This window comes from Eleginops maclovinus, chromosome 7 (genome assembly GCF_036324505.1).
Source record: "Eleginops maclovinus isolate JMC-PN-2008 ecotype Puerto Natales chromosome 7, JC_Emac_rtc_rv5, whole genome shotgun sequence".
Lineage (NCBI taxonomy): Eukaryota > Metazoa > Chordata > Actinopteri > Perciformes > Eleginopidae > Eleginops > Eleginops maclovinus.
Genome location: NC_086355.1, coordinates 6,647,211 through 6,760,758, shown reverse-complemented (window position 1 = coordinate 6,760,758; position 113,548 = coordinate 6,647,211). Strand labels below are relative to the sequence as shown.

The 113,548-nt window shown below is 40.3% G+C and overlaps 7 protein-coding genes and 1 long non-coding RNA gene across 15 annotated transcripts; 4 read left to right on the top strand and 4 right to left on the bottom strand.

The window, feature by feature from the left end:
- The first annotated feature begins 11,951 nt into the window (after nt 1-11,951).
- On the top strand, nt 11,952-22,490 carry LOC134867059 (uncharacterized). The gene is made up of 2 exons (XR_010166110.1): nt 11,952-12,153; nt 21,809-22,490. It is a non-coding gene; the product is annotated as an uncharacterized LOC134867059 (long non-coding RNA).
- Nucleotides 22,491-25,016: 2,526 nt separating this feature from the next.
- trim13 (tripartite motif containing 13) lies at nt 25,017-27,677 on the bottom strand. Of its 2 annotated transcripts, none has more exons than XM_063887343.1 (2): nt 27,483-27,677; nt 25,017-26,844 (listed from the first exon to the last, which is right to left on the bottom strand). In XM_063887343.1, exons 1-2 carry the CDS (start codon nt 27,513-27,515, stop codon nt 25,642-25,644), a joined length of 1,236 nt encoding a protein of 411 aa, XP_063743413.1. In that variant the 5' UTR covers nt 27,516-27,677; the 3' UTR covers nt 25,017-25,641. The 2 variants fall into 2 exon arrangements, with proteins under 2 accessions (XP_063743413.1, XP_063743414.1); XM_063887344.1 differs by lacking the exon at nt 27,483-27,677 and adding an exon at nt 26,941-27,471.
- A 633-nt stretch (nt 27,678-28,310) lies between these two features.
- spryd7b (SPRY domain containing 7b) lies at nt 28,311-33,828 on the top strand. The gene is made up of 5 exons (XM_063887345.1): nt 28,311-28,515; nt 29,375-29,491; nt 29,921-30,087; nt 31,304-31,406; nt 32,638-33,828. Exons 1-5 carry the CDS (start codon nt 28,410-28,412, stop codon nt 32,733-32,735), a joined length of 591 nt encoding a protein of 196 aa, XP_063743415.1. The 5' UTR covers nt 28,311-28,409; the 3' UTR covers nt 32,736-33,828.
- A 2,780-nt stretch (nt 33,829-36,608) lies between these two features.
- kpna3 (karyopherin alpha 3 (importin alpha 4)) lies at nt 36,609-54,660 on the top strand. Of its 2 annotated transcripts, none has more exons than XM_063887590.1 (17): nt 36,609-36,832; nt 39,423-39,467; nt 43,552-43,641; nt 45,408-45,437; nt 45,564-45,616; nt 45,707-45,802; nt 47,539-47,624; nt 48,228-48,314; nt 48,392-48,561; nt 48,892-48,936; nt 49,041-49,172; nt 49,619-49,747; nt 50,348-50,452; nt 50,719-50,790; nt 51,313-51,475; nt 51,731-51,825; nt 51,914-54,660. In XM_063887590.1, exons 1-17 carry the CDS (start codon nt 36,764-36,766, stop codon nt 52,010-52,012), a joined length of 1,566 nt encoding a protein of 521 aa, XP_063743660.1. In that variant the 5' UTR covers nt 36,609-36,763; the 3' UTR covers nt 52,013-54,660. The 2 variants fall into 2 exon arrangements, with proteins under 2 accessions (XP_063743660.1, XP_063743659.1); XM_063887589.1 differs by having other exon boundaries at nt 47,539-47,626; nt 48,224-48,314.
- A 1,166-nt stretch (nt 54,661-55,826) lies between these two features.
- On the top strand, nt 55,827-65,150 carry LOC134867060 (RCC1 and BTB domain-containing protein 1-like). Of its 5 annotated transcripts, none has more exons than XR_010166111.1 (13): nt 55,827-55,931; nt 56,847-57,086; nt 57,947-58,097; nt 58,177-58,343; nt 59,098-59,256; nt 59,342-59,449; nt 60,830-60,972; nt 61,052-61,242; nt 62,100-62,226; nt 62,312-62,463; nt 62,956-63,086; nt 63,219-63,326; nt 63,613-65,150. XR_010166111.1 is itself a non-coding variant. In XM_063887347.1 (13 exons), exons 2-13 carry the CDS (start codon nt 56,961-56,963, stop codon nt 63,644-63,646), a joined length of 1,632 nt encoding a protein of 543 aa, XP_063743417.1. In that variant the 5' UTR covers nt 55,827-55,931; nt 56,847-56,960; the 3' UTR covers nt 63,647-65,150. The 5 variants fall into 5 exon arrangements, 4 of the variants coding, with proteins under 4 accessions (XP_063743417.1, XP_063743418.1, XP_063743419.1 ...); XM_063887347.1 differs by having other exon boundaries at nt 62,956-63,121; XM_063887348.1 differs by lacking the exon at nt 63,219-63,326.
- Nucleotides 65,151-65,388: 238 nt separating this feature from the next.
- Nucleotides 65,389-71,680, bottom strand: LOC134867061 (uncharacterized). 2 transcript variants are annotated; one of them, XM_063887351.1, is made up of 7 exons: nt 70,995-71,680; nt 70,336-70,367; nt 70,194-70,258; nt 69,786-69,942; nt 67,806-68,114; nt 67,648-67,719; nt 65,389-67,451 (listed from the first exon to the last, which is right to left on the bottom strand). In XM_063887351.1, the coding sequence occupies exons 1-7, from the start codon at nt 71,066-71,068 to the stop codon at nt 67,375-67,377; spliced, it is 786 nt and encodes a 261-aa protein (XP_063743421.1). In that variant the 5' UTR covers nt 71,069-71,680; the 3' UTR covers nt 65,389-67,374. The 2 variants fall into 2 exon arrangements, with proteins under 2 accessions (XP_063743421.1, XP_063743422.1); XM_063887352.1 differs by having other exon boundaries at nt 69,834-69,942.
- Nucleotides 71,681-71,835: 155 nt separating this feature from the next.
- Nucleotides 71,836-76,132, bottom strand: LOC134867062 (PHD finger protein 6-like). Its single transcript, XM_063887353.1, has 11 exons — nt 75,917-76,132; nt 74,876-74,980; nt 74,656-74,789; nt 74,533-74,567; nt 74,351-74,436; nt 73,697-73,767; nt 73,539-73,588; nt 73,370-73,450; nt 73,243-73,265; nt 72,004-72,077; nt 71,836-71,920 (listed from the first exon to the last, which is right to left on the bottom strand). The coding sequence occupies exons 1-8, from the start codon at nt 76,025-76,027 to the stop codon at nt 73,389-73,391; spliced, it is 654 nt and encodes a 217-aa protein (XP_063743423.1). The 5' UTR covers nt 76,028-76,132; the 3' UTR covers nt 71,836-71,920; nt 72,004-72,077; nt 73,243-73,265; nt 73,370-73,388.
- Nucleotides 76,133-78,243: 2,111 nt separating this feature from the next.
- mcf2lb (mcf.2 cell line derived transforming sequence-like b) lies at nt 78,244-108,565 on the bottom strand. Its single transcript, XM_063888327.1, is given in 33 exon segments — nt 78,244-79,301; nt 79,406-79,509; nt 79,601-79,713; nt 80,543-80,652; nt 81,258-81,326; nt 82,474-82,494; nt 82,497-82,565; nt 82,817-82,923; nt 83,038-83,104; nt 83,276-83,354; nt 83,847-83,939; nt 84,055-84,276; nt 84,991-85,116; nt 85,201-85,293; nt 85,387-85,479; nt 85,567-85,636; nt 85,752-85,867; nt 85,945-86,011; nt 86,143-86,228; nt 86,325-86,386; nt 86,903-87,062; nt 87,465-87,656; nt 87,747-87,938; nt 88,763-88,882; nt 88,984-89,098; nt 89,784-89,908; nt 90,021-90,170; nt 90,556-90,672; nt 90,848-90,967; nt 95,543-95,633; nt 99,132-99,246; nt 100,476-100,559; nt 107,987-108,565. Coding segments are annotated over 33 exon segments (3,936 nt in total). The 5' UTR covers nt 108,495-108,565; the 3' UTR covers nt 78,244-79,221.
- Between the last annotated feature and the right edge of the window lie 4,983 nt (nt 108,566-113,548).

The following is a 113,548-nucleotide window of genomic DNA, read 5'->3' as shown; positions in this document are numbered from 1 at the left end:
GGTTTCAGCCCACTCCCCACTAAATGGCCAACGGTTTATTTAAGGGGACAAATAGGTCAAACAGTCTCTAATTAACCCTCAATCGAAAGGCAAGGATTTTTCTTCAGCTGTTTTTTTTTTCCCCTTTCCTTTTCTTTCCTGTGTGTGTGAGAGAGCAGCATCGTTCCAACTCACCAACCAGCGGTCTCTGCTGACCTACTTCTGCTCTGGACACAGGGCGCTGTAGCTGGGACAGGCCTCACCCACTGTCTCCTCTCCGGGCCTGTAGACACCACAGCCCAGGACGTGAACATATTTCACACAGAGAAGAGAGCTTTACACACTCACATCCATAACCTCCCTGACATTTTATCCATCAGGTTAATTGAGTGAACATCATTGATCTCGGATGCGTCCCCGTGCAGCTGACAAGGATACCATTGACAGAGTGACACTGATAATGTTTGCATGCTGCCACTGCATTTTCACTCTATAGCAAGATTCAAAAGCATGGCTGTCACATGAAGTGTGTTCTGCAATTGTCAAAATCTTTGGGATCTAAGTTTTTAATTTAATTTGTAGGGACATCAGTCACTCTGTCTAAAGCCATCACGTGCAGGGCAATGGGTTCACTTTGACTTTGTTGATCTTTAGGTTGGAGGCTGCATATAGTGTAAGTTTAAACTACACGTAATATAACAATCATACTCTTGCATGAATAACTTAACAGGCTATTTAAGAAACGTGTTTTATTGTATTAATTTTTTAATATATCCACAAAACTAATAATTTAAAGGCTCTTTACTGTCTAAAAAGTTGAAGAAATGTTGAGAAAAGCAGAGATAATTTATATTACTGTGCACACACACACACACACACACACACACACACACACACACACACACACACACACACACACACACACACACACACACAGAGGCTACTGACTTTTTCGTTTTGAGTCATACTGTAAAGATTCCTCCCACACAATATGACCTTTCAGTTGCTGCTCATATTCTAAATATCTAAGTAAAACAGAAAGGTGTGGTGTTTTTTTTAATAGTTTCAGTTGCTTTATTACCGTATTTGGCTCTACTGACAGTCCAGACAGCGGATACAATATTTGGCATCCCAATTTATCCTCAAATTCACACTTTTTATGCAATAAATTTGCATTAAAAGTTCAAAAAAACTATTATTTCAAAACATTTTGCTCAACACACTTTAAGAGGGGAGAGCTTGGTCCTTGTACTTGTGCAATTCGGAGTTGAACAAAAAGTTTTAAAGGTGTCTTTTACGCGCATCTGTCTTAAATTTTCCAAAAGCAGTCAAGTGTTTGAACAGAAAGACAGAGAGGAAAGCACACGCTTGCATCAACTTGAGCAACATATGAGTTTGTTTAAAAGAAAATATAAAATCTCCCCACAACTATTTTGGCGATCTTATGTCTTGTTCTTCATCGATGACCTTTATGGAGAACCGCAGCCCATCAGATTATTGCGCCTGTTTACTGTTTCTTTTTTGCATTCTGACTGTGCATCAGCCCACACAACGGGCAAATATTCAAATACTGCTGCATAACTGTGAGCGTGACACTCCCAAACATACACACACACACACATACACACACACGAACACACACAGAGAAAGTGAGCAAGCGTCTAAACTTTTCCTCAGCTTGATCATTTTCATTTGAGCACAGATCACAGGAACCTAAAGGTAAGGTATCAGTTTTAAAGTTCACTGTGAGTTATTTAAAGCAAATACAGGTGTATTATGTATGCATTTAAACTGATCACTCTGTTTTCCATCTTTGGGTTCTGACTAAATTCGTTTTTTAAAGGTTGCACGAATCCTGTAAAACTGCTTTCAGAATATATTAACACAAATGTCTGCATGACTGACATTTGCAGTATTCCCTATTGGTTGGACATATAAAACGGCGATCGTTTAATTGCCAATCATCAAGTGCCAATTTCATTTTGAAAAGCGTCTTTTTTTTTTACAAAGGAACAAATATATTCCGTCAGTTTTTCATACAATTATCAATTTAAATGTCTAGTTTTCTTACATGCACAATAAACAGTGTGTATTTCATTGCCATATCCGAACAGATTTGTCGTAAAAGATTGTAAATCAACTATGTACACGCCCAATAAGTCAACTTAGTAACACTATTTGGTGCTGGTGAAATAGGGCTTGAATATTTTTCTTTTTCCTTGTATGTTTTCTTTCATTATTTGCCTGCATTATAACTGTGCACCATACGCAGTACAGACAGTCATCTAAACCCGTGCGCACCTGCTGTTACAGAGAAAGACAGAAAGTATTATTTTACTCACCTTTTCATTTAAGATGTTCTAGTCAGTGCCTGTTGGACAATACATAAGTCGTCAGTGAAAGGGTTCCTCATTAGGTGACTGATAAAAGACTAACCTTTTGAATTGATGCTTTTTATAAAAGCAACACCTTTCACTTTCTTACTTTCGACCCAGATGCTCATATACTCTTCTCTTGATACTTTGATGCCATAGGCTAGTTGGTAAACAATTGTGAAAACTCTACAAAAGATATCTTTTCCTGACAGAGTTAGCTTCCCTATTCAAATCAAATTGAAAACTACTAAATGTTTCCCATCAGGCTGTCCACGCGTGTGCAGTGTCTTTTACGCATGCAGACTAGTTGGTCCAAGCCACGCTAAATCATAGCCAAATCATTTTTAAACTCAGCTTGTAAAATGGTTTGCTTTTTATAGAGTTGCCTATGTAGATTGCCCTAAAAATATCCTCTCGAGGCCTTGATTTGATATGATTGTTTACTGTAACATTTCTCAACGCTTCGAAATAGTTTTTGCAAAGCCCGGATAACATCAGGCCTGAAACTGCAGGCCGACACTGTGCACCAGGAATATCTCTGGTGAGCTCCTTTTACAAATCCTCATGACGTTTTCATAAAGCTTTCACACTCATCAGAAGTGCATTTGTTTTCTCACGTTTGACTTGTCAATTCCAACGGCAGCATTTGAGATTCACTTCCACCTGACTGAAGCCTTTTTACTCATCGTACAAAACGTTTCTTTGAGCCTCTGGTGCAATGAGGTCAAAAAATGTTCAAGGACATTTAGGGTCCTGATGAGCAGGTTTCCATTTGATTTCATGCAATATAACGGCCCGTGTAAAGCATATACTGCTCTATAGTCGCCAGGCTGGATGGAGGGAAGGGCGTCTTGATGGTGACTTCACTGACACCAACAACTTCCTGACGCAACGCTCCTGTAACAGCGGCGCGGAAACAGGGAGCTCACCTTTTTATCCGATGAACCAACATGATCCTATTTCTGCATAGTAAGCCGTCTCAGCTCTCCCTGCCTTCACTTCCAAGAACAGCATCGGCTCGTTACATCAGGTTTACTCGGTTTATGTCTAGTTTTCTGCAACATGAGGGCAACATCCTCAGCCGTTTACTCTACTTGTTGCGTTGTTTTACGGTCCTGTATTTGTCGTCTGAAAGCAGGAAATCAAATCACCTGGCCTGTTAGTGATGTCCAATTTGTTTGGACGTATTTTGAGTTTCGCTTCGACCGCGAGAAAGTAAACTTTTTTGCCACATTGCTTATAATGTGTGAGAAAAAGCGAGTTACCTGTCAGGCAACGGAATGAATGGATGGTATATTTACGCACATTCAGTCCGGCTTTTATCCTAAAATGAAAGGTGTTTTTACGTTGCAGCAAATAGTTTTTGTAAGGGAAGGAAATCGCTGGTCTCATCTACTCCCTGTTGGTGGTGGTAACGCGTTACTGCGCATCTCGTTACCGCCCTGCACTGTCCGGGAACTAGAGTTTGAAGTCGAAAGGCGTGTAGGCTGCAGGCGCTCTCGTTTTGACGACTCTGGCTCGATGAATAACAGACATAAAGCCTATACACGCCGTTGAAAGCAAGGAAGTAAGCCTGAAAAAGCTTTGGAATCTAGTTGTGTAAAGAAATCCAAGTTATCGAGGCGGGCTGTGCAAATGTGTCCGCTCCTCTACGCGCGCACGGGGCGCACCGACCTGTAGTAGCCTGATCTTGGACAGCCTATCAAACCTGGGCATCGAGGACTGTCTATTTCACTTTGAAGTGATGCTGGTCGTCCCAGACACGTGAGCTGAGCTGATGAGACGAGTTTATCGCGGATTTGGATGAGGGGTTTTCTGTGCGTTAATGGCGAGGCGTGCGAACTAGGCTACGGTGCGCTCAGATGTGTGTGTTTTTTTCTTTCTCTTCTCGGTCGCTCTCCGTATCCACCGCTCCGCCTCCCCCTTTTCGCAACATTGACGCAACCAAAAACACTGGAACAAAAGAAACAACTTCCTTGAAGCTTTGCTGAAACTGCACTTAGTCGGAGAATGGAAGCTTGTTGTCAACTTGTCTGGATGGAAATGTCGACGTGAGGCTGTCACCAGTAGCCGGCTGGCAGCGAAGGAGATGCCGTCGATCACTCCGAAACGCATCCAGGCTGTCGAGTAAGTGCCATTAAACATTCACTGGAGTAATTTCAACTTTTGCTATGTGACCTCTCGACTAGTTGAGTTTTCCGTACAGTGTCAGTCACTGCAAAACAATAAAAGTCATTTTGGTCGATTTTCAGCGACAAGGGGCACGAAGTAAAGTCCTTTAATGTAACGCTGTCGAGTTGACGAGGTAAAATATAAGTTATAGGCCTTTATGTTCTTTGTGGCATGTCGAGATCCATGCAAAATGACAAGTATTATTTTCCAACAATTTGACATTTCAGGAGCCATTGACAACAAGGCTGTCAACCTAAAACATACTCTTTGTGGGTTCATCTAATGTTAAATCATTGTTTTTGTCATTCTAACCAACCTTTATCCGAGTAGACAAAGACATGTTGTGCATTGACAGGCTACCAGTTTATTATTGTTATTCATGCAGCAGCTTTGAGCCGTCGCCGGTTGCATGAAGACCCCGGGTGAACGATAAACATGTCCCCAACATGAGAAGCGAATATTTTATGAAAAAGATGTGGTGACATTATTTCAGGTGATGTGTCTAAACTTTGCTCTGAGGTTTGTTCCGCAGCTTTGGGCGGACCGGCACTGTGCTTTTGTCGCGTCGGTGTTTTCGCTGCATGAACAAAGGACTGGATGGAGTAGTCGGCTCGGCACAGAGCGTCGGTGGAGAGCAGGCGGGCTGTTTACAATAATAACACCACTGCGGGTGACGTCACGCGATTGACATTGCTCTCGACCAATGGGTGAGCCGCTGAGCCATCAGCAACACGCTATATTTGGAAAGTGGTTACATCATCGAGGTGCTACAGTGGAGTGTGGAGGGAGGGACTTCCGCAGGGATTTTCAATTTGTAGTCCAGAAACAGGACAATGAGTAGATTAGTTTTGTCTTTCGAAGCTCGGAGTCTGGATTTTAAGAGCTTATCAAACATTTCCAGAAGCTGTTTACACCTTCATATTGCCAATACGCTTTTGGGTGTGCCTGAAACACTGTTTTTGACCTTGTCATAACAATGCAGACATGGTCAGATAACATATCCTTTGATATTACATTAACAATTTCAATATAATTATCCAGAAATAGCATACTTCTTCCAGTTTAAGTGCTAAATATACTCAGTTGTGGTGCATTTAGCAGGCTGCTGTATGTCATTTTCATACATACACAACATTTATTATCAACAGTCTACTCCGTAAATGTTGACTGATACCCCAAGATTCCTATTAAAGTATACTCTATTTATAAAGTCCAATATTACATATTACACCGGGGCTTTACTATCCGTACATAATGGACACCCCTGTCTTTAGACCCTTGGATAAGGAAAATCTCCTCTAAAAGCCTTTTATTGGGGGGAAAACATAGATACTAGTTATATGTAGTGTTACAACAGAAGTTTTGATACTAAAACTCTTGAATCCTATTGTAAATTGTAAAAGGCACCGTTTATTCTCCTATTTATATTTACACAATACAACATCTGATAAAGAAGAAGTTAGCCGTCACCTGTACAGTTATCCTGCCTTAATGCAATGGCTGAGAATAAATAAAACTGCAAACTTGGTCAAAATCTTACCCCCTTAAAAGAGAGGTGTCAAGCTTAAAATGAACGGACAGATGCTCAGCTTCTACTTTTCTCATTTATTCAAACCATATCAGTTAAAGATGAAAAACATCCTACATAAGAATTAAGGTATTTTGACAAAAAGGAAACATCCTCAAGATTGATAAGTGTACATTCTCAGCGCAAGGGAGAGAAATATTGCTGCTGTCTTGTGAAAAAAACAAACATTTTTGCCTCATAATTATTAGAAGTACTTGTAGTTTATTACGTATATTAGACTTTTACATAATATAATTCATATGCTGACTCTATTTATCTTGAGAGCATAGTTCATTAAATACAAGTGATGTAATAGGCACAAAAAGCCAGAAGTCTAATCCTTTAATGTAACAATTGGCTTAATCTTTTGATGAATATTGGGCTTTGTTTAGCTCAATACATAATGAGAAAACTAAACAAATATCTCAGTTAAAAACCTTTATTTTCAGCATAAGAAAACATATAATTTTATATATAAAACAGTACCTAAATACTGTGCTCTGACTTGCCTTCACATATATGCCGTAGAACTACATTGGAGTGTGAAAATACATTAACTAAATGTCACCTATAATAATAAATAATAACTCATTGCATTTTACAAGCGCTTTACAATACATATTACACATATTCGACATATTTGATTGATTATTATATATGACTTAATAGACATGGTTACACATAGCTATTAAAACAACAATACTGACAATGGACTCTTAGATCAGCTAACGTAACGCGTTGACACCTCATGAGCATATATGCTTTTGAGTGTAAAATAAATAAGCGGAGCTTTTGTGTGTGCGTTGTTTTCAACTTGATCCAACAGTTACTTTGCATTATAGTCTTTCCAAGGTGTGAAATTCCCTCTAATGGTTATTAAAGTCTCTTTTAGCCTTTTATTCATCACTAGATTTGATATAATGTAAGAATGCTATGCAGTAAATGTATATGCTATTACCTGTAGATATTGAACACACCCTGTAAACCTGTCTCTAACCCTCACCTGATTTTGATAAAATTGCACTGCGCTAATTTAGTTATATGTTTTTCATCCAAGTCTCTTTGGAATGTCTGAATCCTGTGTTGAAGCTGCTGCTCATCCCGCACGTCACTTTTGTGCAAAATCATTATCAAATTTAGAGATAAAGAATGAAAGTACAAAATATATTCAATCACCAGCTTCCTGCAAAAAAAAAGATAGCAGTTAACATCAAGCAAAACATATTCTTCAAGGCCTTTCTGTAACCCTGAGTTCCCAGGATTAGTTCTCACTTGTGTTTAGCCGTCTCTGTAATCCCTCTCAGCTCTCTGCCTCAATAAAGATAGAAAAAATACTGAAGGGTGTGGACAATTGTCAGATAATCAAAATCCATTACTACTACACCAGGCAGCTGCTTATCTAGTGTTTTGTAGGGTTATTTTTTTAAACTTGCATTTCTTTTGATTAGGAAGTTAAGTTTGGGTGCTAAATCTTAAAGCATCCCAACCAGAACACTGGAGGTTTGACTCTCTCTGATGCAGGGATACATGTCTCTGAGGTCATTGGTCAGATTTTATTGTTCCGTGCACAAGATCCTGTTTTTCTTTTGGCACATGACCTTATAGTTAGTCTACAAAATGCAGTTGAGGGGAAAAGAAAGCCTCGTAGATGTTGTTTACTATGTAACAAAGTTAGAGAACGCAATTTTTGGAGCTGCTCTTGAGATTCTTAAGAAAGTCCTGTGTTGGCAGAATAACCTTTTCAGAATATAGGGAAGATTTTGCTGATTATTTTGTTACTTGACATAAAAATTTCATAGGAAGTCTCAGTGGCGCATCGCTTTACTCTCTTCCACTTGTCTCACCCCTCCCTCCTCCCTTGTTAACAATGCAGCTATCCGAGTTTTTCCCCTTATGCTCGTAATGTAATTTTACTCTATGAATTATACTCACATAATTGGATTGCTATGTGTGAGAAAGTCTGTAAGAATATACTCAGACTAAATAAAAAGGGCTTCTTGTTCTGTAATATTGGAACTTGCTGGCCTGGCATGTGATAGTGTTTAGCAAGGCCCTTCAAACAAATACTTTATTTTTGTCATTCAATTAGATAAAGGCTACATTTGTTGAAAAGCAAAATAAGAATTGTTATTATAGCATGATTTCTTATGGCAACTGTACATGGTAAAAGCTTGTTGTGCACTTTTCAAAGCAATGTATTCATCATTAAATAAAGTAAAGGCAAAGTTTGTCAGAAATCAAAGTAAGTAATAATATTCGATCATGATTACTGATGCTAAACGACATGTTGAGAGTTGTTTGTGCTTTTTTTAAAGCGCCCAGGGGCTATCGTGACCACCTCAGCACCTCGCAGGCTTTGTGCTAAAAAGAGGTCAAAGGTCTCTGTTGTGTTTTCAGGGTGACCTGCTAGTGACTATTAGCCATTGATAAATGTGATGTCCCACAAGTGTGCGGGCTGGACCCCTCCAAAGGGGGAGGTGTCATAACACGCCCCACACTAACCTCCCCAGCCAACCCCACCTCAACCAGTGCATACACACACGCAAACACACACTCTGCCCTGCTGACAGGAGCACAAGGGGGCAGCTGCTACAGATGTCTCATAGAGAGAGGGGGAGGGGAGCCGAGGAGACATCAATAGAGAGTCTCTCTCTAGTATGGAGTTCTCAGTGGGGCTCATTGTGTTCTCTAAGGACCAAGACGAGGGAATAGGCCACGTTAATATAGTAAGCCTATAGTCTCTTACACTCTGTTTGAGGGTGCTGCTCACTTTGACTGCTGGGCTGTTACACTACTTTCAGAGGGAATTGTCTTAAATATCCCCAAATATTAGCTCAGTTTACACAGGTTGAAAAGAGAGTATTTAAGAATAACTTTTTTTTTTTTTTTTAAGTAAATCATTTAAACCTCTAGTACTTTTTTCACTCAAAGAGTGAATCACTCAGAGAATATTTAAAAGGTTTACAAATTCACCTTCTTAAATTCACCACTACAATGAGAAAACTATGAAGGATTTCCTCACTCTCTTCACTTCTGATGTCTAATTGAATTCAGGATGAAGCAGCAATGTACCGTGGAGTGATGTTCATACTCCCGTGTCAGCCAACAACTCATTTTCCCACGACAGAAGGTGATTTCAGTGTACAGCACACTTTTAACAAGAGTCAAGTGAAGTCACCTGCTGGCGCCTTAAAGCTGCAAACTGTCCTGTCTTCTGTGGGTGCTAATCCCTTGTTTAATGTCCCCTCTGGCCTTAATCAACTTTTTTTCAAGGTGTCATTAAGGCTTGTTTCTATTTTTTACTTCAGGTAACTAGAAGGATTTGCTCAAGCGTTTTTGGAGCTGAAGTTTTTTTACTTTCTATTTCACTATTTTTGATTTGATGTGATGCAGTCCCATGTCTGGTGGGGGTGTGAAAGGCCATATTTTGAGTCACATGAGGGAAGCGAGAGAGTGAAAAAGAAGCGTAAAACTTCTCTTTGAATGAGAAGCAGCTGAGTGTTACTGCCAGCCATGCACGCAAGTCATCTAACATGAAATCAAATTACATTGAACTTAAACTGCCATAGCATGGCAACTTTGCAGCCAGGGTTAGACTGCTGTGGCCAAATTCTCAGATTCCTGACACTATGGCTCTTGTTCAGCTCGACTACCAGAAGACAAGGGAGAGCCCCACTGTGTCTCAGCCCTCCTAATGAAGAGATGCATTATGATGTGATTTCCTTTGGGCCTACAGAAAAGCTGCTGTGGATAACAGAGCAGTCTGAGTAGCATGGTCCGTTTGTGTAGTGACATGTGACTTGTGTTTTCGTGAGTCATAAGGATCTCCTGCCTAATGGAAGGCAGTGTGTGCTCATGTGACGGTGACACAATGCAGGATGAACTGTATAGTATTCACCAGAGGTCAGCTTGGCTACTGTTTGGCACAGCTAATAGGGACCCATGCGCGCCTTTTTATCCTGTTAATTTTTCTCATAGTGAAACTAAACAAACCACAACTTCGGCTTATTTCACTGAAGGGTTTTGACTATAGTGGTCACTGTATCCGTTAAAAACTATTACAAAATAGGGGTTTTCAAAAATGTGTAAAGCTGTGAGTACTGCGTATGTGCATGTGTAGATATGAATGCATATGCGTGTGTGTTTGTGTGCATTGTCTTTGACTCATCAAGATCTCCCTATGGACACGGTGGTGTTTTTGCTGGCTCATCCCTGTCTCTCCACATGCCTGTTTAACAACACTGAGCTCCTCCTTACTGGCTTCCTGTCCAAACCAGTTTATCTGTAAACAAGTGTGTTTTTTTCCTCTCCGCCCCATTGTCCACACTACACCAGAATGCATGCACAATGGGCGCCCTCTCTCTCCCAGTTGGCTTTTGTACTCCAAAGTAGAAAACATTATGTTTTTTATTACCACACACACAATGCAAAACAAATGACTTGCTTCTTGTTGAGGAAATATAAAGTTTTAAAATGGCATTATACAAGGAGAAAATGCAAAGGACATCTAGTAACTCTGTAAAGTTGCGTTTGAAAGATCGGCCTCTGTTCACTTTAACAGCCGATAAAATGCAATGCAATGGTGGAGCCAACCATTGACATAGCAGGTGAATGTCATGTATTGTTATTATGTGTGCATTGGGATGAAATGGCTGCCTCTGTTTATCTTCCCCAAGGTACACTAAGCTACACTAGATATGATAACAGCTGGGTTATTGTGGCAGAGCCCAACCCGTCGCTGCATGCACACTACAGTAGTGTTTGTATTATTATGTTATATAATGAATTTACGGAATTTGTTTCTTTTAATAAACGTGTGAAAGAAACAGTTCAAGTTTAAAAAATGTGGCAGCTTAAAAGAAAATATCCAAATTTTGAGAGGGGCATGATGCATTTGGTTTGCATCCTTGGTGGACTTAGGAGAAATCCGACATACTCCTTTACTTGTTGACCTTTACATATACCAGATGTTATACCCCTGTCATCCATGGCTGCAATAATGTGTTTTATTTGGCTATTTATTGATTGTTTCACCAGGCCTGTCACTCAGAGACAGGCAATATTGCTCTAACTGCAGATAAGAACCTGTACTATAAATAAGGCACACATGTTGACTTTCATTGCTCATATAAAGGATAGTTAAAAAAGTTTTGCAACGCATTGAGCTTTCCTATACACCCATAACACAATGCGTTTAGATGTAGCCAAATGATGTACAGAAGGCTTTATAAAGGCCTGTAGTACATATGTAATCTGGACATAGTGTGGTTGCATGCGCATAGTTCAAACTGGGTTTTTATTACTCTTACAAAAAGCTAAACAAATGTTTTTATTCACACATTTTAATATGGTATATCTGTGATTATAAATAATGAGTAAGTTAAGTACAATAGCAGACAGCTGACTCATTTTGATATGGGTAATGTGAGTAAAGAATAGTGTGTTTTAACCACAAGGCCAATTGCAAAGTCTCAGTGATTTCTCTTTTGTGGAAATTAAATACATACAAAATAAGGTTTTGAGAAGATATAAATCAAGATTTTGCTGATGTTTATTTTTCTTACAGTAGTTTAATTTCTAGGGTCCCCAGGAATGATAGTCCTTTTATTTTAAATATGTTGGTAAGATGAGGATTCTATGTGGATATTGTTGCTAAAAGATCGTGGCATTCATTTCAAATGTAACATTCTGGTTTGAACAAGTTTCAACGTAAGGGATTTTCGCTGCGATCAGTGCTGTAAAAGTCATTGAGGTCGGGACCTGAAGGGTTAATTTGTGGGCCGCGAGATCATTCGAGAGTGCATTTTCAACAACCAATCAGCAGCGCAGACTCCACTCCGCATCCAGCCAATGGGGAGAATGGGAGGCTCTATCGAATTTGAATGAGGAGTGTATCTTTCGGCGCCATTTTCGAGTGAGCAGCGATTGCCTCAGCAGCTGCAGAGAGAGGATGCTGCGAAACACAGAGAAATCTGTCGGGGAAAGAAGACGGAGCGCTCAGAATTAAACTGCGCTTTTTTAAGAGAGGGGGAGGACCACGTACTTTCAATGGAACGACAGGTAAATTATGCCACAAAGAGTTGATTTTAATCGGATAATATGAGCGGATTTGAAGGAAGGGGATCCGTTGAAAAGAGCCGTTAGCCGTTTGTCTAGAATTGCCAGCTTGTTCTACTCCTAGCCTGTTAGCTTAGCATGCTAGCACAGATAGAGGGACTTTGCTGCGCTGTAACGGTAGAAAAAAAAAGCACTCATACCGCGGTCCGTTTTATCCAGGAGGTGAGCCGGATAAATTAAAATATATTTTTTTCAAATGTGTATGTGGTAGCGACACTTCACTAAACGGTTATTTGTAAAAGTTAAACTATAATGGAGTATTTTTTTTCGATTTGGAGCCTAGTTTTGAGCGGGAGGTGCAAAAGCAGCCGACCGAGCAGAGGAGCAGCACAGTCGGCAGTGTCAACACATGCACACGGGTCGGCACCCAACGTTACACTGGCTTGGGAGGGAAAAAATGTAATGGGGAGAGACGCGGTGCCTTTTGTGGTAACTTAATTTTTACCAAGCTTGTTAACTAAGGCGGAGTTTTTGTCCGTGCTTGCAAACTGCTTATGTGAAAACCAGAAAACACCTGGTAAATGTGTCATTATATCTCTGTATGACCTTACTCTCAGTCATGACTTCAACCCTCCTGTCGTGTTCGGGTCAAATATGACCGATTTTCATCAATCATAGATACTGTGTTTTACATTTTCTTAAAGGCCTTATGATATCCTCCAAAGCAGGCAATTGGACATTTTAAATAGCTGATTACCGCTTTCATTGAATTTTGAGTGGTTTGGTCAACTTTGTTAGCCCTATGGTGTTCCTGGTAATAATAAAAAAATGACCGCCATAGGAAATGAATGGGTAACACTAGATTATGTTCATCCATCAGATAGTACACACCCACAAATTGACAAAATGTTAATTTTGGAATACATTTTCAGTGTCTATTCTTTGCATATTCGCGGTAGTTATTCATGTAAACCAGTAGCCTGAGACATTGTTCACAGTTTAAAAGAGTGTTAAATACAATTTGGTGATGATTCATGGTTTTTGTGTTAATGTAAGGGCAGATAAAACAGACTGGTCAAATTTGACCGGGAACACCAAAGTAAGGGGGGAGAAACGAACACGACAGAGGGTTAATTTTTTTATTTCATTTGTATCTTACCACGTATTTGCAGTTTCAACGTTAACTCCAGCACCAGGACATTCTTATTCTTACGCGCTTGCTCCATATTTGTGTCTGTCGTACCGAAACGCTGGAAGATCAAAGTGGCTCTCAGCCAAGTGACAACAATCATAGGTCGCTACCTCTGATGGTTCAACTTTAATAGCTCCGTTTGACGAGTGGTTGTCATAACCACTGAGGATGCAGTAAAGTTGATTTAACGTTAGTTATTGATTATTTTAAAAATGGTGTAATTAGTTGTGCTGCTGCTCGGTGTACTGCTGGGGGTTTTGGGATGATCGTAGTTGATGCAGAAAGGTTTCCCCGTCATTGCCTTCTGTCTCTTTTCGCCTTTTTTTGCCCTCAATAGCCTCGCTCCTCTCTCTGTGTGCCCTGCTCTCTGATTAAAATCAAGCACATTGAAGGGAGAAAAAAACCCTCCAACGTTACGGGGTCTAATCGTTTTAGTAAAGGGTGCCAAAATGGACCTAATCATTAATTACTAGAGACGTTGTATGTAAGACATTTTATGCTGTCTTATGCTTCTCATAATGAACATGACTACTTGACTAATAAAGCATTGAGAGAGGAAAAGAGAGTCTCCATATAATTGTGCGTCTAAACCCGCCCCTTCTGCTTCCTTCTAAGTAGAGATCGGTTTAATGTGTTACATAATACGAGGCCTCCCTATCTTTCACAGTGTAGCATTTATTTCAACAAATACATGCCCAAAGCTTCAAGTATCATGTTAAAATAATAAGAACATACTCAAACATCTTAATTTATATTAACTGCATAGAGAAAAAACAATTTAGGAATCTCTTTTCATTTTTTTGCAATGTATTCTCCCCATTACAGTGTGCTTACATATAGCATTCTTCCCAAGATTGTTATTCATATCCTGCAGAATTAAGATAAAGAGTTGATGATTCCCCTTCAATTAGAAATTAATTACCTTAATAAAAATGTTACCAGAAACCATAGGCTTATGCATAGCTGTCTTCCCTGAAATGGCATCCTCTGTTTGTATCCTTACTTAGTATAATATTTTGTATAGTAATGGGGCAGCATGTTTATGATGAAACCAGCCACCTTGCATAAAGTAACATTTTGTGTTTGTGCTTTTAGGGCGTTTAGTGTAAGGTACATTTGCAAACGTGATATCAGGGAAAGACTTTTTACTGCTACATAGCCGAGCAAAGAGGTGGAGGAGGGGGAAATACTGTATTATAAGATTGGATCTGCTTTAATTTGTGGGTGTATGAAACACAATGATCAGTATGATAAGGTACAAATGTGACAGGCATGTCATTATCTAATTCTTGAATAACAATTTGGCCATATTTAATGTAAACCACATGGTGTGTTTTAACTGTGTATACAATTTACAGTCATCAAAGTTTCCTGTTGTCTGGCTTTGTTAACTCCAATTCGCACACCATGACCAAAAACAATATCCAAAGTGTTATCAATAATTACATTTTTTTTTAAAAGTGGCTTCTTTATAAATGTATAGGTTTAAGAAGAAAATCTATTCAGGGCACCACCCCCCAGGTTCTCATGTGATATTTTTCATACCACCAGATAAAGTAATGCGGTTCATTGCTCAATGTGTAATTGTTTTTGTAGGATGGATTCATAAATATTTAGAAATATAATATTAGGGTGTATGCATTTTTAAAAATATTGACAGACTAAGCACACCTGCTTACTTATTTCTTGCTAAAAGCTGAAATTCTCCATCCACTGGTCTGTTATTTTTTTTAATCAAAACGTAAACCTATTTGCAGTACAGAATATAATGCAGAACGCCTGATCAGCTAAGTGAAGATATTAATTGAAAAAAAGGAAGTCTTTAAAAAGAGTCATTTGTGGTTTTCAGTGTCAGAAAATTCAATTTTGGGGGAAATAAAACACATGTGATAGATGGCAATTCATATTTCAGTTGAAGCCATAATAGTGATTAAAATTCAGTTTAGTTAATACAGGCAATCCTTTGATGAGTTTTTCAGTTGCAGTTGATAGTGATAATATTTCTGCTTCATGAAAGACTACAGATCTGAAGACTACAGCTCTGACTGATCAAATCTCCAAATTTGATCAGTCAGTATGAAATTCAATGTCAGAATGAAATTCAATGATGAGGCATCTTGGTGATATATAAACTTTTACACACTGGCAGTCCACTGTTTGAATGTATGTCTCACATGCTCATCCCGGTGAAGTAGGTGGTGTAAAGATTTTGCTCATATTCTTTTCAAGAGGGATTACAGTATTGTTGATACTGTCCCTGTAAGCAATTGTCAAATTAGTACTGTATTTTACTCGATTTTTATTCCGGTGGAGACTACAGTTAATCTCCTGTAAATGCTAGAGGTTTATGTCTTTCCCCCCGTTCTCTGGTATTCGCCTCTTAACCCTCTGTGCCGAGCACCGTTGTGCTGTTTCAGACTGTTAGCATGACATTCTGTGACTCATCATTCTGTCTTCTCAGACCCCTCCGGCAAAATGGGCTCCCACCCCCATTTCCTGGTGAAACTGTGCCTCTCTTCTTGTACTTGCTCACATGTGTTGTAGCCAGGCTGCAGAGAACCCCCGCCCTTCTCTTCCTTCTTTCTGCACAACTCAGCACAAACTTTATAGTATTAAAATTTGCGGTGATGGGAACAGGTTTCCAGGGGTTTTGTTGATTATTTTCCAGAAGTTGGAATATCTATGCCCTAGCAGCATTTAATAGAAGCTGTCACATTTGTTTTATGTACATCAGTCAGTTTTCCTGTAGACATGGTTTAAGTTCAGGAATAACTTCCAAGGGCATTAATCTATATTGGTGTGTTACGTTTGGATCTGAGATGTAGTTTGCAGGATTAAAAAAAGTTGAGGCTGATAACACTAGTGCAGCATATAAAGATGACAGGTCCTTGCACGCTTCTTAAATGCATATGTTTTGCATTCGCTTCGATTTTTGCATACAGTAAGTGCTGCATCACTAGTGCAAAGGGCTCTACACCTGTTCCACCTAAATAGAGAAGACAATTATAAAGGTATCATGCATATTTAAAAATATATATTATTATCAGTTATGTGCTTGACTGCTGTTGTAGTTGTGGGAAATCCTGTAAGTGGAAAAAGTTAGCATTTTGTTGAAGTAAGAATGTTGTTGTAAGCAATATATTGACGTGGTTAAATGGCATAATTAAAGTTGTTTATAGATTTATTTAAAAAAGTCTTGCACTCTTCTTTAAAAGTTAGATGCACTCCCTTTTATTGTTGTTTACTGTAATGGCAGTAGTGCTTCCGAACAACATGTTCAAAAAGAACATGTCAACTGTTGCAGTGATGGTAAATTCTGTTTGATAATTAAATCTTAGGTTGTAATATGATAAGCTGCAACAGCAGATCTGACATAGCAAGAGCATGCCTCCTCTGACTACACACATGCTGTTTTCATTTCTGCGGCACCAGCCTTTTTTTCACCTGAAAGTGCTTGAATAGCCCACAATATTAACTCGTAAGCAGTTTGATTGGAACGATATATAATGGTTCTAAAATAGTCACGGTTGGTTTTCTGTATTTTTTTTTCAGTGGCTTTAACTTAGTTAAGCAGGGTTACACTTTACCCAGTATACCTAGTCAGGTGGTGTGACTGGGTGCAGAGAGGCCAGATATTATTTTCACATACAGTGAACCAACTATTCTTGGTTTGGTCAGTTTTCACAGTTTGCTTTACTTAAAGGAACGTATTTGGTGTGTATGCAATGGGGATAACAGCACACACAGTTTTAGATTTATGGCATTAACTCATCTTGATCTGCTGGTGTGTCATTTTCACTGTGGTACAGTTGAATGTAGGTAGGTCATCCTAGCAAGAAATGTGGCAAACTCTTTAGAGATTATATTTGCCTGTATTAATATGTTATTCAACATAAAGCGAGCATGGTACTTAGTACACTTTGAATTATTGAGTAATTAAAATATTATATCAGCATGTAAACTCAGTCAGTGGTGTAACATTGACTGAGCATACTGAGGGCACATTTTTTACACTGTGACCCGAAGCTGGTTTAATATCTGAATAATTCTTGACATTTAAGTTTGAATAAGCACATTACCTCAAGTATAGCCGGGGCTTGTGTAATTCTGTTGTATGGGTGTGCTATTCAACTCTCACACTTTAGCTTCCTCTTTTGCCAATCCTGTTATGTGTGCATTAACAAAATACACACTTAACCAGTATCTTAATAATAGCCATATTGATGATTCTGTAAGAAGTTATTTAAAAAAGATTTGATCAAAGGTTTAAAAATATATACTTTTTTATTTTTTAATAGTTTCATGCTATTGGTCAAGTGTAAACAAAGTCCTTAGGTCTTACTTTTGCAATTGCAACACAGTGTACTGCTTTGTCGGCATCCTGTTTATTGCTGCTCTGTCTTCCGCGGCAGTAAGAGGAAGCTTGTGAATAAAATTAGGTACTAGTAAATAACTGGACTGATCAGAAATGAAATGCAAAAATATTAGTTGTAATGCAATACTCGTAAAGGAGGGGCAGGTACACCAGATTGTGTAAATATTTCTCCAGACACATTGTGGACACTGGTGTGTTTATATGACAGACACGGCTGTTGGTCAGGTTGGAACCTTATGTTATGGTCCACGCTTTAAATGGAAGCGGTTCAAAAATATTTTAGAACTATAAAACTTACATGAGTTTGGATTTTTTTTAATTATTCTCAGTTAATAATTAATAATTCTTAATGTGTTTTGCTCGTAAAACTTAATTTATAATGTAGGGTTTCTGTTTTTTGGTACAACCTCTGTATCAGTTTTCTGGACCTGAAGAGTCTGTGTCTCACACTCACACCTGACAAAAAAAATGAAGGGGGTGTGTAGGGGTGTGCAGAGAGTGAATCAGAGGTCACTGTTGCATATCTGCTCGTGTTGTCCTGTGAAAAGAGGTTTACTCTCCTTGATCCCACGTATGTGTTGTCACATGTTTCTGGAGTTCTCTGTAATTAATTTGATAAGATACTGCCGCTGCTTCCAGGGAATCCCAGTCACCCTGCCTGTGCTATGCTGGACATGTTTTGCTGGCTGTGCAAAATGTAACAGGTTTTTCTCGGATTAACACATACCATTACAGTGCTGGTGTTCACATGACACAAAGCAGTTCTTCATCAGGACCATCCTTAAAAAACATTCAGCAACTCTTCAGTGTCTCTCAGACTTTGTAACAGGTCATATTTATTTTTTTCCATTATTGATATTTCATCACAATTGGTTGCTTTGTGTTACTGGATGAATTGGTTTTGTATTTGATTTTCCTACTGTAGAGAGCTCATGCTGTGAACAAGCTGCCCCATTAGCTGGTGTAACCTAATAAAGTTGTGGCATGGTGAACATTTTTTATTTGCACTGTGTGTATTCTTGCCAAACACAGGACAAAAATAATAGGAGAGCTCAGTACCTGTTTATCTGACCTTATTTTTTTATGTGATGGATAGATCTGTGATAGTGTGTAATGGTGCTTTCATGACGAACTGGAAAGATAAGAAACAGCTTCTATTGGTATACTGGTATTCTGGAAGGCTTGATGTGTAATCTGTAACTATTCTAAATCAGTAATCTTTTGAACAGTTATTGTATATTCCATGGCTCTAGTGGATAGAAAGCTTTATGATCACAATGAGAAGCTCACATTTGCATGGATCTTTTCATGTGGATAATTGTGATGGCCATTCGTGTTTTCTGCAAAGCTAAGGACGTCAGATCTGCCTTTTAGTTTGTGCTTAAATAGGCAGAAGATGGTGTGACACAGGCGAGAGGCCGGCCCAGACCACTTCAGGGGAGTTGATGGTTTGTCGTGTCCACGTCCCTGTGTCCGATGGGTTGTAGGAGGTTACTTGACCTCCAACCCTGGGGTCAGGTGACTCTTTGAGGCCATTGTATGGAGAGCTAATGTCGTAGGAAGGGTTAAAAAGGCTGAGCAGTGAAGGTGACATGTCCGGGCATGCTGCTTAAAGGGAGACAGAGAAAAATAGGGAGAGGTTAGAGTCATTGATGTGAACGATTCCACTTGGACTTGTAAAGAATTTAATGGCTTAAAAAGAAATTACACAGCTTACCCGATTAGTTGTTCCTTTTATGCACTTTCGTCACGTAATAAATAAGGATGAACAAGGTAAAAGTATTATATTATGGCTTCAAATTTAATCTAGAAGAAAGAAGGCATACCATCTTACACAGAAGATAAGGACATGACTGGGCAAATGTATTTGAATCCAAGTTGGTGTACATGGTTTTTCTGTAACTTTAGCATACAATAAGTCCTGCGACAAATATCACTATTGATTTTTTTATTTATCTTTTTCATACCAGACATAGGATGCTCAATTCTCCTTTGCACCTGCAACTTTCAAGAACCCATTATTTTAATTTTTGAACAGCTTAAACAGTTGATTCAAATGACAAAGATTATCATTTAAATACCTTTTGCACATCCTCCGAATCATGTAAGAACAGAGACTACAAAAGTATAAACATTTATATGTAATAATATATAATTTACTATTCAGATATCACAACTGCTGTGCTAATACATTATTTATTGGAAGGTTGTCAAATTGGTAATACATGTCATTTTGATATAAATGCCATTATACGTGGTTTAATAAGGCTACACTACAGTACTGCACTCACTGCCACTCTGAGGTGTGTCAAACTGAACCTGCCACTCTGAGGAGTGTCAAACTGTACAGCAGCATTGCACATGTTCTCTCTTCCTTGTCAAACATCACAAACTTCACTATAATCATTAATGTCAATGATCAGGAATAACGTATGCTATGGCTTGATATAGAAGGATGATTCAAATCCTTTTTAGTATGAATAATAAAATGGCTAATCTTAGAGAGTCTGTGGATGGGACTCAAAGATAATGAAGGAAATGCTATGTCAGTAATGATGGCAGTGGCACACAAGAAATTGTTGGCAGCAAGTCTATGATGGACATTTTATCTCAGCAGTTGCACAGTTCATGTTATTTTCTACCAACGAGTTTTGACTTCTAAACCCTGTCAGGCTGTTTCTTGAGTCTTATCGCAGTAAACAACTTTTGGCTCATTTTAGGTTTTGTCCTTTTTATGTTATGGTGGTATGGTAATGTAATTAAGAGCCGAAACACCCAAATCATATATCCTATATGTTAAATCATCTTACAGTAAATAGATGAAAGCAATACGTTTGGGCTGCAGGCCTTATTTTAGTTTGTCCCTGTTTGCAGCTTTATTGCCTCAGGACAAATTGATTGAAATCTTTCACAAGTTATGAATTAAGGGTATTATTTTTGCATTTGTTCATCTCCTGAGCAGCACTATATTACGTGTCTGGGCGAAAAAGAGAGGGAGGCCACAACGTCTTGTCACTGCTTTTTTGGAGGGGAAGTTAGTTAGAGATGTTATTGGGTTCAGGCTATCAGGTCCATTTCAGACCAAGGTCATAATTACAGGTCCATTGAGACCTCTAGTGGCAACACATTTGCTGGACCCAAACTCCTGGATTATTATCTGGAGAAAGTTTGTTTTGGCACCTTTTGCATATGGTTTGTTAACAAAGCATTAGATGTAAGATTCAAATAGGTAAACAGGGCCACCTGGGAAAGTGGACATCATGTTGAAAGAGCTACTTTTTTAATGGTACTTTATTGAGTGGGCTAATTCTGTCTGCTCAGCTATTGAGAAACACCTCTGGTGCCGGTAGGGTCTCAGATTAAGGTGGCTTGAACAGATAAACTTGTGTCAATTGTGCATTTTGGGATCGCTGTTAGTTGACACACTTTCTTCACTAAAACGGTTAAAGGGTATTTTTTTGAAACAGCAGATGCCTTGTTTTCTATGGTAATACCGGTTTATAGTTGAGTTTCTCTAAAGCAAATATTTTGCCTAACTTCATTCTGGGCCATGTACAGTCAGTGTTTAATGTTGGATACAAACTTAGCTGAGGACAATGGAGCTGTAATTAGCCATGTAACATAAGAGAGCTCAACCACTGAATGAGATGCTGCATTCTCCATCTGACAAGAAAGTATTTTGAGTAAGACATTCAGTATGCTTTCTGCATTGTGTCACATTCATTTCTGAGGAGGTGCACCACCCACACTAGAAATGGATGCAGGACATCAATGGCAGCTTCATGTGCTCGCGATGTCGTAGTTTAGACCGTTATGCATTAGAAAAGATTCATTCAGGAGTTGCAACATGATCAAACCCCCCTCCAAGGTGTTTTAACATCAACTCAACACATCAGCTTTGGGATGATGAGTGATCTTATGCATAGTTGCAGGGTAGCTGAATTGGTGCCTCGGTGCAAATCTGCACAGCCGGATTTCAACATTTTTGGGGAGGTTTCCCAATAGAAAGTACAATATGGAGTGTTCTGGTGTTCACATACTTTTGCCTGAAAATGTAACTACATTAATTCTCTTTTTTTTGTGTTTTTCAGATAATGAACCTCTGCCTGCTTTAGGAGCAGACAGAAGACTTCCGCAAAGATGCTGATGATCACCTTATCATCGTTAGGTAGAAAAGTATAAGTCTGTAGTTATCTGTGAACATGAGGTTTGGACTAGAAGCCAGAGGGATTAGGACAGCAGATTCACCCAGAAGAAGCGAAGCACTGCACAACCTGAATGCATTTCTGGCGATGCTGTAGCAGCACGGAATGGTTTGTGGGTTACACAGAGATGCAGGCCATACTGTGCTGCCGCAGAAAAGCCTGAAAATACGACCCGGCTCAACTCGCACTCCTTCAACATGTTGAAGTTGACATGTTTACTGTTCGAAACGTATGCAATGTAGACAACTGTTTGCCTGATGATTAAAAGTTGGTTGGATTTGCCTTTGCCCTTTGCTGGTCGCCTTACTGTAGCAGCACGTAAATATTGGAGTTAAGACTCTAGCTGAAGCCTCCAGTATTGATCGTGCTGCTGAAGCAAAGCTGATCACTCACAATCAGCACAACCAACCTAACCTCTGATGACAGGGTGAATGTGACAGATGATCACAGGTAGATTGTTTCCACACAATCACTACTTTGTTCTAATAATCTAAATGTGTTGATACCATCTTTATATTTCACTGTTCTGTCTAAACACTTGAAAATAAAAATTTGAATTGGCTTTTGACTTCGATGTGTTTTGACCATGACTAAACTGTGTTCTAAAAGAATGAGTTTCATGAAGTGTATATAAGGATTTTATTTAAAGTTATACTGACACTGAACATCCCTCGTTTAGATATATCCACCGCCATACACGAAGAAGAACTCATGCTCGTCAACACTCGTTCATGACGGTTGCGTGCTGCAGCGCTGTGGGAAGTCCGGCCTGTTTATCGTCAGCCGAGTCACAGATTTGCTGCGGATTTAAAAAATAATATCATTATGGTATTTCAGTATAAACACTGGATTTTTTGAATATACAAATATGCATTCTTATAAAAAGTCAAGATATTTTGATTTGGACATTTTTTTTTTACAAGACAGATTTCTGCTGGATTTGGACCCGGACGGTCCTCATGATCTATTTACTCGTTTAAACCGAAATGTTCGACATTATTTGTGCATTATCACTGCATTATGCACACAGATATGTATAATATAGTCCAATGTGAATAACAATGCAACGCAGGACATGGTGTGTCCCGTAACATGGCCTAAATCCTCCATTTTAAGTTGCGCGTAATGCGGGCATCTCAATTGTCCCAGGACATCAGAGGACGATAATCTCATACCAGATTTACCTAATAAAAATGACTAAATTAATTGTATTTAAATGTTGTTTTTTTATATCTGGCAGCTGCTGGTTAATATTTTTTTTTACCGCAGGTTTATGTGACGTGAAATAAAAATCTTCAAAATCAGATTAGTGGTTACACTGCTCACAAAGACGCACGGACCAAATCTTCCTTTGGGTGAAAATAAATCCAAAATAAATAAACATTTGTTCTAATTATTTACTGAACTGATTACATTTCACGTTGTATTTATGGGTATTTTCTTATTACATGGTCTAAAGCCTGGTGGTGTACTTCCGTACAGAGTAAACTCCTTTTCCTTTCATATGGCCTTGTAGGCCACTTTAATAATTCTAAAATAAAAATCGCACTCATTATTATATATTTTCTGGACTTATGGGATTTGACAATGGGGGGAATTTTGCAAAATGATGCCTTAGATGAATTAGATTTGTGCGCATTTCATGACTGCTGTTTTTTTCCTAAACGATAGGAATTTCTCTCAATTATTTTTTTGATTACGAAACATTCGATTTAGTAGATCATATTTTGGAAATATAAGCCTTCATATGATAATATATTTTTTTTTTTATTGGCATGCCTTTTTTCTCTGTAAATATTAGCTACGTCAACATGCTTAATTCGTATTAATTTTGGAAATGATTCAATTAGGTTACCCTTTTGTGCAGATTTTTAAATGTAATGCGTGTCAGACTCTTTTGAGTCTTTAGAAAACACTGCACATCAAAATGTGGAAGCAGTCCTGATACTGATGTACGGCGTGAAATTCCACATTTTGTCCAACAACTGTAATGCTTTACTTTTAATACTGTCTCGCCTTTATTCGAACATTTACTTTTTAAAATATTGGTCAAGCATATTTTCAATTACCCGTACAATTGTAGAATAACACGTCCGTTTTGTTCTGAATTTACAGTCACATTTCACAGAAAACGTGTTAATTAATTTCTCTGGTAAATTATTATATAACTAAAGAAAATAACATGGAAAAAGCTGCATTTTAAATACAGGGTTAAAAGCCAGTCTTTAATCTCCATCACACACTCAGACCCTCGGTGCAAACGTGTGGCTCCAGCAGTGATGTGACAGAACAGTGGAGACATTAAATTGGCTTTGCAGTCATCTGGATATCATGCAATCCGGATTATTAGCTCATTCAAATTTAGGCTTAGTTTTTATTAAACCACACCATGGGCCCAGTGTTGGTGGGGAGCGGCTGACGGTGCGACCTGGCTTTTCGGTCATTATTCAAAAAAGTCTAAGTCACCGGAAACAACATTTTGTCTTAATTTGGATTTTGTTAACGTTTCTTAAAGGCTATGTTCAAATTTGCGTGCAATGACAATTAAAATATTAATGTAGAGTGGTCCACTTATTTTCATGCTTTGCCTGGCAACAGAAGGCTATATATATGTACATGCGTGCCATGACGTACGTCCTGAATTACGGTCAGTGCTGACATCACGGGTTCACTTTGTGGTCTGATTTTAAGATTTGTATCAATTTACTCACCCTCAAAATCAACTTCTGCTCAGGAGAATAGATCAAAACAAGGATAAGTAATCAATGCACTATTCACTGGTTGTCATTTTGCAATATATGTCCTATTTTTATACTAAGACCGTTATTTGGTGATGAGCCAAAAATGTCACATCCTAACCAAAATGGGAAATTCTATGAATAGCCTTGCTTCGATATTGCATTTTGATTTAAGGCTAACAATTCAGTGATCTATAAATTCAAATTCATTGCAGAAAATACGCCTGAACTGCAGTCTTAAGTTAACAGGCTGCAGATGTTTGACTTTATAGACCGGACAAGTCATGCAACGAACGAGTCACGTGAATCTCCGCAAATAGATCTTGTGTGGAAATAAAGAGACTTCCCTGCAGACGTGACAATCGTGTACACTTGCCTTGTAGTTTTATTATCAACGATGAGGGAAAAACAGTTGTCAGTTTTCATGGAAATATCGTTAACATAACACATCTTTTCCCCCTCTTTCAATGTATCTGCAGGCTGGTGAATATTTCACACGGGCCCTGTTATGCAACGCTTGTAACCTTGAAGAGGTTGCAGCATCACTGTGGTGCTGACGCGCTCTGCAGGGAAGAGGCCAGGAATTACACTTTGTAAATTATTTTATTACACACCCTTGTGCCTCTAAATAATAGGCTGAGTTGGCATGACGCACTAGATAAAAAAACAAACATGGACGTGACTTAAACTTCACCGTTTATTTATCAAAATCATCTTGGAGTGTCATACTGATAATAAAAAGATAAAGTAGATTGCACATCGATAGTGTCTATCTATTTAAATGTAGGCTACAGACTGTTCATTAGTGGTTGATTTTATGTGATTCGTTGGCTTCAATAAGGTTGGAGCTTGGCCAAAAACCAAAAGAAAATACATACAAAAAGTGTGAAATTATATTGGAGTGCATAACTGTCATTAGTGTTAAGCGCGTCAAGGGTCCCTTGGATTGTAGCTGTGAGTGCATGGCAGAGATGCCACAGACTATTCATTAAATAACGTGTCAATAACACTGACAGTATAGGGAAAGAAGTTCACGATACATTCCTGACCTGCACCCAGTAAACTTGAGAACATGTCAGTCATTTCGCTGAGGTACACCCCAAGGTGTGTGAGGTGCGAAGAAACAGCAGTGAGCATCGGTTCAACCTGCGAAGGCACGTAGGGTGCCAGGTTGGGCGGCTGCAGCAGGAGCAGAATCGGCAGGAATATACTTATAAATAAGGTGATCCATCTCGACGCTGGCATCCGTGAACCCCCCTCTCTGTAGTGGCCATTCTCGTGGGGGACTGAGATCTTGTCAACTTCTCTGAGCCTCAGTGAGTCCCACTTCTTTACATCGAAGTTACGCACAAGAGGACTGACGTCCGTGTATTTCCGAGAGGGCAGTGGAGTCTCTTTCAATACCTTAAACTTCTCCCGAAACTCCTGCATCTGTTGCAGAAAGCACAGGGGGTCGGATACACTCCGAAAAGACTCAGCGATGCCCAGCGCCCGTGTGTGCTCCTCCACCGCCGCGCTGAGCTTTGTGATCTCCGGGTCGTATGTCTGCATCACCACCAGCTTCAGCGTTTCAAAATCGGAGAGGATCTCATTCTTTTTGCATTCAATGGTACTGACGAGTTTGTCGAAATAATCTGTCACCTTTTCTGCATCCTTGTTCACATACTGAAGTGCCTTTTTCTTACTGGCTTGCAGTGTCTCCAGGCAGGACAGGATGTCTGCGCTCTGCCAGCTCTCCACCCCGCGCAGCAGCTCTTCGTACGCCTTCTTCTCTTGCTCATATGCTTCCTCCAAGGAGCAGAATTTATGCCCTCTGTGGTCATCTGTTGTCGCGCAAAACCCACAAATGAGGTTTAGGTCCGTGGCGCAGAATATGTTTAGAGGCTGACCGCAGTGTTGTTTACAAACAGACATTTTAGGCATAACCCTGATTTTGCTGTACTTCTCCACAATCCCGCGTAGAGAGTAGTTGATCTGCAGGCTGTTTGCACCGTTGTGAGGGGTCTCTTTGCGGCATGTGGGGCATTTGAAAGGTGCTCTGAAATATGGACCTCGGTTTCCCTCCAACAGTCCCTCCAAGCATTTCTTGCAAAAGCTGTGTGAGCACAGCAAAACCCGGGGATCTTCGAAGAGACCGCAGCAGATTGGGCACGTAAGTTCATCTTCTAGCTGCTCCATGGTATCCTGTAAACACATCATCCAGGCGTCAAATCGGTGTTTAATTAAAGCAAAGAAAACCCAATAAATCAACACTCATAACATAGGCTGCCCAATACGCACCCACACTGAGAGATGCTGCGCCATAGAGGCAGACAGGCATTAAACTACACAGGAAAACGCTGTAGCATCGCAAAGGATACAGATTTTGCCGTCATGTTCCAGCTGTGTGAGGAGTATTCCCATCCTGAAAGTGAAACTGACGTGCATCGCTTTGCCCGCGTAAAATATTGGCAAAAACTCTGCCAAAATCTCCATTTGGACATCTAACGTCAAAAAACATCCTGCTTTCTGCAGCCATTCTGTAACCAGCTCACGTTGTGAAAAAAAATACCGCAAAATAATACTGGCTAAAAGTCAATAAGTCGTGATTAAGTTTATAAATGCAAACTATTTTCTCCTAGCGTTGTATAACAGAACAGCAGGGCAGTGGTTAGCTAATCTAGCCCTATATTACTGCCGTCTAACCAATCCAATGCGACAAATTATCGACAAGCAGGGTTCGCGTTAGCGTTGCTCCTGTTGGCAAGGTACTGAAGTAGAGCTGTGACAGATTTTGCAAGCGCATAGTAACATGCAACTACTGGACCAAAAGAATCACTCACCAGCTGCTGGGACGCACAGTGCAACGCAATCATGGCGCTTGTTGCTGTGCAGACTTCGCCCTTTTCCGGGTCCAGAGTTAACCGTTTGAGTGACGAACAGAAAATTGAAATACAGTAATTCGTCTGTATTTTTGCATATATACATTGGGTTGTCCACTATATTGTGAACAGCACGAACGCTACTGGTGTTTTGATTTTTTGGGAGGGCGTAATTTCTGATATTGGGGTCGTTTACGTTTTTGTCCCTGCTGAATACTTTGCAGAGGATCCCTGCCAGTCCAATGGGGGAGGGGCTGTTGCTATGCAAAACATTACAGCGTGAAAAACTGTCAACTAGGTTTAGTCCCACTTTTTGCATCACATGTTTTTACATTAACCTACTTCAGTCGCTTGAGTGGATACTTGTCAATCTTGTGTACACAGTTAATAAAGTAGATGCAAGTGAAGGCACTTGGCTGCATAAATCTATAAAAAGTACAATTCAATGCTATGTTGCACTGAGCTGACAGACTCAAAAGACTAACAATATCAAACATCAGCAACATAACTTCATGTTCCAGTCATTGATGATGCTCTTTAGCTGCTAATCCGTATCACTAATTAAACATTTGCCAACTAAACATTTGATACATTTCCCCAAAAACACTTTCTTTTCACTTGAGGTTATGTAACATCGATACCCAATAGTTACTTAGTCACGTGTAGAAATGTTGACCTTGATTTTCTTCCCTTGTTTCCATGCCATCAGGAGCAACTGCCTATCTTAGCCACTGTGATTGGATACAGTTGGGTTGCAGTAGCTTATGTACTTCCGGCCTCGGCCGCTGTGCGTCGCTGTTGCGTTAGAGGAGTCTGACGTCTTTTACGTCAAATGCTCTTTGGTTCGGTGGAATGACTTTGTTTCCGGATGTTTAGCTAGTAGCAAGAATGGCTGCGCTGTTTACGTGTTGTCTAGGCTGCTGTGGAGATGGCGGATCTGGGCATATTCCCCTGAAAGAAATGCCTATTGTTCAGCTAGATACTCACCACATGGGTAAGTTGTTTGTGTTTAAATCTGAGGGCTGTTAAAGTGATGTCAATACGCCTAGTTGTGACATGACGATTTGCTACTTCCGCCGTTAGCATCATAGCTAACTGATAGCTGCTCGTTGTGTTGTAATTTATTTTCAGTTAGATGTGGTTTTATACATAGCCCAGTTTGGTAATAGTCATGTGTTACAACTTTCCTCTTCATGTTCTTCCTACAAGGCTATTCGTTTATTAATTATAGGTGAGTCGTGATATTTAGGCTCCTGCAGCTGAACTCATGACACGACTGTCAGGATACAGAATGCATTACTGATTATTGTTCTCTTTCAATTAATCAATTAAGCCAGTGAAAGGGTATTAAAAAAGACAATTTGGTAACAATGATATATGTCAAATAAAAAAAAGGTAAACTATTTCAGTTGAGCTGCTGAAATTAGAACATTTGAATTGTTATTTGACTTAAGATGTGTCAATTATAAAGATATAGCCTAGTGACCAAATGTTACTGTCGATAGATTGATCCAATCGTTACGGCTCCACCCAGGGTTCAAATTTCCCATTTCTTCCAGCTACTTTTAAGTTCCCTTCAAAACATGTTTAAGGTCATATTAAAGTAATATGCTTTGAATCATGATTTGTGTTTGCGAATGCGGTTGTTATATTTCATATATGAAGGTTGTTTTAAAGCATTCAATCCTTCTCCCACATTGAACAATCTTGAAAGTGATTGTATGCAAACAATGAAAGATATCTCCTTATTCACACTCAAGTGTATTCTCAGAGAATAAGGGTCATAGTTTTAAGATACAAATCTTTGTTTATGTGTTTTAACATCAAGATATATTTTTGCTTATGTTTTGCAGGCACCGATGTTGTCATTGTGAAGAGTGGCCGGAGGATATGTGGCACTGGAGGCTGTCTGGCCAACGCTCCTCTGCACCAGAACAAAAGTTATTTTGAGTTTAAGATCCAGTCCACTGGTAAGTGCTTGGCTGTGAGCTGAAGATCACACTTTCCAAACCTCTGCTGCTGTCTTTTCTTGCTAGATTGACATCGTTCTGGTGCATTCCTAGTGGGAGTAATTGATACTGACACCCTGCAGATTTTAGCAGCTACGTGTTGTGACTGCATACTCACTTATGGATTTCGGTTGAATTGCCAAGAAAATATTTGGAAAACACAAACCTTTTCTTTTTGACATATAGTAAGTAAAGCTGCCCCCATCCAGCTCCACACTAGCCACAGACTGTTTTCTGCTGACATACAGTGTTAAATGTACCACACATGAAAAACACACCTAGTTATCTTTTATTGCAGCTGGCCTTTGTTGTGAAAATAAATGCACTTTAGTCTTTGGGGTTAAAAGTATTTGAAAAAGCCAGATACTCAGTGTTGTGCTTTGTGTTCAGGTGTGTGGGGAATAGGTGTGGCGACACAGAAAGTGAATCTTAATCAAGTGCCTATGGGCAGAGACACAAACAGCTTAGTCCTGAGGCATGATGGGTCTGTGTACCACAATAATGAAGAGAAGAATCGCCTACCCGCAAACAGCCTTCCTCAGGAGGGCGACATTGTGGTAAGTACAACATTTATTTAGCTTGATCTAGCTTGATTTAGCTTTGAATGATTGAAGTGTTGCCAATTCTCTTAAAGATTAAATTAAAAAACGTTGTGTGTGTGAAACAGCACTCAAGCTAGAGAGTTTATTTTCCAAAGATAAGGAGTGTGTTGTCAGACATTGCTATAAAATATATTTTGTAGGGTAAGGTGCATCACTTATGTTTTTTCTCTGTTTTATAAATTAGTCTGTAAACATATCTAGGTATCTTGTGGTTTATCCCAGGCATGCAAGAGTAGATTATTGGTATACACAGGACTCTCTCAGACTCATGACCTGCACGCCACAATGCTGTGTTCAATATGGGATGGAAAGTATTCTGTTTGTGCCCAAGTTGCTACATTTTCCTCTGTTTATTAATCATAACAGCTTTTTAGTTATACTATTTTTAATACTTCATAAGCCATCGTTGTTGTTTTTCAGGACTCAGAAAATCATTTAGTTAAATATGAGGTTAATTAACACAGACTTGGGGTCTGGAAAAAAAATGTATTGCGGCTGGTGCTGCTGAAAATCCTGCAGGTGCAGATGGCTGCAGCTCCAAACCCAGCGGGCGCAGAGCAGTTCTGAAAATTATGCAGACTTTTATCTGTCACTATCAGCAAGCGTGTCATTATCTGCTCAAAGCAGTGTGGGACATGTGCTACCGACATAATAAGACAAATCTACATTTTTCCCTTCCTCAAACCTAAAATGTAAAAGCATTTATATTTAGTCACGCTACTTTTATGACAGCATATGGTTCTGCTGAAGAAGAGCACAAAACAGCTTTAAGCTACAACTACTGGAACTTAAGGCTTGGAGACTTTAAAAAACCCTTAACTCCTCTAGTGGTAGCTCTTCCAAGTGATCTGTACTAGAAGAGACCTTAAAGACACACATAGACATACCCAGACGGCAGATATAAGACATTTACCAACAAATCATATTTGATAATCATTCAGGAATAAACTTTAAACAATATATTATCACCCCTCATCAAATTCAGGTCAGCTAATCGGTCGGTCAGTGGAACTTCTAAAACGAGTGATCAGTGTTCATTTGGTTGTACTACAGCTTTTGAAAAAGGAGGCCCTAAAACCAGTCTCTGTTTTACTGTACCCATGTTTAAAATGTTGTCACATTCGCATGCACAAATTCAGTAAATAATTCCAGGTTTGTTTGTGTTCCTCAGGGCTTCACATATGACCACGTGGAGCTGAATATATATCTGAATGGAAAGAACATGCACTGTCCTGCCTCAGGGATCCGAGGCACTGTATACCCCGTTGTTTATGGTAAGTTTAAGTGTTGGCAGGATATGCTGACTACTTCAAAAATGGGCTTGGTCATTTGGGGAAATGTTTTGACTGTCTTTCTTGTAAACTTTATTTACTGACAATTGCTCTCTGATATACAATTATGGCATTACACTGTTCTCCACTAGAGGGCTGTATTTGTACATTTTTACAAAGCACTGCTCATTTCCGGCTCTTAGTTGTACTTAAAAGAAGATTTAGATATTTGACCAAATACAGATTCCACACGTAACAGTCAGTCCCACTGACTCATTGTAACAAGTTCAGAGAAACCGTCTTGACGTTCAGGTTTTATTCTAGTCAAATAATGATTTATTGACTGTCTTCTCCTCTCGGCTAGTCATTTAAATCAGGCCACCGCCGTGGCAGCTTTGCTTGTTCGTGCCCCATAACAAAACTGTGAATGGTGACTCATTTGTTTGAGCTTTTCTTAAGGAAACTCTTCAATATTCCTAAACTATGTGATCATACAGTCACTCTGGATTTGATAAATATAATCTCTATAAAAGGAACCATTATGTTGTATGTGTACAGTCGCATCATTTATATTAAAGAGCTAATTATGTTTTAATAAGCATTAACCATGCTGCACTATTTTCCATACCTAATCTGGTCAAGTATGAACTATTGATGCTTTAAAGTATAGATTTGTAAATCTTTCTATTTTAAGATTGACTATTTATAGGAAATTATTAAAGAAGCTGGTAAAAAAAAATACCTAAGAGGCCTCAAAACTCCACCGCTGTTGTAATCACACAGGTTTAGAAATGGTAAACAAAGCGAGCCTTTGGAAAGTGTATTTTTACAAGATGATGCCACTTCTCTTCCTCGGGACTGATATCCATATTATAACATACAAAATGTGACATTGTATTCTGAGGGATTTTGTTCAGATTGCTGCTGGTACGAGGCGTCTGACCTAGTTTCTGCCGAACAAAAAACATTGATGACATCTATGTGATTTTCTCCTATATCAGAATGAAATGCCTTGCCAGGGAGTCCTATGTACATGTATTATTTTAACTTGGAAATATGAATCAACAAATGGTTGAATGGATTTCATTTACATTTTTTTTTATCATCCTTCAAAAACTGTGAAAGCATCATTTTATTCTGTCATTTAAATAAATGCTGCTAATACTAATATTCTGTTCTGCAGGTTAACATGTACACAAGCTCGCGCTCATGACCTTCCCTTCTTTTATTGCAGTGGACGACAGTGCCATCTTAGACTGCCAGTTTAGTGACTTCTACCACCCAGCTCCACACGGATTTGAGAAGATCCTCTTTGAACAGCAAATCTTCTAAAGGATCACTTCAGCCTTAGCGCCACTTTACGTTGTCACCCTCTCCTGTATCTCATAGCAACCTCTGTGACACTACAGTTTGACCTTGATTGGATATCATGTGTGGCTTAATGCCTCTTTTTTTGTTTCCCCTGATTACTATGTCTCTGTACTCATGCCCCGCATTGACGTTGGAGTATCCTTGAAGGAGTGGGGATTTCTGATCATTGTGCTGCTATGAATATGCTGGCGGTTAACTGTCAAATAATTACCTTATGTCAGTGGTCCTCACCTTGTATTAACTGAAATACTTTGAATCGCTGCTTTATTCTCAATCTGTGTGGAAATGTCGGGACAGCGGATGAAATGGTAAAATGTTCACATTTTTCAGGATCCAAAAGCCATGTCTTATTCACATTGCTTTAGACTTGTATTATTTGATTAGGTAATCTCATAAATGTCGTACTCACTCAGCACACGCCCTATATTTATTTGTATTTATCTGGGTCACCTATTAGACTGATATGTCTCTTTGATTTAACAAAACGTGGTCTTTTGGTTTTTGGCCAGCCAGGGTGTGAACTCATGAATGATCAGCTGTAGATACTGACACGTATATCAACAATCATTCACTATTGCAACACTTTTTCAGTTTGAGTTGACAGAAAGATGGTTTAAAATATGCACTCTAGAAAAAACCAGAACACATTCCCAGAGAACTGCTGCTTTGACTTTCACTGAGGTATGCTGAGGGGACATGCTAAAATATATTATACAAAGTTAAAAAAAAAACATTTCTTAAATTGCTGACACTAATGATGTATTACGCTTGATTTCCAAATCATTTTTATGAACAGCTCCTTAGATTTCTCACACTTTCTTTCCTGAAATCTCTGACGGTGAATTTATTCTATCAGAATATTAACAGCGTTGGTGCCGGCTGTCTTTGATTAAAGATATCAATGTCTAAAACTGTCAATCTGTTGTGTTGTATTGACATTGCATAATTCGCTGCTAACAGTTAAATATTTCAAATGCTTGTCTTTGGTTGCACTAATGATGTTATTGTACAAGCATATCCAAATATTCATTAAAGTTTTGTGTCTGGAGGCAAACATTTGTCAGCCTGTTCTGTCTTTTGGTTGGAGTTAAGTAACGTACAATGAATGAATGTCACTTAGTACATTAACTCAAGTAGTCCGTAAGTATACATGTGTAGTACTTGTATGTCACTTGAGTATTTCACTTAATGCTACTTTACTTTTTAACCTCATATTGTTGGCAATTGTTTTGCTTTTTACTATTCAACATTTATTTTACATCATCACTTACATACACTTTAAGTATTATGTTAAAACAAATGTTTTAATCAACTAATATATTATGAATAAATTGTCATTTTATTAACAATAATTATAAAACAATTAAATGTGATTCTGAAATTGGCCATACGAAGACATAATAAGCATTTTTACTTTTGGTAATTCAAGTGTATGTTGATGCTTGGGGTAACGACGCTCATTTAGTCAAGTACTACACAATTTTGAGGTACTTGTACTTGAGAATATGATTCAATAGAAATAAAATATGAAATAATATTATGGGTATGTAGTGGCAGTGTATGAAATGATTCAAATGAGCTCCACATTAACAGGTAATGTCATTTATATGAATCTGGAATGGGTTATTTTGCTTAGGGTCGGTCAAGAATATTTTGTTACTAATACTTGTACTTTAACTTGTGATATTGAAAGCAATATTTTCCCTTACAGAGGAGGAAATAAGTATTTGATCACCTGCCAGTTTAGTTAGTTTACCCACTTGAACAGTCTGTAATTGCTATGTTCACAGTGAGAGACAGAACATCAAAAACAAAATCAAGAATGTGCATTAAAAAAAAGATATAAATGAATGTGCATTTAATTGGGGGGAATACATATTTGATCCCCTTGCAAAACATGCCTTAGTTCTTGGTGGAGAAAGTCTTGTTGGACAGCACAGAGGTCAGATGCTTCTTGTAGTCAACATGTTAGCGCACATCTCAGGAGGGATGTTGGTCCTCTCCTCTCTGCAGGTTCTCTCAAAATCCTTAAGGTTTGGAGGCTGATGTTTGGCAACTGGAAGCTTCAGCTCCCTCCCCAGATTTTCTATGGGTTGGAGGTCTGGAGACTGGCTAGGCCCTCCATCACCTTAATGGGCTTCTTCTTTAGCCAATCCTTAGGTGCTTTGGCCGTATGTTCAGGGTCATTATCGTGATGGAAGACTTATCCATGTCCCATTTTCAGTGTCCTGGCTGAGGGAAGGAGGTTATCAGCCAATATTTTATGATACATGGCCCCCTCCATCATCCCCTCGATGTGGTGAATCGCCCTGTCCCCTTAGCAGAGAAAAAACCCCAAAGCATCATGTTTCCACCTCCATGCTCGACGCTGGGGATGGTGTTATTGGGGTAATGGTCAGCATTTCTCTTCCTTCAAACACAACATGTCGAATTGATGCCAAAGATCTTGATTTTGGTCTCATCTGACCACATCACCTTCTCATTAGCCTTCGCTTAATCATTCAGAGGTTCACTGCCCGACTTCAGACGGCCTGTACATGTAACTTCTTGAGCAGGGGTGCCGCAGGATTTTCATCCATTACGGCGCAGTGCGTTACCAATAGTTTTTCTTGGTGACTGTGGCCCAAGCTGTCTTCAGATCATTAACAAGTCCCTCCTGTGTAGCTCTTGGCTGACCCCTCACCTTTTTCATGATCATTGATGCCCCAAGAGACGAGATCTTAGATGGTGGAGCCCTAGACCGAGGGCGATTGATGATCATTTTGTGCTTCTTCCATCTTCTAATAATCAAACCAGTTGTCTCTTTCTCACCAAACTGCTTGCTGACGGTGTTGTAGCCTATTCCAGCCTTGTGCAGGTCTACAATCTTGTCCATGAGATCCTTAGACATTAGTTCCACCATGATCACAAGACCAGTCTCTGGTCTTGCCATTGGGGAGAGGTTGTAATCTGATTTATTGACTGTGGACAGGTGTCTTTTATCCAGGTAATGAGTTGAAATCAGGAGTACTTTCTTAAAGCGAGAGGACTTATTTAACCAGTCGGTGGGAGCCAGAAATGTTGTTGGTTGCAAGGGGATCAAATACTTATTTCCCTCAATTAGATGCAAATCAATTTATGTATTTTTTAAATCTATATTTCTGGATTTTTTGTTGTTGTTGGTTTTCTGTCTCTCACTGTTAAAATAACCCTACCATACAAATTATAGACCGTTCATTTCTTTGTAAGTGGGTAAACTAACTAAACTGGCAGGGGATCAAATACTTATTTCCTCCACTGTGTAACTGAACTGATAGTGTAAGAAAAACTCAGAAAGTTTAACTAAGTAAAAGTCCTGCATTCAAAATGGTATGCAAGTAAAAATACAAAAGTATATTGGATATACTTCAAGAACCAAATGTCAAAGTACTAATCTGCCAGTATGGACCATATCTGATTTAAAAATATAACATGTTTGTGTTACAATTATTAATGGTGCACATGGTAAAAGTGGGGATTATTTAAATTACTTTATATACTGCTGGGTAGCTATCAGTTTAATAGTTTGAACTTGATTGATTTATATTCTGTATTATAAATCTATACCTGAAAATAAGACAGTAAAATAAGATGTAGTGGAGTAAAACGCAACAACAACAACAACAACAACAACAACAACAACAACAACACAAAAAGCCTCCAAAATGTGAAAGATCTGAACACATCTTCTATCTGTGGTTGCGTATTATCTTCACTGTCGTGTGCAAGATGACGATGGAGCTGCAAATCTTCCAGACATCCTGTGGGACAGTTAGTCAAAGAGGAATTTATTCTTACTGCGTCGAGGAAGCAGAGGAACGCAGGGCAGCCCATGCAGGAGCATTAACTCCTCCCCTGTGTTACGTCCCCCTCCTCCCCCTCTCCGGAGCAGCAGCAGCAGCACAGGAGCTGCCTCGTCTTTCACGAGGATATCCCCGAAAGCCGGAGTAATAGCAAAACCCCATACAGCCATGGCAGAAAACGCCGGCTTGGAAAACCACCGCATCAAGAGCTTTAAAAATAAAGGACGTGATGTCGAGGTGAGCTGACATATAAACGCCAGTGTTATTGACACGAATCCAGATAGTTTTGCGTAAAAAACGATAGTCTTAGGGCCTCGTTGGGGAGCCTGACTGCAGCTGCTATTTAAGCTAAGCTAAGCTAACGGGAAGAGTTCGCCATCAAAAGTGCTTATCTTGTGAACGACAAATCACACCCTTGATTGAGCGATTATGATGAATGTTAAACATCTTACACGTGGTATTCTAATGTCCTGTAGGTAAGGTTTGTAAAGAGTAAGCAACATCATAGCTGGGCCGTTAGAAATGGGAGATGTAAAGGCAGGCGGTGTAGCTGTCACTGCCGGCTAACGACACCTAGCATGTTGGATGGGCACCGGTGGCTGGGCCCCACCGGCTGCATAATCTTCACATTTGCTTTATTTTACATACAGTTGGTCTTAATCAACACCAAATCTAACTGGCAAACGTTACATACATGTGTCTCTATTAGTAAAACATTGGTTGATGTTGAATAACATGGTTGGTTCACATCCACCCTTACCAAACATTGCCCCTCCTAGTTAGCATGCTAACGTTAGCATGTGAAGCCAGCTGAGCTACACTGAGCTGCTAGCTAAGCCACTAAACTGTTAGCTACATGGTAATTATGCGATGACCTTAGTTATACAGTCTAATTTGGTGTGGGAAAACGCTCAAATGTATTGATAACTAAAATAATTTAAGGTCATGTATCAAAAATCATCCATCAGTGAGATTTTGATAACATTGAGCCAGCAGTACTATTAATTATGAGTTGGTGTCACGTTTATCTCACATTTTAAGTTGACTATTAAACCATGAAGCATAATTGTAGTAGATTCATTATGTCCTCATGTTTTCTTGAAAACAACTCTGGTAAAGTATGTACCCTACTGCCAAATGGGCAGTCATAACAAGCTGGGTATTGCTGCATCATACAACTAACAAGTCTAATTATACATTTATATGACAGGCAGCATTTGTCTGTAATGCCCATTGACTTGATGTCCAAACCATTTGGCAAAGGATGTGTTCAGACCAGCCAAAGATAAAGGAAGCTGACAGTGTGACAAAAGGATGTCAAAGTAGAAAATGTCTAGACTTATTCAGATGTACTTGATCACTTCCCTCATGGGTAATCAACAAAAGACACACAGATATATCTGGAATTGGTCCTTTTAAGAACATATCAGGGTGTTGCTTCATCCTTTAATGGCAAAAAGCACAGATCGATGCCCCATAGGTCGTTGTTTTGAATCTTGGAGTCAGTATGACAAGCACATGGCTACTATGACAGACAGACTTTGCCAAGTGCATTCCTGGTGCTATTTCAGGCATGTTGGATGACTGACCTGGGTCTCCTTAAGAGCTTTTGAATGATCATCTTTTCTTTTTAAATGGATGACTCGCACTAAAGCAGGGGAGAGGGGCCAGTTTGGATTTTATTTATTTAGGTCAGGCTTAAAGGATTGCTCTTCATTTCTGACAGCACTAGAAACATCTTTGAATTGCAAAGCAGGGAAGCCTTGCATGCTGTAGGATATAAGCTCCTTTGTTTTGCAGGAAATGATTATTCCAATGTGTTAATGGCTTGGTCAATCATCTTCATATCCACTCAATAGTTCTTACCTTGTAGAATTCCTGGTTTAATGATTTGTATTTTAATCTTTTTATTTCATATATCCTTTTGTTGTAAGGAAAATTCATATATATGATACAGAAATATTAACCAACTAGCCTACGTTGATAATCACTTAATGTCCAAAGTCATTTTTGACTGCGTAATGCTAGTAGTTGCTGTTTTATACCTTTCAAATGTGGAGATTATTTTAGTTTTTTAAACATAATCAACTGAATGTATTGAGGTTTCAGACTGAGAATGTGAAATTGACCAATTTTTTGTTATTTTCTGACGTTTTATAGAACCAACGATGAGTTGATTAAATGAAAAATAATGATTAGTTTCAGCTCTACTTGACACCCGGTCCGGACTTTTTGTATTTTGACGATCTGATCTCTGTAAGGGACATTTTGTTTTGGTCATTATTTTTTGTTTTGCACTGGTTGGGAGACACCTATCTGCCCCACATCCTCCTGAGTTATGACTGCCCCATGTTACGTAACAGGCTATTTAGGAAAGCAACATGAACCTCTTCAAACAGTCACAAGATCTTTGACCATCTCAGACGGTTCAGGATGAACTGCAAGCCCCTACCAACCTACATCGCTCGTACTATCTTTTAGTTAAAGTACCTTAAAGAGTGTGTGTTCTCATAAAAAAAACTCCCTTACATTAAAATGGAATCTGTTGTGAGGATTCATGGGGTTATGTCTGAATTAGGTGGAATAATGAATCTACAACATGCCCTGTTAGATCCCAAATTAAGTTTTTAAGTAGGCATTTAATCAAATGGAAAACAGACCGTTTGATAATTTTGTGCTGGATATGTATTATATTTTTTGATTTATGCAACCGTGTTTTCCATGTCATACATAAAGTATGTTTTCCACTGCAGTGGTAAAAGTTGCATTTCTCAAAAATGTGCCCAAATATTTTCTCATTTGCTGTCTTTTTTCTTCTTTGTTACAGACTATGCGAAGACATCGAAATGAGGTGACGGTTGAGTTGAGAAAGGTGAGTAAAAGATCCACTATCTGTCCACACATCCTTGCATCTCTCATTTAACGTCCTATAAATCTGTCTAAGATCCTAGATCCCTAAATTCATCATTCATGTAGAAATTATTCCTCAAGTACCTAATGCTCTTTAATGACTACCCTCTTGTGATATCGAATTTTTCGTACTACTTTATTTATTCCCCTACCTGCCCACAAACTATAGACATAAAACAAACCAAATCTACCTACGGGTACACATAAAACAACCTGAAATCCACCCGAACAACATTTAGCTAAAACTTGCTTAAGGACATCTCTGTTACTTCTATAAATGTAAAGTTCTTAGTATACTTTCTCTGTTTGAACATAGGACAGAAGACAGTCATGTATTTTACTCTGTATATATTCAATTTGACAGTATGTCTTATGTTCTATGGAAAGTTTTAGCAGAATCATTTTCCTTACCAGGATACCGTGTTTGTTGTTTATCTTCTGCACTCCCTGCTGTTCAGGCATGGTGATGAAATTGAAATGAAAGAGGAACCCCCCCTTTTTTAAGTAGTGCTGTGGTCTGTGTTTTGAAGCAAAACATCAACAAAAGGCATATATAAGCAATGGGCAATGTGCTGTTTCGGCATGTGACGTATTTGTGGATCCTTTTCCCTGCACCAGAGGCTTAACATTAAAAGAGGATGATACTATTTAAAGCTATTCTAGCTTATTTTGAGGGGGTAAACATCTTCATCGTGTTGAAAAAGTGTAGTCATTTTTCCATATTTAGGTTTATATTGTTCTAAATCCTTCATTCTGTTCTGCTGTAAGTGAGACCCATGCTGAGTTGGATTGAGGGTCTTTTAGTGGAGTGCTTTGGATATACACTTTAGATGCTGCTGCTTTTTAATGGCATAGCCCCAAGAAATTGATGCATCAGATTTGACCTTGACAAACCTGACGTAAGGTAAGCGTTCACACGGCTGTAACCGTCAACACTTAACTGGTCCCACTGGCAATCCATACCCAAACATAACCACCCACATGTTTCCCAGTTGATGCCCCCGGAATCATGTTTTCCTCCGCACATTATTCTTTCCTGCCACCTGGGGGATTTTTGCGTGATTCTTTTTAGATAACACTATGTGGAATGTTTAAGAGGCCATTAGAGTTCAATAACTAACTTCAAGCTTTGTTAGCTTAAGATGTACAAGAGGTTTTACATACTGCCATTAATCCTCTGAGGTTTTGCTGGTGTAATTGTCTCTGGATTGCATTCTGATACAACACTCTTTACATCCTGCAGAAGGCCCTTAATGTTTTTCATGTTGATTTGTTTAAACTTAAGTACTTTTCTACCCTTTTATGTGCAATTATTCAGTTATAAGCGAGGAACAAACTCCAGGGCAGAGCAGTGAATAGTCCAAGGATGTAACCTGGTCATACATAAACATTGTATTTATAGCAGGGGATGTTTAAGACACAAGTGCAGCGTTCTTCCAATTCAAAACCTCACCTCCAAACACAATTCATGTCTGATATGTAGGTAATTGTTGTGAAATAATCCGTATTTTCTTATGTGAACAACTCACCAGAGTGGGATTGAGTTGAACCAGTCTCCATGTGATTTGATACTTCATTGACAGCCACTTGGAGACAGCCGTTGTTGACGTTGTGTCTGGTGGGATATTTCTGGCTGATACTTATGCATTTCTTCTTGTTGGAACTGTGAACAGAAATGTTCTCGGACACAGAAGCTTTAAAATATTCAAAAATATAATGGATTGTGAGCAGATCCTCAAAATGATGATTGGTAAGATCAGACTTCCTGTCTTCTACTTTGGGGGGGGGGGGGGGGGTGTTGCTGTGTTTTTGAACATGTGTTCAGATCCTAGGAACAGGACACAGTGTTCAGCGTGTTGGAAAGTCTTAACGGTTTGAGTGTAATAGCGGTTAAAAAATTGTTGCATTGTGTTGTTGCGGTTTGCTTTTCCGGTGAAATTGGTTATTGGTCACATTTTTTAACATGCTGATGGGCCTCGGGTTGTTTTCATTTTCACAGTTTATACAGATGGGGTTTCTTTTATTGGATGAATTCAAATTTCGCTGGGTTAAGAGTTTCTGTTTGAATGTGATATTTGATAACATGAAGACCCACCACAACTACCAATTATTTTAGTCAGTCATTTTCTTTGTACATTATATTAAGTCGTCCCTGTTTAAGCACAAATATCCACAGCACATTTAAAGATTTATAAGATTTCATCAAGTACCTTACTCATACATTTGCACACAAGTCTTATCTGCTTTAGTTGAGTCATATGCTATGAGTTGTTACTTCTTTCTCTCCTGGAAAAGGGATCGCATTTGTAGTTTGTGGAAACGAGACGGTGCCCTCTGGTTCCAGGAAGTGGCTGCAGAACAAAATTATTTCTAAAATTGAAGTGAACCCTTTGCTTCCGTGAATATGTTTTTGACAGCCCTGGGATGGCACAATAGTTACATAAGGAAATGACAACAAGTAAAAAATGACATGTGCACTTGAAAGGGCATGACTTGGTTTTTCTGAGCTGGAGCTTTGATTCTCTGTCCAAACCCAATTGGGAACAGTTTTCCCGCCAATTTCCCACTGCTGTTTATCCACTGGACTGTTTTTCTTTTCAGTTGAGCAGAAGTGCATTGTGCTATAATCAATAACCCAATGTTATGCATCATTTGAATATGATATGTGTCATTGATTTAGCTGGTGTTTGAAAAACTTGTCACTAACAGCAGTTGCCTAGAACAGAGTCCGGACTCCTGGCTCTTATCGACGAGGGGAAAAGTTATAAAATCTTGTTTTAATATGTTGATAAAGGAACAGCATATGACAGGAGAAGGAGCATGTCAGAGATTGTGTCACGTGTGTAACTGCACTGAAAAGACCCAACTTAACTTTAGCTTGTAATAAATAATCAAATACATTGCGGGTTTTTAATCAGGCTGAGGCACAAAACTGCTCCAGGGGTCTGGGCTCGGGTCCAGCCTGGTTTTCTTTTTTTCTGGGCCCGATGACTCGAATCTGAAGTGGTAACAAACAAAACGTAGGGACACTTCGGCATTGTGCTTCTAGACAAGGTCTGAGAATCCTGGTAAACAGCGGCACGGATCAGCAGCCGTTTGGGGAACACTGACACAGACGGGGGTGTTAAAACACAGAACGTCACCGCTATGAAATACTGAGGTAGTCTCATGTCTAGCACATTCCATTTATCTGGATCAGGGCAGCAAGAAGCACTGCACTGGCCGATTAGTCATCAGTGACGCACATGAGCAGAATGCACAGGAATGTAGGGCAAGGGAATCTCCTCCTACCGCTGACTCACATGCCCTGAAACTGATGGGATATGTGGGTCTCTCTAGCTTTCTCCATCTACATATGTCTCTGTATCGCTGTGCTCAATGAATGTGTGCTTGCTGGGGGGTTCCAGAATGTGTGTGTTTGTGTTGTCCTTCAAAGAAGAGTGTGCGTTTGCTTTGTGGACTAGCCTGCAGGCAGATTTCTCTAACTCAATCAGAATACACAGGAAATTGGTTTTCTTGACAGTAATGAAATAAAAGATAAAGTACAAAAAACTATATAAATATTATACAAACATAATTAAGTTAAAAGATAAAATACTAAAAATATATTAAAATAAAAATCAGAAATTAAAGTAAAATCTCAAACGCATAAAATAAATCCAGATATTTATACTATCTATTAGACTTACTTAAAGAAATGTGCACATCGTACAACAATATAGTATTATATATATTACAGTGGTGTATTGATAAGATATTAAAAGGGTTCAGCTGATGGTGATGTAAGTCCACTGCCAGTCTATTGAATCAACAGCCTGATGCTCTGAGGAGGTAGTTGACCGGTTTGATGACCACAGGCTGTAATGACTTCCTTAGTATGCTATATCTAATGTCCTACACTTTCAGAAATAAAAAATTTTGTCTAAAAGAGGACTCGTGTTTGAGGCAGGCCCAGATTCACTGACACTTAAAGAATTCATGAATGCATTAATGAACACTTTGATCGCCTCCTCTCATTGCTTTTCTGTCTTTTTTCCCCTCATCAGAACAAACGAGACGAGCATCTACTGAAGAAGAGAAATGTCCCGCTGGAGGAGAGTCTGGAGGACTCTGATGTCGACTCCGACTTCAAAGGAGTAAGTGTGGTACTGTGCGTCTTTTAGAAAGAGAGATGTAGAGGCACTGGACCGTCTGCATGTTGGGCAGTGCATCCTTTTCCAAATGTGTGATACACTCAGGAAACAGCTGCTGAACAGCCTCAGTTAAGCAACAGTTCAGTTATTACTGGTGTTTCCTACCAATTAAAAGCAGGGTGAATTAAATGTGTTTTTTATTCACTATTGCTGGTTCGCAATATTTTTCATAGCGAACTTCAAAGAGCCATTCTACCCACATTATCATTTCTCCCAGTCTGCCCCTAAATGTTCTCCTGAGCTGAGAATTGAAAGTTCATTCTTCTTCTGGGAAGCAGCAGCTGACACGTAAAACAATCTCAACCCTGTTGTTCGTTCTTGAGATTTCAATCATACCGCAAATTCTCCACAACGATGGAGATCTCCCAGCAGGCATGTTGTTGTAGATGTTTGAATTTCCAAGATGGTTGTCATAGCACATGCAACAATGCATGACAACAGGGTAAAGGTTGGCTTTAATGGCTGGATAGGTGAGTTTATTTTGGTCATTTTGATCACCAGCTTATTACCAAAGGAAGAATGGCATTTTGTTTGTGCTCCTCAGAACAATGAAAAACGATGCTTGAAAATCAATGTTTCAGTTCCTCAGGATAATCCACTCTACTGAAAACTGTCGACATCTTTTGATTCTTCTGAGAAACAAGGACCGTGCTTATGAACACACAATCAGCTGTTGTTCTCAAAGAAATACAATATCCCTGTTTTAGAGCACCCCCATTCACCTCTGAGAAATGTGTTTGGCACCAGGAATCTTAAAGATCTCAGAACTTGATCAGATACCTGAAGGAGTATATGTTTAAGAATGTACTTTGTAATTTGGCATGAATAGACCCTCTTATTCCCTGTCATTATTTCTTTTACTGCAGAGCATGTTCAAATAAACCTTGGTTAATAAAGTCTGTGGTTTCTACATCCAGAGTGTTGCTCTCCCTCTCTGCTGCTGCTAGAATCACATTTCACTTTACCTTCTAGTTTCTCCACAAAATGCAATATGCTGCCCAAGATCCATTCATCTCAAAAGCTGTTGACTTGTGACAATATTCTTTTAGTAGATTAATTAAAAGATGAGGAATAGCCTGCAGAGTGAGCCAATATTTACATTTCAGTCCTAAATGAAATTGCAGTCTTGATGTGTAGCCAAGAGCAGCAGAGAAGGAAGGAGCTGTAGCTCACTGAAGACTTTTAATGGAACCTTTTATGTTAGTTCTGTGAGGATGATTATGATCTGGTTTTCAAATGTTAGAACCAGCACAGTAGTAGAGAGATGCATCCTAATCCAAAATGCCGCTCTATAGCCAAAACAAGCTAGCATGGGTGAAGGGTGGGACTTCCATGCAATGCTATTTTAGCTCTATGATAATGGCCTCAAGCAAAGACACTTCAGGGAGAAGAGAGGCTGAAGCTCCAAGCATTTTGCATATTCTGCATCACAAATGTTCATGTCACACCAAGCTGCAGCGGGGCAAGCTGCTAGTGACAATACATACTTGTAAACAAAAGAGCGCTAACACAATTACACCACAACGACATCTGTTTAGAAATGAAACACTTACATATTTATGAGGTGCATTTAGTAAGTTTGTCGTGATGTTAAACTGTCCTGCTATTATTATTACGATTATTATTATTATGGACATTTTAACTACCATTGTAGGGGAAACACTGTGGTGGAGTGTGCTAACATTGCTCTGCCTTTTCTCTTTTTGCAGCAAAATGTTACGCTTGAGGCCATCTTACAGGTAAGTGCTCACGTCAGTTAAAGCTTCCATTATACACTACCCTCCCCAAAAGCTACCAGCAAAGGCTCCTTTACTCTTATATTATTATGTACTAACATTTTTGACCTTCACTTGTTGTCACTACAGAATGCTACCAGTGATAATGCAGTCGTCCAGCTCAGTGCTGTACAGGCGGCCAGGTGAGTGACTTGGACACACAAAGACGTCAGCTGTTTGTTTTGTTTGATTTACGTGGAGGTCTTAACATTTTTCTCTTTGGCCTTTAACAGAAAACTGCTCTCGAGTGACAGAAACCCTCCCATCGATGACTTGATAAAGTCTGGGATCCTGCCCATTTTAGTCAAATGCCTGGAAAGGGATGACAAGTAAGTGTGCTTCTAAATCATTTGTCTTCAGTGTTTTTACTCCGTGACGCAAACGGGGCTCTAGCTCTTAAGACTGCAGGCTGCTGTGATGGATTACTGGCGCTGCTACATCAAGTTTCTGCCGCAACAGAGGCTTTGTGTGTGTGTGTGTGTATCCCACTGTGTCCACACGTGAGAGTGTGTGGAGGCACGCAGGGCAGTTGGCTGACCCTCTCTGCCCCAGTGAAGCCAAATATAACAGCATTCCTGTCTATTGGAGTTCCCAAATTCCCAGGACCTTGTGTGAGCCGAGGGGGGAGAAAGAGTGGCTGACGTAGAGGAACCTTGTATGGGAAAAGTTGTGAGGATTTTACCATAGCAACCCACAAGCATCATGCAGCACCATCTTATATTGGACATTGGTGTTAACTTTGAGTTGCAAATGCAGCCGAGCAGTTTGACCCACGTGCCTCCATGAAGAGAGGTAATTGTCTACTGTCGTTGTTGCCATAGCATTATGGCAACAAGCCAAGGAAGCTCAGCATAATGCTGTAATGAGGGGCCGAACCACAATGCAATGGACAGCATGAAGATGAGCACCATTGAACGTGAAAGAATAGATGAAGGGTTTTCTGAGGAGTTTAAATTCAAACTGTGCACGATAAGTCAGAACATGTAAATTTGCTTTCCACAGTGGGACCACATCCTGTTTGCCCAGCAAGTAAGAAATCCAGATCACAGTTTGTTGTATGATGAAATAGTGCGTGGAGTAGACAGACTTCGCACCCTTTGCCATGGTTTACTAGCATTTGGCGGGTGGGCGGTGTGAGGATCGCTTGCGACAGTGTGATCTGTAATATTAAGTGTTGCATCATTTAAAAAATAAATAAAAATCCGGATAGTTTCCCTATTTGAGCACGGCACCAGCTGACAGTACGAAATCTAGACCACTGATGACATGTCAGGTGCATTCCCCATCACACAGATTCTGTTCTCACCAGGACTTCATTTTTATTTTTTAATAGAAACTGATTATGTAAAAACTTTGGAATATCGTTTCGCTAAATCCACATTAGGAAACTCCCATGCTTTTTTGTTCATGTGAATTCATTGCAAATAAACCCAGTATTTCTGCACAGTTACAGATTAGGCTTCACTAATTTTATGAGTATTATTGTATTTATAGTAGTATTTTCCATTGGGGGCTGCTTAGTAGTTGAACAGCCGGTCAGGCAAATGCAGTAAGCTTCCTAGAAAATATCACGGGTTCGGGCTGGTGGGTGACAAAGCAGTGTTCAGAGAAAGTTATTATTAACTTACAGAAACATTGTGTGCAATAGTCCACTTTCCACCCTTTCTGCCCCCTCTGTTTCACATGTTTGACGAAACTGACGTTGCTTTAATAGGAAAAGGCTGATTCATTTAATCCAGTTAATCACCTTGTTCAAATTGAGGATTTCATTCAGAATTCAATCTTTCAATGTATAGAAGTGCAGACATCTTCAACATGCCATGATGAGCTATTAGTTTTTGATTCGTATAAGTTAAGAGACGCATTGCTGTTAAAAATCCCAAGACAGAAAAGTGTTTTATGCGCCTTGGGGAAATATCAAAATCTGATTTGAAAAACATGTAATGACAGCTGGGAATTCAGGAAATGTTCCCATCAATATTAATGATAATGATGCTGAGCCGGTCGACAGTGGAAACTGAATGAGTTTCCTTTTATGTATTTATCTGGTTTTTGTTTCCTGCAGCCCCTCTCTTCAGTTCGAGGCAGCTTGGGCTCTGACCAACATCGCCTCTGGGACGTCGGCACAGACTCAGGCGGTGGTTAAATCCAGTGAGTTGACCCCACATTCTGCCTCCCTGCACTCTGTGTTTATATTCTGTCTGCAGAGCTGGCATGTTTATTTGTTTTTCACTCCATCGGGCAGTCAGTCATTTCTGGATTCTGTTTTCATTAGATAACAGTGAACTTTTAGTTTTGAAACAAAGCCAATGTGACTGTGTAGCAGCCAGCTCATCACATGAATACTGATGGCGCTTTCCACTGTACAGTTCCTGAGGACTAAGATATTATTGAAATCTTAAATGTAAACTAAAAGAGAGAGAGGCACACATTAGTAAAACAATACAGACGAATAAGTACAATCTTGATGTTTTAGCAGTAGCTTACATTTGCTTGTTTTAAACACGACCATCCAAACAGGTGGGAAAAAAATAATCCCTTTAGCAGGGAATTCACATTTCCCTCTGCAACATCGTCAATACACCTGCTTATAGGTTTAGACGAGCTGTAGTACACACAGAGTTGTGACTCACTCATGGGTTTGAGTGTTTTTAGTTTGGCTTTGATGGTGACCTGGCAACAGGGCTTATCACCGGAGTTTTCCAATCTGTTACCTTGGTCTAATTTCTGATGTGTTGATGTTTGTGGGTCCAGATGCAGTGCCTCTGTTCCTGCGACTCCTACACTCTCCCCACCAGAACGTATGCGAACAGGCTGTATGGGCTTTAGGAAACATTATAGGTAAGTAGTGTCCTCTGATTGGAGCGGGTACATACTGCTTTGAATGTGTGTTGAACTCTGACCCTTTATTTGTCCAGGTGATGGTCCACAGTGCAGGGATTACGTCATCTCCCTGGGCGTGGTCAAGCCGCTGCTTTCTTTCATCAACCCGTCGATCCCCATCACCTTTCTCCGCAATGTCACCTGGGTCATTGTTAACCTCTGCCGCAACAAGGACCCACCGCCACCTATGGAAACGGTCCAAGAGGTGTGTGTGTGTGTGTGTGTGCGTGCTTGCGCAGGCTTTAATGTGCCAGACAGATGTGTGTGTTTCTGTGTTGCAGTCAACTGTGTCACTGCAGTCTGAGTCACACAGAGTTTTAGCCGCTCCTTTTTCACAAGCTGAATCAGCGTCAAAGCCCGGGAGGAGTTTGTAACTATAAAGCTCTTTTTGCGACATTTGAAGTCTTGTTTGGCAGCTATTCCTGTTTTTGTTTTTTCATCTTCTCTCCCTCTGCGCTGTATGTTCCGTCATCTGATCAATGTATTCCTCTGCCTACATCCCGCCCACTCACAACCTACTTTTCTCTCCCCACAGATTTTACCCGCCCTGTGTGTGCTAATATATCACACTGATATAAATGTAGGTATCATTGTGATTCCTGTGCACTGATTTCTATAGATTGTACAGAATAAAGAAGTCACTTGCTTTACGTCGACTTATACGTTTCCTGTCTGTTTGTTCAGATCCTAGTAGACACGGTTTGGGCTCTGTCCTATCTGACGGACGGAGGCAACGAGCAGATTCAGATGGTCATTGATTCTGTAGTCGTTCCATTTCTTGTGCCTCTCCTCAGCCACCAGGAGGTCAAAGTTCAGGTGAGACCTTGTTTCATTGACATTTATTAGCTTTGTCTAGAGCTGCACAATTCAGGTTAAAAATTGCAGTTGCTATATTATTCCCAGCCTTTTTTGAAACAATATTATCATTGAAAAATATATTAAATGACCTGCATGTTTTAGTTAGTTTGTTTTTCAGTGAATTATGTAGTTACCTATCTGTTAGGATCTGCAGAGGATCTTTTGAGTCTGTAAAAGACGGTTTGAAGGCAAGGACTTCCCTGCACCTCCACGGTTTTTGATATAGAGTTTATTGTCACATATTTAGCCTTAACCAAATGTGCTTACTGCAGCTGGATAATGCAGTACTCTATATTGTGAATTAGATACCATTTTGTCTCATCTGAAGTAAAAAGACAATTTTACTAAATGAAGCAATCGGTAGTACAACTGTTTATTTGTCCTCTTATCCCTTCTATGTGCAGACGGCAGCTCTGAGGGCAGTGGGTAACATCGTGACCGGGACGGACGAGCAGACGCAGGTTGTTCTCAACTGTGACGTCCTCTTACACTTCCCCAACCTGCTCACACACCCTAAAGAAAAGATCAACAAGGTACCTCAACCGTTATCATATTTAAATTTGTTTTACTTTGTAAGTCTGCCGGCTTTTTATGGCTGAGTATGGAAATAGAAGGTTGATGTCTGCAGCTTTTATTCGAGCTGCTATGTGTATTCCAATTAAATTTCAGCTGATCTTACAGGAGTTTGTAGGATTTCTTGTTTTTTTAAATTCTGTGTAATGCTTATTCGTATATTATATAAGATATGGGGGATGTCTAATACCCTGATAGCATTGGAGCACATTCATTTAATTGTGACGGTGCTGTAGGCAGTTTAGAACCACAATGCAGAGTAAAAGAAGTATTGTTAATTAAAATCAAAACAAAAAGTGTGTGTGTGTGTGTGTGTGTGTGTGTGTGTGTGTGTGTGTGTGTGTGTGTGTGTGTGTGTGTGTGTGTGTGTGTGTGTGTGTGTGTGTGTGTGTGTGTGTGTGTGTGTGTGTGTGTGTGTGTGTGTGTGTGTGTGTGTGTGTGTGTGTGTGTGTGTGTGTGTGTGTGTGTGTGTGTGTGTGTGTGTGTGTGTGTGTGTGTGTGTGTGTGTGTGTGTGAGATTAAAAGCATATTTTAAGCATTTGTGATTGGTGTGTTTACAGGAAGCGGTCTGGTTCCTGTCCAACATCACAGCAGGGAACCAGCAACAGGTCCAGGCTGTGATCGACGCAGGGCTGATTCCTATGATCATCCACCAACTGGCTAAGGTTTGTGTGTATATTTATTGTGTTATGTTCACCATTCTTTAGATCCTGTTTTCTCAACAGATGGTGCATGACAAACATAATGTTGGCTCTGATTCAGCTGCATCGACAGCTCCTGTGTTTTGAAGCCAGAGAAGCAGAACATCTCTGTCTGAAGTGAATAAAACACTGAATGCATGCTTGGCCCAGGTTTTCTGTGTGTCGGTATTAACGTTGTTGTAGAAAAACCCGCTATGTGCACGTTTTAGTGACAGCCTGTCTCTCTACAGGGTGACTTTGGCACACAGAAGGAGGCAGCATGGGCCATCAGCAACCTCACCATCAGTGGGAGGAAAGACCAGGTGAGATCGGGACCAAAGACGGAGAAATCTGCAGTCCGTTGTTTTTTCCTAATATGTATTTAATTTGATTATTTTCTTTATTGTTTTTCTTTTTGTATTAATTCGATTATATCATTTAAAAAAAACAACTCATAGGTGCATAGAACTATTCCTAAATAGAGATTGTGCTATGTATGTCCTGTTTAAGTGTCTGTGAAGCATCCTAAACCATGCTATATAAATAAAATGAAGAATAATTATTGGATATTTTATTGCAAATGGACTCGAGTAAGAGTAGAAAGCAATATGAAAAAACTACTTTCAGTTTTACAATTGATTCAAATACATACTAGAGTAAATGTTACTGAGTAAATATAACAAATGAATTCCAACCGCTTCAAATATTATTCCATCATTTCCAGTCAAAGTTAACAATATCATTTCGCACTTTAAAATAATGAATATTTTCTTGTGCTGAAAGTTCAACACTCGTAAGAATGTACCCGTGTTATAATTAAGTGTGTATGTGTGGGTTTTTCGCAGGTGGAGTTCCTGGTGGAGCAGAATGTCATCCCTCCGTTCTGTAACCTGCTGTCGGTGAAGGACTCTCAGGTGGTGCAGGTCGTCCTGGACGGCCTGAAGAACATCCTGATCATGGCGGGAGACGAAGCCAGCACTATCGCTGAGATCATCGAGGAGTGTGGAGGTCTGTGTCTGGAGGAGGATGTCCTTTTTTATGCAATTTGTTTTGGTGTCAAATTGATGTAGGATTTAGCATTTCTTTTAACAGGGCAACGTGCACCATTTTAAAAAGGATTTTTTGTATTTTATTTCGTGTCTTATTTGGCAAATGGATCCATATTTGGACAGCTTTTTCGCTTGTATGATTGAACTCAGTTGTGTGCATTTTCCCTGTGATAATGTTGTTAATAACAGGAATTGTTGTTTTGGTTATTCCCAGGTTTGGAGAAGATAGAAAATCTGCAGCAGCATGAAAATGAGGATATCTACAAACTAGCTTTTGAGATTATTGATCAGTACTTTTCAGGAGATGATGTAAGTACACCACATGTGATCTTCATGTGTTTTTCCTGCTCAGCGATGCGTTACTCCGCTGTGATCTCACTATGTTTGTCATTTCCAGATTGATGAAGACCCCAGCTTGATCCCGGACACCACTCAAGGAGGAACCTTCAACTTTGACCCAGCTTCCAACATGCAAACAAAGGAGTTTAATTTCTAAAAGCCAGGATTTTTAGTTTAACCAGCTGCACGGGTACTCTGTAATCACCCCAGACATTCATCCGTCTCTCCTCCAACCTGGCAACCTGGTACTGAAGGATTTACTTAGCATCACTTCAACATGGAAACTCACCACTGAAGGAATTACCCACCCCACTTCTGCACTGCGGGGTGTTCTTCTTTTCGTTTGTTAATCATCCTTCACCCAACCCTACATCGGAGTCCTGCTTTATTCAACAGGCACCGTCACCACCTGGTAACCTGCATCAGGAGGGTTGCCAGTATAAAATAAAACCGGAAGGAAGAAAAAGCCTTCGTGGCAAGATTCAATTGCCAAATGTCAAAACACAAGCACATTTTCAGACACAAACACACACGCACACACACACGACACACTTTTTGACACTTTGAATTTGTGTGCATACTTCTGTTAGAAGCCATCATATCACTTATGGGGAAGAAATACTGCTGTTTGTTTGTGGTTTATTCTGTGCTTTCCCTCCCCTGGATTGTCCTCTGGTGTTACTTCACCTACTCGCACGCACACTTGACCTGCACACACACGTCAACACACTTAAGTCACACAGTTTCCCATGGGCCGGGCACCCCAATAATCATCTCTCACCCAGTTTAAAGAGTTAATCCCAGAGCTAAACCACGATTAATCACGAACCCCCGCCGCCCCCCTCAATGATCGTCCTAGGGCAGGTGGAGGCGTGAAAGGGCTCCGAGGCAAAAAAGAAAGAAAGAGGACTCCATGGCAGACTGACGGGACTTCTGACTCGATGACGTCACTTTTTTTTAATGTGACCTCTGTTGAAACTTTGTTTATAAAAGAAAAATCATCTAAAATGTGAAGAAATGCCATAATTCTGATCTCTTTTCTCCAATTCAAACGAACCTGCCTGATTCTGACTCAGCAAGTCGAAGTTTTATCTTTTTTTCCCGGACGTGAATACCTGTCACGGGAGCAAGCACCTTGAGGTGAAGGCGCAGAGACTTTAGAGAAGTGGAACATGTCAGCCGAAGCGTTTCATCCCCATGCAGGACATCCGTCTGTGCGGCATGAGCTCGGTCACGCCCTGTGATCCGGCGACGTGTTTGCTCGGGACTCCCCTGTAATGTGAAACTTTAAGAGGAACGGGGTTTAACAAAAAAAAAGAGAGCTAAAAAAAAAACGACCTGAATTGCTTATGACCTTTTTAAGATTATTTTAATTGTTTTAAATCCAAACATATTTTAGGTTTCATCTTCTTGGTTGAGTCTGTGGAGCTTCCATATGTTTAATTTTTTCCTTTTCTTCAGTCTTATGCACACGTCTGAGAAGGCATTTTGATGTCTGCCTGCGGAAAGGGGACCTATACTCATTGAAGACTAGACTTGTATAACGAGTACAGGTCCTAAACACAGTACTTAACTACTTTCTCTCGATGAAAAGGTCACATGTCATCACTCAATTTGAATAATTGTACAAAAAATGTGATGTGTATCTCTCCTTGCCGTCTAATGAATATATGAATATATTTACATAAAGCCTGTACAAAGCTGCTGCAGCTGACAGTCATTGGATGGACTATTTACTGTCAAAGATGGCTGGGTAGGGTTTTTGTTTTTCTCCGTTGAAGCAATATTTCTTTGTTTCAATGTTTTTATTTCTGACTTGCATATGTATTGTGATGAAATGCTGATGATTTGGAACAGGCAGTTTTATTTCTTCTTCGTAGTAATGGTGACGGGCTGTGTAAACATGTGCCGTCCCATGTCCCAGTTGGTTTGGGGGTGCGGGTTCACGGTGTCAAACTTTGAACCTGACCTTAGCCCTGGTTTCGAAGACTTAACGATCCTCTGGTTGGCTGCTAACTACTGAGAGGGGGTCCGAACAGGTGGGGAGGGGGAGGGTCACACTGGGGTTTTAAATATTGGGTGGGGTTGTTATGAGCAGCCCAGGCTTGTTTTTGGGACTAGCTGTTTATTATTGAACAAAACTATAGAGAGGGTGTACAGTCATGAACAAGCAGACTAGACCGAGCCACTTTAAAGATTTACAATTTCGTTGCCTTGTATCCGAATTGGATACAAGCTTATGTTTGTTGCAAGATTTTTACTTGCTAATGAAAAGTTGTTTTAAATAAAATATTAGGAGAAGAAGCAACAGACAGCGTTTTGGCCTCTGATTGTTTATATCTTTTTATAAATTTTAGATTGAATTCCTCTCTTTAAGGTGGCTCATTGATGCTTTCAACTCTTGTGCATATTAAAGACAAGAATGAGTTGAAAATCATTGTGCCTTTTGTTTTTCATTTCAACTAAAACTCGGTTTTATTGAATAGAAACAATTCTTTGAGCAGCTGGATACTTTTTAGGGTGGGAGATAGATATATGTGGTCTCCCTGTTATTGGAGTTTGCCATGGCCTAGGTCACTGCTGCTCTCTGCTGTGAGAATAACTGCTCCCCTCCAAATCTTATTCACTAAACATTGTAACACACCATTTCTCCCTCTCATTTACCCCCATCGAACACCACAAACCATCTTTGCCATATTTCAGTTAGGGGATTTTGATACCATCTCCTCTCATCTCACCCTCAGGACATGATCTGTGTTTCTGATCCTAACCAAAATAAACTTGCTGTTTAGCCGTTGGATCCTCCGTGCTTGCAAGTGTTGTGATTCACCCTTTTAATAGCTGTTGAATTTAAGTTGTTTTAGTGTGAACCTAAGTGATATGGAAGCCCATTTCTGCCAGTAACATAAAAGTTTAAGATCCTTTAAGTCTTTATCACAAACTTTTATTGAAAATAATAAGTTAGGACTCGCCTCCAATTGGCCAGGGCAGATTTGGGGCTAAAAGTGAAATAACAGTGCACACTACAAATGTCTGATATAATATTGAACATGTTTGATTTGTAAATATCAGTGTCCTGAATCGATGCATGTATGTTAGTGTCACACTGACTCACCGATCAGATGCTGAATTTGGCTTTATTGCTGAGTCTGTAACAAAAACATGCACAATAAGAAAGCTGGCCTCCTCGTGTAACATTAACGCTGCTCGACACAGATCCAGATCCAGATCCCCCAGGTTTCAGTCTCTTGGGGACTCATGCAACGCCAAAGCAAGAAGAAAGATAGTGGTAAGAACATCAAGGCAGTTTATACATGTTTACCCATTTGAGCATCTGATTATCTTGCCTGAACCCTTTAAAACACGGTGTCTGAAATTGGTCCAAATTGGTCGAAAAGAAGTTCCACAGAATTGTGTCAGGTATTTATCTTCATTTGTCAGGATATTATGTGTTCATCGGTACCCATTTTGCCCACAAGAGGCTGAAATGCACCACCAACCCTAAATGAGATGTTTTCTTCCAGGTGGGTTGTAATTCCTTCATGCTCTTTGAATTAAACATAATGTGAGATGAGTATTACAAAAAAATAAAAATGACATCTATTTTCCCAGATCAAAAAAAGTAACTGAAAAAATAAATCAAATAAAATCGCCTCTATTTTTTTTAACCTGTTTTAAGGCGATACACACAGGAGAATAAGATCATTTAGATCAGAAAATGTACCATCTTAATTGTTTTTCTATTAATAGCCACTCAGGACTCCCATACTTTCCTTTGATAAGTCGATAACATTTGGTAGAAAGTTCTGGAAAATCATTTTAGTGTAAAAAAAAGAAAATCTCCTCGTGCGAATATTGATTATACCGTCCTTTCAGAGCTTGGAGTCAGATCGATCCCTCCAGCTGAACTAAATCTGCGATCGATTACTTTGGTCTTCTGATCACGTGGCTTTATTTCTTCTCCACATTTCCGCAAATAAGCCTCGGTCAGCGGCAGCAGAAAGAAGCGGAAATCCCGCCAACAAACCTGGGAGAACGTGAGTCCCAAAACCACCGGAAACTTACACGCTTAAGAGGTAATTTCAACCAAATAATGTTATTGTTCTGTAGCGTTGAAAGCGGTTAAACTGCAAGTTGTCAGGGATAAGTGTTGCTGTCAACACGGATCAGTCTACTCTAGACTCACTTTGTTGTGTCAGTGCTGAATAATGCGTTTGCAACAATGGCCAACATTAACAGACTAACTGAGTGAATAGGTCCATGTTTGCTGCTGTTTTGATTTAAAATAGGCAATAGTGGTGTGACACATGCAATCTGTGAGTTTCAACACCTTTAATTCCTCAGAAATGCTTAATCCTCTCAGAGATCATAAGCTGTTTTCACCAATAACAGATTCAGTGACACAGGCAATACTATAGCGGTTAAAAACCACAATCTAAAACAGGTGACACCTCTCAGTGTATTAGCACTTACGCTCACAGTGGAATAAAAGCGACATTTAACAGCAAAATGTATGATTTGACTTTATAAAAATACATTTATAACACTAGACTGTCATCTTTAGTTTACACATTTAATTACTCATATGCACTTTTGGTCCAACATCCGACTTCAAATTAGCCCTAACACGGCCATCTAACTAGTTCATGGTCTAAGGATAAAAATGGGTTTGCATACTACTTGTTTTCTCCAGGTTTCTACATGTAACTGTAACTGAGCCATCTGCTGGTGAATCCTGTCAGGATCAGGACATTTGTAGATCTCTCTGAAATTATTTGTTGGATTTGGGGGCCTCTAAATAGTTAACTAAATCGCTGTTATTATGTGAACACACTTGAACATCACTGTGTCTTTGAAGCCCGTCTGTCCTAAAAGTATTCCAATTTTGAAGATAGGATTCTTGACTCACTGAATAATGTTGATACTGTAAAGGTTACCAGATGTCCTTGATGCTCTCTGACTGTGCGTTTTATTTTAACACCCTCTCACAGCGGTGACTGCAGCGCTGGCAGCTCTGACCCCCCCCCCCCCCCCAAACCCTCCTCCTGCCGATGTCCCCCTCCCAGCCTTTGCACTGAGGTTCACCCCCCTCCACAGAGAGCGTCATGGTGGATGTAACCAAATGGCCCATTTTCAGTCTGATGGGGCCCCAGGAGCTCTCCACGATACGGAAAGCCTGCGTGTTTGGGACGTCTGCTAATGAGGCCATCTTCATCACTAAAGATGATGAGGTGAGGCGTCAGAGGGAAAACAGTGCTGTGGAGTTAATCATGCAATAGAGAAGCCATCTTTACTGGTGCGTAACTAAGAGTAAGAGGCTCTTGGACTCACAAGTTTCACGTTCCTGTTATTGTGTTCAGCATATTGTGGTTTTTAAAATTTGATCATTTGCATATCAATTAGTTTCCCTGAACTCTTTAAGAACACTTTTTATTGCATGCCTTCACTGTGAACAAAGAATCCAAGTGCATGATGAAAAACTTGATTTCATTTAAGTTAATTGGGCTTTTTTGTTGTTATAAAAAACCCTATTATTACTACTACTATTTCCTGGACTTACTAATTCCAAATAACTTTTATTCCGTGTGTCTGTATTAATGGCAAGTGCTGGCTTACTCTGCACTATAAGGACTTTATAAGGATTACATATGTCATAATATAGTGTTTACAGTTTATTCTGCTGCCCTTAAGAAGACAACCCTTCAGATGCAACATGTCAGCAAACATGCTCCTTAATTAGTTGCTGTTTCCCAGACATAAATAGGTTTCATCTTGAAAGTTAAGCTTCATAAAAAAAAGATCAAAATCAGCAGTAAAATGTATCTATTTTTCATGCTATTTATCAAAATCTATGGATCATTTAATAAGTATTCTATATAAATATGAAAACAAGCTGTAGGCCTGTGCTCCTTGTCCTTGTGTTGTCACCTCTCTGTATCAGGATGTTTACAGTTAGCTCTTATCAGCACCGCCTGATGTTTGTGTTTCTGGAATGTGACCTGGGACCTACTCGGCTCAAAAAGGCTTCCTCTACTCGGCTTATCACTGTTACATGCTCTCTCTCTTTTGTCCCTCCTCTCTCCTCTCTCAGGTGTATGTGATCGGGCTGAACTGCAGCAGCTGCCTGGGGACAGGGGACAGTCAGAGCACCATTGTTCCCAAGAAGCTGGACTTCCTGAGTGGGAGGAAGGTGGTGAGCATGAGCTACGGCAGCGGACCCCACATCCTGCTGGCCACAGAAGGTAGCTGCACAGAAACACCCTTATTCCTCCTCTTGGATTAAAAAGTGCTGCAGAGTGACTCATCGTTTTGTGGTTTCAGATGGAGAGCTGTTCGCCTGGGGTCATAACGGCTACAGCCAGCTTGGAAACGGGACGACCAACCAAGGAGTCGCTCCGGTGCTCGTGTCGGCTAACCTGCTGAATAAGAAAGTCACGGAGGTGGCCTGTGGCTCTCACCACTCCATGGCTCTCACTGACTCAGGAGAAGTGAGTGTTTGCAGCAGGGACCTGTGTGAAACCTTTCTAATGAGGCATGTGACTCAGATTTGGCCAGAGGCTGCGCTGAGTCATAAAGACCATCTGAGCAGGAGTTGATCCGTTTGAGCTGAAAAACTTAGAAAACAGCCTGAAAGTACACTATTGTGCAACAAAATACTTCAAACATCGTCCGTTTCGTACTGTAGCATGCTGCTATCCTGCTGGTTCCCAGATACAACAACATGTTTTATATACTGTGCTTAAAATGTGTAAACAGAAGAGATTAGAGTTTGATTTTCCAGGACACTCATTTGTTTTGGGACCAATAGTGAAGGTATCAATTTTATTGTCCAACGCTAATCAAAAAAGCAAATAATATCACCAAAATGTGAAGTCGCTTATATATTTTTCAACATTTCCTGCCGACACAAAAGCAACCAGATCTCTTTTTGTTTTTGAATCGTGGCGACACATGTAGGACTTATTCAGACCTTCAGGGAGAAGCATGAAATGTGTATTTACTGTAGTTAATTCCCAATCATCAGCCCATCTGATCCACTATCATTGCTCTTAGGATAAGTATTAAAAAAGACTTCATTATAAAATGCATTCATTGCTGTCACATCGTTTAAATACTGGTGTTGGTTGCAGTCCCCCTTAAGGAATATCAAAGTGTGCATTTTATAGCATAGGGTACATGTGCGGATAGATTCTATTTTGTGTAATGTCATAATAACTGTCTACCGTTCCTCTTCTTCTTCAGGTATATGCATGGGGCTACAACAACTGTGGTCAGGTGGGTTCAGGCTCCACAGCGAACCAGCCGACCCCCCGCAGAGTGTCGAGCTGTCTGCAGAACAAAGTGGCCGTCAGCATCGTGTGCGGGCAGACCTCCTCTCTGGCGGTGGTGGACAACGGAGAGGTGACTGTTTAAAGTAAACTGGAGCTGTAAACACACGGCTATCCGCCTCCACCACAGCTCTGATGACCTCTCTGTGTTTCTGCAGGTCTACGGTTGGGGCTACAACGGGAACGGGCAGCTCGGACTCGGAAACAACGGGAACCAGCTGACTCCCTGCCGCCTTGCAGTGCTGCAGGGTTTATGTGTGCAGCAGGTTAGAGATCAGAAACTCACCAAAACATACACTGCCCGGCCAAAAAAAAGGTCACAAGCCTGTAGGGGGCAGTGCTATGATCTGGGGGTTGCTGCAGTTGGTCTGGTCTAGGTTCAGCAGTGTGCCCAAAGAATGAGGTCAGCTGACTACCTGAATATACTGAAGGACCAGGTTATTCCATCAATGGATTTTTTCCCTGATGGCACGGGCATGTTCCAAGATGACAATGCCAGGATCCAACGGGCTCAAACTGTGAAAGAGTGGTTCAGGTAGCATGAGACACCATTTTCACACATGGATTGGCCCCCACAGAGTCCAGACCTGAACCCCATTGAGAATCTTTGGGATGTGCTGGAGAAGACTTTGCGCAGTGGTCCGAATCTCCCGTCATCGATACAAGATCTTTGCGAAAAATTAATGCAAGACAGAAAGAAATGTTGTGACGTTGCAGAAGCTCGTGGAAACAATGCCACAGCGAATGCGTGCCGTAATCAAAGCTAACGAATGGCCGGGCAGTGTATATTTAAGATTCTCATCTCACCTATGCTCACTGCTGCATATTAGCGCAATATAGATTTCTAATGGAGAGGGGTTATATTAAGAGAAAGACATTCAGAGTTCTTCTCGATTTTGAAAGTTAAAAGTCAGACCTTTTTCAAAAAATGAATTCCCTGAGACTAAAATGACACATTTATGGTAAAAAGGAAATGTGGTTAAATAATGTCATTTTCTTCTAGGATAGTTGAATCAGGTCATCCACTAAAGAAATAATATAGTGCTTATTATATCTACTCCACCTGATTAACCATTAGGAGTTGCTAAACCAATTTAGTCTTTTCCTAAAGAACCTGAAAACATAAATCCCTAACACTTCTTAAACTTTCTACAAACAAGTATGCTCCGTCACCTTTTTATGACCTCCCCCTTAAGAGGATAAGAGGATTACAGAAGAGCACAGCATAGACAGACGTGACAATTAACCCTAGTTGTTTTAATGTAGAACTGTGTCGCTCATGAAGAGGCAGTTTGCAGGTACACTTTGATTGTTCTTCAGTAAAATAATAAATAAATACTCCTGTTAGGATTCTTCAAGACTTCAAAACAGGTTTTTAAATTCCACCTCCTTAATCCTATTAGTGATATACTATTATTTCAGAAGTAACCGAAAGTGATACCTTCTTTTGTCTTACCAAGAATACAAGAAGGTACACAATTAAGTCTTCACAGTTAAGAGATTGGGGACCTTTTTAAAGTTAGCAAAACTTTATTATTAATCCCAAAGCAGATTTAGCTTTAAAATGTGTGATGTTCCTGTGTGTGTATTAGATTTAGCTGGTTCACACTAAGTCTTACATCTGGAGTTTCTGTTTCCCCCTCCAGATTGTCTCCGGCTATGCCCACTCTCTGGCTCTCACAGACGAGGGGCTGCTGTATGCCTGGGGGTCCAACACTTACGGACAGCTGGGCACCGGCAACAAGAGCAACCAGCTGAGCCCGCTGCTCATCATGACGGAGAAGGAGCGGTGAGCGTCACCACAGGCTCAACAAATTCCTCTCCTCCCTGCCTCTCCCTCTCTTACTCTCCACTCGTCCTCCCTGCAGGATCGTGGAGGTCGCCGCCTGCCACTCCACACACACTTCAGCCGCTAAGACTCAGAGCGGTCAGGTGTACATGTGGGGCCAGTGCAGGGGCCAGTCCATAGTGCTGCCTCAACTCACACACTTCACCTGCACCGATGATGTGTTTGCCTGCTTCGCCACGCCCTCAGTCATGTGGAGGCTTCTCTCCATGGGTAAGACAAGGGGCTCATTTGGTAACTGGTGAATGGACTGCATTTCCACACCTCTATTCCACTCATTGCAACCCCTCAGAAGCAGCATTTACACACATTCATACACAGGCATTAGCTGCCATACAAGGGCCACCTGCTCAGGAGACACACTGTTGGCCATCAGGAGCACTTTGACAGTTTTCTAGGGATGTAGAAATAGTCGTTATTAAAGGACTCAATGTGAAGGTTGGTTGTGTTCAATGCACAATAGTTACAGCATAGTTGTTAGCAAAAAAACTCCCAGGCTCGTCCAGCATGCAAATGTATGCAAATGCAATATATTTATACATACAAAGAATGACAATAGTGCAAACTACATAAACCTCATATTAGTTGTAGGTTTCTAAAGACTATTTTCCATGTTTTTGAAAGATCCTCTCCATTTAAACCCCAAGTAATTATTTACTTATTAACTTGACTTTTTTTTCCTGACTTTTTCCCCTGTTGTAAGAGAGAAGAAAGACACATCTGTTTCTTATTCACTCAGACGTCCCAGCATGCACAATATCATCAGTATGAAACTAAAGAAGCCTCTGAACACATGTTTGTAAATTCAGTTCATCTGAGATGTGTTAGCATTTCATTTTGGGATTATTTTAAATGTTATCTTTATTGGTTTTGTAACATAACAGTCACAGGCTTGAATAAAAAAAGAAAGCTATGAACACATAAAAAAATCCTCATGAAAAGAAACAAGCTATCTGTGATCCTTCGGTTTCTGTTGGTGTAATATAAGAGTCATATGCTGTTGTTCTATCTTCCTGATGCTGCAGCCTGATGTGTGTGTGGGTGTGTGCGTTGGTGCTTCCTCCCTGCAGAGCACGATGACTTCTTGACCGTGGCTCAGTCTCTGAAGAAAGAGTTTGACAACCCGGAGACGGCCGACCTCAAGTTCTGCGTTGACGGCAAATACATCTCCGTGCACAAAGCGGTTCTGAAAATCAGGTCAGGGACTTCATCTCACGGCTGTCCGTCAAAGCCATGAACTTTACCAGAACAGAAAGAAGTAACTTGAGTTTCTCTCCTGAAGGTGTGAACACTTCAGGTCCATGTTCCAGTCGCACTGGAACGAAGACATGAAGGAGGTGATCGAAATAGATCAGTTCTCCTACCCGGTGTACCGCTCCTTCCTGGAGTTCCTCTACACCGACTCTGTGGAGCTGCCTCCTGAGGACGCTATCGGTCAGAACCACCTTACACCCTTACTGGCTTTAGTTTGAATGGTGGTTGTTATAAAGGGGATCTATTATGCTTTTTGGGGTTTCCCTTTCCGGTAGTGTGTTATACAGATTTTTGTGCATGTATCCCCCTGACACCGCCTGACACCCCTCCATTGGACTCCTTTATTTACTTCAAGATCATAGTGACATTTATATGTAAAGCTCAGGCTTCTATTGTCAGCGCTCCACACATTGTAGTGATAGTCTAAGGGGTGGGACATCTCTAAACAGTTGACCAATGACAACAGAGCCGGCCAGCTAACCAATCAGAGCAGACTGGGCTCTGGTTTCAGACAGAGGGTGAAAAGAGGTGTTTCAGCACAGGCAGTATGAGTGAAATAAAGAGCTTTCTGAACATTTAAGCCACAGTCGAGGCACAAAATACAAATATGAATCTGGAAATGTGCATAACAGGCCCCTTTAACTTACCATGTTATTATCTCTGCTCCTTCAGGGCTGCTGGATTTGGCCACGTCCTACTGTGAGAACCGCCTGAAGCGTCTCTGTCAACAAATCATCAAGAGAGGCATCACCGTGGAAAACGCCTTCTCGCTGCTGGCGGCTGCGGTGCGCTACGATGCAGAGGTCAGAGGTCACCGACAGCCTACCAACTACCACCTGTTTGTATCAGAGCACCCCTGCCGGCACATAGTTAAAGGAAAATAATTGATTTCTAATCCTTTGTTTTGAGTATCAAAATGTTTATTCATACCACAGCAGGACCTTAACAGCAATGCTGCATCAAAGGTACAGAGAAGATAAGGAGCAGGAAAAAATAGGGAAGCTAACATATTGCTGCTACATAAGGAAATGGATTAGAAGTAGGTGAGTAGGAGATGCTGTAACATGCAGACACACACAAGGAGCGCATCAGATATATTATTTGCTTATGATTATTACATATTTTAATCCAATAAGACATGCTTATCCCCTGGGAAACTGCATTCATTTCTGATGCTCTGGACTTTGGTTTGTTATTTCCCTGATATTAAGATGTGAACAAACCGGTCAGTTATTGCGCTACGGCCCTAAAGCCTCTCCAAAAAAAAAAGAACATGGGGCCAACATGAAGAAACCTTTTCTAATCTGTGCTCTTATCTCTGTCCTTCAGGACCTGGAGGAGTTCTGCTTTAAGTTCTGCGTGAACCACCTGACCGAGGTGACCCAGACCGCCGCTTTCTGGCAGATTAACGGCGACCTGCTGAAAGATTTCATTTGTCGAGCCAGCCGCTGTGGAGCCTTCAAAAACTGACCAATCATAGACTCATTATAGACTCAGAGGCAGAGGATGCCGTGAAGACTCTAGGAGAGACTTCTTAAAGGACTCTGTCACTCTCATTCTGCTGGAAACACCTTCTCTGACGGGTGGTTACACAACCTTTTAGACACATCCCTGTCAGATTATTCCTTTCATCCCACACTTTTTCTAGACGTGAGTGGACATCCCACATTGCAGTATTTTTTCCACAGTGTCTGACTTCTGCTTACTTAACACATATTGTGTAAACACAGGGTTTATATGCATTGCGAGACTTGCTATCGCTTGATCGAGTTGTTGTTTTCAACTTGAAATATTCTCACCAGTTGCCTGATATCACTTTACCTTTTTCTATTGCTGACCAACTTACTTCTTTAGTGTTTGCACTTGTTTGAAATATGATTTTGTTTCTTTTCACTGAAAGAAAGCAGCATGGTTTGGGTGTGCCATCTGAAAATGTGGATGACGTTTGAGGCTGTTTGCACTTTCAGACGTCAGGACAGAGCAAGTGTTTTGCAGACTGGACGTTCATATATCAACAATACAGATTCAAGCCTTAATTCAAAGGAAAATGTGCCACCTTGAATGTTGAGGTCCAATCAGTGTTGACTTGTAAATGTTAATTGAAGCTATAAATCCCTCAGTGTGCGCTATATTGGCCCAGTAATCTGAGTCCTCCGGGAAGCATTTTACTCATACAACTCATCCCTTTTGATCAAATTAAGAGATGTATCTTTTAGTTCTTTACATCCAACCAGGTCACTTTAAATAACTCCATAGGTTCAGGAAAAGCACTCTTTTCAGCTTTTAACAGCAGGCACTGAGGATTGTATTCAACCACAATGTTCGACATCCAGAAAAAAAGTGGCACATTTTCTCTTTAATTCTGTCTAGGTCAAACTCCAGTGAGATTCTTAGTGCTGCTGGTTGAGGTGTGATCTTGTTTTGGTTGTAAAACTCGGGTTTTTTTTAAGTGAGTTTTATACTCAAACTGTTACAAGTGTGAAATGATGGATACCACATATTAGACAATCTTGTTTTGTGCAGCTACAACTCATACCATTCAGAAAGCTTCTCCAATTTGTGCGTGATGATAAGTCAGCGGTAATGCAAAGGACGTTAACATTTAAAATCAGTTTACAGTGAGACATGAGGCCTTGCAGAAGCTTGAGCTGACTTGTCTTGGTGGATGAAAAAGTTTCTGTCAGTGTTAACATTTACTAAGTTGAGTGACACGCCGTGAGAATGTGGAAGAAAATGTTCGCTCATTTTTCAATTGTGACATTTTGTGACCTTTTCCCAAACAAATGAAGAAAAATGAAACTTTGGTCACCTGTAAGCAAGTATTTTTGAATAGTAATAAACATATTGCAATCAACCAAAATGGAAAATATGTATTTTTTATTATGTGTCATATTATATTTAGAGAATTGAGATTGAGTTTTACACGTGAGTTTTAAGGAATTAGTCTCTTTATTGATAAACCTGAGATGCATCTATCTTTACAGAGAAGGTCCAGTTCAGTGGGTTGTTTTAAACTGAAGGGACATATTCATAAATAACTATGAAAGATAAGGATCAATTAATTTTGTTGAAAATATCTTTAAAAACAACTCGAAAACGTATCAATTGATTGCATTTTTTGTATACATTTATTAAAGAGTGCATTCAAGGTACCCTCCAACATTTCCTGCCACATTACAGTTTATTTCACCTTCCTGCAGCTGCCAGGTTCCCAGATGCCCTCATCCCTGAGATGGCTTCAGTCATAGTATAGGTATAGTGCATCGAAAATATCAGATAAAATGTCACGTCGAAGTCAACTTCATAGTACAGAATGTCAAAAATATATAAAACCACACAAAAGTGCGGACATTTCAGCCAACGTGGTTGTGTTGGTCGCTCTGGCTCTGCTGACAGGTGAGGTCAGCACCTGGGGGAACCAGAAGATCAAAACAAGCGTCAATAGCTGTTTCGCTTTGGCAGAGGAGATTCTGAACATTTTTCATGGTCGCAACCCACATACTCAGCTCTGCTGCTCATCCAACAAATGCGTGTTCCTCACAAATGTGGCCCCATTTAAAGGGAAATGGACAGGCGTTCCAACGGTGTGAGATTTATTGCAAAGAAGCATTGTTACAACAAAGAAGTATTCTATGCTATGTTTAAATAAAACATCATAGGGAAGTATTGTTGAAAACATCAGGGTAAACAGTCTTTGTATAGCTGATGGTAAAGTGTCATTGGAATATTGTCCAACTGACCAGATGGTTGCAGATCTGATGACCAAGCCTGCAACAAAATTTAAGTTGGCTAAATTTGCCAGATTTATGTTTGGGGATAACTGAAAAAATCTGGAGATGTAATATGTGATGTTTTTCTGACTGGTTGTAAAGGTAATGTTTTGATTTGTTTGTAATAATGTGAGAGCAAGAGGGGGTGTTGAATGGTGCTCTCAATTATTGTTTATTTTGTTTCCATAAATGATGGGCATACTTAATTTGTGATTCACACTGAGAAGCCACCTGTGTGGTGGGCGTGGCTAATAAAGGGCCTTCCTGCACGCAGCTGCGCTGAGTTGCAGAGTGAGTGCCATGAGAAGCAGCAGAGAGTCTCTCGTCTTTTTCTTTGTCCTCCACGTTCGGTGCACCCCACAGTTGAGTTTCACAACGACGTAGCTGCTGTAACGGGCTGCTCTGCTAACAATGTGGATTAATATCAGAAAAAAAAGCTCTGTACTCCAGACATGAGTTATTTCACTTCAAATGTGTGAATTGAGCAAACCTTCTAAAAGGTTTTTTAAAAAATAAATATTCAATGTTTGATGAAATGATCAGTTTTACTCTGCAACCCTGAACAAGATGACTGAACATCAATAATGTAAACACATGTCAGACTCCACAAATACTCAGCCTAAAACTGCAGAACTGTTTCAGCTCTTCTGTCCTTTCAGTAGCAGTTTGAACAATATCCAAGAAAACAATAAAAATGCATCCCTCCTTTTTACAGCAAAGACCTTTTGAGACATTCATCGTTAGAGGTAAAAACTCCAACACTTACCTGTAGAGATATACAAAAAAGTCTTTGGATTATTTCTCTTCGTGTACCGTTTGAGAAGCAACTTCTTACTAAAATTCACCGACCTCCAACATTCACATACATTTTAAACATTGTTGGGTTTTTCAACTGAAGGACTAAAATGCAATATCTCCCCACAACATGTCAGTTTTCACATCAGAAAAAGGATCAAACTTAAATACACATTTCTTTAAGTAGTTTGTTTTTCAGTTTCAGAAAACCTCGCAGACTTGGGTCGGTTGACAGCGTTGGATGTGGAACTAAGAGAAATGTTTTTTCCATTTGAATAAAAGGTTTTAAAATGACACTTGTTATTTTGTTAAAATAAAATAAAATGTATTTCTGTGAAACAATTTCTGTCAAGTCTAATTTGTGAAAATCCTCATCACAAACTGAATTTATGAACGCTAATATGAATGCATGTTTATATTTCCACATTCAGCTCCTTTAGCATTGTCTACAATTAAGAGTTAGTTGTGGGAATTGGGAATTACAGGCACAGTGAAACTATAAAAATGGTTTTACAGTAGCAGCTTCTCATCTCCTCAGCACTGAGACGGCCTCCTCCATGGCTGCTGCTGCCTTTTGAAGCTCCCTTTGTCTCACTTGTAACTCTGTAAAAACAACACGTTATCTTTTCATATTATGTAGCAAAAAAAAAAGTTGTATAGTAAGTATTTCTGTGAGTAAAAACACCAGAAGAAAAGTAAAGTATGTTGCAAAAAAGTTAGTAGTATAGAATGTTAAAATATACAACATAGAATATATGTAATGTTTATGTACTGTATGTCCAAAGTAATAGTACTTCACCTTCCTGCTGCTTGGCCACAAGCTCAGACAGTTTCCCAGATGCCCTCATCACTGTTAACGCCAGATTAAAATCTGTAGGAAGAAGAGAGAGATCTCAATACCCCAGAAGGTGTTTGAAACATGAACGATACCTCGTGAGGGTCCTGTGTCCTCCTCACCCTCCTGGCTGGCCTGCTCTGACTGAATCCTGCCGGAGATGTCGCTCATCTCGTTGTTGAAGCCTCTGAAGATGGCCTCTGTGCATCCGGCAGCGTTGCAGCTCCGCCAGAAGCTGCTGGAGTCCACGCTGGGCTCTGGGCTCTGGGCCACAGGAAGGGAACAGGAAGTGGGGGGGTTCACACAGGCTGAGTCGCCAGCGTGGGTGTGAGCAGAGGGAAGGGGGGAGACAGGCTTTCGTTGAGGGACAGAGGGTCCAGTGGTGTGGTGATCAGGTTCACTGTGGACAGGACTCTGCTCAGGATAGTTACCTGAAAAAAAGGTATTTTAAGACTCTGTTTATACAGTGGGGAGAACAAGTATTTGATACACTGCCGATTTTGCAGGTTTTCCCACTTACAAAGCATGTAGGGGCCTGGCATTTTTATCATAGGTACTCTTCAACTGCGGGAGACGGAATGTAAAACAAAAATCCAGAAAATCAAATTGTATGATTTTTAACTAATTCATTTGCATTTTATTGCATGACATAAGTATTTGATCACCTACCAACCAGTAAGAATTCCGGCTCTCACAGACCTGTTAGTGTTTCTTTAAGAAGCCCTCCTGTTCTCCACTCATTACTTGTATTAACTGCATCTGTTTGAACTCATTGCCTGTATAAAAGAGACCTGTCCACACACTCAATCAAACAGACTCCAACCTCTCCACAATGGCCAAGACCAGAGAGCTGTGTAAGGACATCAGGTATAAAATTGTAGACCTGCACAAGGCTGGGATGGGCTACAGGACAATAGGCAAGCAGCTTGGTGAGAAGGCAACAACTGTTGGCGCAATTATTAGAAAATGGAAGTTCAAGATGACGGTCAATCTCCCTCGGTCTGGGGCTCCATGCAAGATCTCACCTCGTGGGGCATCAATGATCATGAGGAAGGTGAGGGATCAGCCCAGAACTACACGGCAGGACCTGGTCAATGACCTGAAGAGACCTGGGACCACAGTCTCAAAGAAAACCACTAGTAACACACTACGCCATCATGGATTAAAATCCTGCAGCGCACGCAAGGTCCCCCTGCTCAAGCCAGTGCATGTCCTGGCCCGTCTGAAGTTTGCCAATGACTATCTGGATGATCCAGAGGAGGAATGGGAGAAGGTCATGTGGTCTGATGAGACAAAAACAGAGCTTTTTGGTCTAAACTCCACTCGCCGTGTTTGGAGGAAGAAGAAGGATGAGTACAACCCCAAGAACACCATCCCAACCGTGAAGCATGGAGGTGGAAACATCATTCTTTGGGGATGCTTTTCTGCAAAGGGGACAGGACGACTGCACCGTATTGAGGGGAGGATGGATGGGGCCATGTATCGCGAGATCTTGGACAACAACCTCCTTCCCTCAGTAAGAGCATTGAAGATGGGTCGTGGCTGGGTCTTCCAGCATGACAACGACCCGAAACACACAGCCAGGGCAACTAAGGAGTGGCTCCGTAAGAGGCATCTCAAGGTCCTGGAGTGGCCTAGCCAGTCTCCAGACCTGAACCCAATAGAAAATCTTTGGAGGGAGCTGAAAGTCCGTATTGCCCAGTGACAGCCCCGAAACCAGAAGGATCTGGAGAAGATCTGTATGGAGGAGTGGGCCAAAATCCCTGCTGCAGTGTGTGCAAACCTGGTCAAGAACTACAGGAAACGTCTGATCTCTGTAATTGCAAACAAAGGTTTCAGTACCAAATATTAAGTTCTGTTTTTCTGATGTATCAAATACTTATGTCATGCAATAACATGCAAATGAATTACTTAAAAATCATACAATGTGATGTTCTGGATTTGTGTTTTAGATTCCGTCTCTCACAGTTGAAGAGTACCTATGATAAAAATGACAGACTTCTACATGCTTTGGGAAAACCTGCAAAATCGGCAGTGTATCAAATACTTGTTCTCCCCACTGTATATTGAATGTATTTTCAAATGACCTAAAAAGTTCTCACCATCATGTGTAAACAATGAAAGTGACAGTGACTGTGCCTCTGTCTTACAATGGACTTCAATGGGAGGCAACTCCGGAGTCGTCTGAGTTGAGGCTTCAGCCAGGGTGGCAAGAAGTGGCAGAAACACGGGATGCAGCAGACTCTCTGACTCAGCATCCTCACAAGAGCACAGGATATGAAATGAATATACCATCTATGGATCCAATATTTAAAAAAGGATCTACAATCTGAGAGTAAATATCCCTCTGAGGCAAGTTCACATCACCAATTCTACTACAGGGCTGAATGAGATTTAGAAAGAAGGGTAATTAGATTATAACAAATGAGGCTAAAAGGAGAAATGTATAGCTTGAACTTTGAAGGTATGACGTGTATTTGGCAATAATGATGCAGTATGTTACCACTCACTGAATGTATGATGGTTTCATCTTCATCTTTACTTTCATCTCCGCTCTCGTCCTCCAGATTAGTTTCTGTAGTAGATAGCAGCAGTTTGCAAAACCATTTTTTCACATCTTTATTATTAAATGAGTCTGCTGTGCCCGCCTACCTGAGGTCGACCGAGGATAGCTCCTGTTTTTTCTGTGAATGAACGACATCGTCAAACAATATTCTGTGTTTTTTTACACTGACCGAACACGCAAAAGAGAAACCAAACGTCCCGTGTAATATTTAGGTGTTTGTTTGGACACTGTGAGGTGATCATTAAAATTGAAAAGTGCAGCAGACGTCTTAAAGCGTCTAACGGCATGTTAAGACCTTTGATCGCTTCCTCTTTCCTAATAAAATGACAAGTTATGTATTTTATTTATTTCACTCAATTTGTATTGCTTCATTGTTATTGTACTGGTTAATGTTTGGCTTATATTACAGCTCATATGTAGTCAATTAATTCAAATGTTCTGCTATTGATACAACACTGATTATAACCAGTGAAGATGTTATGTAACAGTAAGTCTGCTCCGGGTCGGGCTCCGTGACCCCCCCCCTTCGGGTGTTCTGTTTCTAATAATGACGGCCTCTCTGCACATTATCCTGCATATTACACAGCCAAATAGTAGACAAACTAATAACTTGACTCCCAATATAAATTGAAATGACTTTATTGACTTGAAAATTATAGTATTTCTTCCGCTTTAGAATATAAAACTCCAACAACAACTGAATTTAAACTGAAGGCAGCTCAATCTGTTCACAGTTTCCACTCACAAGTCCTTAAACTCTGCAGAGCCCATAGCATGTTCCCGTGTTGACTTCCTGTCTGTCTGCTTCTGTTCATTCATCTGACATCCAGCGCTCCGTCTTTTAACCTTTCTTCCTTTCTCTCTTTAACCTCTGAAATGTCCGAACTGACCAATCAGAAGCGAGTATTCAACTAAACCATGACACAAATCCTAATCATTTCCACAACTTAATCCCAAAGATATCCAATTTACAATCCAATTAAAACAGAATTCAAAATGTAATTTGTCTTATTAACAAATTAATTATTGTATCACTTAGTGTGTACTGATATTTATGTACAATAAATGAGATGAACAAAAAAATAGCAGCATACTAATTATATAATGCAATTCAACACTAAATGATTACAAATTACAAGACAGAAATGAGTGTCCCGGCTACAGAAATAAAATATTAGCTTCATCAAGATCCCACAGTGCGACCGTCGTATAGCTCAGTTGGTAGAGCTGACGGACCATGTACTGGGGTTTGGTCCCCAAGCAGAGGACCCAGGGTTCGAATCCGGCTTGGGACCATGTGCTGCGTGTCATCCCCTCTGTCTCCCCCTTTCATATCTATCTCTCTAATAAAAAGGCACGGTTTGCCCAAAAAAAAAGATCCCACAATGCAGAGCACTATGGAAACATGTGTACATTGTAAATATTATAAAACAAACTAAAGTTTTTACAGAGAATCACAGGGGTTTGAGCTTACCTTATCTGATGCACAGTGAAGAAGATGAATAAATAACAGAAGGAAAACAAATATGAGATTAATGAACTTTAACCTCGAATGATGATGTTACTGAGTGACAATCAATATCAGACTTACGTCGGGCTCATGAACCATCGCACTATCTTCTACATCTGTTTCCAAAGGGGCCATTTCTGAATCAGGTTCATCATCACCATCTGTATGTAAAGGGACAACATATTGAACTTTATGTTAGCGGTTGAATAGGTTATATTCTCTCATGCATTGGAAGTGTGCTAACCTGAATTTGAAGAATCATCCGTGAGTAAAGCACTTAAGACTTTAGCTCTGCGTTTAGAAGGGGTCCAGTCCTGTCTGTGAGGAGAGGGGTCAGGTATTAGAACAACTGTCACCGTGAAGGACTGGTCCGAGAAAATAGGGAGCTTGAAAAGTAAGCAATAAAACATGAAAATAATTCTCACTGTGTCCCTCAGACTTTTAATCAGGCAAAAACCCTTATTTTAAAAAGAGTTACATTTGTAAATATTATAGGTAAAAGAGTCTATACAAAATGTTTTCTTTAGTTTAAAAGTACTTAGGGTTAAAGCAGATTAAACATCTGATGATAAGTTTGCTAGTCTGTGTTTGTTTGGTAGCAGGGTGTTATCATCCACCCTGAATCGGTAACCATCATGACAAATCTAACCCAAACCCAGTATTGTTTTTTAAATTTTTCAAAAAAGATTTGGGGGCTTTTTGCCTTTAATCGGATAGGACAGTGGAGAGTGACAGTCGGGGTGGGATAGGAAAGGAGCATGGGTCGGGAATCGAACCTGGGTCGCCGGCATACGGTGCAGGTGCCCCAGCCAGTTGCGCCACAGCCGGTGCCACACCCAGCATTCTTGACTAAATCAAGTTAATTCTACTAAACCCTCAGTATGAAGGGCTTAACAGGTATAGAATATAGTCTTGGTGTAGATGGCTCTGTGCATCAAAGGTGATTACCTGTTTATATAAAGTGCATTCAAAGGGGTTTTTTTTGCGCTGAATGTTCAGCCTTTATTAAGACAGCAATAGGATTGGAGTCTTGGATTTACCATAGTTGGACTTCAACACCGCATACATTTTTCTTTAGGTGTGTGGTGATCATTAGTCCTTTTCCATTTTGGAGTACCTTTATGTATTGTTTGCATGTCTGCCATGTTGCGGTCATCCTCTGATCGGTGGATTTTTGTATAGCCTTTGTATGCATGGTGCAGTTTATGATATTTACTTTGCCTGATGAAAGTCTTTGAACCTAAAGTGAGTACGAGTGGGCAGGATCCTTTTTCCTTGTGGATCCTACTCACCAGTTACTAAAACATTATTGTGCAAGAAGTGTTCTGAAATTGTGAAAAGATGGGAGTTTCAAAATAGATTTTTAAAGTAATAAGGGTTGAGATGCTACCAACTTTACAAAACCATGTCAAGATCTTTAGGGCAAAAAGAATGTGGGAAAAGGGTTACACCTTAAAAAAAGCATGAAAATAATCACACTTACTTGTCTTTAAAAGTCAACCGTCTCTGTTTCAAAAGCAAAATCAGAATGATTACAATTACTATAACAGAGTGTGACATTAAAGTATTAAAAAGCTGTATTTAAATGTGACCGTGAATAATATGTGCACCTTTGAAGATGAAAGCGTCCTACTGCTGGACGAGTTTAAGTCGCTGCTGTACACAGACGCCTTGGTTTGAAGTAGAATCACCTGTCGAGAAGAATGATCATTTTATCTGTGATATAAAGAATAAAAACATTGTAAAAACCAAGACAGAGTTGCTGTGAGCGCGACATACCACTGGCATTCCTCTTGTGTGAACCAGGAGCATGTTTGTCACAATATGACCTAAGAACAAACGGAGAGGATGTTGATCAGATATCGATGTTAAGAGCATCGAAATGTTTAGTTTTAGACTTATAAAGAAAGAGGTGTGCAAAATCTCAACATACTTACATGACAACTCCACAAGGCAAACTTTTCGAGCTGATGTTTCCTTCTATCTTCTCACAGGTAAGGCAATGAACCTCATGGAAATAAAATAAATGTCATTATTTTTTTGGGGCCGTGCGTGCCTGTCCCGGCTGGAAAGCAGAGTACATAGGACCCAAATGCAAGAGACAGTTTCCTGTCTCCTGGGACAACATCAACACTCTGACACCAGCTGACAGAACCAACTGAACTTAAATGCACACAAGAACAACCACAGGTGGGGAGGGAAGAGAAACACAGGGGCAACAGGTAAACACAATCAGGTAATCAAACAGGAGGGACACAGAGACAGGAAGTGACTGCAGACATAACACATGAAACATTTTGAAAACGGGGCAGATCTTGACAGGACAAAATAAAACAGGGAAAACTTATACGGATCATAACAGCGCCTTTGATAAATATCGATTTATTTGACATTAGTACAGAAATTTGGGAAAATAGATGCCTCTTGCATGCATGCAAATAAAACTTCTTGCAGCTGCAAAACAAGTGTATTACTCCGCCTCTGAAACTAGTCCCCAGATAATGCACTCATTTCTCCTGCATTTGTTGAAATCTAGATTGCCCAAATGTTTTAGGTTTGCTATATGTAGAAGAAAGTTTCATGAATCAAACCTTGGACGTTCCAGGTTCTTCAGGATTTCTGTAAGTTTTGGACTTTGAGGATGAAGAGAGACATCCGTTTCCTGAGTGGTTGTTTTCTGGCAATGGGAAAGATATTTTTTAAACACATCATATGTCATAAACTGAAGAAATGTTTTGAAACGAAGACGGTAAAAAAAACAAACATAACCTACCTTTTGTTTTTGGATAGTGGTTGTAGCAGAACAGCCTGAGGCATAAAAACAAGTTTGTTTTACATCCAAACTAATTTACATTTCACTGTGTTCACACACAGAAAACGTTGATATTGGACTAACCTGTATTGCTCCTTTTCTGAATCCTCAACAATCATGGCTCTTTCTTCCACAGCACACGGGTAGTGGTAGGACTTCTTGCAGCGTCCGACTTCACACCCAGCCGTGGCTCCCCTCCTCTTACATTTGTGACAGATCTTACACAAACAAATGAGTTAAACAACTAAACACACAAACATTGGATCAGGAGAATTCATGACGGACAAAAATCAAGGGTCTTTACCAGTAGTCGTCCTCGTTTCTCCTCATTCAACACGTCATCCACAGAGAAACCAAACAGGTCGTCAAACTTCGGAGTGTTACGGCAAAAGAGCGCAGAGGAAAACAACTGGAGGAAAACAAAGAAACAGCCCGAGTGAGGACAACATGTTTAATACAGTAAAATAGTAAATCATGGACACATATTCAAGCGTTTCAGAGTAGCTATAAACAAAGGCCTTATTGGAGATGTGGACAGTTAAAGCATTCAAGCTGAATACTGGATGGACAAAGTTCATCAAATATATGAAAGACTGACAGGCACATAGTCAAAGGGGATTGACTTTAGGAATAACCCAAAGAAGAATTTGGAGGAGACAGTATTATATTGTATATTTTGTTCAATTTGATATATATTTAAAAATGAATTCCTTTATTTGAACTAGAGTCTTAGATTTGATTGTTGCGTTATCTTTTGTAGATATTGAATTAGCTTCGTTGAGCGCCGTCTGTGAACAAACAACTCACCCTTGTATAAATCAAAAACACTCCACCACTCAATGACTGAAACCACACATTGTTATGGCTTCTTTTAAAAGCATCTATGGTTACTTTGAGCATCTATTGATGAAGAATTATATTTTAACTTCGCTTTGTATTTAAACGATATAGTGAAATGTATACATTTAATTTAATGTAATCTTATTGCAGTGCATTGTCATTGCTGATACCTCTGCTTTTTGTGTTTATTTCTAATACTGCAGAAAGAAATGCAAACAAGATGTTGTTATACCTCTGTATGACGACAATGAGTACTTTAAGTATATTAAGAGGCTAATACTTTTGTACTTTTACTTGAGGAATATTTTGATTGCAGGACTTTTACTTATAGTATTCCCACACTCTGGTTCTACTTTTACTTAAAACGTCTCCTTTTAGCATCTCCTTAAAGGCTGTACTTTAAACCCATAACATTGCGTACCACTTGTACTTGTAGCTAACATAAATCTATCTAGAAGAAGTAAAAGAAAATGAAAGCCGAACAATTTAAAAAAAAAATATTTACCAAACAGTTCTGGTGGGCCGTGACGTCATCTTTAGTGGCTAACGCTCCTGTTATCTTCGTCTCTTCGGAGCGCCGACAAAGTACACAGGACAGCCGGTCATCCTCGTGCATTTCTCTAGATTAACTGCTCAAGAATTAATGTTTAATAACGTTTCAGCAGACACGTAACACACGTTACTTCACAACCGTGACTCTACTTCCTCTGTTGGTTGGAACGCCCATCACTTTATTGCGGGGTGGCCAGGTAGTGTTCGAAATATCCCCCCCATCGATGTTCTTAAAGCCCCAAGTTCAGTTAAATCTATTTAAATATTAGAATAGTAAGTCATAATCATGAGATAGTAAGTCACATTATAGAGATAGATATGTGATAATAATGACTTAGAGATACATTTCTTCTTTTCTGTGGTGGAAATGAGCTTCTTTTTGAGTATTATAACACATGATATACATCTATGATATGATTTAGTACTACACTGCCACTCTTCACAGTTTTTTAAAAGAGTAATTATAATATTTATACAAAATTAAGATGTTATAACGATGTATTTGTTGGTAATAAAAACAGAATATTATTATTGATGCTACAGTATAATACAATGAAAAGAGTACTCCTAGAAATAAATCCCTTAATAGCACTTGTTCTTTCAGGGACTTGAACATGTGGCCTTCCGGTTCCCGAGCGAAGACCCTATGGACTTAACCGCCACTGCCCCATTTAGCATTTGGTATTATATACTTGAGCTACATTTAGGTGATTATATGTTCTTACTTTTGCATGAATTATTTTCAATTCAGAACTTTTACTTGAAATGGAATAGTTAGACCAAAGTGTTTCTACTTTTACTTGAGTCATGGATCAGAGTAATTCTTCCATGACTGAGCATACCAATATATGTTCTGTTTTCCCCCAGATGACAAGGGACCGTAGTGAGGAGTTGAGTATATGCTGACATAGTGTTAAAATACTCTGCCACCAGTAAAAGTGGTGCCTTTGAATTCAATGTAAAAATAGCCTTTAAAGTATTATCATCACAATAAGAATACTCATTCTTACTTAATCTAGGGTACTTCATGGCCTGGAAGTCTGGAAGTAATCTTTATATGTTCCCTCATCATGTTTTGTAAACTCATGCCATGAGTGGATTATTTAGTTTTGGAAGGGGCCCTCTGAACACTTGGTCTCGGTGTAGTCTGTGTTATCTATAAAGGTCATGTATTATGTGACTTCACTCTGTAATGATGGAATTCCAAGCATGTTTGTGTCCGTGTATAAGTACTGAGATACTTCTGTGCTTCTTTAGACATTACTCTCTGCTCATTTGGTGCGGAGGTAACCGTCTCTTATACAACAATATAATATTTTAACTTCAACCATTTCTGTGTCTGTGCTTTAATGTGTTTCTAGTTGGTCATGTTGTGAGTGTCTAAGGTTTTCTGATCCACGACAGAATAACTGATTTACTCAGGTTATAAATAAGTATAAAGATCAAACTTGGCAACCCAGTTTAACAGTTTCACTTTCATTTCTGGTCCTTTTTCCTCTCAAGCTGTGTGAGTCCGTGTGTGTTCCACCTCTTTAAAAAAATAGAGGTATGGAATGAGACGAGGTGGTGGAATTTAGATTCTCTTCTCCCGTATTCAGTAAAAGGAGGTAGGCTGCTACCACGATGAACAAGTACTGTGCTAGAAGTGAAAGTCTGGCATTCAGGTCTTAAGTATAATCAGAAAAATGGGCTTACTTAGTGTTAACGTAATCAAAGGGGGAATATGGCCCTTGTGACTGTTTTACTGTCAAATATTACATGATTTATAACATTATTCATTTATTTATATAAAAGCAGAAATGAAGGTTGTTGCTGTGAGTGTACTTTCTAACCATTTTCTACTAGACTGCAACTCATGATTAATTATCCATTGTTTGGTTTGAGAAATTCCCATCACAAAATGATTAAAAATGCATTTAAATAATTAAAAAAGGAAAATAGGAAAATACTTGCATTGGAAAAACATCATAAAATGATTGGCACGTTTACATTTAGATTGACTCGACACACGATCAAATAGTGTCGGATTAATCAATTAAAGCCAATCCACTAATTGATAAATCAACTAATAGTTTTAGTGCTGCTTGAATTTATTGTTGGGTAGTTTCATTTATAAGAAAACAACACATTTGATATGCTATTTGTATGTTTTGCAAATACAGTAGTCAAATAAATGAAGTGGATAAAAAAAGGACAATACATTTTTCTCATATGTAGTGGAGTAGAAGTAAAACGGGACATTAAAATAAGAGACTGGAAGGAAGTCCAAGAGACGGTGACTGATTTATCACAAGTCGTTTATGTAAAAAAAAAAAATTAGACAAGTCACAAAGTAGTGACGCACCATACGTAATGTACAATATAGCATCTCAAATAACAAACATTTCATGACAGACAGAAATTAATGAACAATATCTACATTCAGAACGTGATCCCTCCACGGGGAATAAGTTAGCGCTTTACAGTGACCTCTGATTATCCACATGGAGAAGCTTTTTTAAACTGTAGCGTACATGAAAACTCACAGAGTTAGACCATGAGGCCGTCAGAGACCCTCAAAAACACAAAGTCTGGGCAGCTGGTGACAGAACAGGTTTCTAATGACAACAGAGAGACAGCCAACAAAGTAAAAAGACAGTAAGAAAAGCAGAAAAATGATAAAGTGACTAAATACATGTCGGCTTTGTTGTTTCGTAAAAATAAATTAACACAATTAAAGGGAAGAGCAGAGGACGCAGTGAGTGGACTCTCAGAAAACATCCAGTCAAGCTAAGCAAGCTGCATTTATCTTTCTGTCTTATGTACAGTAACAGGGGATCTATATACTCCTGCCGGGGTGAATTAGTGCAGATAAACGCAAAGACAGCTCTGTCATCTGCATATAACCACACGTCTCTCCCCACATGAACACACAAAGATGCATTAACTGAGATCAGTCCCGCTGGCCCATTCATACATCTAATACATTATGAACAGAGGGTTCTTCATTAGAAAAAAGACAAGAAGTGTATGACTGGAGGAAGATCCTTTGACTATACCCACTGTGTCTGTGATGTTTTCATATATTCAGTATCTTCACCATAATTGCATCCCTAACATGTGCACATATATGACACTATCTTGAGAATGGGTGTGTGCATGACGTTTAAAAAAAATATACAGCTCTGTGGAAAATAAGGAAATTCTTCTGATGTTGGCAACACAGCACAGATGCTAGCGATCATGAGGGCAGTTTGGTGACGGAGGAAGTGCAGGAGTTCAGGGTTTGTTGTCCGAGAAGCTCATGTAGGTTTCACTGCAGCTCGACGACGTGCTGAGGTTTCCAGAGCCACTGCCTTCTGGTAGAAACACACGCATGTATTGAGGTTTCAGGTTTAGAACTCCTGATTTAAATCGGTTCATGTGTTTCATAAACTTTATTTGGGATTGTCTGTTAGTTTACCTGAGCTGGTGAGAGACTGGCAGGACTTTGACTTTCCAATGAGCGTGATGAGATTAGCAGCAGTGATCCAGCCCTCTGTGGAGCTGCTCAGGTTACGCACCAACCTGGATAAAAACAAAAACACTAAAGTAAGCATTGCTGATATAAATACATTTGGAAAGTTTCTGATAGGCAGCAGTAAACATGTGTTCTCACCACTGTCCGTCCTCCCCTTCCTTGACCAGCTGCATCACGTCCCCACTCTTCACTGAGATCTCTTCAGCGCCGCTATTCTCATAGTCAACCATCACTGTATATTTGCCGGCACTCTGTTTAAAGTTAAGGAAACAGAAAAAACACATATAATTAGATTGGTAAATAAAGTCAAACCAAGTGAAATAAATCAAGAATGATTCTATCCTGGACAAATCAATGAAGAAACATACAGAAACATGTTGTCAATTATTGTTCTTTGAAAGACAGTCGGAAATACATCAACTTAAAAAAAAGAAAAGCAAAAGAATGATGCATTTCTGCAAACTTCTTTCTCTGGTTTTGGTTCAGTCTCCCTTCTACATCCACCTAATTCCCAGTTGGCAGATGTTGTCAGTGAAACAGTTCTGATAAACCCTCTGTATGCGTTTAACAGCTAAAGAGCCACATATTTTGTCTGGGGGCCAATAAGATGTCAGATGAAACACTCATCTGACTCCTACAGAATGCTGATAGTTGCACCCATTAGAATGGTTATATGTTTTCATTATCTGAACACTAGATGGCGTAACAACATATATAAATGATCTCCCTTGCACAGGTGAAATTGATTGTGACTGGAGAGCAATAGTTTTTTGACCATGTCTGTGCACACGCTGTTTTCTTTGAAAATAAACTATATTGAAACCTAAAAACCTTGTTGTGGATAGATGTACATGCGTCCAATTAGCTAACCCAGTTTAGTCAATCCCAGGGTGATATTGAGTAGCAAAGGTCACCACACTAATGTTGCTCTGTGTCTGCTGGAAGAGTAAACCTGTGACTTTTATTCCTGATATGTTGTATAAAAAGGTGAACATTCATTCAAATCAGTCCCCAAACTGAGATGAACACAGCTATATAATACAGTTCAGGCAGGTTGAGCCATGCCTGTGACACACTTACCAGCTTCTTGCCGGTGTCGTCCTCTTGGTCAGAGTTTAGAGGTTCCTCAGCGCTGGAATATCCATCACGCTCCTCTGAGGCGTCCAGCGACAGGGAGGCTTTGTTCCATCCTGAAGGAGAGGAGGGAGATACACTGGGTTTAGCAACACTCATCTTCAGCAGCTGTCGAAAACGTGCGTGAACTGGAGTGAGCATCCCACCAGAAACCCATTCACATAACTCATCAAGTGAATGAACCAGAAATGTAAAATATTGACTATTTTAGGACTATTTCGTGCAGCATTTTGTTACTAAAAGACGTCATTGTTAGGGAGACTGGCATGCACCTCCCTATCTTAAACTCAGTGACTCAAACAAAGGAAAAGTGGCAGGCAGAAATCCCTCTACATTAGTTTGTGTTCCTATGACTCTCACTAAGCCTGAGAGGAGCGTGGTGACGTGTTACAGCAAAGCATAAAACTAAGAAGGGGTGTCTATAGGGGGATTAAAGTAGTGAGTCAGTCGGCCCAACACTGTGTACCTCTCAACTTTGTCTGTAAGAGACTAGAGGAGCTGCTCCACCTGACCCTGTTCAGGTGGAGCGGGGGCGGACCTGCATCTGAGGGACAGGAGGCGATAGAAAACACAGCTAGTCATTCACCTGCAGCAGCGACAGCCAATGAAATGTTAGACGAACCAGACAGGAAGTGTGTGCAGGTGTCGATATGCTAGCTACCTTTGAAGCCGAAAGGCGTCGGGTCACTCTGCCGCTTCGTCTTGTGATCGGGGCTCGTAGGGGAACCAGCTGTAAAGGAACAAAAATGGATTCAAGACGTAAACTGAGTCAAGAAATAATAAAAACTAAGATACAGACATTACAAAAACACATTTTGAGGCACAGACGTGATTTAGTTAACTGCAACATGTTAGCTCTGATCATAATGGCAGAGGTAACAGCTGGATTAGAGGAGTAGAGGAAAGCAGCTAACACAAAAGGTGGAAAGAACAAAGCAAACACAGCTTTTTCCAGAGAGGCCATTTGTCACAGTAGCACAGGTGTCACTAATAAAATAAACGGTGACTAAATTCCATTCAGTAGTGTCAGTTTCATGGTCCTGATATTGCTCAGCATCACACTGTCATGGTTTGATAATATTTGTAACACCTGTGCTTTTTTCTTCGAGGAAAAGCCAGCGCTGTGAAAAGACATTTGGCTGGACTGGGGTTCACTACAGCTGAGTGATGCCTGATGACAGAAAGATCATCATGGATGGTAATGTAAAGCTTTTGTCATCAGTAATTGAGGGCTCTGTGGAGGGAAGCAAGCAGTATTTGACCCAATGACCAAATGTATTTGCAGTATATTACATTTTTATTTATTGTGTCTGTCATTCAGAGACCTAGGCTAAACTTATCTTAAGTTTGATGAGAAAATCAACACGGCGCTCATGTGTAATCAAAGCCGTCACCAGCAGTCATTAGTTTAGCTCAGTACAAAGCCAAGATACTCAACTGGCTTCACCCTGAGAGCCCTTTTGCCAGTTAAATATATTATAAATATTAGTCAGATAAAATAGATAAATATTCAAGAGGCCTAAAACAAATTTCTCTTTGAAATTCTGTTATTTCAAAAATAACTTTTTAACCTAAATGCACAAATATTATTACCAAGCCTATATGAAAGATGATTCAGATATGTAATTGAATTGAATTGCTAGTTTTATATACTACTATGAGTATATTTATATCTATTGCTGGACCCTTTTCTTTTTTTATGCAATTCTGCACCTTTCCAACCATAAAGTGCAAAAAACAATACCTATTGTACATTTCTTTTATAGTGGATTTAAAAAAAGGGGTTGGCTAGTTAAGTACGAGATAGAACTAGATGTGCACACTTCCAAAAAGCAGAAGATGATGTGACATGTTGGATATGTGTTTGTCTTTATTACCTTTCTGAGCTTTGAGGTTACGAAGCCCTGTAAAGTAAAGCGCTTTTTAGCCACAGCAGCTCTGTCTGAGGTCGGGCTTGTCACAGCCTCATCTGATCCGAGGAATAAGACAGGACAGACAAAAGAAGAAAGCAAGACTGTGAGTTTAGCGAGTACAGAGGAAGAAAAGGGAATAAAGATATAAGATGTTATATGATTCAGTGGAAAATAAAGAAGACCGCAAAGACATGGGTTAATCACAAAGAGGCACACAGTTTCTACAAGACAAGTTCTACAAATGCTAGTAAATTTGTTAAGTAGTAAAAATAAATAATTGTTTTCGCTCTCTAATTGGCTGTCTCACCTTTTCCTGTAGGCTTTGGTGAAGAGGAGCAGTTCGCATCCAGGCTGCAGGGCTCAGCTTTCTTCTCCTCTCCCCTCTTTAAGCTCTTCTGACCGGACTTGAATGGACTGTTTGGGGGGACAGAAGTGGAGCATAAGAAGTCAGATTGCTCCTGATCAGCTGCTGATTCATTTTAAAAAGGGCCGTCTATAATCAATCTTAGAATAAAAAGACAGACTTACCTGAGATTTACTGATCCACTGAGAGCAGGAGACTGGAGAACCTGATCTGGTGCCCTCTGCTGGCTCGCTGTGAAACACAAATAGGGAGGACAACGACTTCAATAACATCCGTTATGCAACACTTTCTTTCATAGTCATTACTGCAAGGGTGCAGGTGTTTCAGTTTCTGGTTGAACTGGGAAACCAGTGTGAAGATTTCATTTCGAAAAAGTTTTTAGAGAACCTCCTCTCTCTGTACCTCTGCACGCTTCCAGCTGGGTTGTCAGGACCTTCCTGATCTCGTTCACCCAGGTGGTTTTTACTTCAGCTGTCGGAGCCTGAAACAGGAAGGTAAATAATTCAAATAAATCATCTATAGAAAAGCTCAGTGTATTGTGGAGGACGATATCCACATGCATGCGTGTTGGTCAAAGACTGAGCATTTGTACTTCAAGGAGAAATCCTGTCATTTTATCATTTTCAACAAATTCCATAAAATAAAACCAAAACCCAGTAATATGTTCCTCCCTCCTTCCTAGTCATTTTTTATTTTCAGAAGGTTAAACAATTTTTTAAACAGTATGGCAATAAAATAGCACTGTTGTTTCTAGAAATTGTTTTTAAATCAACAGTACATTTGGCTTCAACTTTAGCCTTTTTGCGGAACCAGGATGTAGATGAGGGACTGAATAAACTCTATAGCACAGAGGTTTAATCAGGCTTGGACTACAAAGGCAGTACTTATTAGTTTCATTAATTTCATAGGATTTATTTACAAAAAGAATAAAATACAGATAAAAAACAACGTTAATCTTTATACGTCACCGTACCTGAACGATGTACACCTCTTCTCTGGAGTTGCACCAGATTTCAAACTTCTTGTTGTCTCCCTTTGCATTCTCAGTAATTCCAACAGCACTCATCTGTGAGAATATATCAACAAATCAATACAAATGCATGTTATAGAAATACAAATATGGTAAATGGCAGTATAAGAGACAAACGCAGCAACACGCTTGCAGCCGAACAGGTGCTCACATTGAGGGATTGTTTGAAGCTGTACGAGGGGGCTTTCTCGTAGCCCTCCCCGTTCTCCTCCCTCCTCTTGCAGAAGAGCAGCGTCTTCTCGTGGAGGAACAGGTGCCTCTGCATCGGCTTGAAACGAGCCAAATCCTTGACCTTGGCGTGACCTTTCTTGTGCTCCGTCCACACGCTGAACGAGCCCTGCATCAGCAGCTTACCCAGCTCACTCATGTTCCCCTGGGAGAGAGAGAGGCTGTTGGACAGAGCACAATGACCGCCGACTGCTCTTGGACTGAAATACTGTTCAGAGGCCATGATTAGATTTTAAACTCAATCTCTGCTCCATTTAACGCATCTGTTTTCTGTCCAGATATGAACCAGTGACGGACTGTGTGTTTACTGGCACTTTACCAGTGAACACCAAAGGCACTGTACATGGTTTTTAATAAACTGAATTGAATTGTTGACTTAGCATGTTTGTTTATTATTCAAACTAAACTTGAACAGTTCATTTTGTATTTTTATGCATTTAAATGAACAAAGGTTGTTGTTGAACTTAATGTTTCTCCTTCCCTTTTCACGGGAACGATCAGTTAACCGTCTAGTTTTTTTGTGCCATCTGGAGGGTGACTAACCTGAAAACACATCTTTGTTTTTTAAATTGTAATTAAGTTCAATTCTTGTTCCCTTTTTCATAATTTGTGTTTTTCGTCTCCTTCTTTTCTTTCCTTTTTCTATCCCCCTTTCTTAGTTGGGTTTTGCCTTTTTAAAATGGCAGAGACAACCTTGCAAGAATTCCAATGTGCTCGGCACGAACATCACACTTCACCACAGATCAGCGTGGCTTTCACTGCTTCATATTTAAATGCTACTCTCAGCATGTCTCTGTGTCTTCCACTTTGTGCCAGCGATCTATTCAAAGCTTTGTTCTGTGCGTCTTTAACGTCTCACCTCATATCCTGTGATGGCGATGAGGTGCATGGAGTCGTTGACGGCCTTCAGGATGCCGAGGATGGAGGTGAGTGCCGCCTGCAGGTCATCCGCCCCCTCACAGCTCTTACTGTACTTCAGCATTTCCTGAGGTCAGAAACAGTAAACATTCAACTCATTGCAATGATTGAAGAGCAGAACATCTCACTGTAAGACTCAGATAGATCTTACCTTCAGGAGCAGCTGATATTTGGTTATCCTCTGAACAGGCTTCAGCAGGTAGGAATCCAAGCCGAGTTTATGCTCCAGCTTCTTCTGACACTCCTGAGGGAAATATACAAAGACAATAATTGTATTAAATAAAACAAAGCAAGCAAATACCTACTCTAAAATCCTGACGGTGCTGACTGAGCTCACCTGGAAGAAGGCACAGTCTGAGCACTGCCTCCACAGGCTCTCAGAGCGGGGCTTGTTGTGGCAGTATTTCTCATAGATCTGCAGGTCTGTCATCTGGAGGAAGGCAGTGAGGACATTTGTATTCAAGCATCAGCACTGTTTGGTTCACATTTCTGGGCTGTAATCCCATAATTCACTCACCCTTTCTAAGAAACATCTTCCAACCAACTCTGGGCAGTCAGTGTACTGCTCCAACTCCCTCAGAAACGTCCTAGAAAAAGAACGAGAGAAAATAGAGGTGATAATAAGTCAATAAAAGGTTGATTAGCTTTTATGGCTAAGAGTATGTAAGTATCATTGATGACAGGCAGATGGCGCTCCTTCACCTCTTGTGGAAGTGGTAGATTTCTGTCATGTTGCCAAACAGAACATCCTTTTTGTTCTGCAAAGGAGTGGGGATGAGGGGGGCCATGGCTGCATTATCCATCTCAGAGGCATATCCCTGAAGCACACAGGAACAAAGTATTAACACGAGCAAAACACAGAGAAGAAGGAGCATTTTGTGGAGAGAATAAACACCTGTAATACACAGAGCAGCTCCTCAACGTAGGCTCTCTCAGTTTCCAGCAGCTCGTTCATAACGTGCCTGTAGAAATGAAGAGAAAAAGGAGGATTTGACTCAGAAAAATGGATGCAGGAGTCTGTAGCTAACCGTCACAGAGTCCATCTGCTGTGTAATTTGATTACAGATGAAAGGACGGCGGCTGCTCCCCTCACCTCCTGAGCACGGCCAGGTTCTCCTCCTCCTCCGACAGAGAGGCATGTCTGCTGTTGCCGTCTCCGTTCTGCAGCTGGCCGTTTTCCTGGGGAAAAAAAAAACATTGAGTTACCGTGACAAGAGACAGACAATACAAACGGCAGAGATAGACAGCGTGTAGACAGGACAATACCACACTCACTTTTTCACAGTTGCTCTCAGAGTCTGTCTCGGAGCACCTCTTCTCCTGCTGAGCTCTGTGTGCTGTGGAAGGGAAGAGGAAAAACAGTCAGAATAAATATAGAGAAATAATGGTTGGTTTTCACTTCAATGTAAAATGTAAGACACTTCATGCTTGGTAGTATAAAAACACAGGCTGTAATATGTTTTTAAGTGTCACATATTGTAGAAATGTTGGTTAAATATCAAGTATTTGAACTGTTTTTACACTAAAATTAGAACAGTTAAGTGAGGAAACTGGAATAAGTCAAATAAAGATATTATTGCATTTTTGTTGTGTCTTATGGGAAATCACCTGAATATAAAACATGAAACAATACGGGATCTGTAGCAAACAGCATAGTCTTGATTTGGCCAAAATTGTTGTGAAACACAACGTTAACATTTTGAGGTTTTGGTGATGCAATAGTCTTAACCCATGTATTATATTACAGCTTATATTGACATACATTTTAAATGAATATTCAAATATCTCAATATGACTAATATAGCCCTTAATTCTTGTTGACTTGAAGACTGTTGTCACGTGTGAAGACTGACCGGGTGAGTTCAGAGGGGATTTGATGAAGGCCTCTGGTCTGGGGGCCACCGGCTGCACCGGCCTGGTCTGTTTGGCTGCGAGCTTCTTCAGGCTGACCCTCCTCTTGTCAAACATCTCCTGCATGGACGTCTGCTTCTGGAACACCTTCTCCACTTGGTCCTGATGCACAGAAGGTTATGAGAGGAGAGTCAATAAGGACATCTGCTACACATTTTTTTGTTCTGATAGAATACCATTTAATTAAACTTGGGATATGGTTTTATTTTAATTTGAGATATTCAATATAACAATATCTTTCAGTCATCTTATCAGATAATTGAAAAAGCACAAGAGAAAATTTCATCCTTTAATAAAAATGAAATCGAATCGGGTAACATCTGGCAAAAATCATACGAAACTGATGTGACACAGACGATTATAATACAAGTATAAAAATAACTACTATATTAATAATTACGAGACATTTTACACATGCTTTCAATAATTAACCAAAAGATTCACAATCCGATCGACAGAAACAGAGTGATGTTTATTAAAGGTATCTTTATTTGGTCGTCCTACTTTGAACTGCGGGTTCAGCACCGCCTCGAACTCGGTCCAGATGGTGCCGAGTTCCGTCAGTTGGTTCTGGCCTGCGTCGTCAAGGTAACGCTCCAGCTCCTTCAGGGCTAGCTCCGCCCCCTCGTGTGATTGACACTTGTCCACAGGCTGAGACGCCAGCATGTAAATACCATCATCAACCCATTTAGAAGCCTGAGGAGGAGATCAGAAGAAATAAGAATCAGATAAAGTAACGACACCGAAAAAGACAGAAAAACTAAACCGTGCGTGTTCAGTTCTTACTCTCTCCAAACTGCGGTGCAGCTCCATGGCTTTGAGGAGGTGTTCCTTATTGACCCTCAGGCTGCTGCTCACGTTCTCACTGATCGTTCTGAGCTCGCTGCATTTGGGCTGAATCGAGTCCTCGGCGTAGTGCGAGTTCTGGATCAGCTCATCTCCCTGACGGGCCAACGACGCAGCTCTGTCCAGCCCTTCCTGTGGACCAATGTGGAGTCAAATTCTTCAAATTATTATAATTTTTCACTAAATCCTATATAAATATTTCATTCAGTTGTCCAACACTGGTTGTGGTGAATATTTTGTAGCTTTAACATATTGAGCTGCAAAGACCTTTGAATGCACTTTCCAATGGCATCTAAAATGCAAGCAAATATTCAAGTCAAACCAAAAACAATGAAGGCCTTTTGCCCCTAGATGGCAGCATACAGCAAGAATATGTGATGGCAAATCAGGATCAGCTGTAATATTCTCAGTATTTCAATTCTACTACAAAACTAGGCCATAATCAGTCCCTGAAATTGATATAAGATTGAAAACATTTCAAAATGTCTTTTAAGTAAACAAAGAGGATTAAACAGACTTTGAAGATGTCACATGAGAACGCATAATGGCATATGTCATTTATTATATCTGTTGCTATCCTGTATTTACAACCTATGTTTTGTATATTTAAACCTTCTTTATTTTAGTTTTAAATTTATGTATATGTCAACACCGTAGTCTAAAGGAAACAGCTTTTCAACCCTCTAAATGTCCTGTAAATATGGCAGCTTTGACAATAAAGTTGACTTTGATTTAACTTAAATGCTTTCTTAGTTCGTGTGAAAGAGGTCAGACCTTTTTTGAGAACCTTGTATATGTATAAGGAGTTTAAAAATGTGATCAAAATAAACAAATGATGTTTTAACCCTGACTGGCTCCCTTTTATCCCTCTAACAAACAAACCCACCTTAGAGAAAATATCACTCATCTATTCATGGCAAACAAAGCTTTGATTGTGAGGGGCGGGTGTCACTTACACAGACTCTCTCCTCATACGTGGTGAGTTCACAGAAGATGTGTTCGGCGTGGGCCGGGCTGATCCCCACCTCAGAGAAGGTTGTGAGTTTCTCAGACACCTGATCCAGCAGAGCCCTGACCTGCAGCAGCAGAACCACAGTCAGGGTTCAGGTTCAAACGGGATCATGTGGACTCTGTTCGAGTCTTTCACCGACGGTTTAACATGAGCTAACGGCCTCACCTCTCTGTAGTTGTGCTCAAAGTGGCGCAGTTGGAGACACTGCTCCAGTTTGGTTTGATGCCTCACCCAGAAATCATCGAAAGCCCGTTCTGTCTCGTCGAGCTGGGACAACAGCCTGAAAGAGAGTGGACACGGATTGTTAAAAAACAGGCAGTATAATTGCACTGTAAAATGTTCTTGTATGTGTCTTTCTCTACTTCTTTCCTCATATTACATTTGTTAGTATACTATCTTATTTTGCCTTTTGTCTGGACTGTCACCTTTCCTTTTACATCCTACATTTCGCAAATAAAGCACCGTGATTCCTAATATAAGAACAAAATCAGTGGCGGGAGGTATGACGATGCAGTGGGGATACTGAGTGAGGCATTTGGATATCCTTTGTGTTGGTGTGTGAATGGTAAGTAAAGCTAATGCACATAGAAATGGGACCGGTTGCCTTCAGTGTTGCTTGAAAATACTGAACTGACTGACCTCAAAGCAAACTGCCTTGCCAACCATTATTACAGCTTCACTGATGGCAGAGCTGGGACGACAGGAGGCAAATCACATGCTTTCAAAACAACAAACAATCAAAAAAGTATTCTGGGTGTATGCTTTGTTGCATGGATGATTCAGAGTAAGCATAACCGTGGTGATTGAAGAACATGTGTGCTATACTAGAACAGTGAATAAGAAAAGACATTGTTAGACACTCAAACTAAGAGACTTTTATGGCAAGCTCCTAAATTAATTCCTAAGTTCCCTGCAAGTTTGTTAGCAGTCATCCTACAGCGACATGTATACCCAGTGGTTCTCACCTTTGCACTGTAGCCAGGTTCTCCAGTTCATCCTGGTTCATGTTGTGGTCGGGGTCTCGCACCACCGGCTCATTGATGCTCTCCAGCAGCCTGCGACCCTGACCCAGAGCCACACACAGATCCCCCTACAGACACACACAGGCAGATGCTGAGATGTTATCCTAAACACATAACTTACAAACATACCCAATATATTGTTTACCCGGGAATAATGTTTGTGTATGTTGACGGTGTTACCTTCATTTTGTCTTTCTTGTTGGTGTGTGTGCTCAGCAGGACGGTTGTGGCCTGAATTTCATTGGGGAGTTCCGTTTCAGCCAGCTCGGTCCCAAACGACTGCAGGATCTGTGCTGTTTTCTTTACCATCAAAGCAAAGCCTTCAATAGCCTGAAACAAACAGGACACACACAGGGTTATCAGCAGGCACCATCTCTATATGGAAATCCAGAAAATGTCATTTTAACATTCACATGATGCTTATAAATAATGCTTTGTAGAAGTGTTACAGTAGTTTAATGCCGTGGCAGTTCTTGGTTTCTTTTAGCACTTTTAACAGAGGGTAACATAGTAAAGGAGTCATGTTTTGAGGATGTAACTTGTGTTTGTATTATTATAAACTGTTGACATAAATGCAAAAAAGGTAGCTAGAGCATCTCAAATCAAACGTTGTTTTTTACCATTACCATGCCTTTATTTCACCTCATGCATTAATGTATCTCTCACTCAGAGACCTTGTATTGTGCTACACAGTAATGTTGACTAGAGTACATACGGTGCGGTGAGAGATCCACTTCTCGTGGCAGTACTCCTGCGTTCCTCCGAGCTCCAGGGTCAGCTGGGAGCGGTCGATGTAGGTGTGCAGCTCAGTGATTGAGCTCAGCATGATCACCTGAAACAGACAATGATTACACATATCAATTGATCAATCCTAACAAGCTTTTAATTTGAAATAAAAAGGACTTGGATAAATTCCACTATATAATAATCACATGACCGGCCAAGTCATGGAGGAAAGAACAAGTCGCTGGGGCAGTGTTTCTGGAGGGGGGATTGACTGTACGCACCGGCACCTTCATTTTGAACTCATCCTTGTTGAACTTGAAGAGGATGTCTGAGAGCGTTCGCTGCAGGAGGGCGGTGGGCCTCAGAACCAGAACCAGCTGGAGGTTCCCTGGGAAGGAGCCCTGCGACGAGAGAGAGGACGGAGACTGAGACTTTAATTTACAGAGCAGACAGCATTCCCTGAACCCTGAGTCCATTAAACATCACACTTCAGCAGGAGAGTCTCTGTTGACAGCCTGCACTTCCTTTATACGACTCCCTGCCTTTGTATCCCCTGTGAAAACCCTCACTCAAACACATTAAAGCACGTGCGTGGAGTGTGTTGAGAACAAGAGAAAGGGAAAGACGTGGGGGATGTCGGACACCATCCTGTGGCAGGGACATTAATCTTTATGTCCCAGATGCTTCAGCATGAATAATGAGGCAGACACTAACTCATACATGTGTGCAGCCTCACGTATTCAGGGTTTTCTGCCATCGTTGAGATACGGTACCCACATTTTTAAAGTTTGTACTTCTATTTTGGGTTTCTGCCGGGACATGTTTACACACTTTAATGTTACCTGCATTCACCTTTCTGTTTGAAATGGTCGTTTTTAGTGGCTGTTTCTTTAAGCCACCATAAAAAGGCCCATTTTTGGTTAATCTAAGATATAAATTGAAGGATTTGAAAGATTGAGATAAAAAAATGGTGCGCTTTCACAAAGGAAGTTCTCGAGCCCTGGGGAAAGACACTCACATCCAGAGCAGTATTTTCTAATGATGCATGTGACAAAAGGGGAGCCAAATCGGAATGGATTGTTCCAGGTTTTCTGACCTAAGCTGCCTACAAAAAAGGGATCGAGTTCTTTTCGTTCACCGTTTGTGGTTAGGTACACACTCTAAAACCCAAGTGTGTGTGCACGACACTGAGGAAGTGATTTTTTAAATAATATATACCCTTGAATTTGGAACAAGTAGAGTGTTCTTTGCTAACACACATACTCAGCATAAAGCAAAGATATCCAACCTAAGCAGAAAAAAGATTTACTAGATGCTGTCGATACATCTTTTTCATATTTATCACATTACGTAGCTACCACCCACTCCGCTCAGCCAGGAGACTCAATAAAAAGCTAACTAAAATGTCATGATTGACACCGACTGACAAAATAAGTACTGCCGTGGAAGCAGTCGGATGATGGCTGAGTTTGGACACTGATCTCCTCGCCTGAAGCTCTGCGATTGTTAATGCTGCTTTAATTAGCTAATGACCTAAACGGCTGCTTCGCCTGATTGGCTGCCCTTCCCGAGTGAGTTGGGGAATGCAGGTCTAAGCAGAAATGACATCGTTTATAAAAACCACAAGGGAAAGGCAGTGTTAATGGGATTAATAAATCAATGCTGGGTTTGTCCTGGTTGACCTGCCAAAACCAGGAGGAAAAGTCACCAACCATCTGGAGGAATGAAAATATTGTGGGGCATACGACTGATTTTATAACATGGTAGCAGGTTATACCATAAAACAAAGAGCTGTTATATATATAGATGTTAATGGGGTTAAACATGCTGTGCAGCTCAGAATAAGTCTGGCAAGGGTTTATATTTGACTAATAGTCAACAAATCCCATTAAAAGATCCACATTTAAAACTGTGCAACCATAGCCAAAGCCATTAAAAAGGTTATTCCTAATTGGCATTTTGGAAAACTATTCAAAAACATTCATGAGCAACATTGCTGAACTGGGTCATTTGAGCCTTAATCACTGTGGACATGTTCACTAGTTTATTTTGAGTCCATCGAACAAACAATGTCCTGGTTTGATACCTTACTTGTATAAAAAAACGACTCTAGATAGAAGAAGATTTATGTCTTTGGTAAGAATGAATGGTTTTAAGGCAACACACAGGGTAGAAAAGGCTAAAGTAATGACAGATGCACAAAATAAATGTGTTTTTTCTATCTTCTTATGGTGTTTTTTGACAATAGAAACTCTATATTAAGTCTCCAGCTTTAACCTTTAAATGTATGTTGCAGCTCCTAACTATTCAACCGTGCAGCCTGGGTCTGTGGTCGCTGGCAGTCAAGGTCATGGTCTACTTGTTCTTTGTTCTTTACTTGTCTACGTGCATCAGTCTGCCATTGACTCACACACACACAGCCTAAGAAAAAAAGCCAGATACATGACAGGGGAGAATGGTTTGCTTTAGGATTGACAATAACTCAGCAGACTTAATTAGGCTCGGTCTGCAGACACACTTTCTGTCTGTCATCAGATCAAACTCAGTCATGCACGACGACAGACAGCTTTTCCTCGAAACACACTGACCCACATTCACACTAGCAGATGTATACACAAGTGTGCTCAAATACAGACACACAAGAAGACAAAGGGGGAATCCATTGACAGCGTAAATATACAATATACTGGCTTATCCTGTCTCCCTCTCACAGAGCAAACACAACATGTAAACACTGACTGAATAACCTGGCAGAGTGAATACATCAGAGTGTGATCTGAATTCAATGTGAACTGGTCTCCGCTTTGGGGCTGCAACTAACATTCAATCATTTTGATTCATCAGCAGATTTTATTCTAGATTAATTCATATTTTGTCTATAAAATGTCCGAAAATAGTAGAGAAATCCGTCTCTCCTTTCCAAAGTTATGTCTAATTCTGTCAGTTTATTACCCAAAAATGCAGTGTACTATGATATTCTAGAGAGAAAGCCAGGATATTTTAAGCCTAAATCATAATTGTTGTGCCATTTTTGCATAAAATGTTTAGACAATTATAATACCTTGCAATTGTATTCTAGTTGTCAATTGGTTGAAGCTCTACTCACAATATGAACATCACAATATACGCTACTACGGATAAAGAAGTGCCAGTTTCAATCATCGTCTCTTTAGCAGCATGGTTGAGTCACCCTAACAGGACATTATTGCAGAGATGACTGAACGCTGCCTATTAGCAGCTTGTCAGCCAGTCATAGTCCCCCTTGTGGGATTAATAAAGCTTGATTTATTTTGAAATGAGCGATGTGGTCTCCCATGTCTCTCGAGACCACACGTGGTGATATTCATCTCTCATTCTCTCTCAGACATTTCATTTTCTCGTATTTCCCTCTCTGCGTTGACATATTGCTGTGCTGTGCTCCAGCGTTAATGAGAGATCTGTCTGAAGCAAACGCTCCCCTGCTTCCTGTATATCAACAACAATAAACATTCATGTACTGCAGCGGCAGGAAATAAAGGTTAATGCTGACATAAAAGAGGGGGGTCAAAAATCATGTTGACTGCCCCAAAAAGCAATATATCGCAATGAGTGTAATTCTCCCCCACACACGGTTTATGGACTCCCAGAGGAGAAGAGTGGGACATTGATATGATGCTCCACTACTGCATTTTATACAGCTACAACAAAATCACACGACTAGTATCAGTTCTGTGTCTCAAAACAAGGTGTGATGAAGCATTAGGGAGCCATGAACGAGGTGATAGGAAAACATCAATGTGCAAATGACAGTTATACAACAGCTTCTCTTACTGCAGGAGCAAGGAACTGATAAGAGAGTAACATAAAGTAAAATCACACAGGGAAGTCTTAAACCAGGCTCAATAAGAGGCGCCCATAACATCAGTCTCTATGTTACTTTCATCTTTAGTATATGGTATGTAGCCATGTTGGAGTGCCCTTGTACTTGTGCATATGACGATAAATCCTTTAAATCTGTCTCAATTTAGTTTTGGCTTCTTGTGAATGAATGAATGAACGAACAACAGATAAATCTCCTCCTACTGTTTCTCTTTTTTGGCATGTTTATTTGTCACAGTAACTATGGAAACACATGGCAGGCCGTGATGGCGATGGGATGAAGTTCAAGGATGAGGTTGGCTCATATCAACCCCCCAGGGCGGGGGTGATATTAGCGTTGGAGCTGTGAGAGGGAGAGAGATGGAGATGCTCCAACACCTTCCTCTGGGCTGACTAACCCCCCCCCCCCCTCTTCCTGTGGGTGAGGGTGAAGGACCAGCACCTCTAAAAAAGGGCTTTTTCTCTCAAACACAGAGACAAAGAAACTACAGGTGAATAGGGTAAGGATTTCAAAGAAACTTCCCTGGTTGATTACATATTTAAAGATGATATTTTTTGTATTGGAAGTTTTGTTCATGTGAAAATGAGACATAATCTTAATAAATCCTTAGACTATAGACGGGAATAAAAACATATAGTTTGATTTATGTACGTCTCAAATATTTTTGAGAAAACAGCATTTAAAGACATGTATGGTTAAATATTATCTTTACTGACCTATTGCTCCTGTGGGCATTGTCCACAGTATAGATGTATTACATGTCTAATATATGTAATATGCAATGTAAAGCACTTTGATAACTTGTAAACGAGTTAAAATAAATGCAATTCATTATTATTATTAATAATAATACATATTTTTACTTTTCTGAAATATTATGTTTTAATTTTAAGCTTTTTGGTAAATTTAGAGATCTTTAGAAACAATCATGAGCAAGTTAAAGTAAAAAATAAACACCTTGAATTAGTATTTTGATGTTTCCTTTCCATTATTCTGAAAGAGACTCGTTACGGTAGCACAACCCTCAAAATTGACTAGTGCCTGTAGTGTTCCTCATTAACAATACAAACAGGAAGTAGGTGCTGGGCCACATGTACACACACAAAGAGAGACTTACTGCGATTCGTAGCAGGGTCCCCTTGACAGCTGCCCATCGGTCTTGCCGGCGATCAATAACCAGAATGAAACCCACGCCCGTCGAAGACAAACTAAAACACACAAAGAAGCAAAGAACATGGTCAAGACAAATCCAACAGTGGTCTATTATACCGAGCTACATGGTGAGCAGATCTTTATACAACAGCACGATGAATGGGGTGAGGAGTCAACTTTTAACTCACACTTACAAAGAACAAGTAAATCACACACTGCCGCAGAGACAGCCTGTGCAGCAGAGACTTTAACGGACAGAAAAGTAGTTATTCCTCAGGAAATCTAAGAGATTGAAGGAGAAAAAATACATCCATTTGCACAGTGAGACCGTGGAGAAGTGAAGTGCTCGTTCACAGCTTCTTGTTTTGTGATGCTGCTCTTTATCTTCTTAGACAGCTGGTGCAGTCTATAAAAAGAGATGCGTTGAAGTACCTCCAGATTTCTTGGCCATCAGTTCTCTCCCTGCACCCCCCCCCCCCCCCCCCTCTGGTCCCAGGAGAGAGGAGGGCTGAGCTTTACACAACACCAACAATCAATGACAACAGCATGTGCAGCTCACCTGCAGACTCCCCAGTTAAAGACATGCTGCACTCACAGCACAAGTGCACATGGGCATCACTGTCATATATAACAATAATCCAGTAATCCTCAAGTTTTTGCTTTCAGGTCCATCATTCTGCACAAACAGAGGGGCAGCAGATCAAGAAGCGCAGTCCTTGAGACGATAAAACCAAAATAAAACCACGGATCTCAGGATGTGTCTCAGAGGTAGATCCAGTGTGCAGTGCTGTTTGAATTGGAGGGAGCCAAATCCCCCCCCCCCGCCCCCCGCAAACACTGCATCTATCAGCCGTCCAATCAGACACCGGGAGCTGCTAAAGCACAAGCCTATTGCACTGATGAGCGTATCTAGAAGCCAGTCAGCAGATCTTTTCAGATGTGGGGGGAGGGGCAGGCTCGAAGTGAGGCCACTGTAAGCTTTTATTAATAAGATACAGACTGTTATCCATTTCTGCTTCTTTCCTTTCCTTTCCAGTAACATACTTCATTTCAGTGTGGCCTATCCTTCTGTCTGCTTTCATCTTTTCCTTCCTCACCTTTTTCTTCGCTCAGTCATCCACACAGACACTCTCAGCCACTCAAAGCACAAACTGCTTTACATCTCAGACGCAGAGGAGGAAGAGGAGGAGGAGGAGGAGGAGGAGGAGGAGGAGGACAGAGGGCGAGTGGGACAAGAGCTTTTACTGCCTTCAAGACATTTACGCCTGCTGAGATGAGAGGATGGTTTATGGTGAACAGAGCACCTGAGGCTGAAGAAAATAAAAATCAGAAGAACACGATGAAACGAGTCTCTGATATTAATGCTGAAAGGAAAATGCCCAAAGAGGCGTATCATGTCTGTCAGATGTCTTACTATTGCTTGTGTCCAATTGGATTTTTGAAAAGTGTCAATTCCACGATAATATAAAAGAATATTCTGTTGTTTTTAATTAAATGTATTTATTTGTATTTATTGACAACAAAGAAACAAAAAAAAAACAAAATAAAAATGAATATATTATAAATACGGAAATCTAAACTCATGTATTTTAAGTTAAATTAATTACAATTAGTATCAGCTTTTTTTATTTTCAGGAAACATTTAATCATTTTTTGGTCTTTAAATGTGAGAAAATAGTTCAAATCACCATCCTGTCAAGTTGGAATTGTATACAATTGGTTTAATATACGTTTAGTTTGCATGCAGAACAATGAGTATACCGAGTATAGCTATCATATTGTGTAAACTGTTTAATTCAAATATTCATCGAGACCGTCTGGTGGTGTTTCTGCTGCACATGCATGAGTGTCCTGGTAATAATTGGATTCCTCGGGACAAAGTGTTAAGCTGTGAGTTTTGGAGAAGGTTAGTGGCGATGCAGCGATGAGGGGGAATTTGCTGCATGAATACATTTGCAGAGGTAGCAACACACATGTTCCTGCAGTCTGACTGATCAATAAAAGAGCAATGGTATGTCAAATTAAAAAACAGATTAAATAAATAAGCCATGAGTGCAGAATCTGTACCAAATCTGGGATAATAATACAGTTAATAAATAATATGAAAACAAGCATGCACTACAAGGTCATGATGAAACTATGTCTGCGGTTATTACTGATCTAACGGTATTTGCTTCAGCAGCAGCTGTTCCCTGCTGTGTCTCCTATTGGGAGTCGGTCCCTCAGGTAGCTGCAGCCATCTGTACTCAGAACACATCGGGGCTCAACGCCATCTCAGCCCTGCGGACGACCTTCCTTCACATGACTGGAAACCTCAAGGCTCAGATCACGAAGAGGTCAAGTTAGAGACTTATGATAAATACCTGCTAGACTGTTAGCTAGTTTTGAGCTCGGATTTCCAAAAAAGATGTTTAAATATAATCAAGTTGACAAAATACACCCTGAAAATGTAAAACCTGGCCTGAGTTAGGTTCCTGATTATGCTTAATAAAGCTGGATATGTCCTAATACTCTTTTGATCAGAAGTGATTCAAGTTTCAGTGTATTGGTTGAAGTAAGTGATATAAAAAGGCTTTGTTGTTAAATGTTTTAAAGACCTGCAAACATGTCAACCTTAATTTAGACACATGTTAGTCTAAACAGGTTTAATGTGAATTCAACACACACCCAAGAGCACACACACTTTAGGACACAGCTCTGCTCAGCTGTCTGTATGCATAATTCAAATTCAATTGCTGCAGTCTCTATTTTTAAGCACTTCTTTGCCATTCTGGGAATGACGAAAGAAGGGTGTGACCACTAGAGGGAGGGATAAAACATGACAACACAGGACTAAATAGCGAAGTTAAAATCTAAAAAAATATGAAACTGGCGAGAAGAATGGGACGGGGGATGGTTTTCTTGAGGAATAGTTAAAGAAAGGGATGGTTTGTACATTTCCCCTCCCCCCATGTCACGTCTGGTCTGCCCTGTGTACAGAGACAGTCTGCAGAGGACTGATAAAGACCCTGGATGATTAATTGGCCGTCTTATTATTAAAAGGAATCACTCTACCCCTAAATACATCTATGCAATACACTCACCGTCTCATCCACTGCACAAAGTCTCTGCAGCCTAAACCTTTGAGCAGTACAACTGTTACAGGAGCCACTGCCACCTACTGGCAGACATCATAACCAAAAGCATCTCCAGGAACAACATCTGTATCTCTATTGCCTCTCTCCAAGTCATTTATGTACATCCAATGTATTTTCAGTTCAAATGACCTGCACGTCTTTAAAGTTTACAACCAGAAAAGTCACTTCTACTTTTATTAATTAATGTCTAAAGTATATATTTAATTATGGCTGTTGGTAGCAGTTTGACTATAAACCCAAGCACTTTCATCCGCAGTGCTGCAGCATCAACTGGGAGGATATGAAACAAAACAAAAAAAGGATAGGAAATGTATAAATAGAAAAACCAGCGATGATACAAGAGGTACGGACAGGTTTGTGGTTAATGCAACAAACTCAGATTTGTGTGTGTGAGATTCGCTCAGTGACGGACTTTACCTGGGCACGCTGGTCAGGTAGGTCAGCACGTTGTGAAACTCTCCGTCCGTGATCTCTCCGAACGCAGGGAACTCTGGGAACACAATGACGGGGCTTCCATTATCCCCTCTTCCTCCTAGAAAAATAAAAAACAGAGGAACATTGATATCTTCTGCATGAAAACGTGAAATTACAGCAGAATGTTTTGTGAATATATCCTGGAGGATGATGCACATCAGCTCAAAATATATGACAGTATAATTAATGAGGCAAAGATAAAACCATTTGAACTGATAATAACTCTCATGCTGTCAGTCGCCGTGTCAGGGGCTTTGTAAATCAATCCGCAGAGGAAAAGGTCTCTTGATTTATTACAGTAGGAATAAAAGGGAATAATCACTGAGTCAAAGAAGCTGTGGCCACATGGGGGCGCTGATGCTAGAGCTGTATTGTTTATGGCTGGAGACTGAACAGAGAGAAAACGTACCATATGAAAAGGATTTCATCTTAAACGCCTCTTTATTAAAGCAAACAAAAGAAGCTTGTTTGTTTGAGATACTCCGATACAGATGGATTTCTCATTTTAAAATATTGAGGATTAAAAACAAACTCTCAGGTGAAATGACAGAAAAGGATCTTAAGAAAAAGGATTTTAAAACCGATCTAACAAAGATGGAATTCAAAAAATACGCCTGTTTGTTTCACAATCAAAGGTGATAACGTAAACATGTTCAATCTCACGTCCGACACACACAAACACGCTCTGTGTGTGGGACAGCTGCTCTGTCAGCGCATGTGTCTGGAATATAAATCTGTCAGCCTTTTTCTTCTCTCATCGCTATAGCAACAGCAAGTGCATGGTCATGGTTTCAGCGTCTGCTCGGATGTTTGTCTGCAAAATGGTTTCCCTGAGTCTGCGGCAGCCACAAGGTCAGCTCAGACACACACAGAGCTTTTAAAGTACTGTAGGACAGGATCATAAAGTGGGACTAATGTCTGGCTGTGAAAGACGCCTCAAATGTCTGGGAACAAAACACCTTTTCTTTCTAAGTTGGATACATAAAAAGGCATGGAGAGGAATATTAGAGAACAGTAGGAAGACAGGCAAACGGCGAAGAGGAAAAGGAGGAAGGTGATATTTGAATAGCAAAGCATAGCTGCCAGGAGCAAACAGTTCACAATAACTATGCAAATATCAAGCGGAGAGGTTCAACATAAATGATTCCTCAGGTGGCAGAGATGACACATGATTAATGCTGTGTGCTAATTAAGAAATAACATGACAGACAGCAGCTGAGATGGGAAACACACATCCCCCATCGCCCACACAGACATGTCAGACAGAAAGATATAAATAAGGTTCACCTGAAAGGATGGCAAACTTCTTCTTGAGGTCGGGGGTGATGTCAGCAGCTCGGAGGGGACTGCTGTCCAGCTGCATGATCTCATCTGGAGAAAAACAGAGAGAGGCTAATATTAGTGACATCAGAGCTGGATATGAACAGGGGTCAATGTGCGATGCGGATTACTATTATGTCCATTATTGATTTATCTGCCAGATGTTTTATAGGTTCTAAGTTTGGTTGATACGTCTGAAAATAGTGAAAACAATCCATCCCGCTCTGTAAAGTCCAGGGGGATATCTTTATATACGTTGTTTCATCCTTCCCAAGCCTAGATATTCAGTTTATAATGAAATAAAAGAGAGAAGAAAAGAAATATGAATAATTAAAAAGTAAAATTACTTTTCAAATGATTTTATTTGATATATTTTGTATTAATTGGTTTACTTTTTATGGCTAACTAAATGTATTATTATTTTAGTTAGCAGTAATTGTTCTGTCGACTAATTGTTGTAGCTCCAGTCTGTTTAAGTTTGTTTATTCTGGTACTCTCAACTCAACTTATAAAGGCAATATAAAGATCTGCTTTGCCATTCATTAGACAAACTAAATAAAAAGGTGAGTTGTGATAAGTTGGGACTTGCATACAGTATTGATAAATGAACAGGCCTCACTGGTCCCCTCACTCCCCTTTCAGCAGCTCCCCCTAAGTCTCCCCTTCATGAGGATTAAAATAATCAGATTTTAGGTTCACTGCCCTAGTAGGAGATGGAGATGGTATTAGAAGTCCAGCTCTCAGACTGTATGCCTTTGTAATACAAAGCACAAAGAGAGACATTTAGTCAGACTAAATGAACGTGGAATAAAGTAGGTTACAGTGAAAAACAGCTGTCTCTGCCAGCTGCTGAGCCTCATGAATATTCAGAAAACATAAACAGCCTTCCTACAATACAAAGCTGATTTAAATATGAGGAACTGCTCAGTTTAGTTTGCTGAATGAAATTGGGCAACATTTCAACTTGAAATGAGATCTGAGCAGCGAGGGGCAACACAGATCAATACAGGACCATTGGCAGTACAGTTATTTGCGTATGTGTTTACATCTGTGGGGTATATACAGTGTACTTGAGCTTAAAATATCAAATAAGCACCTCAAAACACATGTTTCTCACTGGATCACTGCCGAACCTAAAATACATCAACAAAACACATGTGAAAAGGCTCTTTAAATCCCTACAGACAACATCATCTGCTTCGTGTGTCTTTGAACTGAACCGCCCTCCGTGAGCAGTTTAAAACAGAGACGTCACAGCGAGAGCCCTGAGGGAAATGAAAGATAACCTCATTGTGGTCAGATACTGTCGTGAGAAGCAGCTGTAAAGGTAAAGCAGTTTTCAGTATCAATCCTTGGGGCATTTTGGTGAGCAAACGTTTGTGCGAAGATGCCTCGTGTCACGACAACCTGACAAACAATTCCTCGGTAACAGGCCACATCTGCCCAGCGGATGTTCAAACATGCTTCAAATGTTATATCCAGCCAAAAGTAGCCCTGTCATTAAAGCTAAAAGAACACATATAGTTTAGAGTCATAAAAACATGAAGCGTGGCCTCTTCAGCTTTTCATTACTTTTCCGTTTTCTGAACAAAAGCACTTCCACTCCACCAAAATGCCCAGGGCTGGAGAGCTTTCGGTTTTCCAGTATGCCTATTTAAGCATCTGCATAATTGAATTCGATGTACTTCAGTTGAAATGCATAAAAATACAGGTGGAAATGGTCGAGGAACAACAACATTGCAGGGTCATCCAGGGACTAGAAAAGCCAGGGGATTACAGGAAGGGAGTGTCTCGCAGTGACAGACAAGATCCTGTAAACGTGCAACGGTACAGTTAAGACAGGTAAGGCAAAGTAGTAGAGGAGGACAATATTGACTTTCCATCCCAGCCTTACTTTATTTGCTCGGTTTCCCTTTGGCAAATTATATAGATAAACAACACGACATTCCCACGCTGGGAAATGTGATCTGTATGGATTAAAGGTTTCCGTAGTTTTTTTATATGCAGCGCTCATAACCTTTAGTGTTCACCGTGTATTATTTCTGTATGTTAATTCAGAGCAAGTGCTAACATCCTCCCACTTTATTTTATAATTACAAAAAAGCCCCTTTACAAAGATGTTTCTGTCCTTCTGATAAGTGTACAGTTTATAAATAACGTAGATTTAACAAGTCTCAAGGACATAAAGAACCACACTGACGGACATAGATGAATCATACAAAAATATGATTAAAAGAAACCATAATAATAAATATAAGTTCATAAAATAAAACATTTAAAGAATACATTCTTATAAATGTGCAGCTTTGTCATATCAACAAGTCCGATATCAGCAGACTGAACACACATGCAGACTGGAGCGCCAGTGGCTACACATTCTGATTGCACTCATTGAGCGAGGTCAGAATATTACTATTTATGAATTTATGGCGATAGTACATTTAAGAACATTTGGCTAGCACTAAAGAGAGCAAGTTTTTTCGTAAGCAACGTTGCTTTTTCTACAAAACGCCAAAAGAAAGCAGTATGGTGAAATATCTGGATATGGTGCTTCAGATAGGTCTCACTTTCTACAGATATACGAAACACGAAAATGTTTGGTTAAAAATCCTCTTAGAAAAAATAAATCCCACAATCATTATATTTTATTTTTCTGTTGCCAACACGCTCATTCACATTCATATCGTGATTGCTGATCAGTCAAATACATTTTTTTCCCCAAATCGTGTGCCTCTACTTCAAAGCTAGACAGTCACCAAAAACGTGCTGAATTTAAGAGCAAGCTCACCAACCTCCACATCGAGATTGTGACACGGTCTGTGTCATTGTCCTCGGATTGGCTGAGATATTTCACGTCATTAAACTCTTTAAAAAGGCACAAAATTAGATAAAAATAATTCAGGAAATACTACTTTTCCATCCTTCATACTTCTAATTAGGATAATATAACTTGTCTTAGGTTTAAATTTGATAAATACACCGTGCAACTTTACCTGTTTGACACCACACCTGCACTGTGACACCAGGCGAACCCGTCCGCACTTAATCTGGTCTCATATTAACAGCAGATCAATCCATCTCTGAGTATCACTCAATATCCATTATCGTTATGGCTGCTGTTCCCGTCTTTGTACTTTATGTTATTATGACTGAATGTCTCTTCACAGGCACAGCCCTTTACTCTATACCCTCCCCTGACTCCAGTTTAAACAAACCAACGACTCTCGCTGTTAACTCTTTGTTTGGCAACAAGGCCTATCAGGTGACTCGGCCTCAGGGTGTTAGTACTCTGACATTCATTGCCTGCTTTCCATCTATCTCGCTCTTTCTTTTACACACAAGCACAACACACACACAAACTGCTTGAGGACAGGATTCATTCATGTGTGTCTCTCTTGCGATGGCCATTTCAATCCCCAAACCTTTTTTTTCTGTGAGACCAGCTGGTGCCATGTCTGTTGTGTCAAAACAGCATCAATCAAAGGTTTTAGCTGCTCAGGGGACTTAAAGGACCACACCAGTGTCTTAGCCAGTGTAAGCCCATTTACTACTGTACACTTCAACTTTCTGACACCTTGCATTACTGTGAGAGCATGCCATATGATGTTAGACTGTACCTAAACCCCCATTACACTTCAAGATGGTTGCACAATACTCACATTAAGTAGCATTACATTGAATGAGTAGGATTTGTCAGTTTTGATTTGTAAACAACATTGAAATTGGCTCTTCCTCCCCGGCTCAAAGAGGGTTATGGTGCACGCCAGCGGCTGAAAGCTAACCTGGGATTCACTCTCCACTTGGAAGGAGCTTTGTCCGGTTGGCGTCTTGACTCTCTGTATTTGCGTTTTCCCATTTTCTTATCTTCCTTTTGGATGCGTGCTTACAATCTGGCACCTGGTCAGTGCATTTTATAGAGCTTGAACCGCAGAAATGAAAAGGATAAAACTAAATACAGGCAGAGAGCATGTCTTTCTACACATACTTTTAGGGAGAGGGATTCTTTTTGTGTACATATAGCTTTAGCAGATCTACTGGAGGGGCATTGGGTCATTGGCGGGGGGGGGGGGGGGGGGGGGGGGCTTGCTTGCTTGCTTTTGTGACATTAAAAACTCTTTAGAAACTTCAAACTCAGCGTCAATTATAGTCGATTGTGACAGATCGAGAATATGCTTCACAGCTGGTAGGAGGGGCATCAATGACCGCTAGGGGGGGCACGGCCCTCGAATGCCCCCCCTTAGCGCCGGCACTGAGCTTTATAGCAAAAATAGTACTCACTGTGCCTTTGCATTAGGCAAATGCATTTTATTCAAAGCAACTTCTAAAAAGTGTATTTATAGGAACAATGTCATGCAAAATAGGAAGTGGAAATGGGAAATTGTAAGTGGTTACTAGGAAACGAATGTGGAACAAGTCTGTAACTACCTGATATTGGGTGGACTGTTAATGGATAGCTGCTGAAATACCCAGAGTACAGCAATATATTACAATATAAGCAGTAGATCATGATGAGTTAATAGAGAACGTTTATTCATGAGCATGTCTATAGTAACTGATCTCTGGCTCTTTAAGTTAATGGTATCACTAAACAGCAGCCCATCCCTGAAATAAAAGGAGCTCAGAGACTTCACAACAACACCGCCTCACCTCTTTGCAGCTTCTGCTCACTGAAGCAGGTGGTTTTAAATCCTCTCAGTTTGAGGGCACAGATTACCCTTTTTCTACCACGTCAAGGAACACAGACACACACTGACATCGTAAATGGTAAATACACACAGGCTGATAATCAAGTTGGATAAAAATCTTGTTAACTAATCGAGACCTGAAGTGCTAATTCAATTTCAACTGGAGTTGCTTATGTTTATTATATGGCAAATGGTTCATCTATAATAAATGAAGCCTACCTGTTGCTCGAAAAGCATCATTGATTGTGCAACCTCATGCACTGTGCCAGTTTTTATTATAAGGTTTTACTTGAGAAACATTATTTGACGTTTGGTCGGTTTTATTATTGAGACCTATGGGTAATAATTCAACTGACTCCATCTGTTTCAGTTAACAGATATTGACCATGGACAACTGTTTGACTGATATTGGATGCTACTTGAGACCGTTTCCGATTCTTCTTTTCTTTCAATTTAACCTCAAGCAAGGGCGTGTGCACCAGAACAAAAACAAGTGTGAATGAGACTTGATAAATGACCAGCATATCTTTGATGTTGCCATGTTAATAACGGCCACTAACAGCCTGAGGACACTGAACTGCAACTGTCTAGCCATCTGCAGAGCGCTCACATGCTGCTCATGGATTCAAGTTCACACAGAAACCCATCAGTTTCCACTTTTTGACTCAGCCACACCTTGCCCCCAGCAACTCCCACACATATCAAACCCACCCCCCACCCAGGTCAGCAATAGCTGCACTTTGTTTCCAGAGAAAGGCTATTCTGTTACAGAAAATCCCCTCGTGGAAGAAGGAGGATTCGAGTTTCAGTCACTTTTTACAGTTCATTTTTGGTCACTTTTCTGTGTCTGTTCTCGCAGTAGTAAACATTTGTGAACAGCGCCTCTGGCCTTTAGAAAGACGGAGGAAGAGGCAGATACTAATGTTTTTCCAAGATAAGAAAAGAGACAATGAAAATACTGAAGTGTCTTCTCCAATCAGCAGGTATCGATGATGTCACAAAAATCAGGAATGTTAAAAATATGCATATTATCAATGCACTATTGTCCAGGAGGTTCCTATATGAAACTCAACCTGTGGATATTGATACAAACATGCTACTTCCTCCCACCAAGGAGGGAAGTAGCGCAAAAGGACTCCCATGACTTTGGGTGTTTAAATCACTCGTATGTTTCTGCATGTTTTTACCTTGCAGTAAAGACGAAAAATGAAATCGTGACCTTTTTTTTCTGCAGTACAAACTACAATAACTGGATCAAAGCACACTTTTCAGTAACTCTGTTATTGGGAAAATTCACGTCACGGACAAACACTCACATTATTCCAACATTCCCTACATACACGCACGTAAACACACACACACACACCACCCGCTGGTTGAGAAGTTAATGTTCTTTGAAAGGCTTAACGGTGGGGATTAGTGTCCACTCACGCTTACGTTTGTGGGCGACGAGTCAAACGTTAGTGGGTCACAGTCACACACCTGGACCGCCTGCCTCTACTGACACAGATTACACTGGACTTCAGCAGAAGCCAGAAACGTTGGGTGCATCAGGCCCAAAAGAGTCATAACTGTTTAAACCGTGGAGCCAGCTTTTAATTAGTTTGGTCCATTAAGAAATAACTTCTTCAACGAAAGTTTATAATCTAAAGGAATTCAGATAATATCCTGTACTCGGGGTAATGGACAGGTCAGAGTTTGCGGGGGAAAAGGACAGGGGGACAGAACGGTCTCCAACAAACAGAGAGATGGGGGAGGGCAGCAAGTGGGAGTAAGGGGCTTACATTCATGGTCATGGAGGGGGATGACAACAACAAAGCAGTAAATAGGACTGAGCAGTGACAGTTGATGCTTATAATATCAGGGGTGAGAGGGTTCACATGAGGGTTAAAAGGGCCAATGGTTAAGACAGTGGGTTATCAATGGTACAGCGGGATTTGGTTTGTAATCAGGAAAAAACAAACTGTAGATAAGTTGAAAGACAGCAATCATCCTGTAGATAGTAAATGAAAAAACAAATAAATCCCTCCAAAAAGATATGTATATCTAAAGGACAAACAAGAGACTTTTTTTCACCTAATCCAAACCTGTTCAACAGAAACACATTGCTCTATCTTAATATTATACATAGGGTTGCACTCTACAGAAATGCTAAGTTGACTAACACGATTTTATCTACTTATTAATTAGTTGAGTTATCTAACAGAACTGTCAAACCCATGTTTCTCAGAAGTGATCATGCAAAAGCACCACTTTAATTATTGTGTTTACCACAGATGTGCTTTTCTTGTAAATGTCGTTCAAATCTTGATAAGAACAAATCATCTTATCAACTAATAGTCTGATGCCCTGAATGCGTTACTCTTGAACATCGAAATGCCCGCAAGATCCCCACATGCGTACCCACACCGTGACAAAGATGGACACTGAGCACCGTTGATTTACAGAGTCTATGAGTTCTTCCAGTTCTTCCAGCTTTTTAAAAAGTGAGAACAAACAAGACATTTAAGAGAAAAAAAAAGACCCGGGTGAAACTGCACAGTGACGATTTCAGTGATGAAAAAGAAAGCAGATACTACGTTTCCCAATCCTTACTCTAGCTGAGAACAAGTGCACGGGGCAGGTGAACACAAACAGAAGCGCAGGTACACAATGTCGGTAAAGATAACAGAACCAAATATTGGGTTCAATATAAAACATGGACTGTAAATAAAGGATGGTGAAAGAAAGACTACGTCATTGACAGTGTGCCACAGCAACAGAAGAGATAAGAGAAAGACCTTTGACACCTACCACACAGCCAGTGGCAGCAGCGAGAAAATCTGTAGTATCTTTCCACCTCCTCCAGACAGATGCGTACGTGACCCCCACCCTCCTCTAGTGGCAACAAATACACATCCAGCGACCCCTCCATCTCCTCTTCTTTCAACGCTTCATTCTGATCATCAATCTCTTCTCTTTTCTCTGCTTCAGGCCCTTCATTCTCCGTTGACCCTGAATCAGCCTCCGTCTCACCTTCCTCTGAAGTTTGACTTCCTCCATCTCTTTCTGGACTTCCCTCTTTTTGCTCATAGCTTTTTAACACATCTGTGTGTCCTGTAGTTACAATCCAGTCCAACTCTATTTCTAAAGGTTCAGCTGAGCCTACACTCACAGATAAACTTCTATCCACTTTGATGCCAATCCCAGAGTCTTCATCAACATCTTCTTCGATCGAGAAGCTTGAATCTTCTCTCTTCTCTCCCCCCATCCTGCTGTCCGAGTCTACGTCTTTCTCACTATTCTTCTGCGACACTTCCATGCAGCTTTGCAAAAAAAAGGTATCACTGTCACTACTTCCCTCTCATTCTGACTCCACCTGTCAGCAGATTCAGCCTGCCGCTCTGTCAGGCTGCAGGTGCTCTACAGCCTGCAGGATGTCACTCACTAACCGTGTGGACTTCCTACTGCAACCTCAGGTTACCTTCCCTGCAGACAAAAGCTACAGTGTAGCACTCAACCCCACCTTCCTTGTTCACCAAGCGACCCTTTCCCCTCCTCTAAAAAAAGACAATTACCTGACCCCTCCCGCTTGAATAGCAATGTCTCCAACCTGTGAATGAATGACTGAGTTTCACCTAAAACAAAAACCTAGTTTTGACAATAAGAGAGAAACAGGAAAAAGTAAAGCATGCTAAGTTCTGTCATGTGTCAAAACTGCAGCTCCCAGTCCTGCAGCGCTCATTTACCTAGACCAACAAAACACTCGCTCATAGCCTGCCTTATCTCAGAAGATGTGGACCAAAAGTACAAAGCCTCCATTCTGACCAGCCCATTCAAACACTGCCTGCGTCCCCATTTAACCATTCACAGACTGTATCTATTCACAGTCCCTATTCTCGTTTACAAAAGACCCCATTCTTACGACTTTACTGAAAGACTTAATTCTGAGGAGAGCTCTCAAAGAAAGACACTGTTTCTCAACAGAATGTGGCAACTTAGACTCAATTTCAATGAGTTGTGTAAAATATATATTTCAGTCAAAACATCATTCTGTCTCTCCAGCCATTATCCACAATTACAAATTAAGTGTGTGTACATGGTATATCTGGCTGCATGTGTGTGTACATGGGTATAAAAAGTTTTCATTTGCGTGTGTGTGTGTGTGTGTGTGTGTGTGTTAGTGGGGGTTGTGTCGAACGCACGTTTGCTTTATACACAAGGGCAAGCACGAGGTTATCAGTCTCATAAACCTTGAGAGATAAACACAAGAGCCATTAGGGTTTGAACTGCACAGCACAAAGTGAACAAGAGGGTCAAACAAAGAGACAGATCGCTGATCAACTCGCAGTCTGAGCCTAATTTAGACACACTGATTCATTGTGTTGTCACATAAAGCCAGGGGGGTTGCCAAGACTGAAAGCAGCTAGTGTATCTAATGTACTTTTACTCTAACTTGGAGATGTACAAGTCGGATACAATAATTGTATCCGTGTCCCACCTAAAAATATATTGAGAATACAAATCCTTAAGTATTTTGTTTATTTAGTCCTTCAAAGCGAGTTTCTCTGTAGAACTTACAACACTATCTTTATATATTCAATTAAGCAAGGAAAACCTACCCCACTATTGCATCTGAGAGAAGTCCAACAGTCTAATCAAAAGCAAAATGACCACAAATGGGTCGAGTTACATTTAAATCTACACTTACTTAAACACTTTGAGACATGCTAGGTTAATTTGAAATCAACAGATTTAAAATGTTGCTTCTTCTGAAATCACTTTTAAAGAATCAGAGGTACGTAGAATACCTTGCAGATCAACATCCTCCACCTACAATGCAAGCAAACACACAAAACATATTCTGAAAAGACTTAAGACATCCAAAAATCCCTTCTCTTCCAGGTTTTTTTTTTTAATGGAATCAGTTGAAGGTAGCCTCAGCCTGCAAAAACAACCAACGCTCAACTCAACAACATAGTTCTTCTTAAATGAATTCTCCTCATGGCTAATGACTTTAACAGAGCTGGGAGACATGAACATGGTGCCTGAAACCCTGCAGCCAGAGGTACAGACAAGCAAAGCAGATAAGAAAAGTACACATAATGTATGTACATATCTGCAGACGCACACAAATAATCCATAAGGCAATAGATCTGAACATGTAGCGACCTTCATCCAGGGACAAAACAAACATAGGATACATGTACAACCTCGGGGAGAGACAAAGATAGGAGGTTTTCATATACACATTGTGTCAGCAAGCTATAGGAAAATTGCTTACACAGATGGACACAAGGTCAGATTTTCATGCACACATGCAGTCTTCTCACACAGAGCCACAAGAAAAAAAACATCCATACATCTCCCGACTCACATGGCTTAAGCGGGACCATCGGCATGCCGCTATCCCATTGAGGAGCACTCTTCCTGGCCTTCCTCACCATGCTTCTCCCCCTTGTGTGTTAGTAAAACCTTGCAAAAGTCCTTTTATATGCAGTGGAAAAAAACCAAGGTCTCAAAGTGGCAACGATCGGGCTGACAGGAAGCCAACTTAGCAGCTGTAATCAGCAGTTCCCACTCCTTCGCACCAGCTCCTCCGCTGGGAAGCTGCTGTGTGCTTTAATTTCTGCATTTGCTGAAGGAATCTGTTGCTGCTACGGAAAATAATACCACTGCAGCTGCAGAGATCTGTATGTAGGAAACTGAAATGGCAGTTTAAGCTGCGCACAGACACACACACACACACACACACACACACACACACACACACACACACACACACACACACACACACACACACACACACACACACACACACACACACACACACACACACACACACACACACACACACACACACACACACACACACACACACACACACACACACACACACACACACACACACACACACAGAGACACAGAGACAGAGACAGACACAGAGACAGAAACAGGCCAGTGGGGAGCAAGAGGAGCCCACAGGAAACACTGTGTGAGGCTCTGGGCGTGATGCCCTGCAGAACTCTGGCCAGAGCTTAACTAAGGGATACATTACACACACACACACACATATATATAGGCATTAACTCTTCTATAAAGTTGCACCCAGAAACACACTCTTCCTCTCTCAATCTTACCATCCCAGTCTCTCCAGGAGTTCCTGCGGCTGGCAGGGTTGAACGGGAAGGGAGATCCCAGTCCAGAGATGTCCAGGTTCTGAATCAGATGACTGAGGCGGTTTACTATCCGGTACGATGCCTCACCACCCTCCCTCAGAAACTCATGCAGAGACATGAGAGCTGGCTGCTGGTCTCACACTCTCAAATAAACTCTGTCATCCAGAGAGACCCTTCGCTGCACCTGCAAAGCTCGGCTGCACACTCTAATAGACTCCAAATCCCAGCCTCTAAGTGAAGGCATGGGAAGACCCTCCTTTTGTTGAAACGTTCCGGTGTCACACAAAATCAGGCCGAGATGTTCTCACATGCATCCTGTGAGGAGATGTCTGCATTAGCTACACACAAGGTGTCTTTGCTGCAGTGCCACATTGGGGACTCGAGAAAAAGAGCTGAGTCACTGTCTGCACAACCTCTAAAACAAACACTGGAGGTGAGAATGGGCCCAGCTTTGCTCTGCACACACGTACACACACACACACAAACACACTCTGATGCATACCCTGTCGCAAGTGCATCTATTGACGGCTCAGAGGAGCATAGGTTTCCTAGGAAGGTAGGAGGGGAGGAGTGGGGGGGGAAGCTGGAGCAGAGGGCAGCCGGTGGAGCACAAATCCCCTTCTGCTGCTCAGGCTAATTATATTCCCCTACTCCTTAACTAATCTGCGTTTTCTTCCCCTCCTCCTATCTCCCTGGAATCTTTCATGCATTCATTCCTGGGAAAAGTTAAAAAACTTCCAACACTTAAACTTAGTGGTGGACATGAACAGCTCAGGGTGTGTCAGTAACGGAGGTGGAGGAGCAAACATCGAGAGTGGAAGAGGTTGCTGGTAGGCTTTTAAATGTGTGTTTGTTTGGATGCGTCTGTGTGGTCAAAGCTGGCCAGCAAAAGGCTGCTTGCAGTTTATAGGCTTAGAATAGAGATGAGAGGAGTGGACTCTCACACATACTGATGAGGCCACTGCAGGAGGACGAGACACACACCATCAGCCATCTACCCTTAACCCTTCATCTCACTGAGTCTCCCCCCTCTCTACTTGTTGCCCTGTTAATCAGGTCTGATCCCTCACTAGTGGAATCACCCATCTCCTGTGGCTGTGTGTTACTCCATTACTGTTCGCTCGCACGCTCCCTTTAAATGCAAATTTACCAGCCTATAAGGACACAAATATACAAAAGAGCACAAAACTGCTGAAATCCCCAAATGCCATGACTAAGAATCTACAGCTGAGTCGGTAGTGATGGTGTGAAAAACATTCACACAGTGACAAATAATAATGATAATAGACTGATGCATACCATCTGTAATATCTACTAGCATTGTGTTAGCATGCAGACATAAAGCTAAGGCTGATAATGGCAATATTATGCAATTATTTGGTCATAAAACAAAGTGTGTGACCTCATATTGAGGGGTGGCATGACCAAATGCTCTATTCTGTGAAGTTGTGTGTTCTGCAAAGGTAAATTATCATGCTATTTCTGGTATTGTGACCTACATAAGCTATATACAATATGATCCACTATATAAGAAGCACAAAGCTTTCAAATTCAAACAAATCCAAAATATAAAATGCATAATGACTGCTTCCGCTTTATTGTTGCATTACTTGAGCAGGCTCCTCTACTGGTGTCTCGGACCACAGCTGACTGAATGAACTCCTGACCTCAAGTTCAAAAGAAACCTGACACTCAAAAAAGTCCTACAAATATCTGATTTATGAGAAGCCTTCAGTGTTCTGCTTTCTTTTAAAAACAATACAACAGAGAAGCTTATGATCAATAACCAATGATGAGATCGAATAGCAAACAAGTCATGAGACAGCTGGGATGCCTGAAGCCCAGACACTTCCATTAACCTCAGCTTCTGCTAATACAGAAACTCAGAGGTGGGAACACATACTGTACTAACCATACTCAGTACATACAAAAACATACAAACTACTACATATGATACGCCAGGTCACTATTTCTGACTTGATAAATACAATAGCCCGCCCCAGGCATCAGCTAAACACATAGCTTCTGGAAAGGCTGAGACCTGTGATGTCCTGAACTGGATGTGTCTGTTTAAATCAACTGGAAGTAGGTCAAATGCCCAGTTAGACTCGGGGAGAGGAGAAACTGCCCGTGAGAAGGGCTGCGAGTACAATAAATAAACAAATAAATACATTGTACTGATTAATCTACAATCTAA

What these genes read in the sequence shown, in the direction of transcription:
- LOC134867062 (XM_063887353.1), bottom strand. Translation starts at nt 76,027, where the DNA reads ATGCACGAGGATGACCGGCTGTCCTGTGTACTTTGTCGGCGCTCCGAA. An exon ending in AGAAACGAGGACGACTACTG is followed by an intron (nt 74,790 to 74,875) that starts GTAAAGACCCTT and finishes TGTTTGTGTAAG; the next exon opens with ATCTGTCACAAATGTAAGAG. An exon ending in AAGAACCTGGAACGTCCAAG is followed by an intron (nt 73,768 to 74,350) that starts GTTTGATTCATG and finishes TATTTCCATGAG; the next exon opens with GTTCATTGCCTTACCTGTGA.
- spryd7b (XM_063887345.1), top strand. Translation starts at nt 28,410, where the DNA reads ATGGCTGCGCTGTTTACGTGTTGTCTAGGCTGCTGTGGAGATGGCGGA. An exon ending in GTTTAAGATCCAGTCCACTG is followed by an intron (nt 29,492 to 29,920) that starts GTAAGTGCTTGG and finishes CTTTGTGTTCAG; the next exon opens with GTGTGTGGGGAATAGGTGTG. An exon ending in CTCAGGAGGGCGACATTGTG is followed by an intron (nt 30,088 to 31,303) that starts GTAAGTACAACA and finishes TGTGTTCCTCAG; the next exon opens with GGCTTCACATATGACCACGT.
- LOC134867060 (XM_063887347.1), top strand. Translation starts at nt 56,961, where the DNA reads ATGGTGGATGTAACCAAATGGCCCATTTTCAGTCTGATGGGGCCCCAG. An exon ending in CGGTGGTGGACAACGGAGAG is followed by an intron (nt 59,257 to 59,341) that starts GTGACTGTTTAA and finishes GTGTTTCTGCAG; the next exon opens with GTCTACGGTTGGGGCTACAA. An exon ending in AAAGCGGTTCTGAAAATCAG is followed by an intron (nt 62,227 to 62,311) that starts GTCAGGGACTTC and finishes TCTCTCCTGAAG; the next exon opens with GTGTGAACACTTCAGGTCCA.
- kpna3 (XM_063887589.1), top strand. Translation starts at nt 36,764, where the DNA reads ATGGCAGAAAACGCCGGCTTGGAAAACCACCGCATCAAGAGCTTTAAA. An exon ending in GGCTTTAGGAAACATTATAG is followed by an intron (nt 48,315 to 48,391) that starts GTAAGTAGTGTC and finishes TTATTTGTCCAG; the next exon opens with GTGATGGTCCACAGTGCAGG. An exon ending in AGTACTTTTCAGGAGATGAT is followed by an intron (nt 51,826 to 51,913) that starts GTAAGTACACCA and finishes TGTCATTTCCAG; the next exon opens with ATTGATGAAGACCCCAGCTT.
- trim13 (XM_063887343.1), bottom strand. Translation starts at nt 27,515, where the DNA reads ATGATTGCGTTGCACTGTGCGTCCCAGCAGCTG. An exon ending in ACTGTGCGTCCCAGCAGCTG is followed by an intron (nt 26,845 to 27,482) that starts GTGAGTGATTCT and finishes ATGTGTTTACAG; the next exon opens with GATACCATGGAGCAGCTAGA.
- LOC134867061 (XM_063887351.1), bottom strand. Translation starts at nt 71,068, where the DNA reads ATGAATGAACAGAAGCAGACAGACAGGAAGTCAACACGGGAACATGCT. An exon ending in TTCATTGTTTACACATGATG is followed by an intron (nt 68,115 to 69,785) that starts GTGAGAACTTTT and finishes CCTTTTTTTCAG; the next exon opens with GTAACTATCCTGAGCAGAGT. An exon ending in TGTGGCCAAGCAGCAGGAAG is followed by an intron (nt 67,452 to 67,647) that starts GTGAAGTACTAT and finishes TTGTTTTTACAG; the next exon opens with AGTTACAAGTGAGACAAAGG.